The sequence below is a fragment of the Zootoca vivipara genome, chromosome 1 (assembly GCF_963506605.1).
Source record: "Zootoca vivipara chromosome 1, rZooViv1.1, whole genome shotgun sequence".
Lineage (NCBI taxonomy): Eukaryota > Metazoa > Chordata > Lepidosauria > Squamata > Lacertidae > Zootoca > Zootoca vivipara.
The window spans coordinates 71,799,231-71,942,576 of NC_083276.1; the positions used below are offsets into that span (position 1 = coordinate 71,799,231).

General features: G+C 41.4%; 6 protein-coding genes across 23 annotated transcripts; 2 read left to right on the plus strand and 4 right to left on the minus strand.

The window, feature by feature from the left end:
- Nucleotides 1-7,949: 7,949 nt before the first annotated feature.
- SAAL1 (serum amyloid A like 1) lies at nt 7,950-22,206 on the minus strand. The gene is made up of 13 exons (XM_035120602.2): nt 21,899-22,206; nt 20,269-20,433; nt 19,468-19,581; nt 18,263-18,346; nt 16,285-16,364; nt 13,630-13,689; nt 12,703-12,818; nt 10,867-11,050; nt 10,178-10,263; nt 9,878-10,078; nt 9,108-9,304; nt 8,647-8,739; nt 7,950-8,444 (listed from the first exon to the last, which is right to left on the minus strand). Exons 2-13 carry the CDS (start codon nt 20,392-20,394, stop codon nt 8,352-8,354), a joined length of 1,434 nt encoding a protein of 477 aa, XP_034976493.2. The 5' UTR covers nt 20,395-20,433; nt 21,899-22,206; the 3' UTR covers nt 7,950-8,351.
- Nucleotides 22,207-23,123: 917 nt separating this feature from the next.
- HPS5 (HPS5 biogenesis of lysosomal organelles complex 2 subunit 2) lies at nt 23,124-51,043 on the minus strand. Of its 6 annotated transcripts, none has more exons than XM_035120498.2 (23): nt 50,906-51,043; nt 49,043-49,210; nt 48,254-48,364; nt 47,215-47,279; nt 46,386-46,578; nt 45,540-45,673; nt 44,546-44,761; nt 43,599-43,670; nt 42,722-42,810; nt 42,005-42,183; nt 41,521-41,679; nt 39,971-40,127; nt 38,007-38,130; nt 34,718-34,873; nt 34,105-34,176; nt 32,473-33,119; nt 31,582-31,702; nt 30,600-30,755; nt 29,937-30,056; nt 29,017-29,130; nt 27,353-27,459; nt 26,060-26,345; nt 23,127-25,480 (listed from the first exon to the last, which is right to left on the minus strand). In XM_035120498.2, the coding sequence occupies exons 2-23, from the start codon at nt 49,154-49,156 to the stop codon at nt 25,420-25,422; spliced, it is 3,453 nt and encodes a 1,150-aa protein (XP_034976389.2). In that variant the 5' UTR covers nt 49,157-49,210; nt 50,906-51,043; the 3' UTR covers nt 23,127-25,419. The 6 variants fall into 6 exon arrangements, with proteins under 6 accessions (XP_060132043.1, XP_034976399.2, XP_034976389.2 ...); XM_035120488.2 differs by having other exon boundaries at nt 39,968-40,127; nt 50,945-51,023; XM_035120480.2 differs by lacking the exon at nt 50,906-51,043 and adding an exon at nt 50,523-50,673 and having other exon boundaries at nt 39,968-40,127.
- On the plus strand, nt 50,830-72,567 carry GTF2H1 (general transcription factor IIH subunit 1). Of its 8 annotated transcripts, none has more exons than XM_035120555.2 (16): nt 51,157-51,435; nt 54,706-54,749; nt 55,624-55,792; nt 57,114-57,306; nt 58,425-58,587; nt 59,864-59,957; nt 61,262-61,411; nt 62,912-62,991; nt 63,598-63,728; nt 64,203-64,290; nt 64,408-64,496; nt 65,544-65,661; nt 67,501-67,591; nt 68,123-68,238; nt 71,026-71,118; nt 71,950-72,567. In XM_035120555.2, the coding sequence occupies exons 3-16, from the start codon at nt 55,639-55,641 to the stop codon at nt 72,034-72,036; spliced, it is 1,647 nt and encodes a 548-aa protein (XP_034976446.1). In that variant the 5' UTR covers nt 51,157-51,435; nt 54,706-54,749; nt 55,624-55,638; the 3' UTR covers nt 72,037-72,567. The 8 variants fall into 8 exon arrangements, with proteins under 8 accessions (XP_034976472.1, XP_034976455.1, XP_034976446.1 ...); XM_060276084.1 differs by having other exon boundaries at nt 51,157-51,420; XM_035120581.2 differs by lacking the exons at nt 51,157-51,435; nt 54,706-54,749 and adding an exon at nt 50,830-50,969.
- Nucleotides 72,568-87,114: 14,547 nt separating this feature from the next.
- LDHA (lactate dehydrogenase A) lies at nt 87,115-101,130 on the plus strand. 2 transcript variants are annotated; one of them, XM_035120659.2, is made up of 8 exons: nt 87,115-87,215; nt 90,677-90,811; nt 91,766-91,883; nt 94,264-94,437; nt 96,642-96,815; nt 98,650-98,767; nt 99,776-99,899; nt 100,345-101,130. In XM_035120659.2, exons 2-8 carry the CDS (start codon nt 90,686-90,688, stop codon nt 100,507-100,509), a joined length of 999 nt encoding a protein of 332 aa, XP_034976550.1. In that variant the 5' UTR covers nt 87,115-87,215; nt 90,677-90,685; the 3' UTR covers nt 100,510-101,130. The 2 variants fall into 2 exon arrangements, with proteins under 2 accessions (XP_034976550.1, XP_034976541.1); XM_035120650.2 differs by lacking the exon at nt 87,115-87,215 and adding an exon at nt 89,032-89,061.
- Nucleotides 100,587-126,730, minus strand: TSG101 (tumor susceptibility 101). 3 transcript variants are annotated; one of them, XM_035120639.2, is made up of 10 exons: nt 126,546-126,726; nt 122,568-122,652; nt 121,614-121,679; nt 120,953-121,116; nt 120,321-120,447; nt 117,673-117,739; nt 115,250-115,347; nt 104,230-104,432; nt 103,048-103,287; nt 100,587-102,040 (listed from the first exon to the last, which is right to left on the minus strand). In XM_035120639.2, exons 1-10 carry the CDS (start codon nt 126,585-126,587, stop codon nt 101,951-101,953), a joined length of 1,182 nt encoding a protein of 393 aa, XP_034976530.1. In that variant the 5' UTR covers nt 126,588-126,726; the 3' UTR covers nt 100,587-101,950. The 3 variants fall into 3 exon arrangements, 1 of the variants encoding a protein (XP_034976530.1); XR_009557799.1 differs by lacking the exons at nt 100,587-102,040; nt 103,048-103,287 and adding an exon at nt 105,336-112,583 and having other exon boundaries at nt 104,309-104,432; nt 126,546-126,730; XR_009557798.1 differs by lacking the exons at nt 100,587-102,040; nt 103,048-103,287 and adding an exon at nt 105,336-112,586 and having other exon boundaries at nt 104,309-104,432; nt 126,546-126,730.
- Nucleotides 126,731-129,875: 3,145 nt separating this feature from the next.
- Nucleotides 129,876-141,748, minus strand: UEVLD (UEV and lactate/malate dehyrogenase domains). 3 transcript variants are annotated; one of them, XM_035120669.2, is made up of 12 exons: nt 141,614-141,748; nt 140,345-140,429; nt 138,996-139,061; nt 137,757-137,920; nt 136,388-136,523; nt 135,881-135,999; nt 134,428-134,533; nt 133,549-133,719; nt 132,262-132,435; nt 131,732-131,819; nt 130,709-130,832; nt 129,876-130,602 (listed from the first exon to the last, which is right to left on the minus strand). In XM_035120669.2, the coding sequence occupies exons 1-12, from the start codon at nt 141,653-141,655 to the stop codon at nt 130,438-130,440; spliced, it is 1,440 nt and encodes a 479-aa protein (XP_034976560.2). In that variant the 5' UTR covers nt 141,656-141,748; the 3' UTR covers nt 129,876-130,437. The 3 variants fall into 3 exon arrangements, 2 of the variants coding, with proteins under 2 accessions (XP_034976560.2, XP_060132092.1); XM_060276109.1 differs by lacking the exon at nt 138,996-139,061; XR_004692860.2 differs by lacking the exon at nt 131,732-131,819 and having other exon boundaries at nt 130,578-130,602.
- Between the last annotated feature and the right edge of the window lie 1,598 nt (nt 141,749-143,346).

Sequence of the window (143,346 nt, forward strand, 5' to 3'; positions counted from 1 at the left end):
ACCCCCAAGGTAAGGTCTTGGCACCACTGCCTTCCAGAGCAGCTTTCTCTTGGCATGTGATAGGGATCATTTCTCTTCTTACCTTGGGTCAAATTTCAGAAAGGACTCCTTCCCCAGAATTCCACACATCTAGAAGATACAGAAAAAAATTATTAACTCAAGCAGAACCAGAAAGAGAAAGTCACGCAGCCTGCTCTAGAACCAATTTGTTTTCATTGCACATTTTAATTGTGGATGTGTAACATTTGGCGCTGTGGGTTAAACCACAGAGTCTAGGGCTTGCTGATCAGAAGGTCGGCGGTTCGAATCCCTGCAATGGGGTGAGCTCCCGTTGCTCGGTCCCAGCTCCTGCCCACCTAGCAGTTTGAAAGCACATCAAAGTGCAAGTAGATAAATAGGGACCGCTCTGGCGGGAAGGTAAACGGTGTTTCCGTGCGCTGCTCTGGTTCGCCAGAAGCAGCTTTGTCATGCTGGCCACATGACCCGGAAGCTGTCTGTGGACAAATGCTGGCTCCCTCGGCCTATAGAGCGAGATGAGCGCCGCAACCCCAGAGTCGTACACGACTGGACCTGATGGTCAGGGGGCCCTTTACCTTTAACATTTGGATGAAATTGTTTTGTTGTGTATTTTAACTATGTGTGTCTATTGGCTTTATACTTGTAAAATCACTTTGTTGAATAAGTGGTGTATAAACAAACAAAATAATAATAATGTGAACTCATTTCTAAGACCATGCTCTTCCCATATTATTTTAGAGATAAACTTCTTTTTATATCGCACAAAATCAGCTGTCCTCTGGAGATGTTCTATGGACTGCTTTTATATCTTCAGGATTAGATCTATTAATTCTTCACTCCAAAATGTAGTACTAAGAGCCATTAAAGATGTAATGGGGCATCAAATGACTATGGAGCAAAAAAAAATATTGCTCTATTGTTCACAAAATTATGTAGCTCTGTAACTGACATACACAATATGTTAGCTTTGAGTAAATTTTCAGGTCAGTATTCTAGCAAATAGGGGTGAGGGCTATGGACAAAACACTCCTTCCTGCTCCTTCTGAATTGCTTTTGCATTTGAGATATAGCATTAATGATGTCCTAAACTGACATTTTTTTTCATGATTATATTTTAGAAACAGATTTGTGGATAGACTCACTTCATAATATATATTGAGAATATACATATTCTGATAATTTGTTGTTGTTTAGTCATGTCCGACTCTTCGTGACCCCATGGACCATAGCACACCAGGCACTCCTGTCTTCCACTGCCTCCCGCAGTTTGGTCAGACTCATGTTCGTAGCTTCGAGAACACTGTCCAACCATCTCGTCCTCTGCCGTCCCCTTCTCCTAGTGCCCTCAATCTTTTCCAACATCAGGGTCTTTTCCAAGGATTCTTCTCTTCTCATGAGGTGGCCAAAGTATTGGAGCCTCAGCTTCACGATCTGTCCTTCCAGTGAGCACTCAGGGCTGATTTCCTGTAGAATGGATAGGTTTGATCTTCTTGCAGTCCATGGGACTCTCAAGAGTCTCCTCCAGCACCATAATTCAAAAGCATCAATTCTTCGGCGATCAGTCTTCTTTATGGTCCAGCTCTCACTTCCATACATCACTACTGGGAAAACCATAGCTTTAACTATATTCTGATAATATCGAACCTTTTATTTTTTCTTGTTTTGTTTTCCATTTTTAAAAAGGCTGCAATCCTAACCCCACCTGCCTGGGAGGCAGCCCAATATAACTGAATTGTACTTACTTCTGAGTAAACATTGTTAGGATTGCAGCCTTACTTACCTTATTACTCTGTGCACTGTAATATGTAGGCACAGCTCGTTTGTAAATAAAGCCAAATACTACTTGTATGAGAAAATGGTTTTACCACTGATACTCAGATGCAGCTTTATACATCAACATGAGAGAAAAAGGAAGATGGTCTCATGCTACATTGACAAAGCTCAGAGTGAGGGTTGTTTGTTTGTTTGTTTTAACAAACTGTCATTTTGCAATTTTGTGAAGTCTCAGGTTTCTTCCATTCATCTTGCAGCCTCCTCGCAACAGATGTTCACTTGTTTTGTTTAACTTGTCATAAGAGTTAGGCGAGCTTTGAAATGGGACAAACCATTAGACAGCATCAAAGCAAAGCTTTCTCAGACGTGACACGTAATATAATCCATGCAGCTAATTAGGGGGATTCTGCTTTTCCTTTCCGCGTAGCGTGAGCAAAATCTGATGCCAGAGAGACCCTGTGCATTACTGCATTTGCAAAAGATAATCCATGGAGGCAACCTGTAGATCAAAGACATCATGAGTTGGCCCCTGCCAAGGGCACAGGCCTGGGTGGGTGTGCTAAAATCACACGTCTCTACTCTGGCTTAGAGTGGCTAGGAGCACACCTGCCCATCTACACGCTCCTGGGCTGCTCCTCTGCTGCTCTGGGTGGCTGGGCAAGGCGCGCAGGCCCCTCTGGGCACCTCCAGTGGAGGAATTTGGCTCCTTGTGTGGGCCGTCCCAGTAGCCCTACAGAAGTGTGAGCAGATGGCCCCGTGAAGCTTAGAGAGAAGAAAGTTGGAGAAAGCAGGTGAGATTTGCAGGAGGAGGGAAAAGGGAAGGAGGAGGCAGAAGGAAGGAAGGAAGGAAGGAAGGAAGGAAGGAAGGAAGGAAGGAAGGAAGGAAGGAAGGAAGGAAGATCCAACCCTGATGGCCATGGAGGAAGTCACTAGTGGAGTGCGATTACAGGCCATTTTTTGAGTTTCTGGTTCATGGTTTCTCCCAGCTTGGGAGGTGCAGGTATATCTCTCTGGCAAGGGCACAAGGATGGATGGAGGGAAAGCATTGATACAACTCCTTGCCAAGGGTGCAAGGGATCCCAGGTAGGCCTCTGATCCTGGTTAAACTGGTGCTTAATTCCTGTCCAAACTACTTCTTGAACTTGGGAAGGCTTTAAAAATTGGCAGTGCATGCCATTTTTGAACAGGAAATTCAGTAACCTATTACTGAATGGGGAATGTGTTAGTAACTTGTTAGTTACCATTCTGTTTTATGTTTTGTAAGTACACACACACACACACACACACACACACACACACAAAAACAGTAACGTACCAATAGATCTCAAGTGAAACAGATTTGAGCTTTGTTACAGTAGGCCAATTGGGGGAGGGTATTGCCCAAAGCAGTATGACACTGGCAAGTGGATGCTACCGTACCTAAACCAGTACTGTCTTCCCCATCTTTATAACCTATCACTATATCATGTGTGCTTGGAGATTCAGTGAGCCAATTTTAACATGTCCCATTTCCTCCCCAGCCATCCATTGAGCACACTGCACCTGGACGTCATGCTTCCTTAATTACTCCTGCCTGACAGGACAACACAAAGCAGGGCTCCCTATATTTATAGCTTCTTTGTCATCTCAGAGAAAGAGGAAAGAAACCCAACCAGGCAGGGACAGAAGGTCTTTGTTTAATTTTAATTAACTCCACTTCTTTCAAATCTGAGTAAACCCCAGAAGCAGAGCGGCCAAGCTAATATTATGAAAGCTCTCTGCAGCTTTTTTCCCCCATCGAAGGGAAATCAACATTAGGCTATGTAGCATCTGACATGTTTCTCTGAACGTCTACTTTCTGAGTCTAAACAAAAATTCAATCACTTTGAGGGTGCATTGAGGGTTGCATCGATACTGCACCAGGTTTCCATAAATGACACTAGTAAAAATTTCCAAGAAGACTGACATTAAACCTTTGAGAGGGAACAACTGGTCTCCCAGCCATTGGTGCTGGTTTTCTCTGGCGGCAAAATCATGGAAATGGTGATCCGAAAAGAAGCAGCCAAGGTCAGGACATGTGAACAACATAGGCCCAGTGCCATGTGCTTCCACAACTAGAGAAACAGCTTTCCAATGCATGAATATAATGTACACAGAGACTCCGACTGCCTAACTACACCATGTGCCATTGATTTGCATATGTGAAACATCCTTTAGAAATAGATAAAAAATTCCTAGACCAGTGTTTCCATCCTGCTGTCAAGAGACAATGAGTCTTTAGAATTTATCATAAAGTTGCTCCTGAATGATTCCATGGTGATAAATGAAACGCAATATGGAAAGTTCTTAAAATAAGCATGATTTTAAAAGATAGAGAGACAGTTTATCATCATTGCCGTCTTTGACGTCACTGCCTATTGAAGATTTCACACAAGGCTGCATCCATGATGTAGAGCAACATAAAAAGTATGTACAGACTTTCTTGTGCATTTCATTACCACCCTATTGACGGTAGATAGGGAAATTGTGTTTGGACAGCAGACCAGGAAATATATTTTGTTATGAATTAATTAATTGGCAGATATTTCCCCTTTGAGGAGGAACAGCAGATGGCATGTAAAACGTACTTTTCCTCTACACATGCTGTTGAAAATACCCTGCATGACAACCAAAATAATATTGATACAAGCTCAGGGCCCAAATTAAAGGGCAGTCTGTATCATGTTGCGCTCCATTTTGCTGCAAGAAAGATATTTTCTCTATCTTGGGATTCTTAAGAAAACAACTAAAATTTTAAAATTCCAAGGAGTGGGGAACCTTTTCAGGTCGAGGGGGGCAAATTTGGCAGGTGGGTTGGGCCAAATGGGAAAAACTGGCAGGCCAAGTTTGGCCTGTGGGTCAGAGGTTCCCCATCCCCACCTTAAGAGAACAGCAGGGTGCAAATATTTAAAACAGCTCTGCAGCATCTTGATGTTATGCTGAATAGTCTTCTCTGTGGCACCATTCAACTGTCACATAGGCCTTCCTCTCCCTCCATCCCCAATGCACTTTCTCTGCATGAATTAAAATGCACTCAACTTTCCTCAATACCTCCACAGAGTTGGAGAACATTTAAGTGTGCTTCAGGATGTCTGTGCCTTGCCCCCAATGAAGGTGGGGGAAATGACTTGACTTTTAACCCACCCAGCAGGGCCAGGGCCAATTCCAACTGAAAGGAAAGGAAAACATGCTTCACGAGTTGGGTCTGAATACACATTTTCATCTGAGATACTTCGGTCCTTGGCTGTTGTTGAACTACAACTCCCATCATCCCTGACCACTGGTCCTGCTAGCTAGGGTTGATGGGAGCTGTTGTCCAACAACAGCTGGGGGTGCGTTTTTTGGAAACACTGCTCTAAATCATGAGCAGTGGGGGAAGGAACTAGTTTAGTTGAACATAGGTTTTGAACACAGAAAAGTCTGAGGTTCAATCCCCACCAAAAAAAGACCACATGTAGCAAGTTTAGGAAAAACCTCCTGCCTGAAACTCTGAAGAGGGGCTGCCAGTCAAGGGTAGCGAACAAGTGAGTCAATGGCATGAACCAGTTGGACACAGAGAAATTGTGGTAGGCACCAGCTGGCGAACCCCCAAGGGAAGAAAGCTCAGATCCAGGGAATTGGTGGTGGGAGAAGACTGGGAAGAGGAGATGTAGGAAGCTTAAGAGGTAACAAGGTTTAGTGAGCAGGGGAAGTCTGTGAATCAGAATCTGAATGAGAGAAGGGAGGCCAAGAGGCAGAGGTCAGGTGAAGAAGCCACGGTATCTCCCCCTCCTGCTGCAACAAGCTCCCCGCCTCTCAGGATCAGAAGAGACATGAAGAGGACAGAGTAGAGACAGACATGTGGGTGTAGCCTCAGATTGCTTAGGAAGAACCAGGGGGAGATTTAGGCAGCTGTAGGAAGCCGGGGATTTTCAGCCTCCACAACTGCCTCATAAGGGCAAGTTCTACCAAGAAGAGTTGCTGTGCTCATTAGGCCTGGCTCCCTTGAGCAGGCCTTGTTTCTTCTAATACAGAGTACTCCATGTGATTTATTGCTTCTGCAGGTTATATATAAAGGCTAGTTTAAATACCCACATTATTATTATTTAGTTTAGAATGTTTCTATGCAGATAACATATTGCTAACATCCTACTAAGAGCAAAGCAACTCCATTTCTCTAAAGGGCATCCTCTTTCCAAAGACCAGTATTATTCCAAACAAAATTATACCATGTCAGATTTACTTAGCATACACCCTGTCAGATCGGAACCAGTGAAGATTCTATCTGACATGACCAATATGCAGAATTGTAAACCTGCAACCAAAAGGATTTTTCTTCTCTAATCTTCCTATTGCTTCCATGGTATGTCAAAGTTATTTGAGAAATTGCATCTATCATGGAGAAATGATTCTGACCTCAGGTAAAGAAGGAAACATTCCTTCCCAGCTGAGTCTTGATTTTCACATGATTTTAAAATCATGATCGGTAGAATACACAGGATAAAATTCTTTGGAAATCTTTAAGGTAAATAGATAAAGTACAAACTTCAAGCTTCACAATTAAATTACTACTAGTCTTGCTTTGTTGAAATCAGTGTGCTACTGCCTTTGGATTCTATAGATCGCATCCCATGTGCATTGAAGGATATAAGGATACCTACCCTAAATATTGTCAGCTTGTTTTGTTTGTAGTAACAACAAACTGAACTCTGAAGCATGCTCTGGGCTGCAGCCCAACGATAACTGCATGTTTTTCCTGTATTAACCTCTAGCTTCAATCTACAGCATCTTCAGTTAGAATACATCACAGCTGCACATAACAGGCACATCTGAAAAAATTACCATGTACCCCCTGAAATCCACAACATGCAAGGCAGGAGCATGCTATTCAGAACATGTGTACATCTCAAATGTGCAATTTGGAGTGCTACAATTGGTACAATTGCACAAGAAAGCCACAATTACAATAATAACAATTTATTATTTCTTCACCACCATTGCTATAAAAAGAGCGTGTTATGTATCAATAACGGCATCCAATTAATTGTTCAGTGTCTGACCCTCTTAAAAGCAATGCACTGCTTTACTACTATTATGATAACGAAATACAATGTCTAAAACAGGCATTGTAGCAAGGAGAAAACAGAGCATGGCAACCATATAGGAATCCAAATAAAAAAAATTCCTTCAGTAGCACCTTAAAGACCAACTAAGTTTTTATTTTGGTATGAGCTTTCGTGTGCATGCACACTTCTTCAGATACAGTGAAATGGACTCCATCTCCATTTCACTGTATCTGAAGAAGTGTGCATGCACACGAAAGCTCATACCAAAATAAAAACTTAGTTGGTCTTTAAGGTGCTACTGAAGGAATTTTTTTTTATTTTACTTCGATCCAGACCAACACGGCTACCTACCTGTATATAGGAATCCAGTTATTCATTATTATTTTTGTAATTGATATTACCATTAACAGTTAACTTTTTTAAAAAAAAATCATTTCATGACAGCATGTTTTCCACCTTGCATACAAAATGACAGCCATTTGAATAATGAAATCATGATTATTAGTGCAGAGGAGAACCATTCTTCTATTCACACGGCAATCCTTTGTACTCTCTATACAGCAGAATTAACAGTAGGATCAAATCGGAGGTGTCAGGGGTGTGTTTTTTAAGGATGTACCAAGAACGAGTACTGTACTAATCAGTTACAAAATCAGTTTTATTAAGTACAGTTAACATAATTCATTCTGGATATTCAATACTACATACTTTAGGGTCGCTGAGGAATGTTAGGTCCTTATATATAAAACCGACATAAATCCCATTTGTGGGCTCTTAACCTTTCGCTGTTTCTTCGCACATAAGCCTGATATATGCCTTCCAAAGATGTGACCAGTGTGTGGCAAAATAAACTGTGATAAAAGCTGTGCATTTTTGTAGTCAACAGTTACCCCACACAAGTCACACTTTTTAGGGGGCTCCTTACAGGGATTTGTCCATTGACACAGGCATATCTGCCTTACTGGACAACTGTTCACTGTATGAACTACACCCCCATCTCCACGATGCAACTGCACCAGAGGAAACAGCGCCCTTCCTTATGCCAGCAAAGAGGCAGAAAACCCGCCCTGAGCCCTTGGTGGCCATCGCCAAGGCAGCCGTGTTTTCTGCCTTTCAAGCTTCCGCTGCGGAAAATGCACAGACCCAACAGTTAACTTTTAAAAACTGCATACAAACTGTTTCAAAATAAACGAAGCATCTTCAATTATTTTGTCAATTAAGTTGAGACAAACAACCTCAATGGCTACTAACAAATAAAATGACGCTTTCACTCCCCCCCCCCCAATAAAGTACTTAGAATTGCAGCTGGAAAACAGGTTTTCCTAAAGTCTGTGTTGTATGTCATTCTCCACCACTTCCATTCTTGGTTTATGAAGGTGTTCATCTGAGTTTACTTGCAAAGATGTTTCAGAAATAACGCACACTTCTTTGTTGCTTTCTTAAAACAGGAATGAATGATTCCAAATCTTCCTGTAAAAAAATGCAATTAATATGCTCCTATGCCTGAAGTCTCAAGCTTGGGAATGCTTTTCTTAAGTTGTCAGCAAGGACCTGATCAGCTTCATTCAGCACTTCAAGAAAATTCTCTACCTGTGTAAAATAAAATACAAGTGTCAACAACTTGAGTCAGGTGAACCACAGGAATTGCTAGGCTATTTAGCATGCATCTTGAATAAGACTAATGAAGAACTCAAATGGATTATTTAAATCTGGTGTGGCTATCCTTCTTTGGCCTGAGGATTGCATTTATCTAGGCAACAGTTTTTTGCTTATTTTCAGAGATCATACATACCGGAGAAGAATACAACGGGAGAAGGTTTTTAAATGCACAGGAACATTTCTGTTCATTTAGATGGCTTTGCTTGAGCCCCTCCAGTATGTTTTCCTAGAAACACCAAAATATTATTAGTTCATATAATATTGTGTGTGTGTGTGTGTGTGTGTAGAATTTTGTTGCTATCCAACTGAATGAACATGCTCATATAGAACTGTATAAAATAATAATAAAATGCTGACAATGCAATTCAAATGCAAGATGACAACAAATTAACATGCTCCCATGAAAAGCTCCACGTGATGACAATGCACACATGGAGCCCAGGTGATCAAGGGGTTATTTACCATATCCTGGAAAACATTTCAAAATGAACACTGTAACCCATATATAAAAGATGATCGTGGGCATCACTGCACTAGTGATAAAACCAGGTCAAAGACAAAAAGCATGTGAACCTACAGGTTCATATGACTGACCTTAGAAAGTTCCTGAAGCACATTGGACAGTAGTTCACAACAGATGTCCTTCAAGATTTTAAAATGAAAATCCTCCTCAGCTGTTCCCAACTTCTCGGCCTCCTCTGACTTGGGTTTGTTGGAGCTTTCTACAGATCTCTTCCCACATTCATCCATGTTCTGCAAGACTCTAATCAGGCTATCAATCAGAGGCATATCTGACAGGTAAAGCAAGGAAAAACTTTATGGACGTATGAACTGGCATTTTTTGTAATCTGCCCTAAGCAACATAGCAATTAAAGGTTTTGAAATGTGAAAGTTTTGATGAAAGGAATATAAGACACTAAAAGGGAAGGGGGTCCAGCCACCGCAGCAAATTTGCCTGTACTGGGGAGTCACACAACTGTGGTCTACACAGACATTTGCCTAGATGAACATATACTGTATTTTTTCTCATTCCCCATCACCTGTGACCTATACAGTGAGGGGGGGATTTGATCCCCTGCTAAATTTGTGGAATTGTGGTACAGTGAGGAAAAAAGTATTTGATCCCCTGCTAAATTTGCCCGTTTGCCCTCTGACAAAGTAATGACCAGTCCATAATTTTAATGGTAGGTTTATTGTATGGACTGGTCATTTCTTCATCAGAGGGCAAATGGGCAAATTTAGCAGGGGATCAAATACTTTTTTCCTCACTGTACCACAACTCCAGACTGCCATTGTTTTCTATAAAAAAAACCTTATCATCCCTAAAATATTAGCTCTTGTGGTAAGAAAGAAAATACACTTGCTTTTCTCCATCTTGATATATTCGTGTCTGTGTCTATATATATTCTGTGAAGCGAAGATGGCTGATAACACAGACAAAGTAGAAGCCAAGACTGTCTTCTGTTCGTGAACAACAATTGGTGGATCATCTGGCTGGCAGAGTTCATGACAAAACAGATCATACAGCACAGTCCAAGTTTCTTTTCCATTACCAGGAGTCTGTACTTCAGAATGGAAAAAAGAAATATCTCATGCAACTTGAAGAAAACGTCTACCAAAAAATTCTTCAAATTTTACAATAAAGTGCAATTGAAGCATCCTACCAATAGCTTGAACGCCTTCATCCACTGTGGTGAGGAGCTGTAGGATATGCATATAAACATCAAGCCCTTCTGAACTTTTATCTGTGCTGCAGAAAAGAATTACAAATTATGTTTAGAACTACTGTATTACCACCAAGAAATCTGTATGCCTATGTAAAGTGAATATTTTTTACAGTATTTCTACCTCAGTTCTCAGTCAATTACTCTTACGGTGGCTTAACTCAAGTTGTTCTTGAGTTTTCATTTCCAGTAATAGTTTGAAGAAGCTATTTTTGTTCAGGTGTGTACACTTGTTCCCTGCTTACTTGAACAGACTTTCTCCTTTTCTCCATTAGGAAAAAGCCTTCGTGCAGACAGACAGAGCCACTGTCCTCTTGTAAATATGAGTACCCTTGGTATAGTCTTCCTATCGCTTTGGCAGGTAGGTCAGGTGTGGACTTTTTTAAAAAAATAACATTTTGGTCACCCATGAAATGGTAAACGTGTACCCAAAGGCCACTATGCATAACACAGACTAAAACATGTGAGATTTGGGTTCAAATCCCCTAATCAATGAGTCTCATTGGGTAACATTGGCCTAGTAGGATAAAATGGGGAGAAGGGAAACTATGTATGCTGCCAAATGTGGGATAAAAATGTAAATAAGTAGCTCCAATATCACATGCATTCATATATGGGCATATACATACCAGATTTGTTTTACAGCTTCAAGCAGGCAAGGTACAATTTTGAAATTTGGAAGCTCATCTGGAGAATCATCTGCAGGCTGCTCCACTGACTGACAAGAACTTTTCTTAATCCAGTTTAACATCAATTCTTCATCCAAGTCAAACAACTTGTCAACCACCTCACCTATTTTCACTAGCAACTCCACTGTAACAAAGATCAAATCTCATTTAAATATTGATGAACTAATAAAATAAAATTTACTCATGCTCACTTCTTAGAAGCCAGACCAAATAAATAAATAAATCGAAACTGTTTTCTTTGTGTTAAGAAAACAGTTTCAATTTATTTATTTATTTGGTCTGGCTTCTTTTGGTGACATCTGTTATTTGACTTACTTTTAGTGTAAGTTCCTGGAGGTCTTATTTGAGTCGTTTCAGTGCGCCGCGGCGGCAGCCGCAGCTCTCCGTCCCTCTCGCTCCGCGGTGCCGGCGGGCGACCTTCCTCCTTCTCAGAGCAGCCGCCGCCACCACCAGGCGCCAGGACTGGCCAGGACTGGCCGGGGTGGCTCGCGGTGGCTCGCGGGGTGGCTCGTCGTCGGCTGCTTCTCTTGACCCTGTGCCGACGTCTGTCTCCACCCCGCAACAGTGAAGGTCCGGCTTCGCTTCTCTCGACTCCTCCGCGAGGCTGGGCCTTCGCCGTCGCACTCCTGCGACGTCTCTCCACCTTCTCCGTCGCGTTCCTGGACGGCGCGACCTCCAGGAGCGCAACGGCGAAGGTGGAGAGACGTCGCAGGAGCGCGACTGCGAAGGCCCGGCTTCGCTTCTCTCGACTCCTCCGCGAGGCCGGGACTTCGCAGTCGCGCTCCTGCGACGTCTCTCCACCTTCGCGCCGTCCAGGAACGCGACAGAGAAGGTGGAGAGACGTCGCAGAAGCAAGACGGCGAAGGCCCAGCCTCGTGGAGGAGTCGAGAGAAGCGAAGCCGGACCTTCACCGTTGCGCCCCTGCGGGGTGGAGACAGACGTCGGCACAAGGTCAAGAGAAGCAGCCGACGACGAGCCACCCCGCGAGCCACCGCGAGCCACCCCGGCCAGTCCTGGCGCCTGGTGGTGGCGGCGGCTGCTCTGAGAAGGAGGAAGGTCGCCCGCCGGCACCGCGGAGCGAGAGGGACGGAGAGCCGCTGCCGCCGCGCAATGAAACGACTCAACAAGCCTCTTGCCGCTTGCCAAGCAGGGGAGAGGCTGTGTCATGCAGGGGCTGCGGGAGCTGCAGCAGGGGTCTCCACCATGAAGCAGCTCGGGAGTCTCCACCTGCCTCCTCCTCCGCAGCCACTGTTGCTGCTGCTGCTGGGAGCCCTTTTCTACCCGCGAGGTAAGAGCTTCCGAAGGGAAACCCCCCCCCCCCCGGTTTTCAGCCTCCTTAAATGAGCACAGCGCAGCGTTTCCCATTGTCAGGAACGGATTAATCCACTTTCCATGACTTTCAATGGGAAAGTTTGCTTCGGTTTATGAACACTTCGGTTTATGAACAGACTTCCGGAACCAATTGTGTTCGTAAACCGAGGTTCCACTGTATTCAAAGTAGCACGAAGATTGTTTCATCCACATACACATTGCAGCTTGCCAGACGGAATTGGGTCGCCTCTTACAATCATGAGCAGGAAGGAGACAGCTGTGCTGGTTATGATTACAATGCATTCAGAAGAATTCACCAAAAAGAGTTATATGGTTATTGTTATACCTCAGTTAAAATGCCTGGAACATTCAATTGATAAAAGTTATTTTAAACATGCTAGCCTTTTCATAAGAAAACAAAAAGTGGCCTGACAGGAGCAATATTCTGATTAATTTATAACATACCGTTTGTTGAACTAGACATGATGAAACATACACAGTCATACACTGATGGACTTTGTCGAATTCTTTCCACCCAAATATTGGCCGCCTCAGAGTGGCAGAGGCAAGTTAGCAACAACCTAAAGGGGAAAAATCACACTTAATCACACTTTTAAAAGAAAACCAATATTTGGGCTGCAATCTTGGAAGTAAGTCCACTTGAAGTCAATGGCACTTGCTTCTCAGTAGATAGTAATAGGATTGTACCATTAATTTTAACTCCATATGTGTAAATGAGGAATGTCAATCAGAGTAACAATAGAAATGAGATTCTGGAATACTGGTATCAGTTCAAATGTGATTTTAGGTAGAAAGGAAAGAATTTGGAAGCCTGAAAGTAAGGCCTATTGTATTCAATATCATTTTCTTCCAAGAAATTATATGTAAATTTAGCAGGGGATCAAATACTTTCCCCCCTCCCTATAGGATTGAAGCCTTCATTCTTGAAATGAAGCACACCTACTAATATTTTATTTACATGCACTACAACTCAAGGGCTGCAGGTGGCACTGTGGTCTAAGCCACTGAGCCTAGGGCTTGACGATCAGAAGGTTGGCGGTTCGAATCCCTGTGACGGGGTGAGCTCCTGTTGCTCAGTCCCAGCTCCTGCCCACCTAGGAGTTCGAAAACATGTCAAGGTGGTTTCCGGTGGGAAGGTAAACGGCATTTCCATGCGCTGCTCTGGTTCGGCAGAAGCGGTTTAGTCATGCTGGCCACATGACCCGGAAGCTGTCTGCGGACAAACGCCAACTCCCTCGGCCTATAGAGTGAGATGAGCACCGCAACCCCAGTCATCCGCGACTGGAGCTAACGTTCAGGGGTACCTTTACCTTTACAACTCAATACTTAGGATTGGTTTATGCTATTTTAGTTACTGACAAAATAGCTTACCTGCTTGTTTCTAGGAGAGTAGGGGAATCGGAATCACATAGACGCTGCAGCACCATCTGTCTGAAAAAATGACAACAGACCGAAAATGAGGAGATAGCGAGGATTAATTTCCCATACATTTTTCTGAAATTTTGTCCAGACAAATGCCACCACATGCCACCATCTCCTAAATATACATATCTAATATCTACAGCTACAGGAATAAAGAACAAGTTGGGTCATGTTAAGCAACACAGAGATCTTGGACATGGAGGGATGGAACAATTGTTTTGGTTCGCACGCTTATTTGGTTTATGATAAAGTGGCTGTAAATAAGGATTTCCTGAACCACATAATTAGAAAACCCTTATTTAAAGTATGGGTAAATTACTGGTGGCTACTGGAACCAACCAGGGGTATCATAGCTGCCAAGTTATCCCTTTTTTTAAGGGAAATTCCATTATGCTGAATAGGCTTCCTCGCGAGAAAAGGGAAATCTTGGCAGCTATGAGAGGTATTAGTGATTAAAAATAAAAATAAACATGGAAAAGAATTGGTCAATGTATCAACAATTATTAACAAAAGAACATGGTGTCTTAAAATTAAAACCATATGATGAGATTAAGGAATACTGCAATAACTGGCTACAATATCACCAAATAGCCCATCTGTTTAACGAAGACAAAAAAATAGGTTTTGAACAGAAAACTTCTAAACTACAAAGCGAGACAAAAAAATAGGTTTTGAACAGAAAACTTCTAAACTGCAAAGCGAATTACTACAGCCAAATTAAAAAAAAATATCGAAAATGTATAATTTATTCCTTGAGTGGGAATTGAAAGATGAAGTAATAAAAGAAACAAGGATAAAGTGGTCTCAAAATTTGGGCAAGACAATACATTTAGAAGGGTGGGAAAAATTATGGAGTGTTGACATAAATTTTACAGATTGTTATGTGATAAGAGAAAATATAATGAAAATGTGTTATCGTTAGTACTTTACCCCAGTGAAATTGGCTAAGATTTATAAAAAAAATATTCAAATCTTCTTTGGAGATGTAAAGTAGAGGTGGGAACAGTATATCATATGCTGTGGGGGTGTAAGGTGATCAATCAATTTTGGACTAAGATACAAGAAGAGCTGAAAAGAATATTTAAGAGCACAATTCTTAAAAAGCCAGAAGCATATTTGATGGGCTTAATAAACAATTATATTCCCAAAGACAAAAAGAACATATTCCTCTATGGGACAGCAGCGGCGAGACTACTAGTGGCAAAAAAAATGGAAAACGGGGGAAATACCAGAAATATCAGAATGGAGAACCAAGATTTGTGGATTTCTGGCAATGGCAAAATTAACGGCTTCAATTAGAGGCAGCTCCAAGCCAAAAGAGAGAGTGGGAGTGTGTAGAGACATATGTAGAAAAATATGGAAATGGAAATAAATTTTAATATAAACATAAAAGGAAAGATTCGCAAGGATACAAGATAATATTACAAAGGATAGAATTATTAAGTACAAACAACTGTTAACACAACAAAAAGCAATACTGTAATATAAATACCAATAAGATCGCACATGGGTGAGGGGAAGTTGGGAGGGAGGGAGGGAGGGAGGGAGGGAAGTAGGTGGTATCTGAAGAATTATTAAGAACCTTTAAGAACGTGATATAAAAGCCAAATGATATTGGAAACATGTTGACTGATTGTGGCTGTAAGCTTTTTATTTTCAAATAAAAATGAAGGAAAAAAAGAACAAGTAAACTGGGAGGAATTTCTATCCAAGTATAATATGAAGTGAGACACATATTACTATAAAGCTGGGACAAACAGCAATCTGCTAATTGTAGAACAGCAGTGATAAGGTCATTGCTAGAGAGTTTGCAAGAAACGCAGGACGCTGCATTATGCAGGATCAGACCATTCATCTGCCTAGCTCAGTACTGTCTAGACTGATAGGTAGTGGCTCTCCAGGATTTCAGAATGGGGTAGTTCCATCTTGAAGTGCCAAGGGTCCAAAGTAGGACCTTCTGCAAGCAAAGCACATGCTTCTCCAGTGACCTATCACTCAAATTGCAGTTGGTGAACAATTCACTCCTTTAAACAAATTTGTGTAATAAAGGACAAAAAGAGGAAGTGTAACTATGGTAGATGGTAGAAGCTCCTGAAAAACATCTATTGGAAAAGGACCATGCATAGTACAATTTGAAATGGACAAATTTTATGCTCTTTTCCACACTCCCTCTTGTTCTCCTTCAAACTGAACTTTCAGACATTCAATTCTTTCTCCATTCTTTCAGACACACTTTCAATACCTCCAAGTTCTCCCTCACCATCCTTCTGCCCTCCCCACACAAATGCATAGAAAACCAGTCTATCAGTTCCTTTTATTACATTTACTGCATAACTCTTATGCTTTGACTCTGACTCCTGCCACATCAATGACATTCCTCTCACTATATCTTTTTCTGTAATAAAGTCAAGACTCCTGCTTGCCCTTATTACCAGTCACCCTCTTGTCCTGTCTTACAAATATTAACACCTTGAATCTGTTTCCCCCCTCTATAAAGAGCATGTATAGTACATGTGCCTATCTAGTACTTTAACAACAATTAAGAGTTGAAACATTTACAGTTTCAAAAACACTGAGAAACCAAGAACAAAGCCTACTACTTACCCAAGGTTTTCATGTTTACTAATGGACAGGCATATGTCTGGGCAACAGGCCATATTGCCCAGTATTCCCACACAGATTTCCTGAAATGCCAATATAGTGAGGTTAACCACCTAAAGTAGAGCTTGCCTATAGTCAGCATAAAATACTTAAGAAAATGGATTCAAGGAATAGGGCAGATGTGCTTTTTGCCCTTGGCTTGGTCTTCAGCATTCATACAGACTCGGAGCAGAGCAACATTTAGCCATGTCTTCTTCTGTGTGGGAGGAACATTCGCAACCCGCAGCGCCTTGTCTGCGCACGCGCGGGTCACAATTCAGCACTTCTGTGCATGCGCCGAAACCCGGAAATAAGCATTCCGGTACTTCCGGGTTCGGCGCAGTGCACAACCCGAAAACGTGCTACCTGAAGCGTCTGTAACCCGAGGTATGACTGAATAAGCCAATCATTGCTGAAAAACAGACTTATAAGTGTAAAAAGAGAGGGGGGAATTGCCAGCAAGTCTTTTGCCTTGAAGAACTCTGTTTCATTCTGGCAAACACAGGTGAAAAATCATACTGTCAAATTTGAAAGTGCTTAGAAGATGGTTACAGAAAAATGAGTCAACCTTTCCAGTAAATATGACATAATTCATGCTATAACTTTTTTAATATAGGAGGGTAAGCATTAAATAAAAGTTATTCCCAAGTATAAATGTATTGATTGATTGACTAATGAATATTGCATTCTGCTTTTCAAGTTGCACTTCCAAAGGAATGTACAAAAGCAAAATTAAAAAGCATATAACTAAAAATAAATATATATCAGAACACCAGGAACAAATCAAAGAGACACAGTAGAAAAAATGCAAAGATAACAAGAAGGGGGGCTATTCCCAAAGCACTAGATGGGTAAATATCTAGAGCTCCAGTGCTACAAACCAAAGATTACCCACATGGTGTTAAAGCCATTCTAGCATCGTAGACTGATCTAAAACTTTAGAGAAGTTTATGCAGAAGGAGGTTCTCCCTGAAGTAACCAAGTACCATACTATTTAGTCTTTGAAGGTTAAAATACATATCCTGAGTCGTACATGGAAAGAAATGTGAAGCCGATCCAATTGCTTCATTGCATGTGTGATACGGCTATGCCAATTAATGCCTGTCAATAGTTGGGCAACTGCTTTCCATGCCACGTGAAGTTTCTGAACCATATTCCTTGGCAGTTCCACATACAGTGCATTGGAACAAGCCAAGCCACAAGACGCTGACAATGCAATAGTATGCATGTCTATTCAGAAGTTAACCCCTGTTGAGTAAAATGTATTTCACTCCCCCATAAGTGTGATGCTGCCTGAGACATGACTGCACCCTGACACATGGATAAAAATAGCCAGGTCTCTTACCTTCCAGCAGAAAGTGCAGCTGAATTACTAGAGCAATTCAGCAGTGACACAAGCTGTCAATGCAGCCTATTGAACTCCTTACTTAGAAGTTTTTAAAAACAATTTTGGAGGAATGAGCATATGAATCAAAGAGCCAATCAAGGAGGGAAACCAGACTAGATGATCCATCGTGACCCTTACAACCCCACAGTCCTAAAGGAAACTTCTAATTATCCTAGCTTTTCAAGCACTGGTTTCCCCTAATTTAAGAAGCCAAAAGCCAATGTAATCCCCCTCCCCAAGGATTTGGTAGCACTGCCTTATGAAGCTACACTTTTAATTTTATTGGGAGCTACATTGGCCGACTGCCATATTATCAAGTTAAGAGGAATCAGGTTTTATAATAATATTGTGCAGAACTGTGACTAAGAACAAAACCTGTTGGAAATTGAGAAATAGGCCTTGATTCTATATTGGCTTGTCTACTGGTAGAGCTGAATACCAATTCTTTTCTATTTTGCCTTTCATCTACACCTGCCTACATAAGGCATATGGATCGCATCAAAAAAGCACAATGCATTATTAATAAACAGGGTACAGCGTCAAGAGATGACTTACAGTAAGCCGAGGACTCTTGGACTTGGCAAAAACACCCAAAAATATATCAGGGGCATTAAACTCTTGTAGAAATAAAGCAACATCCTGAAAACAAGAATGGTTATGTGTCAGTAGACGATTACATGAGAATTGAAATTCAGTTCACTTTGAAAAGTAAGGTAGTCTTTCATTCAGATTCAGATGGCCACTACAATTACCCAACTATAAGTAGCTATCTTGTCAGCTCTTATTTATCCAGTGCATTAACACTTGTCATTTTAGTCCCTCCTACACCAAAGTTAATGATTAGTGGCATATATCCATTAATATAAGAATACAGTATCCAATTGTTTCTTAAATTAATACTGTACAAGATATTAAGAAATTGGTAAGAAAGCCAACAAGGTCCTATGTATTTTGCTAGACTGGCCCAGATTATTCCCACAATTCCTAAGAGCTCTGTGATGGCCAGCAGTTTTTCCACACACGAGAAACTCTCATGATATGCAACTTGACCAGCTACTGTAAATTGTTATTTTAGAAGGTACTCATCATTCATCTTACATTTAAATAAAATTAGGGCAGGAAAAAAATTCCAAGACAAAATACAATGAGTGACTATCCAGTGTTAGTCACACTCAGAATAGGTCTACAGATTTTCATGGGCCTACTCTGAGCTTGACTAACACTAGATTTTGCCCAAGGAGAGTGCTAACAGATAGCATAAAACAACACAGTTTCACAAGTTACACATTTTAGCAACACTGTTCCTAGCCAACAATAGCTATGCATGATTCTTCTTTGACAAGCTTAAAGGTAAAGGAAAAGGGACCCCTGACCGTTAGGTCCAGTCATGGACGACTCTGGGGTTGTGGTGCTCATCTCACTTTACTGGCCGAGGGACCCGGCATACAGCTTCCGGGTCATATGGCCAGCATGACTAAGCCGCTTCTGGCAAACCAGAGCAGCGCATGGTCAAGCTTACTGGACACTAAAATATCTAAGGAACAGAAACCAGATGTCTCCCAGATAATTGCAATCCTTTATAGAATATACTTATTTTATTTTATTAATTTATAGATATCTTACTATAAAAAATTGAAGTTGTTTACAATAAAGCTAACCTTAAACATAGAACAAAACAAAATACCTATCTGCAAATATTTACAGATAACAACCGCTAAAAGTACCCAAAGTATCAGAATACCAAATCACTAATAACGTACCTTATCCATTGACATGTCCCATACTTTGCAAATGTCATTTTCCAGATCTTCATCTAGCTCTACTTGTTCTTCAACATTGTTCAACTCAGATTCATCTTCCTTAGAGCTAACAACCTTCCAAGGAAAGAAGAACATACTGACAAAGGAATCAAAGTAGCAATAAGCCATTGGTCAGCTCAAACACACACTGGTCTCACTGCACAACTTTTCTCCTGTTTGACCAATTGGACATAAAGAGCAACTTCTACCCAAATATGAAGTATTATCTCAATACACTACTGTTTCAGTGGCCTGAGTATGAGCAGTAAGTTTATCACTAGAAATCAGCAATTATGTTATTCATTATAGATAGCACAAATAAAGCATAAATCCAACAATATTTTAATTTAATTTCACTTTGCATTTGCACCAGCATGGCAAATTTTAAATTATCACCTGCCCACCTCAACCCACCCATCTTTACTCAAAGACAAGTCTCACTGATGTCAACATGACTTAATTCCAAGCAAATACAAATAAGACTGCAGCCTTAGAATACACATTTCACAGTTCCAACTGACATCAGCCACCACTGGTTGGAATGGACCTTGAATATCATCTAGTGGTCCAACTCCCTACAGATGCAAGAGATCAAGCATTTACTTAGGGCTTCTTCCCATCTATTTTTACCTGCTGTTTTATACATTATATGTTTTATAGACTACATATTTTTCACATATATACACATTCGTTTTAAAAGCTTCTAAAACTAGACATTGTACAGTTCAAACATATGAGTGGTTTCATGTGTATGCAGCATACCTCAATTAGTTTTGTAAGGACGCTGAAAAACCAGTGTTTGCTGTAAACTGTATTTCTGATAGAATCCCCAGGAACGACGTCCTCCTCGTCGTCATCACTGGAAGGTGGTGAAGGATTCCTGTCCATATTTGAGTAACACAATCCAACTGCCAGATCAAAAGATTTCTAGAAGTGAGCACAAACAACAGCAAAATATTTTAAAACCACAAAGGCTCATCCCAGGACTTATTATTCCTTGAGAGCTGTCCACGGATGAGACCAATATGTTTTATATCCAAAAGATACATGCACATGTGCCTCCTTTAATCCAAAAACAAAGGCTTACAATCGCTTCCTCTCAATTAAAGCCTTAAAAATGTTTTGTTAATGTGCACGGCAATCACACACTGGGTTGTTAAAAATTAGTAAGTACTGGGCACATGAAGTGGGGAGGTGGTCCTTTGGAACCTAGGAAGCCTTTCAATTAAAAAAGAAACAAGGCCAATTCAAATGCTGACACATCTGCTGACAAACCTACTGCATTTACTCAAATCCAATGCTCATCTTTTTTGGCCAAATTACGCTGCGAAAATTAAGGTGTGCATTAGATTCAATTGCACATTTACTGTACATTCGCCAGGAAATACTGTACTTTTTTTTGGTTTCTAGGTTCTGAAAACTGAGGTGCCCATTAGATTCAGTGGCGCATTAGACTCAAGTAAATACAGTACATCTTGTGGGATGTGGTGCTGGGCCTCCCACCAGCGCACTCTTTCCCATAGGACATAATATGAAAAGCACACAAAACACGGACACCGAGACATGTATTCACCTATCCTTCCCGGTTCTTCAACAGCTTTGCACGAAGAGAAGTGTACCTAAACCAGGCATAGGCAAACTCAGCCCTTCAGATGTTTAGGGACTACAACTCCCATCATCCCTAGCTAATAGGAGCAGTGGTCAGGGATGATGGGAGTTGTAGTCCCAAAACATCTGGACGGCTGAGTTCACCTATGCCTGACCTAAACTCTGTATTTTACATAAGTTTGCTCCGTTTTTAACTTTTAAATATGGTTTTTACTGTACAGTTTTATGTATTTCTGTTGCAAACCGCTTTGATACCTTTTTAAGGAAACAGCAGCATATAAATATTTGTAAATAAATACCGGTCCTGATCTGCCCCATTGGATCTGAAGCTATCAGCTTCTATAATCTACTGAGAGGACTACCCAAAAATTAAATAACATTTCCAAACAATCCCTTGGACAGGGCATCTCAAAGTGCAAGTAAAAAAGAACAGAGAAGAACAAGGGGGAGCACCACTAAGATGATGAGCGTCAGCTCTAACCATTAAACCAGGCGGCTCCAAGGGCTGGCGCCCACCCTGAGCCTTATTCATCCTTCTCTCTCCCTCAAAGTGCGAGGAAAACTAATGAAACCCAAGCAATCAAGAGGAAAGCTTTCTCCCTTTTTAAATCACCTCACGTGCTTCCTCGCCTGAGCCCTAACACTGAAAACACGTTCCGGGGATCAGATTATTAAGCCCTGGCAAGACCCCACCCCACTAGACCCCAAACCAGGATAGAACCCGCCCCCTCAGCAATGATTCCCACAGGATCCGCGATATATCCCGAGCGGCGACAGGAGGAACCTTGGCTCGCCGCCCCCGCGTCTTCTGCTTCAGCCCGGACAACTTCAGGCGGCCCCGTGGGAGACGCGCGGCCACCGCCGCCGTTGTTTACAGGCCTCACCGTCCTTTCCCGCCTTCTCTCTCTCTTTCTCGACCAATGAAACAGCTCCAAGGATGGGGGGAGGAGGAGGAGGAGGACGGCGGCAAACCTTCGTAGGCCCTCCGCAACTGAGACGGCTTCCGTGAGTCCCAGGAGGCGCCCCAGGCCTTGCCTCTCCCTCCGCCCAGAATGGAGAGCAGCCGCACAGCCTCGACCTCACGAATCCGCTGTGCAAACTCACGAAGCGCCCCCGGGCGGTGGCCTCTCGAAACGCCCAGCAACGGATAGCCTCAACGTCCCTTTTTAATAATAAAACCTCTGTTTCCCTGCAAAGGCTTTTTTATTTTTATTAATACACCGAATGACGGTGCACGTCCTCGTGCGAATGTGACTGTCGGGTCGAGAACATGTTCTGCTGCCAAGGCAAAGTTCACAAACCAAAGCACCTACTTCCCGGGTTTGCAGCATTCTTAATCCAAGTTGTTCATAAACTAAACTGTTCTTCAACCAAGGTACCACTGCACTCAGCAAAATTGTCTCCTGCCAGCTTGCAGAAACTGAAAATATTATACATAGGTGAAAGAAAAAAGAAATGTATGCTACTCTATTTTGATTCCTCAAAAATCTCCTATTATGCTTAAACTATTACGCTTGAACACTGGAGGTTCAATAGCTAGCCTAGGGCTATTTTATAAAGTTACATTATTAGAATGGCACAAATGTTGGCCCTTGGGTAATTGTCTACATGTCACTGAAAGAAGGGTTTTCAAAACAACTGTGGTTCATTATTTCAAGAGCTGGTGCTATGCTATGTTCTTAGGTGCAAGCACTTCTGTAGTAAAAAATCAGTAAGAGGGGAAGTTTGGCAGCAAACGTGGCTCTTTTCTCTTTTGTAGATGAGACCCTAAAAAACAATGATTTCAGTTTCATAAATCCCTAGATTTAAATTCAAACCTAGCACAGAAAAAGCTGACCATTCCCTCCTACTCTACAGGATGACCTGTCACATACAAGCAAAAAAAAAAATCAACATAGTACTCATGAGAATTATAAAATGAACTGCTTGTATGTCCTTTATTTTCCAGCATGTAAACTAATATTTTATGGACAATCAACTTTTTGCATCCAAAATGTTATTGAAAAATGAACCAAATGTTGAGTAAGATATATTAATTTTTATTAAACTCTGGATTAACAAAAACATGAACAAGGCACAAATAAAGCTGTTTGGTTACAAGCAATGTTTTAAAGCTATTGTTTAAACATGAACAGTGACTACAAGTAAATTATTGCAAGTAAATTATTTTTAAAAATACAAATTGTTAAGCTGTAACAAAATGCAAAACATGTTTCATAAATTTTTAGTTGTTCCACATCACATTCTCTTCAGAAAAATCTGTGTTAAAAGTACAATTTCATGATTTTGTGCTTCTTTTTAATAAAAAATATCCCAAAACCAATAGGTGATATCCAAGCAAGTTATATTCAGAATGGACCAATCAAAATCAATGGACTTACGTCTACTCTGAGCATAATTAACACATTGGCTATCCCCACCCCACCCCCAATGTGAGGTAGTAAACATTCATTTAAAAATAAGGCCCAGATTCAAAGAGCTGGAGGGTGAACTCTACACACAGCTGGGCTTCTGGAAGTAGCCTCCACAGCACTAATGAAACCTCCCCCAAACAGTACAGGTCTAAGAAGTTACTGTGGAGAATCAAGCTTTTTTACGTGGCTAACAAGATTCTCTGAACTGTGTCCTAAATATATATATAAGGCCCTCAAGCATGTACGTTAATAAATAATAACTCAGTAGTATTAGATTAGGTGTAAGTCCTTACAAGCTGTACAGTAAACCTGAGTATACAAGATGATGCAATTGTGACATTTCGGTTTTCAGCTGAAGGACTATAATAATTTTACACAATTCTGGAACCTTTCTCTAGCCCTGATTCAATAAAGCTTCAATAAATCACTAGTAATGTATGAATACTGCATAGTTCTAACATATTTAATACAAGAACAATGGGCAACATCCAACGACGTCATACTCTGTGTCTCCCTTGAGTATGACTAATGTTAGATATCACCCAATATCTAATAGGCACAATTTACATGGACTTTGAGTCAAACCACCTCAGTGCATTAGCAAAAAGCACTATTTTATGTGCGTGGTGTGGGAAAGTTGTTGATTCCACCATCACCAGCCCCAACAAATACTGCAGTGCTTTCCATTCCCCAAAAGGCCAATCTGGAGGATCCTCCCCAACTTCCAGCAGATATTTTTTCAAAAGATGTGGGGAGTGTGGGGAGCTACTGCCAGATGGAGAAGCAAGTAGGCCCCCTTTGCACCAGCAGAAATAACTGCGAACTGCTTTGGATCCAAGCCTTCTCAAAAATGAAGCATCTGATATTAAAATAATCTTAACATACAAATGGAAACCAAATTATCTTGATCAAATATCCAATGGTAGTATTAACAGAAATGTTGAGCGCATTTTCTTATACATCATTTTTGAAAACAGTCAAGCATTACAAAAAACAACAACCCAACACCTAGATTTAGAAGGAAATGTATAATATTATACCGATTTGATGAACAAGATTCTATGCGTGCATACTTGGGCATAAGCTGTATTGAACAGTGGGAACTGTTTCCAAGCATGCGTGCACAGGATGCATCGTGCAAGGATATTAAACAAAATAAAAGTGCGAAATATTTTCTTTAGGATGTGTGCAATAAGAGAACACTATGCCATAGTATACTGGATTAGATAAACCATTAAAACACCAAAATATTATGTTAAACACCATTTTTAATATATGCAAGTTCTGCCAGTGTTTACATTTAACTACTGGAATCTCAGTTCTGTTGATTATCACTTCAAATTCTGAATAAAACTTGTAAAATTCCACAGTGCTATAGTTATAAATATTTGGAGATTATATACTTGTTTTAACACCCTTTTACTTCAGCCAATGAATCAAGAGTTATATTAAAAGTGCTTTAACTCAACTCAATTATTATACACTTAGTCCCTGCAATTACACACATTCATTTATATGCAACTTTCTGGAAATGCTAGAAATGTGATGGAAGTTATTCATTTGAAATTTATATGCTGAATGTGAAGCACCACTTCCTCCATGAAAGAATCCAATTTTCACATCTAAACTTAATGCTGGTAGCTCAAAGGGGTTACCATGCACAAGCATTCTTGCTGAGCAAGCAGCAGCATTACAATTGTTCGTTAGAAGTATTGGGTAAACATGCATTCAAATACTGAATGACGGAAATCCAGTAGAAAAAGGAGCTTCGTTAACACTTTTTCTGCAAATCTGACTAAATGGATCTTCACTTTGACAGGAAAACATTGCTGGAAAAATGACACAGCACAAGAGGAACTTCTTCCTACTATCATTTTCTGTCATTTGTTTGCTATGCTTGTTGAGACCACAAAAATCGGTCACATCTTTCCAGCATGGACTGAATCAGGGCTCTGCAACAAAAGTGAACGCATAGGAGAAAAGAGATATTATAAAGAAATTGTGGACTAACTTTACACAGCAAATTTCATCAAGTTCATTAACTCATAAATGTGACTTTACACTTGTCTGCACTGCAGATTGCTACTACTGCAACTTCTGGTTGTTTATAGAACTTGAACCTGTCACATCAGTCAAAAGATTTATGCATTGCAGGGGCTGCATTAAATGACCCTTGTGGTCCCTTTCCAATTCTACAATTCTACGATTCTATGATTCTGTCTGTTCATTTCATGTTGCTCAATAAGAAACATCTGCGTTCATACAGAAATGGGCCATCCCATGCCAGTATATTTTGTGAAAGATTTTCTAACCACCCTTGCTTCTGGTTTCAGTAAACTATAGCTTGTACCACATTTGGATGCAATTGCAAATTATGGTTTGCCATTAACTGAAGCATGACGCTTCCAATCTTGGCACATGGAGTTTGTGCAAGCCTGAAGGCTTATAGCTACTTGCACATGCAACACGAAATCATGACACAGTATTACATTTTGACACAACCAATTTCAGACCATTATCAGAAGACTTACCTTTGTCTTTTTTCAGCAATTCTTAGTATCTCACAGACCTTGGCAAATCTTTCAGACAATTCAACCATCAGGCCACATTCCTGCAACAGCTGCAAAGCACGATCGGGACCAATTACTCTGGCCAACAGGAGAGCCACATTTTCAACTGTCACACTATTTGGCCAATTTGGATCACCATTACTAACAGCGCCGCCATTTTGCATAGCTGGATGAAGAACAATACTGCAATGACTCTTCACAAGGCAAAGAAGGAATTTCCATTCTTCCATTGTTTCTGGAATTGCCCCTAAATGCAAAAGGTAATGATTTAGAGATCCAAACCAGATTGCTTTGTAGGACTCGATGGTGTGTGTGTCAGTTAAAAGTAAGTAGCCCAGCCCAACCTTAGGTCCCTAGATGGTGTTGGCCTGCAACTCCCATAATCCTGGACCACTAGGCCTGGGGATGATGGAAATTGTAACTCCACAACACTAGAGGACCCATGGTTGGGGTGGGTGGGGGGAGATTCATGGACAGAATAATAGAGTAGATAGCAGGTGACACTGAGAGCATGTACGCAAGAGACAGGAAGGAGGATGGAAGTTTGCAACTATGGACACTTAATTGCATTTGCTGCAGGATAGCATGGGACATTAAATTCACTGGCGGAGGAACGTGGGTGCAGACCACCCCCAGCACCACTATTCCGGTAGGGTGCCATCGCGGCGCCCCCCCGGACATGTGCTGTGTATCCCCACGCGCGCCGGGCACCACGCCCCTGCAGGCAGTGCACTACCACACCCCCCAGGGTGCGCGCCACGCCCCCGCCTGCTCTCCGCCCCTTGTAGAGGAGCAAGCAGCTTTGCCACTGTTTAAATTGTCACAGCAACACTATCTCCATTATACTGGAACACAAAACACAAATTCAAGAGAGAGTCTGATTAAATTTAAATGAGCAAAAATAAGAAAAAAGGGGTTTTCAAAATTCACAAACTGTCAATGTAGAAAAGGGCAAAAGAACGTAGCAGAAATGCCACGTTTTATTGTGTGCACGATACTGGTGTTCTACAGTACATTTAGGTGTAATTGCAGTGAAAAAAGGGTGCATGGTAACGATGTAGTTTTTTTCTTTTTTCTTTTCTTTTCAGAAATGCACTTGGGTAATTACTTCCATAGCTTGTTTTTGTTATTGTTGTTAAACTGTTTTATACTGACTTCGATTTAAAAAATTGATAAATAAAAAGATGTCAAAACTAGTTAGTACAAGTACAGAATGTGGAATTCCACTCAAGAATCAAATTAAGTTTTACAAACCATGTTCTCTATCCAACAAGTTCATATCATCCAAACAGACAATATGGGTAAGGGCTTCAGGTCTTCTATTCAGCTCCAAACAGAGAGAAAGATATCCAGGCCAGAAGCTGTAACAATATTACAGAGAGTTTCACAAACCAAAAGTAAATACTTATTATGAGTAATTACAACCTGACTGACACTTCAATATACCACAACCTTCACTGAGAAGATGACCTTCCTTCTGTCTCCCCTCAATGAACAAAGAGTCACAAGTTTAGATCACAGTATAATATGCTGTATAATATATTGTCAGGTGTGGGGGACTACCATTATACTGAATAGGCCCATACTGATTTTTTGATGCTCCAACAGCATACGTCTAAATCCATATTCCATGCCTATCTTCAGGAGAATAATGACCCAATACACACCTCTCTATATCTATTAACAGCAACAGCACCAATTTCCCCCTTAACACAGAACACATACACCTCCAAGTTTACCAGTATCTTAAATAAATAAGTTATGCAATCAAATCCAGCTGGGAGGCCCTCTTCAATTAAAAATAAATAAATAAATCTAGTTAGTTGGTTTCTGGGAGCATAACAAATCTTGACTTAGCAAGAGAGGAGCTCACATCCAATTCACTTCTGCCTGGTCCTTTTTGCTGCCGCATCAAGCCAAGTCAACATTTGGCTTAGTGTATCATCTGATCTGAACAGGGGGTTGTGGTTAATCTCTCTCTTCACTAACCATGAGTTGCAACCAAGAGCCCTGGGGCCAAATGAAAAGAAGGGAACCTAAATTCACAGCTGAGAACCCAAATCCAACATATTTATATGGAACTTTGAAGTACATTAAAATTATCTGAATTCTGTTCTTCTTGAGTAAATTTTATTCATTCCACAAGGTTGTCAGCTACTTAACATCTCGCCTGGGTTTATAAAGAATTTTGACAAAGGCAAAACGCTGCTGCAGATTGTATATTCCCAGTACCATTTCTCAGTTGTTCTCTTATTCAGTAGCAAACAGAATGCAAGACTTTCGTGTTACTATACCACCCCCAACTGGCCCAAGTATGCAATTCTAGCAATGGATATTTATGCTGTGGAGTGGGGAAGAAAGAAGAGGCAGGTAAGCTTTAACTCAGGGATGGGGAATCTGGGGCCCCCACAGGCTGACCACTGGAAGATCCATAGGTTCCCCAGCCTCGTTTTAACTGAATCACAGTTGCAGCTTCATTATTTATTACTGCTGCTCAGTGCTATGGCAGGCTTTGGAAGGAGAGGTAGGTAGGCAGGCAGGCAGCAAACCTGAAAGCAAAGAAGCACATTAAATATAACTCCAGCCAGCAAGCCACTGGCTGCTGGAACACACCCACAGAGCATGATTGAGCAAGTGCATAACACATAGCCTGGATAACTAAAGTTGAACAGACTAGACCAGGCATCCCCAAACTGCGGACCTCCAGATGTTTTGGCCTACAACTCCCATGATCCCTAGCTAACAGGACCAGTGGTCAGGGAAGATGGGAATTGTAGTCTAAAACATCTGGAGGGCCGAAGTTTGGGGATGCCTGGACTAGACTATTACGTAGTGAAGTGAAACCAAGGGAGAGAAACATGCACTCTTAGGTAACAAAGTTTCAAAAACATTAATTTTACCAAGGACTTCTACATTACCCATAGCTTTTGCAAATGTCAGACATCTTCTCTTTCATTACAGTGTCAGCTGGGAGTTTAAGCAATAGTAAGATCAGTTGGTTATAGCCCCAAGTAAATAAATGTGAACGTGGCCTGAAAATATTAAAGCAAAAGCAAAAAAAAAGTTAGGGAAGTTACATAAGACTTTTTAAAAATGGTAGATAACACAAGTTTGTTTCAATTTGAATCAAAACACTGTCAATATTAAAGGGAGATTCATGCATGCTGCTCTAAATCAGGGAGGGGAACATGAGGTTGGACTACTCCAAAAAATTCCCCACTGTTAAATATACAGTCATCCCTTGGAAGTTGAATGGAATCCATTCCGGAAGTCTGTTCCGACTTCCAAAATGTTCGGAAACCAAAGCGCAGCTTCAAACATTCGAAAACCAGAACACTCACTTTCGGCTTTTGATCGTTCAGGAGCCAAGGTGTTCAAGATCCAAGGTATGACTGTACTTTTTAAGTAGAGATCTTTACCAGTCTTCATTTGTACTGGAATTACATTTTTTAGCTGTGCGCTTGTCACCCTGGGCTTCTCTGGAAGGAAGGACAGAACTTAAATTCAATAAACAACTAATAACATTATCCTTGATCACTGGCCATACCGTCTGGGACTAATACGAGTTGGAGTCCAACAACATACAGAGGGCCAAGAGTTTCCCATCCCTTCCATGTCCTAAGCAAAGATGTATCCTATAATAGAATTCCCCACCCCCACACAAAGCAAGGTTATCCAAATCAATTATATATCATGCATTCTGTCTCAGTGAAGCTAAAAGACTGTTGGGTGATCTTGTGACTGTGCCTGTGACTGTCAAAAGATAATGCCTTTAGAAATGTGAATACAATTATGAAGTGTGGACAAACAGCAAGCTTGAGTCAAATGCTATTCATACCGTGGATTTCCTTGGGCATCCATTGTACTTGCTGTATGTGGGGCATCTTGAGAAACTGCCAAACGTAACCAATCTAACCGTAATGACTCAGGATGAAGAAGAGATCCCAGGAAGGACAGCCTAGAAAGAGATTGTTCACCGCTAATTATATGTGCATTCTGGCAATAAAAAGGATTTACAACATACAAGCAACTAGGACTAGTTTCACAATATGGCATACTTGAATGTCATTTAAGTAGTGCTGCCTTTTTTTAAAAAAATTGTCATCCAATTATAAGGAACCAAAAGAAATGTTTAATGCCTTATTGTATACAACCATACTGTATTAAAAAGTTCTCAAATAACCATGTATGCAGGGTTTTTTGCTAATAGTTACTACCCACTCAAGATATTATTTCCCTTCTCAGAGACCTAATGTCATTAAGAAGCAACAAATATTTTAGAATCATAGAATTGTAGAGTTGGAAGGGACCACAAGGGTCATCTAGTCAGTGCAACCTCCCGCGATGCAGAAATTAAAGAATCCCTGACATATGGCAATCCAACCACTGTTAAAAATCCTCTAATGAGAGGAGTCCACATTTTACCGCTACCCTAATTATTACTTCCATGCATCCCATTCCTTAACTTTTGTTCCACAGAATAAGAGAGCACAATATATACCGTTCATCTTCAGCCCTTGATTTGATTAGACTGTCTAAATATGCCAGGAAATGCTGAGGATTGCTTTTACAAATTTGCTTGATATCTGAAGGCAAAATAGAGGGGCAAAACTTGATCAGGGGCCTTAGTGAAGTTTCTCCAAATTTTTCATAAAGCCTATATGAGAACAAGAGATGACACAAAAGTCACACTTATTTAAGAAAACAATTTTCAGAATTATTATTTTCTAGCATAGTATATCGATCAACACATTTAAACATAGCTAACACTGCAAATATAACTGCAAGGTTTATCACAATACTAGTGAGGCTTGCCTGAAACTAGATCAGGCATCCCCAAACTGCGGCCCTCCAGATGTTTTGGCCTACAACTCCCATGATCCCTAGCTAAGAGGACTAGTGGTCAGAGATGATGGGAATTGTAGTCCAAAACATCTGGAGGGCCGAAGTTTGGGGGTGCCTGAACTAGATTGTGGGAAGAAGGGTGTGTCTTAACATTAGGCCAAATGTGGGAAACCTTTGGACCTCTGGATGCTGCTGAACTACAACTCCCACTATTCCTGGCTGCTGACCACAATTACTGGAATTGATGGGAACTGTAGTTCAACAACATTGGGGGGGGGGTTTCCCCCCAAACATGTACTGAGCAAAGTGAGCAGATGCTGGGAGTAGCACCATCAGCTCCAGGGCTGTTCCTCAAAAGGCCTCTGACCCTTCCTCTCTGCTGGACACTACAGAGCTATACTGCCTCAGGTGTTGTGAAGGACAGTCACATCATCAGTGCTGAATAAAGTCAGCCTCTGAACGTATAATGGGAAGGGGTGCCATGGTAATGAAATATTATTATGGGCCAGCCCTAGAAAATGCAAGTATGAAACCACCTCCCATTAATAAAAATGCAAGATGACTTATCTGAAGAGTGACTACATATGCAAGCCTAGTATTAAATAAGATGTAGTCAAATTAAGTCAAATGGTGAATACCTTAGGACATGTGCTAGCAACACAGGAGCATCCCAGGGACCCAGATCCACTAGCAATTTCAGTATTCTAAACATATCTCCATTCTCCAGGGCCATAGTGACTGGACTAGTCCGAGTCAGTTCTGAAACCAATAATTTTACATGTAACAACAACTATATTGAAAAGTAACATTAAGAACAGGAAACGTGCTAATTTTCACATAAACATTAAATTGGGGGGGGGGACACTTATGAGCTATAAATGGTAACAAGAAAAAAAATCAGTCAATGTCATTTAGGAAATATTTTAATTGGATTTTACTTTTATTTTTATGAATGGGAGTTAGATAAAGCTTTCAACTGCATTAATGTTAATTAGGAGTAAACATATAAAAAGCCTGCTGTATGATGTCAATGGCCCACCTAGTCCAGCATCCTGTTCTTACAGTGGCCAGTCAGATGCCTGTGAAATTTGAGCACAAGAGTGCCCTTTCCTTCTGTGCTTCCAGCAACTAGTTTTCAAAAGCACTACTGCCTCCAACTGTGGAGGCAGAATGTAACCATCATGGCTAATTGCCATTGAAAGCCCCAGACAGCATGCCCCATATTTCAGCTTGCAAATATTTTCAACAAATTCCATTTTGAATGAATTCTATCTATATAAAGCTTCAACACACTGACAGACACAAGATCCTCCAACAGTTCAATCTTACATAGATCTGCTTAGAATCAGCCCCAATGAGTTCAATACGACTTGATTCAAGTTAAGTGTGTATAGAACTGCACTGTGAAATCATACAACCTGAGAATCGTAGAACTGTAGAGTTGGAAGGGACCCCAAGGGACATCTAGTCCAACCCCCTGCATTGCAGGGATCTCAGCTAAAGCACCCATGACTGGTGGCCATGCTTACCTTTTAATCCTTCCACATAGGTTTCCCAAACTCTAGGATGATTGCTATGACAGGTTATAATACATTGCTTCAGCCTTTCCAGATCCAGAAGAAAAAAGTAGTCTTTTATGAATCTACAAGCCAAGGCATCTGAATCTTCTGGCTGCACACACCGTTCACCATTAATTTGTGAATATTCATATACATTTAATTCAAAACATAAGGTTGCCAGCTCTACCAGATCTTTCTGGACATTCTCTGGTATGAAACATGGGGAATGAATCTGAAAAGAATGGTTAAATGTGGTTTCCGACTTCGGATGCTTGCTCAGTATTTTATCATTATGACTGCTACTATTTGGCTTGGTATTTTCCTCCCAGGCATCTTCTTGTTCTTTATTTACATCATCATTTTCATAGTTTGTTCTCAAGACAGGTAACTGTTCCATATCTGCGCATTCATCACGTTGAGGCATTTCCACATTTTCTTTGAAAACTTGCTGTTCTTCAGGCTGCAAAGGCAACTCATTGTCTATCTTAGATGAGCTCTCATCTAAAACGGCAGATGCTTCAAATCTAAATGTTTTTTCTAGAAATGGAATCCAGTTTAGCAAAACTGCTCTCAAGTACTGTGGCTGTAACAAAACCATTGGATCCTGAAGTCTAGTTCTGCAAAAAGGAAATATGCAAACTTAAAATTTGATTTGATACCTCTCATATCCCCATCTCAGCCAGTTTTGATGTTCCAAGACTCCTAAACTTCCAGATAAATCCTAAATGTAACAGTAAGCTACTTTTCTAAGAACTAGTATTACAGTGTATGGAGAAATATTAGCATAGCATCACAGTTTTAAAAACAGTCAACTTTCATCTGCATAGAACAGGCATGGGGAATCTGTAGCTCATAGGCTAAATTAGGCCCAGCAGGGATGTTAATTTAGGCTGTGGGGCTTTCCCCACATCCAACCATGCCCACCTGCATCACACCCAACATCACATGTGCAGCAGGGAAAGACATGGCTGCAAAGAAACTATCAAGAGTATTAAGAGTACACTCTGCAAGCAGGACCTTTCAAACTGGGTACTAAGCCCCCTGGGATGGGGGTGGGGATGGGGATGATGATGATTTATTAAATTTGTTGGTCGCTTTATCTTGCCCAAGGCAACCCAAAGTGACTTACAACCAGATTGGCTCTATTCTGGAAATTTCAGCCAAAGCTTCCAAGGGGAACAGATCCATCTTCATTTTCAGGCACAGCATGAATCCAAACTACCCCGCGAGTGTCCTCCTGATACTTTCCTTCGAAGTGAAGCCACCTGACATCACAGCGCATCAGGTGAATGAGAGGTGGGCAACCATCAGGGATGGGGAAATTAAGGATCTGGAATATACTGGTGTTTGTTTTTCATTTCCTTTTGCTTTTAACTTTTTAATTATTTGCCTGTTTGGTTTTTGTATTGCTGTATACCACTGCGATATATCTTTACAATACAGCAGTATATAAATCTTTTTTATAAATAAAAATATAAATTATACAAAATATTCTACTGTTTTAAATATATTTAGATCCTGCCCCTGCTCGATAAAGAGCTCAAGGTTCTCCTCTCCCTGCTCTGCATATTGTATCCTCAGAACACTAGATGCCTTACTTACAGGGTCTCCGTAGTTGCTGTCCCGAGGTCTTTAAGGGGGTCCTCTTCATGAGGCTGGCTCTGCAGCTCAAGCCTTGAAAGAAAAGGTTAATTTTAATAGCCAGTGGGAGGAATGAAAAACATTTCCCTGTCTCACTCCTAAGTTTGTTTCAGTAAAACTCTATACCACCTAGAAGACTGATCTGTATAAAAGCACCAAAGCCTTTCCATTTTCTTTTCACTTTGGTGGCTCTGCTCACATATTTTTCAGCGCTACAAATACAGAATTATGTTCTCTTCATCTAAAAATGATGACCATGCATTCCCAGGAGTGTTTCTGGGCGTGGGTTTATTGCTATATTTCTGTTACCAAACCCTACCCCAACCGCATCTTTCTTAGTAAGCTTGGTATTCCATGTCACAAAGTCAAATGCATGGCTGGATTCCAGTGTCACTTCCAATAGCCAAAGGTTGCTTTTTGGTAGTATTGCAGCATGTTACTAGAAATGGGTGATTCAGAAATGCATTTGCATGATGAGTTAAAGAGTCAACCAATAATGCAGTAGTTCTTCCTGCCTCATCACCCTGTTGAAAGGAAAAAAATTGCTGCACAGGCTAAAAGAGCTTTTACTCACTCTTCTTCATCATCTTCTCCTTCCTCTTGAGGTTGGGCTAGTGTAGCAGTCATTTCTGGAAGCTGTTCTTCATCTTTAATGTCCTGTCTGATTCTATCAGGACTCACATGAAGAGTACCAATCTTTTCTGTGGTCTTACGTACAAAGCTAGAAACACTGTAAGTTAAGTGCAAACATTGTATGAGCACCAAAAAGGACAAAATCATAGATTAAGGCAGCCATGTGGCACCTCAGAATTTATCATAGCAAGAGCTTGCACAGGTCTTCTTCAGATATATAAAGCAGATCAAGAAGATGGATGATATATGTTGCTGCTCTTTATGTACAAGGCAAAAATATTTTGGTCAGCATAAGCAGAGATTTTAGAACATTAAACAATGTCAATGTAGGATTGTTAAAGCAAGGTTAAAGAAAATATGGTTAAAAGGATTAGTATCCCACATTAGCTGATTGCTGGGATTAAGCTATATGTTTAGGCAAACGTTGAACCTAAAAAGTGGAAAATACAAATACAAATCTTTGCTTCTATGATGCTCTACCCACAGCACTCCTATATTGAACATAATACTTGAAAGTACAACATTCGTTCCAGTTTTGTTTGTTTCATGTTTTGGGGCTTTAGGCTATGTCTAAATGAACAAAGGTAAGTGAAATCAGGGAGCTGGTGTAGCCAAGATTAGATGCATTGTTTCTATAATGGTCATAATTTTTTTAACATGTTAGGTTGTAGAATTGTTTCTTTTAAATAGAAGAGAGTAATCAACACTATAGCACTTGTTTTCTTCCCAAGTATGTAAAAATTGCTGGTGGATACAAATGTTCATTCACCAGAAAATAGGAATAGAAGTAGAGCAACACCTTTATTACGATCACAAAGCAATATCACAAGGCTTTCAAGTTTACAGAATTCTTCATCAGGCTCAGTGTTGACCTATTTATTTATTTATTTATTTATTTTAAAAGGAAGTGCGAGAAAAGAAACATCTGGGCATGATGAAAAACCCCAAAGTCTGCAAATGCCATGCTGAACACACTGTGTTAATCTAACTCAGGGGTCCCCAGACTTACCGGCGTTTGGGCCGGTTGCCACCGCGTCGATCGCGTGGCGGGCCGGAGGGCGGGGGAGCGCGCGCCTGTGCGGGCCAGCGGGCGGGGGAGTGTGCTTACTGGCGCGGCGGCGCGCTTCCAGGGTGGGGAAAGCGCCGAAAATCCGTTGTGCGCATGCGCGTGGGCCTCCCCCGACCCGGAAGTGCACCAGAAATGACTTCTTCCGGGTTGGGAGAGGCCCATACGCATGCGCACAAAGGATTTTCGGCGCTTTTTCCCCAACCCGGAAGAGGGCTGCCGCGCTGCGCACCGTAAGAGCGGGCGGCGGGGGTCGTCGCGGGCCGGATTGGCAGGCTAATTGGGCCGCATCCGGCCCCCGGGCCGTAGTCTGGGGACCCCTGATCTAACTGGAGAATTGTGCTGGGTGCAAAATATGTTTTAGGTTATACCAAGGACTACCAAAACTATACGGCATTCCTTCTTTGAAAACTGTAAAGCAAGAAGTTATTAGATATGAATGGCTGCTGGCGTTTATATTTTCAAAAGAGAAAATGTAACAGCCACTATTTCTTAGTTCCATTATCCATTGTAGCCACTTTCAACCAGAACAACAGTTACGAGCATTGTGCGTGCAGTATACTGAATTGTTTCAGCTCATCATCTTTCAACAATGCTGAAGGTTAGAATTCACATCTCATACTATAGCCCTTTTCAGGCACTCTCTCCTTGTGCAAGTGGAAGATGGAGAGTGAGGTGGTGTTAAAACAGAATTCACCAACCTGGTGCCCTCCTGTTATTTTAGAGTATGACTCCCATCAAAGTCATGGGGAAGGCTGTCTTACAGCAACCCTCAAAATAGGTAAAGGTAAAGGGACCCCTGACCATTAGATCCAGTTGTGGACTCTGGGGTTGTGGCGCTCATCTCACGTACAGCTTCCAGATCATGTGGCCAGCATGACTAAGCCGCTTCTGGCGAAACTAGAGGAGCGCACGGAAATGCCGTTTACCTTCCCACCGGAGCAGTACCTATTTATCTACTTGCACCTTTGACGTGCTTTCAAACTGCTAGGTAGGCAGGAGCAGGGACTGAGCAACGGGAGCTCACTCTGTCGCGGGGACTCGAACCGCTGACCTTCTGATAGGCAAGCTCTAGGCTCTGTGGTTTAGACCACAATGCCACCCGCGTCCCAACCCTCAAAATAGCCATCATCAATTCCGTTGTAGTGGTTTCCAGACTCTAAAATGTTAAAATGCAGCATCAGTATATGGCCCAAAGGCAAGCAATCTGCTTCCCCCCCCCCCCTTAAGACCTATTCATTTACTTTGCCGTTTTGGTTGATTCTTCATTGCCAATTCAAAAGAAAGGACTAAAAATGTCTTTTAGATTTCAGTATTTTATTTGACCGTTCTATGGCCAATTTTTTGATGCAGGAATGAAGAGACACCGCCTATCACCTGAAAGTAAGTATGGCTTTCTCTGTCTTGTGCTGAAATTAATAATCAGAAGAGTCTTCTGCAAAGTACTCCTAGGAGGACACATCCTGATAACTTTAGGACCTCAAAGTTAATCAGATATGAAGTTTGAAACAGCAGTAAGTGCTGGGTACCTACAGAGGTGGGATTCTTCAACTATATCTTCCCCATATATCTAAGAATGGAATCAATCTGATTTCAAATCTCCTGTCCCGATCCTGAATCCATGGTCTGAGAACTCCTCAATTGTGCATCTGGTTCCAATCATGAGAGGACTTATTTGACTTAAATGCTAATTGTTTGCTCCTATTGGTTTTAAAACTCACCATTTAGGATATTATTGACCAATGGGTCAGTCACTGGATCCTTACTAGAAAGCTCTATTTACACTATAGCTGCCTTTAAGCACTCAAAGCATTCCAAACTGGCACCACTTGGGATAGTATAGTCAGTGTTATACTGGTAATGGAGAGCTAGGTTAAGAAGGATAATGAAAAACTTTCACAGTTGCAGAGGCACGACCCACATGTTAAAATTAGTGGTAAACAGCTGAAGATTCATGAGCCACCCAGGATAAGGCAAGCATCCCCACCACACTCTTATGCCCTTTAATGATTAAGAGACTTTTAACCCCAGCCCATCTTCAGCTAGCTAGTTTCAAGGAGTCAAAGGCTAGCATGGAAAAATGTGGCATGAGTTACAAGTAATGTTTAATGATTGGACAAAACAAAAAGTATGTAATGGGTGAGGAATTCACATGTGATTTTACCTGTCCTTGACAGCTTGAAGAGAGACGAGGGGAGATGGGGAACGGAATGACAATGGAATACTGAATGGAAGAAAAGTCTCATTCCGATCAGTGTCGACCATCACAGAAGCATGAGATACAGTGTCTAACAAACAAAATTAAAATTTAAAAGTCATAAAATGGAGTGATTTGACAACATAGGCTTAGGACTGATCAGATGCTGTGCTTCACAACAGATTTTTTTCACCTCCTTCCAGTAGGTGTCAATGCCATAATTACCACCTTTTGCCAAATCATATGGGAAATAACAACCCAATCTGAACCACCAGCATTTAGGTGATCTGGCAGTTCTGCTTTTTTTAGGAAAGCTACTTGATTTGTCAGATAACTTTGGGCCTAGTTTCAAAGCATCTGTAGTAAAATGCAACTTGAAATACGAGTCCTAAAACACACTGATAAATGGTTTGAATGTACATATGCATTTGAGGTTTGGACAGCAATTTACAAACTACAGGACCTGAGGAATTTTCGTGTGTGTGAGTGACACACACACACACACACACACACAATCAATCAGTGTCTCCTGGTATCCATTATGCAACACTTAATTTAGAGATGCAGTTTTCACCAATATCCTCAATATCACTGATATTTTAGGGTGAGCAACAGATCATTTCCACAATGTATTAAGCAAAGTGACAAGCGGCAAATGGTGCGTACAGTGTAAAACCTCCAAATACAAGAGCAAGGAGTTTACAGAATAAAAAGCATGGGGAACGCACAAGAAAAGCAAGTACCATGCTGCTATTACCACTGTTTCAAGAAACCTGAATGTCTAAATTCCTTTCTTCATCTTAATTCATGGAATTAGAAGCATTCTTGCAAATAAACCATCAAGTATGCAGTTTATTCAAGGCCAAAGCTAAGATTAAAAAGGGATTATATTTTGCCCAAGAGAAAAATTACAGCAGTTCAAAAATATTAATTTTATAAATGAGTGAGAACAAAGGAATCCCTTCAAAGAACAGAAAGGACTACATATTCATTTAAAATGCTATCAGGAAACAGCACCAATCAAAGCATACATGTATAGCCTTAATCCAAACATGCAAAATCTACAGCTTGACGTTACCAGCAAATTCGGTAAACCCCCCATATTCCTGTCATCTACATTCAAACTACTGTTGTTCTAGGGGACTATTCATTGAAAGAATGGAGTATTTATCACCAGCACATTTCTCCCTTAAAACACTGCATACAATAAAAGAAGTTCTCTTACCAACCATTGACAATGCGATAATGACTCAAAACATTACTTTTCACGTACAAGACTAAACTATCCTCCTGAGGTCCAATGAACCTCCTTCGATTTTACAGAAGGAATAGAATTTTAGCCATAAAAGTGAAACAGCTCCAAGTTTTGAATCCCCACCATTACACACAGAATTGCTTAGTTCCTACAAAACACTGAATCACCTTGTCAGCCGAGTGCTGGTGTCACTCTGAGATACCGAACTCAGGTGCTTACAGAGTTTCACAACAGCTTGACTGGAGCAGAAGAGGCTAACAGGTTTCTGAACACAAAATCTTAAAGGAGAGCCATGAAAGCAGCAGAGGTGATTATGATTTTCTGCTTGAGTGAAATTTTATGAATCGAACAGGATAGCAACCTTCATTTACATGACAGTGCAGCAAAGTAGGTGACATGAAGCAGTGATGTCTCTCACACACAAACTATCAGACTTTTACCAAAGAATTACATCACCTGTTAGTAAATTACTTTGGAGGAAAACATGATAACCAGCATTCAGAACTGTCGCTACATAACAAGGTAAATGATAATTTGTAGGAGAGTTTAGAAGTCCCTAACAATGCCACCAAACAGCTGGAATTAGCAACAACCTTGTTTTCAGAGCCAGCAGCAAATCCCCATCTATTTACAGGACACACACACATGAGTATCTAGTAAATGTTTGTATTACCACATTCCTGGTGCTCTTCTTCCTGGTGTGTGTGAAATTCTCTCAATCTTTCGTCTTCTGATAGAGTTTGGCTATGCAAGGAGCAAGAATCCTCATCAGACTGGCTGCCTCTTCGGCTAATAACACGATAAATGCCAGAATCTAATACGCTGAAACTTTCCTATTGAGAAATTGTAATGTAAGCTTTAAAAGTCTGCCTTTATAAACTTGATCCAGCCAAAAGACAAGCCACTGGTTTTAGTGCAGAAGAGCACATATTTAACTCTCCTAATAAAATAAATGGGAAATGCATATGAAGTCAGAGCAGGAACATGCCCTTGCTATTTCTAGAGTTCGTCAATATTATAATACTCCAATTTATTTATTTAAAATAGTTTTACACCTCCTTTGAGAGTAAATGCTCTAAGGGCAGCTTATCAACATAACACAGAACAATGGAACTAAAGGTAAAGGGATCCCTGACTGTTCAAGTCCAGTTGCGAATGACTGGGGTTGCGGTGCTCATCTCGCTTTACTGGCTGAGGGAACCGGCGTACAGCTTCCAGGTCATGTGGCCAGCATGACTAAGCCGCTTCTGCTGAACCAGAGCAGTGCACGGAAATGCCGTTTACCTTCCCGCCACAGCGATACCTATTTATCTACTTGCATTGGCGTGCTTTCAAACTGTTAGGTTGGCAGGAGCTGGACCGAGCAATGGGAGCTCACCCCATCATGGGGATTTGAACCACCGACCTTCTGATTGGCAAGCCCTAGGTCACAGCGCCACCTGTGTCCCAACAATGGAACTAAGATGCAACAAATAATACAAAGGGTTATATCCAAAAGGTGTTGTTCAGCTGGCAGTAAGGCTTCCATTAGCAGAACAGGGAGGGAAATGATTTGGAGTCATTCACCTTCCCCCCTCCCAAAGGCTCTTGCGCCTGCTAAAATCTGCTATAAAGGATTCTGCAAGCCTCTGAAACAGATTTAGGGGAGTGTGAGTGATTCAGTGGCTAAAAACTATTTCCTTCCACTGACAAAAGTCTTACTGTCAGGTGAGTGACACGATTAGATACAACCCACAAAACACCAACGATACAACAAAAATAAAACACTGGGAAACATGCAACTAATAAAGAACCCAAGCAACATTACTCAAATATAATGCATATGTGACATGTGTTACATGCAAAATGTAATACATGTGTCATGGGAAAACACAATCACCATTTGTATTCCAATAAATGTAACATTTGTGTTGCCTACCTATTTTTTAAATGTCAGAATAGAAAAAGCCTCCAAGCCAGGTTACATTTATTCCTAGACTATTTTGATTATATGCCTATTTATTGTATTATGAAAGCTCTCTCTATACCTTAGCATTGCGACATCTGCTATAACAACAGGTGCATCTTGGAACACACAGCCCAAATTATAGCTCCTATTATAAATATCAAATGCACAAAATGTACCCTTTCTTAAAAAGCTAACTATAATGAAGCACAGAAAATAAAATTGTTAAGGGAATGAAAATATAGCTATAATATGTATCGCAATTATAGGACTACGCTTACATGTGAAGAAATACTGCTCCTCCTGCTGCTGCATGCAGAATCCAAAGGCTCCAGCTTTGAGATCAGTTCTTCAAGCTGAGTAATGATATCACTTTGTGTTGAAAGATCCAACTGTGATTTCAAATGTTCTAGCTTATCTATAGGAAGAGCTTTTCTTGCCTAATAATGCATAAAGTTTTATTAAACAGGTTAAAATCAACTATTTTATTTATTTCATAACTTTATACAGTGCTTGACAGTAAAAAACAAACACAAAACCCTCAAAGCGTTGGGGTGCTGCTGCCGGGGTTGGGGGTGGGGAGCAAGGTGTAAAACACTTTTTTTTAAAAAAAAACTTTTCTTCCCTGAACTTCCTTGATTACCACGTTGGCCTGGATCCTAAGGTAATATATTATCTTTTCTTTGCATTGCAAGACTTACTATTTCTCAGAACTGCTTTTAAAAAGACATTTTTTAAAAAAACAATATATTCAGCTTTGCTTACCCGACATAAGACAATAGAATTCTGGAAGAGACAGCACACCCTGGCTGCAAGAGTCCAAAAGCTTCTTCTAAGTAAACGTTCTATACATCTTTCCACTGGTAGAAGGGAAAGGTGAGAGACTTTTCCACTGGTGTGCAAACAGAAGAGCTCATTTTTATATACTGCAATATCATGAATATCTAGGCAAAACAGAAGATTACAAGAGTCAGTACAGAGCTCCCCAATGTTTAATACTATACTTCATATTAACCAAAATAGTCTGGTTGCACCTTTCAAGATTTTCATGTTTATAAACATATGAAAACTAGATAGGAGAATGCTTTCTTCTTCAGGCACACTAATAATCACCACCACAAACAAGTGCAATTTGCCTGTCCCAGTTATGCAGTGCCCAGTTTGGGCTTGTTAAAGAAACGCAAGCCTTATTTCCCTTTCAGTCTTTATGCAATTCCATATCTAAAACAGGGAACTGTTTCAAGCACTTGTGGCTATTAAGAAAATAAAGTACATGCTCATGTAGAAAAGTCTTGTTAGCATTACCCATTTTGCCTGACACAACACATTTCCCCCCACTGTACACTGTGTGCACCAGCTTCCAATTCATGGCCAAACAGGTATCAGCCTCACAGCAAAGGCAGGGTGAACTTTATTCTGATGTTATGTCGTTTCAAGAGCACATAAAAGAGATCCAAGTTCACTATAAAGCATATAATTTACCTTTCATTTCGCTCCAGAGCAAAACTTGAACATTTTGTGGAATGAAAATATAAATGCCTCTTTCTGTCCATGTCATTACACAGTGCTCACTGTAAAGAAAAAAGATGTGGGTATCCGGAATAGGGTTGCATCTGTTGTGATCACACACACAAAAATGTGAAAAGTTTGAATGACAACATTCTAACACCTTCCATGATGCAGCATTCACAACATACGTTTAAAGGCCTATGATACCCCTTTAATCAGTAATGGGCTCCCCCAAAGAATTCTGGTAGCTGAGAGTGCCAAAGGTTGTTTGGAGTCCTCTACTCCCCTCCTACAGCAACCATTCCCAAAGTGGTTTAACATTCAATCCCTCTTCACAGGGAACTGAGAATTGAGTTTACACAGAGAAACTACAGAGCTTACAGAAAGCTCTGTAAGGAGGAAAGCATTCTCCTAACAACTCTCAGCATCCTTAACAAACTCCAGCTATATATCAAAGTGTTTTAAATGTATGGTGTGAATGGGGTCTCACTCAGCGTAACCTACTGCACAAGGTCAGTGCGGGGACAAAAATACATGTTTCTATCCTGAGCAACATGGAAGGCAGATGAGATACAAATAAATAAATAAAATAATTACAGTGAGATTAAACGAGCCCCACCCCACCCCCAATCTCTCAGTCCTTGTTTCACTATGGGTGCTGTCGTACGACCACCAACCCCGAACAGACAGCTGCAATGTTGCTGTCTTCCATTCAGCAGCCTCACAAACGCAACAATAGAAAGCTGAAAGAGATCACTTAACCTAAATGTACCATTTGTCAACTAAATTTTTCAGCTGATCTGAATTGTTTTAGCTGCAGGGCTACAAGAAGAAATGGCTTCATATTTACCTCAAATAAAGCAGCCTAGGAAAAGCCAAAGACTGAGGGGAGCAGGCTGAAACTTTATATTCCAGATCATCCCTTTAAAAAGAAATAAAGTTTAATCAATTAGGTTTATTCGGTTTTAATTGTTGGATCAAGCACTATTTAAATTTTTGTTTCAGGAATTGAAGTATCATTCTGAATTATTTGGCATTGCTCGGTTATGTATGGCTGTTCTTTTTTGTTGTTGAACCCTTTTATATTTGTTTGGTTTAGAGAGGATATCTTTCCCTGAACTTTATTTCTTCTATTGCATTAAAAAAATGACCACCAATATATATATTTGTTCCCAATAAATAAATTATCAGGTTGGATCCAGAAAAATGTTCAAAGAAGAGCTAGCTCCGTGGAAGGTGATTCCCTGGCAACCTCTCTTAAGGATTGGCAAACCCCACAAAAATCAGATGTAACCATCTGAAGAGCTTGGCGTTAGATTAAGCAACATATAAATCCACCACAAACAGTGTCTTTACAGCTGGGTTGCTTTCAGGAACCCGGTACATATCTGTGTAGTTAGCAATTTGTTCAAAAAGATGACTGCATTGTTAAAATTAGCCCAGGCTATATGCACCACTTCCATAAATGTGGGGACGGTTACCCACAAAGTGGCAGCTCTGCAAAACAGGTGAACTGAGCCCCAGGCTCTAGGCTGGGATTTTGGGCTCCCTAAGCCCTAATTCAAATCTTATACTCCACCAAGATCTGCTGTGTATCTCTTCACCACAAGCACCACACCACACTCAATGGAAAGCAGGGCAGGGACCTAAGAAAACTCTCAATTGACATCAGCCAAAGTTACCTTCAGCCACCCCATGACCTCAGTCACAAACATTACAGCACTGTTCCCCCACCATAGGAAAACCACAATCAAGATGAACACAAACACGTAAAGATTATATTGCTATGGCCAATACCTTAGAGTCACAACAGGGAGAGGCGGTGATGACAAGAGCTGTTTGAATTGATGTGTACTTAGCACCTCCCCTTCAAAGTTCACCTCCCACATCCGTGAACCAGGACGTGCACAATATATCAAAGGCTGTTGGCTGCCACAACTCTTTCCGGCAGGGGAAAAACAAGATCCATATTCACCATCTCTTTCCTTGTTTCCAATTTTCCAAAATTTCTCCCTATAAAAATCAAGAACATTTCAAGGAGGGGGGGGGAATCCAGTTTTAATCATTGTGGAATGAAATGGCATGCATATCTTCACAGTTGACACATTTTTTACATTCAGTTTAAAGTTGGCAACTGAGGAGCATGCGGCTGAAATTGAACTGGCATTTATTCATTCAAGAGCATCTGCAGAAAAGAGTATTCCCTTCCAAAGGGCAATGGAGGAGGCAACCAGCAGCTGGGCGTATGTTTGGCAATGATGCCTTGGAGTAGAGAAGATAATGACATGGGCCTCTAATCGATTCATGGTGAGGGAGAAACAGTTAAACGATGGAGAGGCCTATGGCAAAACCATATTTGTAGTGATGCCTCAGAGGAGGAGATGTAGTGAGCAGTTAACATTGTGTTTTTTACACGTTGCTAGCAGCTCTAGATGACTTGACAGCAAATAACAAAAATTAAAACACGAATAAACTAAATTGTAGGTGGAATTCAACATCATGCAACTGCAAATTTTCTGTCTGCACAAGCATATCAGCCTGCCAGATTGAAGAGTTTCCTCTCATGTGCTGTTCTAGGGGGTTCTCCCAACCTCCGAGAACCAATTTCAGCAGGCAGGGGGAGTTCTGTTGCAGATGCCCTGGAGTTAGGTGGATTCTGCTCTATTTCTTCAGAAATGTGGATTATTACTTATTACTAGGTGCAAATTAATGTTAAAAGTAGAGTTGCAGGTGATCTGCAAAGAATCAAAGCCGGAATGGTACCAGCATTACTTTAAAGCACATTAATTACCTCTCAGTGTCACATAAGTAAGATCGGGTAAGAGAAGATATAAGCAACCTTCCATCCAAATAATCAAGCTGAACCACACGAGAATCAACACTGGTTATAATCTGAACTGGAAACATCACAAATGCAGTGGTAGCCTAAAGAAAGGTAAAGGAGAAATGTACAGCGAATTATTTCAGCACTGAAGAAAAATTAGACTTGCAAAATTGATTACATGAAACTGGAAAAATACACAAATAAAATTCATATTGTTCAGTTGCATTTCATTTCATTTTTAAAATGCCTAGATACCCTCTCTGGAGTTGTAAATACTCATCAGTATCTAAGGATCAATAAAACCCAGGCTTAAGCGTGGAGAAATAAAACATGAACTGCAAAGCAGCTTCCATAATTGTGTTCTCATATTTTGTCTTTTTGCAACAAAATATTTTTATCAGAATTATATCAGAATTCATACATTACAATTTTTACAGATCATGTAATGCAAATAAGATTATCAAGATCTACATGTAACCACCTGCTTAATTTTGTAAGTTTGGGCACAAAAGCCACACACAGTTGAATGTTTCCCTTTATGCACGAGTTCGCATATACTCTAGCTACATTCTCATGGTAAGTATTCCTCACCATTGAGATGAAGATCAGGATGATAACAGGGGCTTGTGTAGATTATTCTCCCCTTTGGTGATTCTCCAACACATCAGAAGTAGTACTGTGATGAAGTATATGATACACTAGCCTCAGTCTTCCTCTCAGCCTTAGAAGATCCTAGTAACCACAAAATCTGGCTTAGACCAGCCAAAATTGTAGAAGCCTGCTCTTATGTTCAAAATCTCACTTAAAATTTACCTTTCCTTGTTTGGATGTATTAATCTTGATGGCAGACACTTTGCCCACATGATCACCAACAAAAACACGAAATGCACTAGTATCCCAACAAAGAGCTGTTACTTTTCTGCCTTTGTGCTCAGAGGACACGTAAATCCTTTCTGGTTTCCCACGGCGTTCCTGATTCAATTCCCAGACAACAACAAGGCCTTGGCTGTAAAATATAGTAACAAAATTACTAAAAAAAAAAATCTGTCATCTTCTCACAAACCCTCACATATTTAACAGTGTTCAGAACCTACATACAAATATTTATTTTATACAACCTTTGTATGCCACTTGAGCAGCTTACAATAAATTTATGCAATAAATACTGTACTTGAAAATGTGGAAAATTGAAATAAATCCAAATTCTTCTGATTTGTCAGCTCATGAACTTACTGCATCTGTCTCACCTTAAGAGACACTGGCCTGGTTCAGATATAATGATAAATAATGGATTGTCATTGAACAATAATGCTGGCTTGTGTTTGCTCCATTTCAGATCCAGTTTTGAGGTCTAAACAAATCACAGCTGGTTGCTTTTGGTAGCAAAAGCAAAGCAGAAGTGGAAGAGCCTAGCCTCCCACAAATGAGGGGAAGAGGAAGATGGAGTACATGTGCTCCTATAAATATGCTATCTTTTAAAACGGTTAGCGGCGTTAGCCCCTAAATGTTTACATTATTTTCATCATTGGAATGGATTCCCTTATTTGCATTATTGAAATGCCTCTACCATTTCCAAAATAATAACCCAGTACTATAGCCCCAAAAAAGTAATCCAACTTGTTTCAAATACATCTGTTCTCACCTTGTAGCTACAGCAACATAGTCCTCATCATGTAAACAAAAGGCAATGCGGGAAATGGCACCTTCCTACCAAGAGATAAAGCAGATTTGTCCTATTAATATTTAGTGCCCCAGCAAAGCCTGGTTTGAAGCTGCAATGCATTTTTTTCATATTCATTGCCCCTCCCAACTTGATTTTTGACACATGAAAGAGGGAAGCAAAAATAAAAATCAGAGTCTGTTCTAGGTGGACTATCCCTTTATCTCACCAATTGCCCTGTGGGAAGGATTCTGATGACTTAATGCTTTGGTATTTTTAGTGTGATTGTATTAATGCATTTTCACTTTTGTTACTTATAAGCTACCTTATTAGGCTGCTGAATATGAGAGGTTTGGATGGTGGCAACAGGCCATTGAAAACAAGCCGTTTCTGCAGTGACTTCTAGCTTGTGGAATGCTCTCCACAGGGATGATCACCTGGTGACTTCATTATATATCCTTAGACGCTGGGCAAAAACATTCCTGTTCTCCCAAGCATTTGGCTAATCTTTGACCTTTACAACTGGGGAGGTGTTCTTTTGTTATTATGGTATGCATTTTTGTGTTTTTTATATTGTAGACCGCCCTGTGATCTACAGGTGAAGGGTGAAGGATGGTAAAAAAAATAATAATTTCGTTTTGATGTCTTATTGGTCTTCTTGATCCAAAATTCTAGATCTGATTTCTGAATTAGCTATAATTCACATTTTAGAAGATTTTCTTAGTCATCCAAGGCCTGAAAGAGCAGCTGAAAAGACTTGGGGCAATATCCAACTAGCTTACACTCAAGATTAGATCACTGAAATCAAGGCACTTAAGGCCACTGATTGCAGTGGCTCTGCTCCAAGTATGACGTGGCTAGATATCATTCTGAAATTTGTAAATGAGATACAAAATTGTCTCTAAAATAAAAAGCTTTATTGTTTATTGTGGTATGCTTTAATGAAACAACCTTCTCAGTGTCTGCAAATAACATTTCATTCTTAGCCTGAGGTTTCTTAGAAGCGTTCCTTCAACCTTACCTTATGAGTGAGGAAAAGTCTCTGTTTCCGGCTATCTTTCTGGATGAGATTCAGGCCTCCACCAGAGCTACCTAGCGCCAACCATTTTTGAGAAACCGCTATACATGTGCACTTTAGAAAAGAGAAAAAGGATAGAGTTAAAAACCAGCCATTTGCTGAAAGAAAATACTGACATTAATGATACTTGTTTTACTTTCAGTTCTACTGAGGAAGAAAAAAATATCCTGGAATGGGGACTTTATTTCACTCTTACTACTGATCCATTATAATAGCACATGGATCAAAAAATGTCTTGCTATGAACTGCTTAGCATGACAGCAACAAGGTGTTGTCTCTCCTGTAAAGAAATATAAACCACTTACAATTTTCTGTTTAAATCTGTAAAGGTATCTAACTAAATAAAAAAGGCATCTCCTTGCGCCCTTAGAATTATAGAGTATAGCTAACAGTGCCCTAAATTATACTCTCCAATAAATAGTATAGTACCAACTCTTGCATATTTTCCTTCTACTTGATAAAATAATTTGTGAAGCCCATTATACAGATAAAATCTTCTCTTCAAAAATAAGCAGAAAGTTTTACCATAAAGTTCTCCCCACATCCAGAATATTATCTTCTTAACATTTGTCTTTTAATTCTCTTTATGACTGAGATCCTGCTTTAGCCTCAAAGCTGCCTGTAAAATTTTATGCTAGTGGATGTCTACAGTTTCCACCTTGGAAAGTATGCTATGAACTACAAGTATATGGTATTTCTAAATACTGTTAAGCAAATATGACTTGAACGCACCTTCAGACGATTAGAATCCAACCTGAGAGCAGAAAGGAGTGGACTGAGGCACTCAAACTCTGCCAATACATGGCTGCAAGATTCAGGTACCACGGGCATAGACATCACTGGCATGAAAGATACAACAGTCTCTCAAAAGTTTGTTATTGTTTCATTTTCCAGCTCCACCTATCAAGGTGAAATATAAAAATGTGAAATACAACCTCTTCCTGCACATTTATTTCTTTTGTGAAGGTACATAATTTAACATTGCTAATATTTCTATGTTAGGGCAAATACACTGAACCATAGACAGATGGATATCAGTTACACAACTACTAATTAACTGATTGATCCAAAACTGGTAAGCATATTGAACTGAATCAGGGGAACTCACTTCAAACATTCACATAGAAAGAGCTGGACTGCACATGCCAAACAACACAATGTACTTACAAATCACCTCATAATAATTTTGGGTGCACTTTCTATGAGAAAAATGGCCCCAGTACTGTTGTAAGAATTTTGAGGTCATAATTGGCATAACCAACAGATAGCAGCATCAACCCACGAACCCAGTTCAAAGATGAGATCCAAAACATGCTCACAAACTTGAAAACAGAACAGCTTAATGCGTTCATTTTTGTTCTTTACATAGAAAAGACTTGATCAAAACAAAGAACACACTTTTTTCTTCCTAGCTCCTCTTCAACCCACATAAATTCAATACACAATAGAAAAAGTAACCTTCCATTGTCACCGTATATGAACCAAATGCAAATCACAGCACAACAGAAATGTGGATGGTTGTTGCTAATTCCATACAAGCAATGCTTTTTTTTCAGGAGGTACTCAAGGGTAGGCAGTACCAGCACCTCTTTTTTGTTGTTAAAAGTGTGGCACTTACTGTAACAACTTCATGGTGAATACCGGCACCTATTTTTCTAGGAAAAAAGCACTGCACACAAGTCATTACTTTTGTACCAGACATGAGGTCCGAAAAAGTAACTGGGATTTGAAGCATAGACGCTGGGATTTGAAGCATAGACAAGTTATCTCCTATGATGTGCCCTATTGACCCAAAGCACTTCCGAAAGGATTGCCTCCCCACCCCCCAAAAAAGAGCAGTCACGTATGGATAAGGAAGCGGACTCTTCACTCCAAAACACACTTTGGTCCAACCTTATGAGAGCCTAAGAACACCATGTAAAGTCATTTGCTAGGTACAAGACTAGGCGACGGCGCCCAAGGGCAAAAGATCGCAAGTCGCTTCAAAAGGAAAGAAAAAGGCATTGGTTCTACCGGGAAATAACGTCAAAGGAAAGAAATAAGGAAGCGAGACTCAACTGCAGCTGAAGGCCCCAAACCGAAACCCCTCAGCCGCCTCTGCACACCTGGCAGCAGAGAAGAAGCAGCTCAAGCTACGCGAGACAACTGCGGAGCCCTCTCCCCTTTCAACCCACCCCCGGGGAAAGGAGGGGGCGGGATAACAAGCGCCCACCTGAGGGACAATAATGCCGCAGCCTGAAAGTCGGCTTCGGGAGTGCGGTTCGCCTCCGCTCCCGGCTACAGGTCTGCTTCCCCCGCCAGCCCCACCCGCCTGTCAGCTGCTCCGCTCTACTGCCTGGCCGGCCCCGCCTCCAAACACAACACAGCGCGCGTGACTTCACCGCCCCTCCCCTCTTCCCTTTCTGCGGCGCCCTCAGCAGGCGTCATCCAAATGCGGCTGGCAATTGCGTCACGCCGCAGCAGCCGCGTCACGTGACGGCTACGCTCGCTCGGCCCTCCCCTTCCTCCCCCCCTTCGGACCGTTGCTCAGGCAAGAGCCCCCTCCCCCCTCAGCGCGGCGGCGCCGGCGACCTAGAACGCATCCGCGGGACGTACGGAATGGAGGACGGGCGGGGAAAGGAACGGATTCCTCACATCTGCAAGACCCGGTTGCGGACTCGTAAGGAATGAGACGAGAGTAACTGCGTTGTTGTTGTTTCGTCGTCATCCTCCCCCTTCCCCCCCACCCTTCCTTCAGGACAGTGTCATGGCCGCGGCGATGCGGGCAGGCCTTCACGTGACCAGGGAAGCGTCCAGGCAGCTGACGGGCACCGTCACGTGACGCGGGTAAGTGGCGCGGCGGCGGGAGTAGTTTTTACTCTTTTTGTCACGTGATGCGGTCTGGCTTCTGCCGTGCGTGAGCTAACTGTTTCCGGTCACGTGTGCCTTCTCTGCCGAGCTCCTTGGCCGCCCCATGGCCCAGGAGGAGGCGGCGGCGCTGCGAGCCCTTCAAGCCGGGAGCGAGGCGTCGTTGGCGCTCCGTGCTGTCCACCTTTGGAAGTGAGGCCTTCAGGACTTCCGTGTATGCCGCCAAGATCAGGAGGAGCGAGAAGTGAAAGTCCAGGGCCTCGGTAGTTACCCTCACGGTAGGGGGTCTGACGGATTCAAGGGTTCCGGGTTCGGAGGCCCGTCTCACTAGTTTTTGCTTCTTTGGAAGCTGGTAATGAATCTTTAATACTGGTCTGGGTTTCCTTTCTTCATGAAAGCCTGCATATTGCAAGGCCATAGGATGTGGATATAGTTGCGCGTGGCGAGGAAGCATGCCTCCCCCCCAGCTTTCGTACCAGTCAGTCCTTCCAAATAATATTTGTATGAGTGTTTTTACCTCTACTTTAGGAAGTACTGTGGTATATCTTTACAGAGCAGCAAAGTTTTGTTTTGAGTCTTTGCTTTTTGTGATTTTTAGTATTTTATTCTAAAATTGTACCATAAGCGCATGGAAGGATTTGCTAATAACTTGGAAGGGGTGGTGTATGAGAGGAGGGCCAGTGCGATTTTTGAATGCTGAAGCTTTTCTTGCAGAAACTAGGACCTAGAAATGTGGAAGGCAGTCTTCTGAATGAATAGACGTATTGTTTAGATGTTGGAAGATGTGTGTGCATGAGTTCTGCTTTGCTGGTAGTACAATACAAATAACCTTTAAACATTACTGTTTCCTATAATATTATATTGCCAACTTCTCAATGGCACTAGAAATCATGTGTGTAGGCACACTTTTAAAATGCAGAGTAAAAAAGGTAAAGTGGTTGGTGTTTCTATTACAGCGCTCTTTAATGCATTACAGCTGAGTGCCTGAAACAAAGCATTTGATGTTTTAACACAATTTGAGAGAGGCACACAGCTCTCTTCTAAATTAGTATATCCTATTTGTATTGGAGCAGTACAGTACTTTGATTTACCAAGCTTTAGTAGGTAGGCTGTGTAGGGAATTGGTGAGATAACATTGATGTGATTATTCCTTCAGTTGTGAGTTCCTTCAATAATGTGAAAGAAAACTTAATGGACTGGAGGAGAAAACATTTGATTTGGAAACTGGGTATATTTTACCATGTTAGTCAATTAGATAGTGTTTTATGCAAAAGTCAGTACTGTACATGCTTGCTTCTTTGGGCACACATTGGAGAAGGTGGGAACAAATCTCTAATGAAAGTTAAGAATGAGTTTGATAGTCTTTTATTATCTTCCTGTTGAAAGAATACACACAGCTGTAATCGGCTTTCCCCCAACTCTGTGTATGCTTTACAAAATAGTATTAATTACATTTATCCATCTATACAAAATTTCTGAGTGTTTGATAACTGGTAGTTTGTTAATACTGAGTGACAACTTGAGCTAAGCACTCTTTTACAACCAGATAGGCAAAAAGCTTGTGCCATTCTAAAATTAGCAGAAGAAGGCTGGGCAATAATGACTTGTTCCAAGGTGAGGGGTGTTTCCCCCCCCCTTTAGTAGGACTTCTGTTTACATCATCTAAAAATAATTTTACTACAGGCAAAACAGTATATTTCGTTGGGTCTATGATTGTTCTTTGGAGTCTATACACACAGCAGGATAGACATGTTCATCGTGTGGCAATATAAATGAGATGCATTCAGTTTTTTACCTTTGGTTAGTTGAAGTATAATGTTTTGACTTTCAAAACCATAGCTTAGAAGACTGAAAATAAGATTGGCTTATGTGTTCTGCATCCTCTTTCACACAGTTTACCAGACCTCCCCTGCTTCAGAAACCCATGTTTTGATGTTGCATCTAAAACAAACAGAAGAATTCAAGCCCACTTTAGACCTTGAGTAATTGGGGGGGGGGGTTCCATTGCAGAAACAGAAATCCTTGCACTAACAACTACTTAATTGACTATTGCCAGCTGTTCTAAGCAGTCATAATATGAGTATGTGAACTGTTATGCTAATGTATGGTTTAACAGAGTAGTTCTAAAGTTGTAAGTATTTCCTGTTCAAGGAGTAAACCTTAAACTGGCGGACCTTTTTCCTAGGGCAGTATAAAAAGCCATACTAGTCCGGCACATATAAGCTAGGCTAGTTATTAAAAGTAGTCTTTGCATTTTGTGCTATTGGTGTTCATTCAATTTAGAAATAATTAGTCTTCTCTGGCATTCTATCATAGTTCTAACACCATTTGCATTATTAATACAGTATATGCAATACTCATTAAGTGGAGCCCAGAGATTGGAGCATATTACTATGTTAACTGAAGGGGCTGCCTATTTGCTTCTGAAGGGGCTGCCTATTTGCTTCTGGGTTCAGTTTAAAGTGTTGGTTCTAGCCTTTAACCAAATGACTTGCTGGGACCTAGTTTTTTGTTTATTTATTAAACAAAATTTATATACCACTTGATTGTAGTAAAACCTCTAAGTGGCTTACAATAAATATTAAAATTACCAGTAAAACAACTGTTAAAAGCAATTAAGAACATTTTAAAATAAGTAAAGGTATCAAAGAAAGTTTAATTGTTGGTTATTTCAGGAACTGCCTACTCCTGTGAGCCTCTCTTTTAAGACTTCTGAAATATATTTAAAGCCAACAACCCTGTCAAATTTGCCACTTCTTAATTATGTGTTGCCACTTCTCTATAGTGTGTAGTAAAACATAGCTGTGTTTCCATATCTTCACATTGCTTCTGGTGGGATGTGGGCAGGGAAATAAACAATCAACAGTGTGAAGGAGGCATGACACCAGGACATTGGAGAGGGGAACTTGACATGTGGTTGCCACACTCAGCCTTGTGTTTATTGTAACCCACTCAGCCCCATTCAGGGCAGATTTTAATCTGTAGCACTTACCAGCTAATCAGTTAAAGCTTGGTGCTTTTATTTGAGGGGTGGCAGAATTACTAGTCCCTATCTCTTTTTTTGAAGACTAGTATCTGGAATATGCAGGACCCAGTGAAATTGAGTTAGAATCAGTTTTCAGATAATTTTAAAATGTGCATTTTAAAAGGTTATTAGATGGCACTCTCCCAGCACTTTTTGGCAAGTTTCATAATCTGTTGGACAATATAAAGGAGATCAATTGACATTAGATTTTACTTTATTCCACTCATTTTCAGATCAGACAGAATTATTTCTTTGGACTATTGGTCATAGCAGTATTTCCATACATTTTGGGCCAGATTCAGTAAACAGCTGCACTAACAGGAGCCAGCATGAGCCTCCCAAGTGCAAAGGGACTTCTCTCTTCTCTCCATGCACCTACTCAGATCGACACTAGGGGATTGAGAGAGCCCCCAGAACAGTTTGCAGGGGAGGAGAGGGGAGATTGGCAAGTGGAAATGAAATACAGTAATTGTAATAGCACAACGTTGAATTTCACCATCCAAATTAATATTTCACATTTTAGGTAGTTTTTAAGAGGAGAAAGAGGGAACAGGAAAGTCCTATTGTGTGAGTAGAAATCCATTCAAACATCATCAAATGCAATCTGTTTTTTTGCATCCAAAATCTTAAATTTGTCTGCTCCACTTTCAGTCTGGAGAATAGAATGTTATCTTTCATTTTTCATGATTCAGAAAACAATAAAATGTAAACTCTTTGACCACCTTACAACCTATATCTATGTGATATCCTGTTCCTTGAATTTTTCAAATATAATTCATACTAGAGAGGGCTTGGGCTTGTCTTGTTCTGCCTTCTGGCAGGGGAAACAAAACAAAGGGAGGTGGAAGATGCTGGTGTCAGAAGATTACCGTATTTTTTCGTGTATAAGTTGCCCCCATGTATAAGACGCCCCCTACTTTTGGGGACCCCAAATTTAGAAAATGGGCATATGCACTATCTGTGTATAAGACGCTCCCAGATTTTTAACCTTATTTTAAAGTATAAAAAAACCTAGTCTTATACACGGAAAAGTACAGCATGTGCCTATAATCAGAATCCATTGCCTGATGAATGGCTGCAAGCCAGCTAAGTGCATTAACAGCAACCAGCAATGAATCTCCTATTTCCAGTGCAAGCCAGAGGGCAAGCCAGGGCAAGCCACTGGGTACCATACTATGGGGGTGGCACTTAGCGCGAGGCCTGAGCCACGCATCTGCCCAAAACAGTGGCCATCTTACAGCTGAGGGGGGAGATGGCAGGCAGACTCCTTGGAGGCTCTGTGCAGTGGACCCTGCCCTGGCTCACCCCACCCCCATGGGTGGCTTGCCCCAGGTGCAGGGGCTGCTAGCTACACTGCTGGTGCAAGCTTCTAAATTGTTAAAGCAAGTGTGAAACTGAAAAACAAATATTGCTGAAATAAGTTTTTGTTTTTAAAATGCAGTACTCTCTAGCCATTATGGCAACATCATCTGAAGAAGTGTTACTAATAGTAAAGAAAGTGCGTCAAAAGAAGCAGGACGGAGCTCTTTACCTCATGGCTGAAAGAATAGCCTGGGCACCTGAGGGCAAAGACCGATTCACAATCAGCCATATGTACGCAGATATAAAATGTAAGTGAAATGCCTAACACTCGTCTCATCGTGTAACATTTGGTTGAATATAAATGTTAAATGCTTAGCTGTTCTGTTTGAAGAGTTCAGGATGGGGGCTAAATAAACAAACCTCCCTAAACATGTTGCAGGTAGGTAGCCATGTTGGTCTGACGTAGTTGAAACAAACAAACAAAAATTCCTTCCAGTAGCACCTTAGAGACCAACTAAATTTGCATGCACACGAAAGCTCATACCTATGACAAACTTAGTTGGTCTCTAAGGTGCTACTGGAAGGAATTTTTCTCCCTAAACATGTTTGAGTCATCATGCTCATCGGATATTGCATTGTTGTTTTAGTTTTGAAAAAATAAGGCTTACAGAACTTTAGCTGTTTCTCCACAGCAACCTTATGTGGAGATAGTATTTTCCTGTAACCTCCCAGCTTTTGCTGTACTGACTAGCATTACTGTCTTACAGAAGTGCTCCTTACTGTTTGTGATTCTTTTGCTTCCATAAATGAATTGTCTTTACTGGGAGAAAAACCTGTGGGTCGTCCCGATGATTAATGGAATAACATAAATATGGGGAGAGTTTGTGGTTTGTACATAGGAAGGATTAGAGCAGTGGTTTTCAACAAGTGTGCCGTGGCACCCTGGGGTGCCTTGAATGATGGTCAGGCATGTTGCAGGCAACACTGGCCTCTGTCCATCTTTCCTTCCCTCCCTTCTCTGATGCCCTCTCGTGTCTCTACCTCCCAAAAGCTTGCACAGCTGTTTGTTGCAGCAGCCCTGGCTATAAGCTCTGGAGGTGAGTGGTGCCTCTGGGAGACACCTCTCTTTGTAAGGTGGCGGTGGGAGCTCAGAGACGAGGGACAGCAACTGCCCAGAGGACTCCCAAGGAGAGAGGAGGGGAGGCTGAGGGAAGACTCCACAAGGGAGGGTGTTCAAAAAAGGATGAGAGGGCTGCCAGCTCTGCAAAAGGGGTGACATAACCGGGCTCCTGACTCCCACAGAAAGAATGTAGTTGGTTAAGGGAGCCGTGGACTCAAAAAGGTTGAAAACCTCTGGATTAGACCTTGAGCCACAGGCTGTCCTCTAAAGGGATTAGGATAACAGTGCAGTGAGAGACATCTGTCCATTGAGTGTCAGTCAGGCCTCATTGCTGTTTATGTGAATGGTTGCTGTAAATAGATATTGAATAGAATTTATGTGCCACTCTTTTGTTTTAATCAGTGTTCCAAGTGGCATTAGAAAAGTAAGTCATACAAGCTGAAAATTTGTTGTTGTGCACATATAAATTATTTGGGGAGCACTTCTGTTATGTAATTTATATTCTTTAGGCCAGAAAATCAGTCCTGAAGGAAAAGCTAAGATCCAGCTTCAGTTGGTACTACATGCAGGGGACACGACCAACTTCCATTTCTCTAATGAGAGCACAGCAGTGAAAGAGAGAGATGCAGTAAAGGATCTCCTTCAGCAGTTACTGCCCAAGTTCAAGAGGAAAGCTAATAAAGAACTTGAGGAAAAAAACAGGTAAAAGAATTTCCCTGTGTCTTACTTATAGTGTAAACCAATTTTGGTAATTTGTTAAACTGGCTAAGGTATTGGGAGCTCCTGTCCCTAATTGTAACAGTAGCCTGGCTTGATTTCCAGGTGCATAGATGCTGTGCGAGTGGAGTGAGGCATACTCCTCTAACTTGTCAGAAGTGGAGCTTTTCTTCATGGTTGTTGAGCTGTTGCCATATTAGTAAATAGTAAATTCTGTAGTAAAGGTATGTCTGCTGATACTGGCACAACATGAGTTGCAGTAAGTCTTCATTCGGCTACGTTTCATTGATTTAATAAAGTATTAGATGTCATGGAATTGCTTCCAATGAAGCTTTCCCTATTAGAACAAGATCTTCTGTCTGCACGGCAGGACCTCCTCTCTTACTGACTCCTAAATCTCTACTGAGGGTTCCCCAACTCTTCCGAGCAGATTGAGAGGGGATCACAAGGAGAGGGGAAAGAAGTCCCATGGTGCAGGTGGAAGTCTTGAATCACTTTAACTGCTGTAACTTGTTCTCCAAAAAAATGGAAGCTCCACAATCCCAAGTGGTAAAAAGCAGCTGTTATGTAAAAATACACAGAACTTTGCAATAATTCTATAAGAAGTAGCTGGTTAAGATGGGGAAATTATCTTTGAAAAAGATAATGCGTGTTCCTTCAGAACTTTCAGTTCTCCAGAATTAAGGCTTCAATGCTAAGAATCCTAAGCAAGCTTACTAAAGAGGGAGCCCCATTGGACTCACATGTGCTTCTGAGCAAATGTGAGGATTGCTCTGCACATTTAGATTTCCTATGTAGCATTAAAATTATTTGTAAAGGTAACCATTAACATTCTTGATTTTTTTTTCATATGTAGGGCTTACAGACTACCCCTAGAGCCGGCCCTGGTTTTGAATTGACATACCTTGGTTAATTTTTTTTAATTGTGTGGTAATTTTCATGTTTCATGAACTTACCACTTTTGTAATTCAAAATTTGAGTATCAAAATGCCATAGCTGCCATTTGCTTGTATGTAGCTTGCACATAAACCCTAGTTTCTAGAATCCAATAAGTTATCTTTGGAATTAAACACTTTGAACAATTTTTAATCTTCTCTTGCCAGAATGCTGCAAGAAGATCCTGTTTTGTTTCAACTTTATAAAGACCTTGTTGTGAGTCAGGTGATCAGTGCTGAAGAGTTCTGGGCCAACCGTTTAAGCATGAATGCTGTGGACAGTTCTACTGTATCCAATAAGCAGGATGTGGGCATTTCTGCAGCTTTTCTGGTATGTTTATTTAGGGTTTTCTTAATTTAAAAATATTTTTAGCCTTCTTTTAAGGGTAAAAATTCTCTCAGGGTGGCTTACAAGATGAAAGCATACAACAAAACACAATTAATAAAATAAAGTAAGTGATAAAAGAGCCCATTTTTTTAAAAATGAATAACATACAACTAAAACCATTGGTACCTCAACAAGAGCACCTCAAGGGAAGACCAAGGGAAACAGGTGTGATTTCAGAGCTTTCCAATACCTGTCACAGCAAGGCCTGCTCCAATCCAGATGATATGGTATTCTCAAATCTGCTGTCTAGTGGCTGCCAGTCTTAACTGCTCTCACAGTTGGGCAAGTGAAAACAGCCTGCATTGTGCAAGCAGGCTGATATGCATGCAGGCCGTTCTTCAAGTAACTTGGATTGTTCTTTTAATGTCACAAGGGCTGTTGTTGTTTTTTTAGTCACAGTGTCATTTTTTCCAGGCTCAGGATGCTGGGCTTGTCCTTTAAAGCCTTGAAGAGCCTGGAACTGGAGTGCTTGAAGGTCTGCCTTCTTTGGCATGAACATACCCATTAATTAAAATACTCTCTGAAGGCCCTTTTCCAGTATCCCTGCCTTCTTAGATTAGACAAATGGGTCATCAAGGAGAGGGTCTTTTCTCTGGTTCCGCTTAAGCTTTGGAACTTCTAAAAGCATGTTAGCTTAGCACATTTTTGGAAACTTTCGGGCACTGGGCTAAGTCTGTCCTGTTCTCTTGGGCTTTTGACAATTCAATGATCCTGTCCACATATGTTAAACCATAGTTAAAAACAAACAATAGTGCGTGCTGCTCAACAGTTTCCAGAGCATTCCTGCTGAACCATAAATGAAACAAGCCAGAGTCTCACTTGTCATGTTACCTGAACCCAGGCCTGTGGTTTGTTTCCTCCAAACATGCTATTGTGATGTATAGCCACTCATACTCCTTGAGCTCTCTTTTTTCATATATGCTGATCTAGGAAGTATTAAACACCACAATTGAGTCCAGGTGTGTATGTTATCTGCATGGGAGTAAAGAAATAAGCCTTGGACTCATGCCCCCCCTCTCTTTACGCTCAAATCTTTAATCAGGACTGAGGCTTACACATGTAGGTATTAACTAGCCGTTTCTCAGTATAGGTTAAGTATTGGACATAAGGATGTGTACAAGCCATTTTGACACATAGTATTGACATAGTTTGTTGGTGCCATTTAACAATGATTTGCAAAAGTTCAAATAAATTATTGTCAGTATTTATCTTCTTGTAGGCTGATGTTCGACCTCAGACAGATGGATGCAATGGTCTCAGATATAATTTGACTTCAGATATCATTGAATCTATATTTAGAACTTACCCTGCAGGTAAATAATCTATGCAGAACTGAGCTTATATATACATATGTAGCATCCCTGGTATCTACACAGTTTTTTCTGACTTTTCTCTCAATTCACATATCGACTTCCATATATTTTCTCTTTCATTTTAAACTTTTAAACCATAAAAAGTTGGTGTTTTCAGCCTTGCATCTTTGTCGTGTGGGATGTTAAATGATATTAATTGATTTTACATTTAAACTGTAATAATCTTATGGAACCTCTGCTTCTCCAAGGTAACCTAGGATTCCCCATTGTGTGAACTTTATAAATTATATGCATAACCTAAATTAATGGTTACATCTGATTCCCATGAATGGTCTTTGTTTCTCTCCACGCTATACTGTCTTTACCTCCCCTCTAAGGGGCAGAAGAGATTAGTTGATGGGTTGCAAAAGTATTTTATTTATTGTGATCACTTTTTCCTCTTGTATTTCCCAAATTGGAAGTGACTTGGAAAGACTTGGGAAGGGAATTGGTAGCACAGGAGTACATGGGGAGAATTTCCATTTGGAAATTTCTTGAAAGGAGCCAGAAACAGAAGGAAAGTTCCTCCTTCTTTTGCTCACTCCCACTCTACTTAAATGTTAGTTATCTGAAACAGCTAAGAGGAAGATAGACCTGGATTTGGAATCTAGAAGAGGGGAGATCTGGCCCTTCACCTCACATTTGAAAATGGCTCACATAAAACAGCATATGCCAACCATTTGTGTATCCATTTTGCTAGAAAGATTAATAGACTACTCATTTTTCCTGAGAACACTGCCTGATGACAGATCAGCAATTAAATTCCATTTATTTGTAAGTGTTGTAAACAAGGCCAATGTCAATTTAAATTACACATATTTAAGCACACATATAAACAGCATGATATAGTAGTTCCCAAAAGGTGGCTTGGGTCCACCAGTTGGGGTCTTGAACCTTGCAGTTGGTTACAAGCTTGCCATCAATGGCAGATATGGAGTGGGAGCATGCAAAGGGTTTGGAATGGTTTCTCCCCCACCCCACCCCGCCCACCTCCTGGTCAAGGATCAGGCAAGTTCTGAACAAAAATAAAATCCTGTTTGTTTGTCCTGTTAACAGAATGTTTGGAAACAATTTAATTTAGTGAATCTTCTTTCATTCCTATTCAATGTTGCTTTTTCATTGCATGTTGAACTATATTTTTGCGGTTGTGATACACTGTAAATCATCCTGAAATCTGATGCAATGGCAATATAGATACATTGTAAATTATTTAATTTGAAAACAAAGTATCATTTCTAAGTGTTTTATGTTTGTCATGCTTACAGTAAAACTGAAATATGCAGAAAATGTTCCTCACAATATGACAGAGAAAGAATTCTGGACACGTTTCTTCCAGTCTCACTATTTCCACAGGGATAGGCTGAATGCAGGATCAAAAGACCTTTTTGCAGAATGTGCCAAAATGGATGAAAAGGGTATGTTTGTATTTCTTCACCTGTAGAAATACACTGCAGTTTCTAGCCAAGTTTGTCAGCTTCAGTAATTATACTGAATAAAATAGAAATCACATCTGGTAAATACTATACTCAGGAGTAGCAGGTGCTGAAATAACTAGAGTACTTAACTATTATAATATTTTTAAAGTTTTCAGCTTGTGATATTGAACTTTTAAAGCTGTTCACTCAGCAATGTCCTATTGACTAACATTCCAAGATGGTAGGATTCCATTCTTTGCTTACCTTTTTCATGTTTTATTCGTATTATTTTTAGAATTCTTGCACATATATTCTAGAAACAAAGGTAGCCCATACCCAGCAAACCCAACAAAGTTTTATTTGGAGATCCCCAAAAGTACACTATGAAAGCCTGTATTCTCATCCATATACTAAGACTTATAACAGTATGCATATATAAAACATGTTCTTACTAAGTGATCTACAAGTTAGTAAGGTAGACACTTTTCTTCTTCTATTTTTCCCTTTGATGGTTTTGTCTATGAAGGAAGGGATGGAAATTAGTGGAAATGACTCTACCACAATACTTGCAAAGCAATTGAAAGCACATCAGTAATTTGCTCACATAGGGTTGTATCCAGCTCCCTGGAGCACATTGATTAAATTTTTCAATAGTTGGTTCTGCTATGGCATCCAATATTTTAAATTCTCACAATTGAGTCCTTGAGTGTATTTTGAGGGTGCATAGGAGAGGAGAGGGAAGTTTCATTGAGCAAGCTGCAGTCTGTTGCACAAGTGGGACAGCAGTGAGGGACCACCACATGTTAAAGAAAAATGGGTACATATTGGAAGTCAAACGGAATCAATTCCAGAAGTCCATTCAACTTCCATAACGTTCGAAAACCAAATTGTGGCTTCTGATTGGCTGCAGTAAGCTCCTGCAGCCAATCAGAAGCCACGGAAGCCCCGTCGGATGTTCGGGTTCCAAAAGAACATTCACAAACCGGAACAATCACTTCCTGGTTTGTGGCGTTCAGGAGCCAAAATGTCCAAGTTCCAGGGGCATTCGGGATCCAAGGTACGACTGTATATGTATGCCATGCAAAAGCATATTTTTCTGGTTCACATGTAATGCTAAAGTGTGATTCAAGCAAAGCATCTGGCTTGCACGTTCTCCCTCCCTTCTCCCAGCTATGCAATTAGGAGAACTGCGGAGTTTAGCTTTTAAAAAAACAAACAAACACTGGTTTCACATTGCATATGAATTTGAAAACCTTACAAAGGTGACGCACGTGAACAAATGCTGGTTGTAAGCCAGGTTGCCTGGCCTATATGCAAAGCTAAAAGCTCAAGCCTTCCCAGCTGTTTGGAAGTGGGTAAATCACTCACATCTGTTAAGTGCTAAATCGTATTTCTTTTTGTAGGCTTGCTCAGCTTAGATTGCAATGTTAGACTGAAAGACCTATCTCAATATGGCATATCGTCTTCCAAGTATATATGGACATTCCCTTTTTCTCCTAGGTTTAAAAACAATGGTGTCTCAAGGTGTGAAAAATCCTTTTTTAGATTTAACAGCCTTGGAAGATAAAACGTTGGAGGAAGTAAGTATGAGTGATTTAAAACTATGAATTGTATAATATGTATGCCAAGTAAGCATATGGTATTGGCTCTCAGGAGTCTGTCTGGGCTATACTGCTTCAATAGCCATGTCCCTCACCAGCCCTTCTTCACACCATCCATTTGTGTACTTATGTGGCTGGAGTGTGTCCTTGAATTCTGATAATGCCTCTTGCTTGCCTGGAGGACACTACTAGTATATTGCCAGGTTCCATAATTTAGCTTGCCATGACAAGTGTACTGCTGCCATCTGGCAAGTATGACAAACCCACCTTCCCTCTCAGTGGGGGTCATTGCCTTATTGACTCTTGCCAAGAAATCAGTTTCCTAGTTTTAGAAAGCCTATTTGCCATTGGATAATAATGATTTGAGTACTAGTAGCATGATGCTTCTCTTGCAAAAGCTGTCTTAATTATGTACTTGTTGAGATCTGGGCAAGAGATTTAAAGATTGGGATACCAACTATTATTATGTCACAACCTGCACTAGACCACATTGCAATGCCAATAGTTCAGCATCTGATTTCAGATCTTCATATTATAAAATGCAGGATGTCTTGTTCAAACATTTTATAATCTCTTCCTTTGCAGGGTTATGGTGTTTCCTTGGCGCCTTCCACATCCAACGCTACAAAATCAGTAAAAGAGAGTAGCAATGCTGCCATTATAAAACGCTTTAACCATCACAGTGCCATGGTCCTTGCAGCTGGCCTCAGAAAACGGTAAGTTTCACCTAAGAACAGATCTTATACTAGACTGAAAATCAGCCAAGTCTATACTGTCGGATAGGCCAGCTCTATTTGTGCTGATGTTTAATAATTGAAATCAAAATTGAACAGGCAAACCATGCCCTTTGTAGCTCTGCTTAGATTGGCTCTGATATTGGATCTCTCTCAGACAGTTTTTATTAACTTACTTATTGGGTGCATGTATTGCCCATCCAACCAAAAGTCCCAGGATGGGCACATCACTAAAACTGTCTTCTGTCAAATAACTCAAGGAAGTTTACATGGGTCTAGAGGCTGCTGCCCAAAGGAAACTGTCTTCTCCGTACCCCTGACCCAGTATACTGCAGAAATGCTTTTTGCTTGTGCATAGAGATGTGGGATTAAATCCTGACCATTGTAAAGATCTTAATAAACTTGAGTAGTTTGTGAGAACACAGTATAATGCCTACAGTAATTCTTGCTTTTCAGAGACACACAGAATGACCACTACAATGAGGCCAGCAGTATGGATGGAAATTCCAGAGATTCAGATTTCTTTCAGCCACCAGTAAAAAAGGTAAGGCTGCCTTTGTGATTCTAAAAGAACACAGATGTTCTCCCTTATTGGACTACGCCACGTTCTGCTTCTTGCGTCTAGTTCTACAGTACTGTATGACTATGCCTTGTCTTACAGGTAAAGCTTCAAGAGTCCATTGAATATGAAGATTTAGAAAACAACAACAGCGTTAGAACTATTGCACTAAACCTAAAGAAATCAGATAGGTATGATTTGCAGGCCAAATAAAGTAGTTTGGTTCTTTTGGTTCAACACAAAAAGTCATTGACCCTGTTCGCCTCTTTTTCTGCACATCTTAGGGAGACATTCATGCTTTCAACAAGAAAGAAGCATGCTTATACAGTATATACATTACCTTCAGTTATGTTTTTTATAATAAAAAAAAGAAATAAATGAGAATCCTGCCCTCAGGCTCACAATTTAACCGACAGCAGAAAAAGGGAAGGAAGGGCTGGCAAATCTGAAGATACCGTTGAACACTGTGCGAAACATGAAAATAATTCCAAATATTACATTCTGCTTTTGCAAGAGCTTTATATAAGCAGAAGTGAAAGAGTAGCTGTAAAATGTTACCACACAGCTCTGCAGAAACTCTTGTATATGCTCTTGTACATGCATTTGCAAAATACTAGCCGCTGTTTTCTTTCCACTTAACAGTCATTGTCAAATCCAGCACTTAGGACTAAATCCAACATAGAGAAGCATTTTTTCACACATTGATTTCAGTGGGCTTAAGCAGTGTTTCTCAGACTTAAGTCTCCAACTGTTTTTCATCTGCAACTCCCACTATCCCTTGCTAGCAGGACCTGTGATAAGGGATGATGGGAATTGCAGTCCAAAAACAGTTGGAGACCCAAGTTTTGGGAAACACTGGGGTTTAAGCTAGTCTAAGTCTTTGGTGGTTTTACGCTATAATCTTTTTCACTTGTTAAGATAATTAGGTGGATTAGAAGTGGTTGCAATATTTTATTGGTCCATGTGTTCCTCACTTCACCACTTTTATGGGTTTTTAGTTTTAGTTTTGTTTTTTGTATTTTCTGAAAAATTGACTTCATTGGTTACCCAGCTTAATCAGACACAATCACTTGGGTTCCCTTGCAGTAGAAGATTTCATTTTCTGGAAAATCAAAATGCATTTTAAGAAAACAATTTTTTCATTTCAAGTGAGAGCAGAACAAAGAGTGGGGTTGAATGCTGAGAAATGGGATCCTTATTCCCAGATTTTTAATTATAATTTCTCCTTTGGTCAACAGGTATTATCATGGTCCAACACCAATTCAATCACAGCAATATGCAACTAGCCAAGATATTATTAATTCTTTGTATAGTATTAGAGAAGAAATGGACACTTATGTACCCAAACTAACTCAGGTAGGATATGTATGTTGCTTTATTAAATAAAACAAAACACCAAAACTAGATTCTGATTGTCCATATGATTAGAAGATTGGATATTGATTGATGCTGCCCAGCATACTTAATCTTGTAGAAGCAAATGTTGTTTCCTTTGCATATTGTAAAAAAGTTTGAGAACTATTTTTATCAAGCACAGAATATTCAGCTTCAATGTTACGTTTTTAACTGATAGTTATGACTTGCATAATTGTAGCAGCTATAATTAAGTCCACTGCAGTCTTGTAGTGAAAGCTACATGTGTAACCCCCTTTTTATTATTCATATTGCACCATTATTGTGCATAGTACTTTTCAGAAGACAATTGGTCAGGTACCTGCTGTGATGAGATTACAGTATCAAAAAAAAACAGATACAGGAGAATAGTTGAGGAAGGGGAGAGAATAGAAAGCAGAGGTAAATGTGGAGAGAATGTGCAATTATTTCAGCTGTATATACTTAGGGACGCGGGTGGCGCTGTGGGTTAAACCACTGAACCTAGGGCTTGCCGATTAGTAGGTCGTGGTTTGAATCCCCGTGGTGGGGTGAGCTCCCGTTGCTCGGTCCCAGCTCCTGCCAACCTAGCAGTTCGAAAGCACGTCAAAGTGCAAGTAGATGAATAGGTGGGATACAGTGGGAAGGTAAACGGTGTTTCCGTGTGCTGATTTGGTTCACCAGAAGTGGCTTTGTCATGCTGGCCACATGACCTGGAAGCTGTATGCAAGATGAGCGCTGCAACCCCAGAGTCCGCAACTGGATCTAACGGTCAGGGGTTCCTTTATACTTAGTTACAGTCTGGCATGGAACCCTGTTAAGGTATCAGTTTTTGCAAGTGGTTCTTCCATGTGAATGCTTCCCAACCACCTGCAGTTCTTGCATGTTCACAGGGTGCTTGCATGTTCACTACAGCCCTCCACTGTAAGTACAGAGTTGTAACATGTAAGGTGTTAAATAACTTCTACGGTAGGATAAACTCAGGACTGTTGGAGAGGATTAAACGTGGGACATCCACAGAAAATATATATGAGTGGATTCAATTTAATTGTTTCATGCATGGAACAAGGTCTGCTTGTGAAATGGGACTTTGCCCACACCCCACACATCGGCTCTGGAGGGTTGGGGGCAAAGTCCCATTGCATGAGTGGCCTTGTTCTCCATGCACATACCCCACTTAACCACTATGCTGAATTCCACTCTCTCTTCAGAAGGCCTTTGGAGTACATTTAGTATTGTTTCGTTCACTCAAATAATCAGTACCATGTTGGGATATATGAAGAAGACAGTCTTTTGAGTTTAAAGGAACCAGGCCATGTTGATACATGATTGCATAACCTAACTGCCTTAGCATGTTAACTGCTCGATTATGAAACAGCATAGTGCTTTGCTTGTTTATTCATTTGCTATCTTTTTGAGCTCTCCCTCTGCACACCTTGCAGTTGAGCATCAGGAAGTGAAATCGTGCCTCTTCTTGTACTGCACTTTCAGACATTAGATGTGAACAGATTGTTCTTGCTGTTGGTTTGGTGGTTTTTCTCCCTTATTCTGACAGTTAGTTTGATTTTTCTGCTTCTGCTGTTAGGCTAAACTATGTAAAGCACTTTAAGAATGGTTATGGCTGAGTTATATAAATATAATAAATATCCACTTGGGGTATAACAAGTATTGTCATTCTTAATATAACACTAAATAATAATTGTACTTTAGAACAAAATTAATATGGCGTATAACTGTATGTTAAGCCCTTATGACTCAAACAATATAGGTTTTGAGGAGTTCTTTTATTATGGTGTCTGACCTTTATTTTGCCTCTTTTTCAAGGTTATCTCAAGTGGTGCTGCAAGTAGTACGATCGCAGCTCTGTCACCTGGAGGAGCACTTATGCAGGGTGGAACACAGCAAGCCATAAATCGTAAGTATTTTATGTCTTCATCACTCATGCCTTATCAAATGTGTGAAATGGTCATGTAAGCATTGTAGGACAATTCTTTTAGCTAAGGTGAAGAGATTAAAATATCTTGACTAGTTGTACAACCCTGGCTGTGGCAAGAGTTCTTTTTCCACCCAACTCAGGCCAGTTGAATAGTTGCTGACACTCTCATTTCTAACCTTTGACATTGAAAGCCAATCCAAACGCCAGGTGTGTTGATAGTGTCTTCAGCATGCTTGTACTACCTCAGTAAGGCACATAAAAGTTTGGAAACAGATCTCCTTGCTCTTGAAAATAGTAGCCATCGTGGAAGAAAGGCAGGATAGAAATGAATTCAATATATTTGTATTTGAGAATAAATATATTTTGGTTTTGGCCTAGTCCTTAGCTGTGTGGGATCCTCTAATGATGCCAATATCAAATACACAATTTTCTGCCCACTGCCAACTATCACAGTTTGTGAGCTGAGGTGGTAGTGTAAATGTGACTTGCCTTCATTGTTTCTGACTGCAGAGATGGTGCCAAATGATGTTCAGGCTGAGCTGAAACACTTGTATGTGGCACTAGGAGAGCTGTTGCGACATTTTTGGTCCTGCTTTCCGGTTAACACACCATTCCTAGAAGAGAAGGTAGGAAGGATCTATAGTAGGACTTGGCTTATCCCTATCATTATTGATATACAGCAGTCTGTTCTGTAATGAAATGTGCATGCTGAGATCTGTTGATATGAAAGCTTTCTATAATGTGTGGCCTGCTGCATGCAACAGTTCTGTCCCAGATGAACAGCAGTGTGTGGAATGTCAGCCTGAAGAAAGTTCGCTATTGGAGCAAATGTAGTACCAGCTGACCTTGCTACCTAATCCAGTGGTTTTTTCAAATAATTTCAAAAGAGGTGATTTTGTCTTCAGGGACTTTAAATGAAACTTTGAAAATTATTAAGTGCAGGAAAAACGTTTTGCCCTGCATATGTGTTCGATATTTTAATCAGGCATACTATATAAAGTTTAAAGTATACTGTAACATCTTTAAAGAAACTTCAAAACAACAGTGTAGTCTGCTTTCCCATTCAATCAGAAGTTTTAGGGTTCTATTTAAATGTGTCTCTGCTAATACACTTTTAGATATATACTAGTGTCATTCAGCCCGCTCAGTAAACGGGCGCTAGCCGGACGGGAACGGAGGGGAAGCCCTGGGACCGCGCAGGCGTCACCTCCATCGAGTGCCTGAGGCCCACCAGCTCCTCCTCCCGCTGTCCCGAGTAGCGACGGCCTCCTCCACCTCCCTTCTCCTCCTCACCTGAGGAGAAGGAAGAGGCCTCTGCCGCCACAGCTCCCACTCTCGCCCCACCCACCGGCAAGCGCCTGAGGCCCACCGGCCCCTCCTCCGCCTCCTCCCGCTGTCCCGAGTGATGACGGCCTCCTCCACCTCCCTGCTGCGGCGGAGTGACGCGGGGCGGTGAGGCGGGGCGCTTACCTGAGGCACGCTGTGGGAGGCGGTGGCAGAGGCCTCTTCTCAGGAGAAGGGAGGTGGAGGGGGCCGTCGCCACTCGGGACAGTGGGAGGAGGCGGAGGAGGGGACGGTCTCTGCGCTCCAAGTCTCTGCGTCCAATCCCTGTGTCCGTGGGGCACATGCGCAGTAGCGCGGACACAGGGACTGGACGCAGAGACACAGGGACTTTATTATATAGGATATAAATCATTTTTATTAAATTTTCCACTTTAACAATCCAATCAAATCATTTTAAATATTCCAAATTATACATATACATATCAAATAATCCAAATATTCTACCAAAATTATACGGGGGGTTGGGGGACTTTCCATGCTTCAAAGTTCGGAGGGCTGATCATCATCATAGTTCTATTGCATTTCATAATCATTTCCGGTGGTTCCTCTATTTCCTTCTGTTGTTACCCTTCATTCTTTCGCAGCCTCTGAGTTGTTCCCACATGCCAGTTAAAACAAACAATAATGTGTTTCTGTGTGGATTTTATGTCTTGATTCCCCTTCCATAAGTTCGCAGTATTTCCTCACACTCTGGTATTTCTGCCGAATCAATTCAAAAGTCTTTTCACTGCTGGCAGCCGCCATCTTCACATAGTTCCTATAGAATCAAGTCTAAGCGTCCGCTCAGTAATTTTCCCAAACCGGTTGCATCAAACATCAAACATTAGCCTTTCCAGGGGAGATTTACCAAATCAAACCGGAGATACAAATATAATTACATATTAAAGGCTCACCTCCCCCTATGACTATTTATAATTCTGCAACCCAGTCTTGACTTCCAGCATGGCGGATTTCCAAATTACAACTGCGACACTGCTCCCACAAAGATTCCAGGAAACTGTCCAAAGTTTTTATCAAAACTCCAGCAGCTAATGAGATCCTGCTTCTGTCTGATATCAATAAACTGGGGAATCTTTTATCCTCTTCCAAACAAATCAAAGATCAAAAGCCTTAATTATATAGTATTTTCATTTCCACACAGTTTATAATTTTAAAACCATATTATATCAACAAATATCAAACTTTAGTCTCACTTGTTATAAATATTGCAAACGGTTCTTCTGGGTTTTTATTTTGCCAAGTAATATAATGAAGCAAAATACAATAATAAGAGAGGCTGCCCTCCCTTTCCGTTCCATTCCAACATACCAACAGATGTTAAACCTTCTTCCACTGAGTTTTTTTGGCACCTCGGTGGCTGGGTTGTTTAGCAGAGTAATTCCTCCCTCCTCGCTCGAAGCATGTCCAAAACTTCAATCCAATTTTTCATCTTAAGAAATGAAACTTGATGCACTCACGGAGACAGCATACAGGAGAGCCAGACTCTCACTGGGCCTTTCCATCCAGTGCCCCCTGGGCCCTCCTTCCTAATTTGGCGCTGGGTTATTGGGCATCTGCGGATCAGACTGTGTTTTGGGAGGCTGATTACTCCCATCTCAGCCTCTAATTACCCCGTGGGAGTCAGGGCGATGGAATTTTAAGCCATCTTCCGTGACGCCTCAAGCAGAAGTCCTAACACACTTTTTTTTTGATCCAGTGGAAGATTATATAAATGGAAAGTGTGAGGTGGAAGTAATTTTCACTGATATTTTCCCCCTTCCATCTGACCCACACGTGAGCTCCCCCCCATCTGTTTCAGAGTTGGGGACCTTTTTTGGAATAGTGTAGTGTGTAGCATAGGAAGCTGCAAAAGAAAAAGGGAAATTTGCAGGGGGGGTCCCTCTACCCCCCCCCCCCGCATTTCCCCACTTACAGAATGCTCCAGTTAGACTAATTTCAGCAGCGGAGCACAATTGGATACAAGCATTAGGGTGAAATCCAACAGTGGAAATCTACCAGTGGAACGGATAAGTTTGAAAAAGCAAAATAGCTTCCTTTAAATGTTTGTTCTCTGATATTTTCTCTTTCAGGTTGTGAAAATGAGGAGTAATCTGGAAAGATTTCAAGTTACTAAACTGTGTCCATTCCAAGACAAAATTCGAAGACAGTATTTAAGCATAAATGTAAGAGGGAAAAGCAACCTACAAATATGAAATATAAGAGTAGCATAATGCATTGTTTATATAAATTACTGATTGCTAGAAAGAATGGCAAAATTGATTTGCCTTATGGCTATACGAAACAGGTACCATTGACTTCAGAAATATGGAGGCTTTCAGTTTTTTCCTAGAGTAGGCAGTGAACACCGTGAAAGTATTTCCTGTAACCCAGCCCCATTCCCTCTTAAATGTCAACTTCGAAAATGACAACTATACCCACTTATTGCTCCCATGTCGTAAAATGAGCAGCATCTCAACTCTTTAACAGCAGGGACCTCACATTAACTGAAGGTACCTTGTGGTCACTATCCTGCTTCAAAGCTTTACCATGATCATGACTCAAGTGCCTAAACTCTTATTTTCCTGTGGGTGGTCTTACTGAATCCATTGCCATGACCTGCATAAGATGAGGCTAGAGGTGCTTTTCTTTTGTGAGTTATTTAAACTTCCCTTCAAGTTGCTAGCTATATATTGCCAGTATGTACTATTGTGCAATAGAGGACCAGTAAAAAATGTTCGGATTCAGGAAATGCAGTCTTCGATCCTAACTTTCTACACTCCTTTACCATCACTGATTGTGTGATTCTGCTTTTTTGCAGTCAAAGAAGATGAATACTTGGGGTTCTATACAACTCAGTTCTCCTCAGAGTAGACTCAATCAAAATTAACAGTCCAGACTTAAGTCACTTTCATTAACTTCATTGGGTCTACTCTTAATAGGACTAACATTGAATGCAGTCCTTGGCTTAGTAATATTTTTGTACTCATTTTTGCAAACCTTGGTTGTTTTTTCAGCTGATAAATCACATAGAAGAAATGCTGCAAACAGCCTACAATAAATTCCACACATGGCAGTCTCGGCGTATGTTGAAGAAAACGTGAAGATCCAGTGGTGCCAGATTTTTTGAGTGGGAAGCGTTTGCAATAGCTGTAGGAATGCAGCTACCCAGTGACAATGCTGGAAAGTCAGCATCATGCGGACTCCTGAAAACGATGCTAACTGAACTTGCACACTTTCTGGAAAAGAAACAAAAGGTCAAACGTGAAAACTAGGGAGTTAAAAGGAACCAAATCAGAAGAGCTAAGTGGCAAATATCTATATCTATAAATGTAAAGACACTGTTTACTGCAGTTACTCAGGAACTGCTTTTGATTTTCATAAAGAGCTGCTTTCAGAAATAAAAACTTTAAAAGGGGTGTATTAATGAAATCCAAGATTGTTTGTCTAGTTTTTTTAAAGTGTATGGTACAGGGTAGAACCTAAACAGTTATTTCTTCACTGTATCTTGGCATTATATTGAATTCTGTTTGTATTTCTAGAAACAGGTTTAACATTTTAAATATTATTGAGAGACTGTTTTGCCTCAAATTCCTAAGCGGCTTAGATGCTAAAAATAAAAAGGTTTTGGTTTTGTTTGTTTTTTTGCCATGTTTTGCTACAAATCAACAGCCAACGCACTGATGAAGTTTGGTGTTTAAAGGAGGTACCTTTGGCAGAAAGAGTGCAAAGTTTTATGCAGGATTTTTACCAGCCATCGTTTACATGTTTTCTTTTTACCGCTAGTGTGCTGCTGCAGTTTTTTAAAGTCTGACTTTTGTTTGGAGGTGAAACAAAATCATTTTTAAAGTGAGTTTAAGAAGCTTACAGAAGTAATAACTTTTTTATACTTTGGAGGGGAAAAACAATCTTATATGTGCTTTTTTCAGTTCTCTCCTGATGACTGTTAGCGCTGTAGCTGGCGACTAGATAATCATTGAAGAGTGAAAATACAATATCTTTAGATATACCGTATGTGGAATCTGTTCCATATTATGGTCCAAACAGGAAGCACTTCACTCTTACCTAAGATGTACCTGCCATGTATTAAATACTTGACTTATAAAAACAAAGTAAACTTGTTTTATATAGTCCATGGAGTCAGACTCCTTATATTTTGTTGTCTTAATGTCTTCCTCATTAGAAGTCTATTCTAGGACCAAGCAAATGGCTTTGATTATGTGTGTGATGAGATCTATTGAGCTATTTTAGAAATCCGTGGTTTATGACCCCATAAACCATTATTTTTTAGTGGCAACTGTTGGAATTCATTGGTAAGTTAGAAACTTTATCCTATTTTCAGAACTGTTCATGCCCAGAAAGAATTATTAGTATTACTGAATTACAGTGTGTTGGGATGAAGGATCACTTCCCACCTTGAGCCATGTCTATGTACTAGCTAGAGCCACAAGAACCTCTCCTCATGCAAGAGTATGTGCTTCTTTACATGCTCGCACAGTGTTCTCCGGTGAATTGATATTCTGCAACAACCCAAACTTGATAAGCAGACCACTGTATCTATACTGAAATACTATGAAGTACTGTAGATGTAAGGCATTATCCTTAAACTTGCCACTGCTTGCCTTTTCAGAGGGGCTGCATGTTGTGTGTTGCAAAATGATTCTGCTACTAAATGAAAAGGAGGCTTTCTCTTTGATCAGACACGGCAAAATGTGAAAAGCTGGAATTAATCATGAATAATAAAAGCTGCTGCTGCTGTGGTAATGTCAACTTACTGAAACATGGCTCTGATAATACGTCATTGTGTCTTTTGGGTGAGCCCTTCAAGCAAGCGTAATTCTGATGACCTTGTCGGCAGTGTACCAATGACACATACATATCTTCAAGTATCATCTGAGCAACAAAGAGTGTACTACAGGCGGCGGGCTGAAACAGCTTTTTGCATTGAGAAATGCTTTGGTCAGGCTCAAGTGCTGGATTCATGTGCACACATTCTACTTGATCCTGTCGCTGTGAAGGCATGAAGGTATACATTGCACTGATATTTCTGAGCAATAATTAGCTGATACAAACCATAAAGGTGGGCTTCATCAAAACCAGATTGACGGTCATTTGACAAAATATTTTTTCTGTCTTCCTGGGATTTTAAAATTTCCATAGATATGTCAGGCTTTGGGACAAAAAAGTCTAATTGCAGAAATATCCTCAAATAGAGAATTTAAACACCGTGAATGGTTTTTCAGTTCTTTGACTTAAGTACAATGAGAGACTCCTACCAGAAGATGGCAATAGCACTATCATGCCTACTTTCCTTACCTAGCTCTTTTGTGCTCCTGCTGTTTGACCTTTGTTGATTCCAGTACTACTTAAGCATGGTCCAAAACCGAAGAGTGACATTAACTGTGAATTGTCTTTTGCTAACCATGCAGTTATTGGAATCTGAAGATAGAATTCTTACTTAATGGAAACTCTTGCAACTTGTATCACTGGCATTGATCAAATATTGTAGAATAAATCTGAATTCTGTAGTCAAGTAGTTTTTTTATGCTTTAGGGTGTCTTATTTGGTGACCTCTCTCAAATCAAGAGGAAATATCAAAACTCGAGAATCTGATAATCGTGCTTGTGTAACTGAGTATTTTAAAGGCTCCTTTGTTTTTAACATGATGAACTGTAATTCACTTCAAAATTTTATTTGCAAATATTCTAGGCTGCTGCAGCTGCCCTTCATTTGAAAGGAAAATATCCTTTCTATCTTTTAAATGGGAGCCTCAGCTTGAGCTACTGATGTGTGTGCTACTTCTGCTCAGGCATTGCATGTTGGGTAATGGCACACATGCACATCAATGCTCACCCAACCACACAGTCTGCACATTCAGCAAGAGGTCTAAGAGATCAAAGAAGAGCAGAGAGTACAGCCGCAGGAGGCTCTGGTTAGGCACACAAAGAACAATTTCAGTGATGAATATAATGAAACAATTGAACAAATATTTTGTTAAAAAAAGTTATTTACATTTTTACAGTACAGTGGTGCCTCGACGTACGAATTTAATCCGTTCCGAAGGCACCTTCGTAGGTCGAAAAATTTGCAAGTCAAAAAGCCATTGGAAACAGAAAAATTCGTAAGTCGAAAAACCCCTATCTAAAACCGCTGCGGCTTCTGTTCAGATGTTGAGAAATTCGTAAGTGAAGTGTGCAGCCATTTGCCCCACTCATAAGTCGAAAAATTCAGTTGTCGAGTCGTTCGTAAGTCGAGGTACCACTGTACTTGCAAAAAATAGAATCCCATACATTTTAATCAAGTAATTTTGGAAAAGAAATACAAAAGTGTGCATGCAGCTCATAATGCCATTAAAATGTGGTGATTATGTATTTCCTAAAAATAAGGAGCTCCCCAAGTTTATTTTTTCCTGGGCTTTATTAATCTAATCCAGAGCCAGAGTGTTGGGGTAGTGGGTAGTGGTTAGAGCCCTGGAATAGGACACGGGAGACCAGCAATCAAATCCCCACTTGGCCATGGAACTCAGTGGATGACCTCAAGCCAGTAACTGCCTCTCAACATAACCTACCTCGCAGGCTTGTGGGACCTAAGTGAGGAGGGAGATAACCATGTGATGCCACCTTGTGCTCCTTGGATGTAGTCAATCTGCCCCAGAGGGTTGGTGGAACCCTCAGATTTGGGGAGGGGAAGTTGCATTGCACATAATGAAGCAATTTTCTAATTTTGTAACGCAGGAGTTAAATTTTTCCTCCACTTGTAAGCTGATTGTGTGTGGCCCATTCTACCACTGCCATTGTACTATAGGGCTAGGCTATGAGTTCCTGCCCTACTTCATCACACCATATGTTTGTTATTTGGCAAAAACAAATCAACCAGATCAGTGGCAAAGAGGAATTGCCTCTTTCAGTGTTATGCAGTGCCTGTGGTTCAGTATGTATATGTATACCTCTAGTATGGGTGCTGTAATGGGGATCTACATTCCATGAGAAAAGCCCTAGGTTTATGCAGAACTGGACTGACCTTGACATGTACTGGATTACTGTATCCTTTGGGGCAGGAAGTTTGTTCCTGCTGATGTTAATTAGGCAATAAGAGAAACTCTGTGGGCCTTAAAAAGTGGAGTGTGTGTCTTACTGTGTCTGCATAATCTGCCACATACTTGTGTCCAACCCCACCCTAGGTGGCAAATGGCCCATTAAGAGAGATCAGTGGTCTTTTGTCAAAGGTCAGCCCCTTACATTGCCTAACAATACCTGAATTTTTGAGGCTTTGTTCATCCTGGTTCCCTGTTTCATTCTTAACTAAAGTGGAAAAAGGAATTCGATGGTGACATTGCTAGCATTGGCACACACCAATTCTGGCCTCAGTGGGGTTGTGGTGCCTTTTGTTTTTCTGGGCTCTTGGTTGGTAAGCTGGCCTCAGAATTCAAGGAGAAAACAACCCTTTTGTAAAGTGGATTTTTATGGCTAGGAAGCCCAATGAATCATGCAAGAGAGATGGCAATTTTACTTTTGACTTCTACCCAGCCCCAAACTTCCATGTAAAACTACTCAAGAAGCCTGTTGATCTGCTCCCCTTTCTTTCTCAGCTGTTCTGCACAGAGGCTGCTTCTGCTGTAGCTCCAGGAGTTTGAATTGTGTTTTTGTTTTCAGAGCAGTCTGGGTAACACACTAGCACAGTTAAATCACCCTTAATGATTTCCTGACCATTAATGTCATTACCAGGTCCTCTCTCTGGCAGAGAGACCACTTCACCTTAAGCAAACATTGTTAACAAGCCATTTACTCTTTGAGTCAGATACAATGAGGCAATTGAAACAAAGCAACAGTATGTCTGAGCTGAACTGCACTACCTTTTAACTTTCTGCTTAGTGAGTATACATTTTGCCACTGAGCTGCTACAACCCCTCTCCCTAATACAGGCATCCACAAACTCGACCCTCCAGATGTTTTTGGACTACAATTCCCATCATCCTTGACCACTGGTCCTCTTAGCTAGGGATTATGGGCCGAGTTTGGGGGTGCCTGCCCTAATATATTCTTCATTTGCCTCTGACTTAAGCATCATGCTCATTGTAGCAGAAATAGTACATTCTGAGATTGCTGAAGCAATGAGCACCTTTAGATTCTCTACCTCATCACAGAGAATTGTAGGATTGTAGAGCTGGAAGGGACCAGAAGGGTCATCTAGTCCAGGCATCCCCAAACTTTGGCCCTCCAGATGTTTTGGACTACAATTCCCATCTTCCCCGACCACTGGTCCTGTAAACTAGGGATCATTGGAGTTGTAGGCCAAAACATCTGGAGGGACGCAGGTTGGGGATGCCTGATCTAGTCCAACCCCCTGTAATGGAGGAATATTTGCCCAGCATGGAGTTCGAACCCATGACCCTGATATTTTAAGAGTCTCGTGCTCTACGAACCAAGCTATCCCGGCTGTCATAAAAAAGAGCAATGGCAGATTGAGCAGTTATAACAGCAGCGTTGGTTGCCTTTGAAGAAGTTGACTAATTTGAAATCTGATGAAGTGGGCTCTGAGCCTTACCCAAAGCTGAATATAACATCCTAGGTATCCACCTGGGTGAACACATCTGGCCCTGGACAATGTATAGCATGTGATACCTGAGTATCCTACACACTATATCTGCGATGTCTAAGATCCAGTCAGCTTGATGTCACTGGTCTCTGTGTTAAAAGTGTAAAGCTCCATATTGAGAGTCGGCAAAACAGACTGTCTTCTTTGCCATCTGTGGCTGTCATCTAAGGCAAATATGCTGCTCTCTTCTCTGTCTCCCCCACACTCCTTTAGATGCCTACTTAATGGGTACCGCTTAATTCCCATATGAAATGCAATAAAGAAAAGTTGAAAGTTGTTAGCTAGACTATACTGGAAAAGTTTAAAATGCATACTACTTCTTTTAACATTAATATGAGTTAGCACAGGCAGTGGGAATCTTCTCCTAAACTAGGCTGCCTGGTTTGCTGTTCCTGTGCCAATGTCCGAGACCTAGTTCTCATAGAGATGACAATCCTGTGTTCCCTAGGCATGACTGAATGATCCTCCTTGCAAAAAGAAATGTAAATAACATCCTGAAGGCTATGCTAGATTAGAACCTTTCTCTCTGACATCATTTAATAAAGTTGGCAGCGGCTAGATGTCCATTTGGACCATTGACTGTAATAGTAATTAGTTCTCTCCCCCCCCCCCCCCAAGTCTTTGTTATTTTTAATCAAATATAAAATGTGGGCTTGTTACACGTAGAACCATTAGTAAAGTCACTGGTCCTACCAAAATTGCTCATTAGCAACAATTAATAATTTGTTTATAAGCAGCCAGCCCTGGAATGAAGCAATCTGAACATTTCCCTAATTACTGAAGTTACACTGCAGAACAGTTTAAGATGGTTTTTAAGATTTTGCTGACAATGGGGGTATGGTGATGTTCTGTGTAAGTTCAGTGTACACAGGGAGGAAAACATTTAAAATGATAAATGAGTTAGGGAACTTGTTTCCACATCCCATTTGTTCTGACAGGTCCCTAATTTAACTTAGCACAAGTCAGTCTGAGAGGTATGTTGGAAAAGTTTGTACCTATGAGTCAGAATTTCACTGTGAGCTTACAAGCTGGCCTCCTTTGGCAAGAAGTCCTAAAAAATTTAAGTGGATGATTTAATGAAAATGCCATCAAACAAGTGCAATCATTTTAAATATCGCAGGAACCTGTTACATGAGTTACTTTCCTAGTAAAGTTACACAGTTACAAAACTAGCCATTTCTAGATCTGCACATGTACATTTCCCTTTCTCCTATGAGAACTGGGGAGCTGGAGGAAGCCTTATAGGCCATTATCTTGTTGCAGTATATTTAGAGTTCAAGGGAGAAAGAGAGAGAGACAGAGATTCATTCTGGTTTGGACATTTTTCTGGGATAAAGGAGTCAAGCATTATTTCTATTGGACCAGCATGTTAAATCTATTGCTATACTTTGTCAATATCATGACTTAGTACAAACCCATCTATGCTAGAGTACTTTCAATATTATAATCCTGTTGATTCTTCCTTTGATTTTATTTTCTAGCATGAAATATTTTTTGCTATGACCATTTGGTTTTAACATGTATTTAAAAAACTAAACGCCTGACTGTCAAGGCTGTAAGAGGTTCACTTTGCTGGCATGACGCTGAAAATAAGTTTCTAAATAATGCATGTGTTTCAACTGCATCGGTGATGTAACTATATTTGCCATGCAGTACAAAAACAAGGCAGGCTCATGTGCTCTGCTCTGCAGCTACAGCCAGAAAGTGCTCTCAACTCTGAATGAACCAATACAGGTACCTGGAGGCAAGCTAAAAGCAAACAACATTGTCATTGAAGATACCATCTTTTACCTGGGTGAAGCATTGAGACGTGGAGTTATTGATCTTGATATCTTTCTAAAGGTAGGTTTGAGTAAATATTCAAAGGCACATTCATTTTTTCTGGTCCACTTAAACCAATAGTTGTATTCCTAGTTCTTAACTCGAATGCCTCTTCAAATGTAGGGTAGAGGGGAGGGTTTTTCAAGTGCATTGAATGGTACCATTGTGTGACTGTTATCTCTCTCACACACATCATCAAAACCGTAGTTTAGAGCCTTACACATCTGACAGCCAGGAAGATATAAGCCTGTAGAACAGAATAACTTGTCTTCCAAAGCTGAGTTGGTAAAGGTAAAGGGACCCCTGACCATTAGGTCCAGTTGCGGATGACTCTGGGGTTGTGGCACTCATCTCGCTTTACTGGCCGAGGGAGCCGGTGTACAACTTCCGGGTCAGGTGGCTAGCATGACTAAGCCGCTTCTGGCAAACCAGAGCAGCGCACGGACACGCCGTTTACCTTCCCTATTTATTTACTTGCACTTTGACGTGCTTTCGAACTGCTAGGTGGGCAGGAGCTGGGACCAAACCGCCAACCTTCTGATCATCAAGCCCTAGGCTCTGTGGTTTACTCTGGAGCAGTGTTTAAAAAGCCAGAAAGCAATTTAAATTCCAGTGGCTAGTCTTCAGAGGCACACTGCCTCCAACACTGGAGATATAACATAGCTAGCTACTGTAGCTAGCAGTCACTGATAGCCCTATCATCCAATATTTTATCTCATCCTCTTGGCAAGCTATCCAAATTGGTGGCCATCACTTTTCTTTGTCTTCCCAAACTTGGGTTCCCAGCTGTTTTTGGACTACAATTCTTATAATCCCTGACCACTGGTCCTGCTAGCTAAGGATGATGGGAGTTGTAGTCCAAAAACAGCTGGGGACCCAAGTTGGGGAAACACTGGTCTATGCCGAATCTTCCAACATTCAGCATCAATGGATGGCTTCGGATTCTAGTATTATGAGAGGAAGGAAAATTTATTGTCCACCTTCCTCACACTATGATAATTTATAATGGAGCTTCTAAAAGGAGGCTTTTCATTATTTGGTCTGGAAGTGACCACTATTTTTACACAAATTTAGCACATACACCCTTCATTTTTGAGAGACCCAGGTGGCGCTGTGGGTTAAACCACAGAGTCTAGGACTTGCTGATCAGAAGGTCGGTGGTTCGAATCCCTGCAATGGGGCGAGCTCCCGTTGCTCGGTCCCAGCTCCTGCCCACTTAGCAGTTCAAAAGCACATCAAATGCAAGTAGATAAATAGGGACCGCTCCGGCGGGAAGGTAAACGGCGTTTCCGTGCGCTGCTCTGGTTCGCCAGAAGCAGCTTAGTCATGCTGACCACATGACCCGGAAGCTGTCTGCGGACAAATGCCGGCTCCCTCGGCCTATAGAGTGAGATGAGTGCCGCAACCCCAGAGTCGGACACGGCTGGACCTGATGGTCAGGGGCCCCTTCATTTTGCCCTAACTCGCCAGCTCCCGCCAACATAGTGCTCCTTTTGTGAAATTGAGTACACGTAATAGCCAAGTGGAGTAAAGGGTAAGGGAAATAACTCCTGGATGGTTAAGTCCAGTCAAGGGCAACTATGGGGTGCGGTGCTCATCTTGCTTTTCAGGCCAAGGGAGCTGGCGTTTGTCCACAGACAGCTTTCCAGGTCATGTGTAATGTAAAGGACATGCTCCCTTGCCCTGAAATGCTGAAAAGCAAATTTAGCAGACTGAAATATATATTTTTTAAAAAACTGCCCCTTAAAATTGTTAATTTTATGTGTATACTGTCTCTCTGTGTATGTGGATAGATGCATAATATATCTTGTCTGTCTGTGTTTGTTTGTTTGTTTCACTCTAAATAAGGGATGTGCCCCAAATCGTAACTCGAATCTAGTTCACGTCAATACTGAAGCAGAGATGGCAGGATGACAAACAGAAATGCGATTGCTCCCCAGGACTTGGATGTTAGCAGCAACCTTGAATAACCTGCATGCAGATTTTCAGTTCCAACGAGATTCTGGACCCATCCTAAGCATTAAAGGCTCTGTGCCCAGAATCCAGCCAACCACCCTAATAACCTTACCATATAATTCTCTCTCTCTTTCACTGAAGCAGCAGCAAAGCAGATGGAAGGATTCACTGGATAGAGTGGGGGACGTAATTATGCAAAGCTGTTTGCAATAATATTAAAATATCCTCTTATTAAAAACAAAAAGTAGGTTTTTGTGCCATTTGCTGCTAAACCCTGAGAAATGCAGAAGTAAATCCCATTGTTCAAATACATGTGCACAGGACTGCAACATTATTGCTCTGGCGGAGTAAGTAGCCACAAAAGACCCTCCATGTAAGTTAAAACGCCAGAGCTTTTTATACTGGGGGCAGAGAAAGAGCCTTACTTGACCTTCTAAAAATCTATTTTGGGAAACTCATATATGCCCAATATCTCTTACAGAGGTTACAAGCCAGATGAAATGTCCTCAAGCAAGCTTACTGATAATGCTGCTGAGAAGTATTTTTTTTCAAAGTGGGGGAAATGGTTGAAAGGATATGAAGAAATAGGGGCTTCCTGTTTCCGGCGGTGAGAAATGGCTGACTCCCATATAATCGGACCTCAGCTGTGCCAGTAATTCAGGGCTGGTATGGGGGTCATTAGCCCTGGCAGACTCCCCAGAGTGAGGAAGGACTGTCTTGTAGACCCACAGATTGTCCGAGATTGTCAGCTTGCATCAAGGTGCAAGCGGCAGGACACTGGGTCCCAGAGCATGACACAGCTGGCACTCTTCAAAGCCACTCTCATAGCCGGAAATATCTGTTTGGTAAAATAATTAGATTTGGACAATAAAGAGACATAGTCTGGACCAAAGAAGACTGAGGAAAAACCTGCAGAATTGCACAGTCCCTGGTGTTTAAGCTCGGACTTCAAAGAGATTCTCATCAGGGTGTTTGGATTACGGAGGTGATTGATACATTCTTTTTTCCTTCTCAATACCTACAATTGTTTTTCTACACCAAGCCTCGTTAAGAAACCTAACTTTCTTTTAAATTACAGGTGAACCTCTATTTATAATTAAGTATTCAATTGCACAGCTTTACCTAGACTTGAAAGACTTGATAAAGATAAAAGAAGAAACAAGATGGCGCTTGTTAATATGACGCAGCACAGAAAAATGAGAGTTCCTCCCTTTTTTGCGGAAAGTGGGAGATGCTTGCTGGCTGACTTTGTAGTGACTTGAGACAATAATTTGGGATAACATACAGTGCATCTGTTTGAAGAATTTATTCATTATGAGTGAGAGAGAAGGCTAAATGGATGTCTAGCAGCCCCCCTTCTAGGGCCCAGAAGGGTTTATTGTGTGGTCTCCGAAAGCTGATTGATTGCCAAATGACTTATATCTGTGGAATACAGTTCATTTCATTGCAATATGCAAACAGTATGCTTAACATCAAACAACAGGCTTGGACAACAGCCCGGATTGGAATAACTTAACAACATGGGAGTTGCTGCGTCATTAAACTCTAAACGATAGACTTGGAGAACGGCCTGGATTGGAAGATTGGAATGAAGTCAGGAAAAACTGCGCTGGCAAATAGACAGTTGGAAAAATACATATTTACAAATAATGCTGTATTAGATGGATGAAAGGATATATGATTTCTGACATGATTGAGAATTGCATAGCCAGGGACGGAGAACTTTAAAGCGTTAAGATCGGAATGTGGAAAATATGAGAACAACAAGAAGGCAGCAGGAACGAAGATATTGGAGATATACTTCAAGAGGTCCAGACTATGGGGAGCCCGGAAAAATTAATAAATAATAATTTGGACTGTAATTTGGGGTTTTTTTATTTTAGTTTATTGTTTTTAATTGGATTATGATTATGGATATGTTAATAGGCTGTTTTTATTGGGAAATTACTAAAAATGATTTAAAGAAAGGATATGAAGAAATAGAGAAGGGGTGTGCAGCAGTTGCCTGCCCCACCTCTCTCTCACACACTGCCAGTCTGCCTGAGTATGAATGGAACAAAGCCTCTAGTGAAAGGCTTCCTCAAACCCAGCCCTCCATATGTTTTTGGCTTACAACTCCCATGATCCCTAGCTAGCAGGATCAGTGGTCAGGGATGATGGGAATTGTAGCCTCAAAACATCTGGAGGGCTGAGTTTGATGTGTTATGGTGCTGAGGCTCAGATGGGGCAGCCTGTCTTGCTAAGGAGAATATAGACCTGTTCTTGTGATAAGTTCCATCCTTCTACAGTGGTACCTCTGGATGCAAACAGGATCTGTTCCGGAGCCCCGTATGCAACCAGAGCAGTACACAACCTGAAGTGCAGAATCTGCGCATGCTCGCCGCGCGATTCGGCGCATGCACGTGGCATCATTCAGCGCGCATGCGCAAATCACTGAACCCGGAAGTAACCCGTTCTGGGACTTCAGGGTTCTGCGTGTTTGTAACCCGTGATGTACGCAACCCGCAGCGAATGTAACCAGAGGTATGACTGTAGTGGTGAAGTTAAGGCCTCTCTCATCTTGAAGCAAAATCAAATTGTAGCAGCTTTCCCCATACCCTCTGCACTCTGCAAGAAGTCCGCAATTTAAAAATATCCATAGCAGGAAAAAGTACAAACTCATTTGGAGTGCAAACAGTGGAGTAGGTGCAATAAATACCGTATCAGCAGATCAGCACACAGACTAGTAGATTCCAATAAGTGTAGTCCACTGGTCACGCTGAGATCACAACTTAACATACGCTTACGCCTGCAATTAGTACTAACTGCACAGCAAATGAGGTAGTTTTCAACAGGGACATTCAATAAACCTATTGACTGCAGAGGATGAAAAATATTAAATATGTAAAATCTGCTTTACCAGTGCCTGCTTGTGTAATAATATGTTTCTAAAATTATTATTTAAACGGTTCTTTTTAATTATAGGTCTACCAGCAGCTCTCAATCTACTCACCCTACTCTCCATTAAAAACGTGTGTGCTTTTTAAACATAGGTGGAAATATGTATTTTTTATTCCAATAAGTAATGCTGTCAGAAAGTGTTACCATCTTTTCCTTCAATAGTCTATTCTACTGTCTATCAATATTCAATCCGAAGTGATATTTAACCATTAAGGAACTTTATAACTTCCTATGGATTTCACTTCATGTTGTATATAGAGTCATGCATGTGTAGGAATTATTTTTTATATCATTCAAAGTATCTTTTGGGAGTGGAGTCTAGACTGTAAATTACTGCAGCAATTGTTGATGTTAGCAAAACTCAACCTGCTGATATTCATCCCATAGGAGAAGTGATCAGATGTTACATAATAGGGTTCTTTTTCCCATTGTTTACATTTTGTTTTCCATGTCTGCAAGTTGAAGGGATGTTCTGTTTGTGAAATCCTTAAGCACATGGACATATGCTTAGGATCCAGCTGCATGCATTTATGTTAACTTGACAGCCCAATCCTGTGCATGCTTTCTCAAAAGTAAATTTGTTCAGTGGGGATTACTTGCCAATAAGTGTCTTGTCTACAGGATGGCAACTTGGGGTCAAATGACAGCTTTTTTAGATACGCTCTGTGCTGGTTGCCCCTTTTATTTATTTTATTTTTAAAAAAATATTTATATTAAATATTTTTTGGTTTGCAAAAGTATGTGCAATGTCTCTTTCCCAAGTTACATTTTCTGCAGATCAGTTTCATTTGTTGTGAGACATTAGTGTTACATTAGGAAGAAAAGGGGGAAAGAGGTGATGGGGGAATGGTGAGTGGGGGTGGGGTCGAGTAGCAATCCTTCTATTCTCCTTAGTGCAGGGATGCCCAAACTTTTTTCAAAGAGGGTCAGATTTGATGAAGTGAACATGTGTGCTGAGCTTTTTTTTTTTAGGATTGAAGTTGTTGGGGGGTTTTAATTCCAGGACATATCTATTAAATCGACCGGCAGGCTGGATTAGGCCCCCGAAACGGACTATGGACATGCCTGCCTTAGTGTATGAGTGGGGGTTTTGTGTCAGCATCCTTGCCCCTTTTATTTTGAGAGCAAAGTAGCTGATCAGCAGCTGTTACTGGTGAAGAGAGATGATCAAACAGTGCATAGTAACCTGCCCTGCAGCAGCTGAGACTGGAAAAGGGAGAAGAGATCCAGGACTGTCTTTCTGGAAACATTCTGAAATCTGCTGCTTAGGGTGGAGACAGTGAACAGAGAACAGGAGAAAAAGTACAGTAGGTAGTCATTTATTCTCTCTCTCTCTCTCTCTCTCTCTCTCTCTCTCTCTCTCTCTCTCTCTCTCTCTCTCTCTCACACACACACACACACACACACACACACACAGCCTTTCTCTCTGGGTGATAAAGAGCTGGTAATGGAGAAACAGCCAATAATTATTCAGTCTTTCTCTCTGGAGGGGGGGGGAATTGGGACCAAATGAGCTCTAGTTCTCTGTGCTATATTACTCAGGCAGAGGTGGTGGCTTACTCCTCTAATGGGCAGTAACTACAGCTCAGTAGCAGAGCGTCACAGTCAGGAGGTCTCAGGTTCAATACCCAGCAGGGCTGAAAAAGCCTTTGGTCTGAAACTTGCGGGTCAGTCTTAAGAACACTGGGCTAGGAACATTTTTTAAAACCTGTCTTATATGATTGGCAACAGCTCTCCAAGGTTTCAGGCAGGGGCTGTTCCCAGCTCTACCTGGAGATGCTCAGAACTGAACCTAGGACCTTTTGCCTGCAAAACAGATGCTTTGCAGCTGAGCCATGATACTGATGGCGAGAGAGAGGCTAATCTTCTGACTCAGTCTGTGAGCTGCCTACAGTCACTGGCCACCTGTTTCATTGCTTGGCTCTGCTGGGCCTCTCCCCCACCCCCACCTGTACTGCCCAAAGAGAGAGGGTGCATGAGCAGGAAGTGCCCCCAGAGGGAGAGGGCAACTCAGAAATGAGCAGCGGCAGCCATCATCACTCGCTCAAAACTTTCTGCAGAGCGGAAGGTGAGCAATAATGCAAGGGAGGCAGTTGCCTTCTCCTCATTCTCTCTCTGAGGATTGGGAGCCTCCACCACTGTGCCAACAGAGGGTCAACTCAAACCAGGAAGTGACAGGATGAGGACAGCTGCTCCTTCTATGCTCGTTGCTTCCTCTTTGCTGCACTGCCCAGAAGGAGGAGGAAAGTGACGGTGGGCAGAGGCAGTTGCTTGTATTTTATCTGTGAGCGCCGCCACCACCACCAGCCCAGTGCTCCCCACTGACGCGCCCAAAGGAATGAAAACCAATTGCTTTGCTGCTGGATTGCCTCTCCACGCCAGCAATGCTAGTCGACCGGCTGCTTGCTTTTCCTACAAAAACTAAAAAGTGGCATCCATGTTGCGAGTTGACCCCAGTGGCTCCGCAACACTGGTTCTCAGGCCTTGTGCCGCAGGGCATCGGGCTGATGGTTTTGCAGGCCCCTTCTGTGAGCCTTTCCGAGATCTGGGTGCCCTCCGGCCTGTTTGGTGCTGCGACCCGCATCCGCTCCAGCCACCACGTCGCTGGGTTTTTCCTTCCTCCTTAGGGTCTCCCGGCATCTGACCTGACTAGGAGGAAGCGAGTAGCCTAGGGACGCCACGTGCTTCGATCCCCACCCAGGGAGCCTAACTCTTCGCGCCTGTGCGCTGCGGAGTGACTGCGCCGGCCTGAGTCAGAGCCGCGCCGCCGCCGAAGCCCGGCTCCCCTCGACGTGTGGGCCGGCACGTCCCACCGTGGCCAACCCCGCCAGACAAGCGGCGGCGACCGCCCCCTCCGACGTCACGCGCGGGATTCCTACTTAAGCGCCCGGCGCCTCCCCCCGCCTCGCGGTACTGCAGCGGCAATCGGAGGGCCCGGTCATTTCACGCACGCTTTGCTAGACTTACCCAGGTAAGGAAGCGCTCGTGGGAACGAGGCAGGCTGCTGGGCGAGGCGTGCAAAGCGCCCCACGCCACTTTTCTCCGCTTAGTTGCACCCTCGGGGTAAAGCAAGTCGTCCAAAGAGGACTTCCTTCTGCTGGATGGATGGAAGGAGATCCTACAAAGCGGATCTAAGAGACCGGGCGCACAAGGAAGTAGAGGCAGAGTCTGTAGGAAGGCGTCCCTTTAGGTTGGGGTAAGGCAACGTGGAGACTCGGGACGTTGTGGGACCACATCTCCCAGTATCCCGTGCTGTTGGCCTCGCCGGCTTGGGCTGATGCGAGAGTTGTACCCTCCAGCGGCGTCTGGAGGGCACCACGTTGGCTACCCGTGAGAAGGTGTGAGAGGAGGAAATTGGAATCTCCGCCTCCCCCCCCCCGTCCCGTTTGGGAAATGGTTTCGTAGGAAGTGCGCTGGGGCGGAGAAGCAGGCTGTTGTGGTCCTTTTTTTTTTGGCCCACTGGTTATGTAACGCGATGGGTGGAGGGAGGCGGCTGCAGAAAGGGATGCTCTCTGTACAGGTCAGAGTCCACTTTGAAGCGGAAAACGCCGAGCCCTGGACCCTGAATAAATTTGAGCTGTTTTAGGTATGGAATTTTTAAATGGATTTTCCAATGCTCCGAGGCTTTGGGTGTGTTGGGGTGAAGAGATGACTTGAGCTGGTGAGGAGAGCGGAGTTACTTTGCGAGGACCTGTGGACGCGTCCTATTTCCTTGCCGCCTCCGCCCTCGGTGCTGCAATATCCGCTACAGAGAGGAGGGAAAACGTGGTTTTCGAAAACCGCTGGGTCATCCATCGCCCTGCCGGGAGGAAATTAAAAAAAGGGGGGGAGAAGTCCGGGGAAGGTTGCGCTTTTTGGGCCACTGGAGCTTCTAGGTCGCTAGTCCATGGTGAGGTTTGCAGCTCAAGCGCAGCAGAGTTATTGCGCAGGCTGTCGCACCTTCTTGGCTCCTTTATTTCCTCCTGGGAGCAGGACTAGCACCGCCCTATCACCCTCCAGGCGGAGATCGGGGTTGTATTCAGTCTCTGACTCGCGTAGTTCTCATGCCTTTGAGCCGGGATTCCTGCTTGCCTTTGATCCCCGGCAACTAAATCAACCTGATTGCATTCGACTTGCACGGAGGAGGAGGAAGTGTGGAAGGTTCTTTCCATTCTCCGCCTGCATCGCCCTCCCCCCCCCCGTCCGAGTCCGACCATTGAATATCTTGCACCGGGAAAACTGGTCAGCACTGCCTCACACGGCCTGCTTTCCGGAAATTTAATTGGGAGGGGTATAAAGCGGTAGTTCATCTCGGCAGTAGCTGGATGCGATCGCGCTTGCAGTCGGTGATCCTCTTAGGAAGATAGTGCCTCTTATTGTAGGGATGGGAGGAAGGTAGATCTGGATCCGCTGATCTCTGACGGATCTGCGTTAGATCGCCGAGGGTTTCAGGCTGCCCTAACAAAACTGCTTCTCCCCACTTAAAATATACAGCATAGGTGTTTTTTTGCCGGGGGTGTGTGCTAAGCAGGAGAGGCGGGTAAGTCTGGGGACCCCTGGCCTACAGTAACTGATTCAATATATTCAGTAGGGACACTCAGTATTTCCACATTTGCAGTAGCATCGTTGCTGCAAAGAGCATAACTGAGCAGTGCTGCATATCAGGTGACACTGAAGTGATGCACCCAGGAGAGCTTAGACTTTTTGGTTTTTCTCCCTTGCAGTTGCTCTATGTGGGGCAGCTTTGAATGCAGGAATTGTCATACTTTTGGACTACAGATGTATGGCTGACTATCCCATGAGCTTTCGAAGCCCATCTTTTAATGACTGGTTCTGAGGTCTGTCATCCTAGCACTTTGCTGTCAGTGTTCCAGAATCATACATTCCATATTCTTCACTCAAACTCTGTCCACCAATATATCCCTTCAATGTGTCCTCCCTCCTCAGTCCTGCCGGGCATCTTTCCTCCTCTTTCCCCAGCCTTTTTCTCTTCACCAGCCTTCTCCCACCAAGCAGATGTGCCTTTATGCCACTACATTACACATGTTCTTGCACCATACTCTCTCCCCCAGTTTGGTTCACCAACTTTTAATTGAGATGGCAATTGCTTGTTGCTGATTTTGATTCAGAACTGCCTGACACTCTTAATTCCAAAGTTTTAACATGAAATGCCCCTTCATTCCAGCAACACTGACCACTAATCTGCTATATTGACCCCTTTATTTTCACTTCTGTGCTCTTGCGTTGGCAGGCATGCACACACACACAAACCACACTCCCATTGGTACTATCCAAGTTTTTTATTTTCCCAACTTGCCACTAGCTTCTAGCCCTAGACTCTGGCTCAACGTGATACCCAGAATCAACCTTTGGCCTTTTGAGGATTTCCATCTGCCATGCTGCCAGTTTTCAGTCCAAGCCTCATGGTCTCTTGTCCCCTACACCATTTCCAGAGTGGCCACAACATCAGGGTTTGGAACATCAGAGTATGGCATAATATTTTATGGTTTTTATATGCTGCCTAATATTTTATGGTTTTTATATGCTGTTCTCTCCCAAGACAGCTTTTAACATTAATCAAAACAAAACATACATCTTTAAGAAATAAAATAAAAGCTTTTTAAGATAAGCATATAGAACAAAGAGCAGAGTGTTTCACTACTTCCGAGTGAGTCAGTCAGTCGCATCTCTTAGTTCTCAATCACACCCTGAGTAGACTTTGTGCCTGAAAGCATACTGATCAAACTGACAAGATGTTTTGTTGCACAATGCCCTGAGCTTGCAAGATCCTTTGATAAGATACTGTATAGTTTAGTGTTGACTGTGTACATTAGAAGAGAATAAGAATAAGAGTTTGGATTTGATATCCTGCTTTATCACTACCCGAAGGAGTCTCAAAGCGGCTAACAATCTCCTTTCCCCTCCTCCCCCACAACAGACACCCTGTGAGGTGGGTGGGGCTGAGAGACTTCAAAGAAGTGTGACTAGCCCAAGGTCACCCAGCAGCTGCATGTGGAGGAGCAGAGACACGAACTCTAACCACTGCACCACACTAGCATTCCACGTCTTGAAAACCTCTGTCTCTCACCTGCAATGACCCTGCCAAATTTTCTAATGCATATTGGGGTGGGGCATGATACATATGTGCCAACAGTGGGTTGGATCCACATTAAAATTAGTCGGTTGAACTTGGATCCCATGTAAATCAATGGGCAATTTACTCATGACTTTGTTCCCATTCTGAAAACAGAAGAAAATTCTGCTAAAATTCAAATACTGCAATAACAATCAAGCAAAATCAAGGTTCTTACAAATTAGCAGAGTAAACTCTGTGGTGTGTGTATCTTAGTGATGGGATTCATACTTGAAATGGACTGTGTTAACTTATCATCACAGCACAATTCAACAAGTGATGAAAATGAGTTGATTGTATTCTTATGTTTCCTCCCACAGAACTACAAGATGTCTCTCAAGGAAAAACTGATTGAAAATGTTCACAAAGAGGAACATCCTCATGCCCACAACAAGATCACTGTGGTCGGGGTTGGTGCAGTTGGCATGGCTTGTGCCATAAGCATTTTGATGAAGGTAGGTAAATTCTGTGTTTCATGGGGCAAGATCTGTAGTCCTGCCTTTTTTGTTTAGCAATATTTTTAGCTGTTTATTTGCATTGCTGTATTTTGAGTTGTAGTTGTAGTTGTTGTTGTTCTTCTTAACTGAATTAAAAGTAAGTCCCTTGGTGTTACTTTGTAACAAAAGTTATGAACAAATACCCTGTTTCTCCTATTTTAAGACGTAGTCATAAAATAAGCCATAGCAGGATTTGTAAGCATTCAAGGAATATAAGCCATACCTCGAAAATAAGACATAGTGATAGGCACAGCAGCAATGCTGGCTGTGGTGTGGCAGGAGGAGGAGGAAAAATATAAGACATCCCCTGAAAATAAGCCTTAGTGTGTTTTTTTGAGGAAAAATAAATATAAGACGGTGTCTTATTTTCGGTGAAACACTGGTACAACAATGCTAAATTTGTGTATTGCTATGTCTATCTGTAAAAATAAAATGTTCTATAAAGCACAGGTACAGGTGTTTTCATAGACAGTCAAGTATGTTTCAATAAACTCAGTTTGTGAATACAAATTCTAACAGTACAGCCTATGCATGTCTATTCAGAAATAAGTCCATTGGCTTCAGTGGGACATACTCCAAGATCAGTGTATATATAAGATTGCACTGCACACCTCAGACCTCAGATCTGTTCAAAATATCAGCATTAGTTTACGGTAACCATGCACTGAATTCATTTTGACCCTCCAGACCAAACACTCCCAACAGCCATGTATGGTGGTTTATCGGGAGCTCTACAAAGCTCCCTAGTTTTGCTGCCTGGTGGGGACTGTTTATTTTTATTATTATCAAGGGCCTGGTGGGCTGCAATTTGTCTTGGTGTATGTCTGCTTGTGCAGGCCTTCCCAGAGCCACAAAATTCAGGTCTCTTAAAAAAGCCAGTGGGTTGATCTATCTGTTCTTGGCTTTTTGTAGGATTTGGCTGATGAACTTGCCCTCGTTGACGTCATGGAGGACAAGCTGAAGGGAGAGATGTTGGACCTTCAGCATGGCAGCCTCTTTCTCAGAACACCAAAAATTGTCTCTGGCAAAGGTTAGTATTTCCCTGTCCTCTATGTACAGGTCATCTATTTCAGATGCTACATAGAAAGGCAACATCCAGTAGTTTATCCGAGAGGGGAGCCTCTGGAAGTGGAGGTGACTTCTCTTGCCTTTGACATTCCACAACTTTGGTCTTGCCTATCTTTTAGTCTTGCCTGTCTTTAAAGAGTTTTCACTATGGCAATGATGACTTGAAGGCATCTGGTTTAACCAGCAGCTGACCTGCACAGATTTATACAGAAAGCATTGGAGGGTTGGTGTTGTGGATAAAGGATGTTTTGTGTGGTTTAAGTTGCATTACTTTGAAAAGCACCATGGTTTGATAAAGGTAGCAACGAGCATCAAACATACGATACCACGAGGACAGAAAAGGCTGTTTATATTAACCAGGAATTTGGTCATCACTGTTTCCTTCTGCTGGCTGAGGTGGCCTGCTCTTCTGTCCATTTCCCTCCCTACAAATGCTCACCCTTTGACAGATCTGTCTGGCAGAGCTTAGAACAAATACAAGGGAAGCCTGTTTTTGCTCCTTTTGGTACTATCAATAGGGGAGTGTTGAGAATGGATTGTGGGTGCAGTCCTAATATTCCTGGGAGGGTGTCTTGGGGCCATAAAATAGGTAAGGTCTACCCATCTGACACACCAGAGACTCAGAACCCCAACATTTGAGAGGTGTAGGTGGTTTTGGAGCATGCCTCCTCACCGCTGCAAATATCTCCTAAGCCCTAGCCCAACTGATACCAGAACTATAATGTTGGTAGGGCCCCAGAGGAGGGCCATGGAAGCAGCTAGGATGCAGAATTCTCCTGGCCCTGCAAAGTGGGCAGAAAAGTAGCCACACTCTTGAGCACTCTGTTACTTCCAATGTGAGTGAAAACATTAAAACAGGCACATTCAAAGCCGAAGAAGGATCATGAACCTGGCAGGGCTTTGGATAAAGTATCGATGAATTTACACTAGGTTTATTATATTTTTAGGTTTGAACATGTCAATGTTATCAGAGACAAGCAAGAAATGAATTTTGACAAATATGCTGATAACTAAAAAACAAACACACACACACACAACTGGGTGTCACCTTTTTGTTGAGTCCTCTCTCCTAGTCTAAAACAAAGTATTGCAAGATTCCAAGCCAGTTCTTGCGTGCTGTGGCCATACTGCCACTGCTTCCAGTAGTATGTGGGGTTGTTAGACTCAGCCAGGCTGGAATTGTTCAGATGTTTGTATGATAAATGAATAGCCTGATTCCTCTGGTAATGCTGGCTTGGGATCAATAAGGCTTCTCAAGGATGGCAGGGAACCTGGGGACTCTGGTGTAGGGTCTCTTGTCACACTGATGGTGGCATCTAGAACAGCATCTCTCAGATCAGGCCAGGAAGAGATGAGAGGTGTAGAATTAACTTCCCTTAGTCTTTTTATACTCTTTTAAAAAGTCACAATCTACAGAGAACAAAAAACCCCGAGAACAGGCTTTTCAGCCTTGGGAAGGTGTTTAATAGAGTAAGTTGGAACAACTGGCTGTAGTTCTAAGTGTAAGAGACCAGATACCAAATAAATTGAATCCTTGTCGATCAAAAGCACAAAGCAGAGGAGCTACGGTGTAGAGAAGTGTATTGTTGCTTTTGCTAAAACTGCTGCTCTAAAACTGGCAGACAAGAGCTCTTCTCTGCTTCCATTTTCCAACCGCAGTCCTTTCCTGACCACAATCCTTTGATAAAATTTTAAATAGCATTTAATGGCTCTGCAAAGGGCACTTTTCCCCTCCCCGGCTCCCAATAGTCGGAGAGCTTAGTCATGGTTTCCCCTTCCATTCTCTTTTCAGAGCAATACCATCTGAAAACAGTAGCTCCAGAAGGGGCCTGGGCTTTGCAGAAAAGTGGCTTGATTTTTTTGTCTTATGTTTCTAAACAGGGTCTAATTGAAAGCAAAATTACATACATATAAAACATTTAATCCTTTTTAAGGGAGAGAAGTAGCAGTAGAATTATGATAGCAGTAAGGGGTGTCTGAAGTCATAGCAGCTGCTCTTACATCCAGATGAGCAAAGGTGACTTAGTGGCAGCAGCTACTTTACTGTTAGTTTCCAAAACACTAAAAAAAAAAAAGTTTCTAGCCCCTAAGCTAACACTTGGAAGAGCACAGCCAGTTTATTAGAGAGCAATCATTAGGACTTCAGGTTCTCTGAGGCACAAATTCCCTTTATACAGCTCATAAATCTGCCAGTGACCAGCCCTCAAAGGTGTCCTTTTGCTCCTGTGGACCCAATTATTCCTCTCTTCCAGTCATGCTTTCTGCGTTCCATTTGTCTGGAATTGTAAAATGCATTGTGAAATGTATCTTGAACAAACAAATGTGTTTATTAATTTTTGCAGACTATGCTGTGACTGCACACTCCAAACTGGTCATCATCACTGCTGGAGCCCGCCAGCAAGAAGGCGAGTCTCGTCTTAACTTGGTTCAGCGCAACGTGAACATCTTCAAATTCATCATTCCCAGCATTGTCAAGTACAGCCCCGACTGCAAGCTGCTTGTTGTTTCAAATCCAGGTTGGTCATATCCTACTCTTAACTGCTTATGAACCACAATTCACCCTCCAGTCCTTTGAAAGGAGAAATTGCCTGCTTCTAAGAAGGAAATTGGGGGATCCTGAAGGCATTCCAAGTTTTCCCTTGGCCATGAAAAGGAAAAGTATCTATTCCACCAGGACATCATGGTTTAACACTTAAGTTTAGATTATGAAGTGTGACCTGCAACAAAATATTGCCCCATGGAGTGCTCCTGTTCAGGGTTCCATTCAGCAATCCCCTTTGCCAGAATACTCCATTCATTCTCTTACCTCTTTCCATGCCCCCACTCTATCTACTCTGCACCCAATCATCATTCCATGCCCACTAATGATGCTGTTTTTCATTGGGCTGTTACAGGTCACCACCGCCCCTTTCTAAAGATTTCATGGATTTATGGGTTCCATAAACTTTCTCATAACTCCTTTTTGGGTGCGGGTGGTGCTGTTTTAGCTATATAAGAATCTTATTTGAAGAATGATTTTGCTATCTAGTATCTATGATGACTGGAATGATGGTGGTGACAATCCTGTCTAGGGTCGCTACTGAAGTTTTCCCTACCTCTGGGTAAAACGGGGGAGAGAATCTGTTTCCAAGATAGAAGTGGAAGCATTCCTAAGGCTGTCTTCCCTTGTCTCATGGGAAATACAGCAGTACTTCCACGTTTGACTGTTATGGTGTAGTCTACAGGAAACGCCTAACTTTTCCCCATGTAAAACAAGGTGCTGTGCCTAGTACAGGGGTCCCCAGACTTACCGGCGTTTGGGCCGGTTCCCACCGCGCCGATCGCGCGGCGGGCAGGAGGATGGGGGAGCGCGCGCCTGTGCAGGCCGGCGGGCGGGGGAGTGCGCGCCCGTGCGCATGCGCACGGGCACTCACTGGCGTGGTGGCGCGCTTCCAGGGTGGAAAAAGCGCCGAGAATCCGTTGTGCGCATGCGTATGGGCCTCCCCCGACCCGGAAGTGCACCAGAAATGGCCCCGACCCGGAAGTGCTTCCAGGGTGGAAAAAGCGCCGAAAATCCGTTGTGCGCATGCGTATGGGCCTCCCCCGACCCGGAAGTGCACCAGAAATGGCCCCGACCTGGAAGTGCACCAGAAACGACCCCCGCCGCCACCGCCCGCTCTTACGGCGCGCGGTGCGGCAGCGCTCTTCCGGGTCGGGAAAAAAGCGCTGAAAATCCGTTGTGCGCATGCGTATGGGCCTCTCCCGACCCGGAAGTGCACCAGAAATGGCCTCTTCCGGGTCGGGAGAGGCCCATACGCATGCGCACAACGGATTTTCAGCGCTTTTTTCCTGACCCGGAAGAGCGCTGCCGCACCGCGCGCCGTAAGAGCGGGCGGTGGTGGCGGGCGGCGGGGGTCGTCGCGGGCCGGATTGGCAGGCCAATTGGGCCGCATCCGGCCCCCGGGCCGTAGTCTGGGGACCCCTGGCCTAGTACATAGCTAATAGCTCATTTACACCATATTACTCTCTGTGCCAACCCACTTGCACACTCTTCTCTGATGTGTTTACACAGTGGCTGCATTCAGATGCCCTGGTAATCATGGTGGATGGACCATAGCCCAGTGTTGGAGCGTGTGTCCCTAACATAGGAAAGTCGAAGGTTCAAACCCTGACATCTCCAGATAGAACCAATAAAGATTCCTTGGCAATGCCAAGCTGGATGGACCATGGCCCCAACTCTGCAAGGCAGCTCTTAGAGCTTTGGTTGCTCTGCTGGATAAGAGCTTGGGGAGGTGTTGGGATACTTGCAAGATGCTATGTCCTGCCTGCATGCCCTGGTCCCAAGTGAGATATCTCTCCTTGGGTCCTCTGTAAGACATAGATAATTCTGGAATCGTGCTGTTAACTCACAGGGTACATCTACTAGGCAAGTCAGAACCATAGTACAAATCACTCTTGCCCAAGGACCTCATATTAAAATGAGAGGATTGTAAAGAAACACCTCAACCATGGGCATGGAATTGGCCATTCCTAATGTTTCGCCTGCCCTTCAACTGCTGCCTGGAGCAAGGATGGTTTGGGCGTTTCATCATCAAGATAGCCTTGTGCAGAATTGGAGATGAAATTAAACAGTCTCTCTCTTTGTGAAGGATTGCAGGTTCCCAGTGCTCTTGAAGCTCTTCTGTCTTCAATAGTGCATGTGACAATCACTTTCTAATCAGGTGACTTTGCTTGTTGACAGTGGATATTCTGACTTATGTGGCCTGGAAGATCAGCGGCTTCCCTAAGCACCGTGTGATCGGAAGCGGTTGCAATCTGGATTCTGCCCGTTTCCGGCACCTGATGGGCGAGAGGCTGGGCATCCACCCTCTCAGCTGCCATGGCTGGATTGTTGGAGAGCACGGAGACTCCAGTGGTAAGCATGGAAACTTCCTCTTCAAACAGAGCCCTTTTCCTGGCAGATTGGTGAAAACATGAAGTCTGCCCTAGTAGCTAGTGTAGAGAAGATAATCCATCCCAGACCATGAAAGCCTTTGACATGTAATCCATTTGCTACCCAGCTCATAGGAAACAGACTATTTTGACTTCATGTTCTTGGAAGATGGGGAGTGGGACTGGAAAATACTGATGGTAACTGTACCTGGTGAAAAGGAGAGTAGCAGAGCATTTCCCAGATCTACCTCTTGAACGTAGAATCATAGAGTTAGAAGGAAACTTTGAATTAATTTAGGCTAGTCCCCTGCTTAATGCTGGATCCTCCAATGCAGGGTGCATGTGCAGCATCCCTGATGGACCATCCATTATCTACTTAAACGCCTGCAATGAAGGAGAGCCCACCACCTCCGGAGGCAGTGTTCCATTGCTGAATAATTCTTCTCGTTAGGAAGCATCTCCTAACACTGGGTTAGGTAACATGGTGTTCTCCGGACGTTGCTGAACTACAGCTCTTATCACCCCATATCATTGACAATGATGGGAAGTTGGAATCCATCAAATACTCTGGAGGGAGCATTACATTGGCTACCTCTGTTCTAGTATTTAGCCAAAACCTGCTTTTTCTGCACGTTCCACCTCTTGCGATGCCCTCCAGAGCAATGAAGAAACAAGTCGGCTTCACTCTCTTTCCATGTGACACCTTTTTAGAAATTTGAAGACTGCTATAGAATCGTTGACCACATCAGACTTGGGTGCTGGGCAAACCCACAGAGAGGTTCCCATACTCTTCCCTCTGTATGGAAGTTAGGAATATAATCTAGCTGTCCCTACTGCATGAAGTAACACTAGATGGTCTATATTTGACTTAAGCAGTTCTGTTTCAAAAGGTCAGCTTTGTAATCCAAGTAGGCCAAACCCTACCAGGCTAAATTCTACCCTTTACTCCTAACTGGGGAGTTCAGATTAAATCCTTTTCATGTCAGAGACCCTTGCATGTGGGTGTTCAGTAAAGCAGTTACAAGTTTGTCTTGGCCTCTGTCATCCCATATTTGGGAGTTGTGTGATCTCATACAGCCCTGCACCAATACTGCCACTAGAATTCTGCTTTGATGCATAAACTCAGATTCTACTCTACTACTCCTCTATCCCGTCTTGCAGCAGTGAATATAAGCACAATCCCCTCTCCCCTCCCGAGTGCACTGTTCTGGGGTTTCTCTCCCTCTCGTGACACCCCAAGCCAAGTGGTGGTGAGGTAGAAGGGAAAGCCACAGTGCGCTAGCACAAGTCCTTGCCCGAGCTTCCATTAGCAAGATTCATTAATTGAATCTGGCCTTCAGCTTTGTACTTTGCTGCTTGCTTGCCTTAGGTGAGCAGCTGCTGCTGCCACTCTCATCCTTGAATGACAGATTATATGCAGTACATGGTTGCCGAGCCCTGTGTGTGTGGTCACAGCACTTTTGCAGTCTTTCTTCTGCCCCAAGGGCTCTGGGCCATTTTAGGAAGATGCGTGTGCATTGCCACAGTAGGATGAAAACCCACCCTTTTCCCTGGGTTTGAGTTAAAGGGGGCAGGTCAGTGGCTAATGCAATATGGATGAACACAAGGACCCATCTCCACTGCTTGTTAGCCAAAGTTTAAGGGGAAGGAAGGTATGTGTGTGCAGCAAGATTCTTAGTAATTATAAAACTGTACTTGGTACATCATGCTACATTAACTGCCCAGCTCAGATCTGTGTGAAACACTTGTGAATTTTGCTTTCTGTGGGGTTGAAAAACATTCTAGATTGCTCAGAAAATCTCCTGCATTTTATTCAGTGCCTGTCTGGAGTGGCGTGAATGTTGCTGGCGTCTCTTTGAAAACTTTGCATCCAGACATGGGGTCTGATGGTGACAAGGAGAACTGGAAAGAAGTCCACAAGCATGTGGTAGAAAGGTAATCTTTATCTCGTCTCGGTGTGAGAGAGGAAATGGGGTTCCACTGAGCTTCCAGAAATTGCTTCTTTCTCATTTTCAAGGATGCCATAGCACTGTTCAACAAGGTCCCCTGACCCTTAATGAAGCATTTTTGCCCCATGACATGCAACTTTGGACCAAACCCCTTTGTTTTCCCACAATATAATCTCCAGTTGTCTAGTTTTTTTTAAAAAAATATTGATTTAGAGTGCTTTTTTACGGTGCCATATTACTGAAGGGTGGTTTTCCAATGTTGGAAACCACAGTTCAGTTAATTTCCCTTTGTTGATAGATACTATATAGTAATCACTATATTCTGCACTGTGGAATTTGAATGTGTTTTGAAAGCGAAATAAAGTAAATTGTGCATACTTTTCACATTCCTGCAGGATTGATCCATTTACAAACTGCCCTGGTTCACATAACATGCTAGGTAATTGTTAACGTTAATGTTTAACTATCATTAAATGTGAATTAGCAGCTTGTTAGTGTAGGCGTTCAAAAATCCAGATTGCTTCTCCCTTATTCTTGCTTGCGCTACATGCAACAACCACATGCTGTGGCTTGTTGTGCCATATCTGAACCCTGGTTTGCATCTTTCCAAACAAACCATTGCCTAACTTTGTTTGAACAACGTGAGAAGCCAAGGCTGGTAGCTTGTCTCCTCGCCCCCACCCCCAAATGGTGTGGCCAGGGAGACGGAACAAAGCAAGGACTTTGAGCATGCTGCTCATTTGTATTTAATGTTTAAATATTAACTATGGCTTGACAAAATGTGCAAGCAAAGCCACTCCATGCAGGCACCAGCATCTCTACAGGGGAAGACTAGTAGCTGGCTTGTAAAAATAATAATTTAATAGATAATAAGTAGCCTCAGATGGACTTCACTTGAAGTATAGATGGGCAGCTATGCTGTTGCTTAATAGACATGATTCTTTTTTTAAAAAAAATTGCTGAAAGATTCAATTCTTTTAATGTTCTCCCGCAGTGCTTATGAGGTTATCAAGCTGAAGGGATACACATCTTGGGCAATTGGTCTTTCTGTGGCTGATCTAGCTGAAACTCTCATGAAGAACTTAAGGAGAGTGCATCCGGTTTCTACAATGGTGAAGGTAAAACATGCTCTTGTGTCAAATGCAAATGTGGTTTCTTATTATTACTGTGCTGTATGCATAGTCAAGCTAACAGAGGCAGTAGCTGCCAAAGCAAGTAAATGAGTTTGCTTTAAATAAGGAACAGAAAATTGCAGAAGCCTTTCCTCATGCGGACAAAAAGCTGCTTGTCAGGAAGGGAAGGCAACACCTTAGGAAAAACCAGCCCATCTTCCAGATCACAGGCAGCCATGGTTGTACCCTCCAGATGTTGATGGCAACTCTGTGGGCCCATCCTACATGGAATTGATGAATCTGTAGAGCACCACACTGGCTACCCCAACTCATACATTCTCCCTGCAAGGGTGGTGCTTTCTCCCCCTTCCCGCTAATGGGGAAAGCATTTATTACATGGAAATCAACATTATTTAATTGGCTTAAGTCTTTCTTTTACTGTCCTTTCTAGGGCATGCATGGAATTAAAGATGACGTCTTCCTTAGTGTTCCTTGTGTCCTGGGCTACTCAGGAATTACAGATGTGGTGAAAATGACCCTGAAGACCGAAGAGGAAGACAAGTTGAGGAAGAGTGCAGATACACTCTGGGGGATCCAGAAGGAACTTCAGTTTTAAGCTGATGTCCTATCACTTCACCGCTTAACTAGTGTTTTTAATGGGTCTTAGTGGATTGTCTTGTTGCACTTTTCAGATAGATCAACTCCCTTAACGATGTGTGTCAACTACCAACACAATGCAGAGCTAAATTTGCAAATGAAATGCCTATTCTACCCAGTAGGAAACTTGCAGCTCCTGTTTACCACAACCCTGGTAACTGGATTGTAACATAGTCTCTTGTTAAGTGGTGTAAAAGTAGATCCAGCATGCTCTGAAACAACACTGCCCAATGGAAGCTTCCTGCCTTTCCTCAGCTAAACTTTAGTCACTCAGAACAGAAGAGCTCATTTGGTCTTCCAAAAGCTGTAGAAAACCAAAGAATATATTGTGATCAAAAAGGATTGGCAGATTCACTGACCAATATTCTCTGCTTAACAGATGACTTAAATGTCCAGTATTGAACAGTTCTAAATGTCCTTTTTCCTTAGTCTTTGTGCATACTTTTCAAGAGAACCATGTGTACTCTAGAGGCGTGTCTTAAATGTTATGTAAAAAAACCTCTGTATGCAACAATTACAACTGATGCAATTGTCCAACTGTAGTACCAGCCTAAGCAACAAAATAAACAGTTAACTGCTACTTCTCTGTGTCTATGTGTCTATATGGTTGCCCGTAAACATGACTAATCGTCAGTCTCCAGGTTTTGTACAGCAGTTAATAGACACATGCACCCTTTATTGCCATGTAAGCCAGGGTGGGCAGAGAACAGATCTGTGTTATTTGAAGTAAATCAACAAGGATTAATAACTCCCTCTCCCCCCAATAAGTCAGGGAGTGCACATTAACCAACAGTGTATTATTGTAAGTAATTCTAGAATGGTCCCCAAGACTAAATCTGATCAATGTGCCCTATAATTGACTAAACTAGCAAGGTAATTGTGAAGGGGGGGGGGTTGATAATTGATCTGCAATTCTAAGCATACTTAGTCCCCCTGAACAAAATGGGCCGTATTTCTTCTGTGTAAGTATGCAGAGGATGAGACTAGAAAACAAACACACATTTTATCCCAACCTGCTACTAACTTCTATGCTTTTATTATAAATTAATCTTGAAAGTACACATATGAAGTTTCCAGCTACATTCTAAATTAGACAAACTTGAGACTACAGAAGTGTCAAGTCATTACACAAATGTCTGTAGCACCCCCCAAAAAGTGTTAACACAACAAATTTTATTTAGCCATCAGCCCACAAATGCAAAAGGTTTACAGAGAATAGAAAGTGCATTAATAAAGCTAGTCCTTACCAAAAAAAGAAAAAAGAAAATATATTATCCATTCAAAATATTTTACAAGTTGAATGATGTAATAATAACTTATTCTGGCCACTTACTGATTAAAAGGAAAAATAAATGAGGATATGACCACTTGGACTACACCACTCTTCCCCAAGCCATAGGTCAGTAGAGATCACTGAGTCCTGCAGTTTTTCTTGCTTTCTGCATAAGTGCCCTCAGCTGAAACTGCTTGCGAGACAAAAGGCGGACATGCTGAAAAGAAAAAACAGGCCAGGGTAAATCATCTGAGCATGATCCAACAGAAGTTATAACATTTTAATTTGAACAACTTCAATGGGGTTACTGATAAATGAATATTTAGGTCCAGATTTTGAATTTAAAGACAACTTGAAAAGTAAGATACCATTTTGATTGGTATTTTCTCTTCGACTGTATGTCCCAATAATTTCAATGGTGTAAATTTTAATATTTTCAGATTCTTATAAATTAACTTTGTGTAATGGTGCATGAAACATATACTGTACCAGTGTTTCTCAAACTTGGGTAACCAGCTGTTGGACTGGTACAGTAGTGCTAGCTAGGGATGATGGGAATTGTATTCCAACAGCTGAAGACCAAAACTTCAGAAACACTACTAGACACATGCAGTCACCCACACAATAACTTGAAAATGGGAAAAGGTAAAGAGGGCATTTGGTTGGCCATATAGCTACAAGCACATCCTCGGGACCCAAAAGCGGAAACTGATCCCACAAAACCTGACCATACAGTGCATTAAATACCTCACTCAGACCTGTTACAAGAAGAATATTTACACAGTGGTCCAACGGTGTTTCCGTGCGCTGCTCTGGTTCGCCAGAAGCAGCTTTGTCATGCTGGCCACCTGACTCGGAAGTTGTACGCCGGCTCCCTCGGCCAGTAAAGCGAGATGAGCGCCGCAACCCCAGAGTCGGTCATGACTGGACCTAATGGTCAGGGGTCCCTTTACCTTTACCAACTCAGCTTGGGAAGACAAGTTATTCTGTTCTACAGGCTTATATCTTCCTGGCTGTCAGATGTGTAAGGCTCTAAACTACGGTTTTCATGATGTGTGAGAAGAGAGATAACAGTCACACAATGGTACCATTCAATGCACTTGAAAAACCCTCCCCTCTACCCTACATTTGAAGAGGCATTCGAGTTAAGAACTAGGAATACAACTATTGGTTTCAGTGGACCAGAAAAAATGAACGTGCCTTTGAATATTTACTCAAACCTACCTTTAGAAAGATATCAAGATCAATAACTCCACGTCTCAATGCTTCACCCAGGTAAAAGATGGTATCTTCAATGGCATTTTCCTCAGCATACAAGTTCAGAATTTGTTTGTAAAGTGGCGCTGTAGGAACAATAACCTCGTCTATGTCATTATTTTCTGACTGACTTTCCATTTTTTCCAAGGCAGAACTCAGCTCTTCGTCTTTCTTTTTCAGGAGGTCAATGTTCTTGTCAACTTCAGCCTAAAATTAAATATATATATATATATAGGTTTGTTTTAAGATGCCTTGATACCTATTTAATCAACACTCTAAATTACATTTTAAAGTCCATGGAAGGGAGTCCCAGGCACCAAAAGAAAGAGGTTTCCCTCCTGTCCTCAAACGCCTCCCATTGCATGTGATGAAATTACCCCCACACTGCTCTGAGGGCAGTAACACCAAAAAAGGTGTCTGCCTGGGGAAAATTGGGACCCACTGAATCCCAAACTCTCCTGTTCCCACAACATACCTCTGGAACAAGGGGGGGGGGAGTACACTGTCCTGAAGCTTCCTTTTGGCACTAGGCGGGAAAACGTGGCAGCAGGCAGAGTGGGCAAAGGACAGGGTAGTTGCAAAAGGGGGAAAAAAAACCCAGGATGGGCGCTACAACGGCACCTTCTGCCCTGCCAGCATAAGGCTGGCAGGACTTTAGATGTGGCAGTTTCTCTGCCTCAGTAGGATTGCTCCATAACGCTTTAAGAGTATTTATGTATGAGAACAGTAATTAAGTGCTATTTGGATGTTCTCAAAATTTCACTATTCCTGTGCTATCAACCTTGTATAAATAACCATAGACACGGGACAAGTAATTGTAATATCTCTTCAGTTTTAAGACCACTTTCTTCACCTGCAAATAATGAATCAGTGGTGAGGAATACCGTAGCTGGCTAGAAAGAAATAGCTAGAAAGAAAAGAGCTACATTTTTCATCCCCTATAACTGGCTTACCTACCACACAATGGATTCCAAGAGCTACAGGCAGCAGAAGCTACTGCAAGGAAGGAAATGTTCCAGCTGCTTTGAGCAACCAAACAGGCTTCATTGTTGTTTGAAAAGTCATGGGAAGTCATGAGCCCAATGCTTTCAATTGCTTAAAAGGAAAAAACAACAACAAGGTATATGACAAGCCTTTTCGTTTGCTTACCACTTCCTGGTCTAGGCGAGTTACCATCTCTTCAAGCTTTTGGTGACCTTTTTTCAAGTCTTCCTCTGTGCGCTTCAAAGCATTGAGCTCTGCTTGGGCACGGTCCATTTCTTCTTTCATTCTCCATCTCAACTTATCACTGACTGCTGAAATAAGTGAAGCTCGAATGGTATCTTCGCTAATGGTGGCGTCTCTGCTGGGACCTGTACAATAAGATTCAGTCACACAATCAACCCCTTCTACCTCTGAGGAGATTTGTAGGTCATGACAATCTGTTTGCAAAGATATTTGAGGCTAAAAAAAACTAGAGTATGTTATAACAGATTAATTTTCAGACATAACATTCCAAAAGGTGTAGCCATGAACTTCTAAGTTGCTTAATAATCTATTTTACTTTTCCAACTTAAGGAGGTTCTGCCCATCTTCTCACAGAGTGCATCTGTGAACTTGAACCAGCAAATATTTTAAAAGCAACCATAGAGCTTTCAAGTGTTAGCTAACTAACACATTAGCTAACTATCACAATGAAAAAACCATCAAGTCCTTGAACACAGGTTTCGCTCTCAGCCACTCAAACTTTACTTTGGATACACCCCCAAATTCAAAATGTTTTAATGAAAACACAGAATGCTTCTGTCATTACTAGCCTTAGTTATTGTTGGAGGAACACTGAGTTGAGCTACAAACAATGAAACACTATAGTTTATTTTTTATACAAATATTTCTTTTGCATCAACCATCATATGAAATATCTACAGTCATTTTTTATTACCAGTTCACATGAAACCCCAAATGTTTGCCATGCACAAGATGGTCTTTCCTTATTAAAACCTTTCCTTCCAAATACTCATATCCACAAATTCACATTGCAAACTCAAATCTACAAGTTTTTCACTGTTTCCTCACAGACAACACTGTCTGAAGAGTTTCCTTACCTTGAGGACTTGAAATTTAATAAAAATGCCCTGTCTTAATCACTACTGTTACTAATCTACAAATATATTTTTAGAAAGTATTCAATAAACTGTGTAGGTTCCAAACATCACAATTATATCAAACCTATCAAGAATTAGCAACAGCACTCTAGTATAAAAATTGTATTTTACCTTAACACACCAACTCAAAGAGCCCCACAGGTTTCATATGCAGCTTGAATTTGCCACCATCCATGTGTTCTCTTAACATTAAAACTCTTCTTCTTACAGTCTCTCACAATTATCAGTCCATTCTTTTTGCTTTTGAGGTGTTCCCATTGCCCCGAATAGCACTTATCGTGTGTAGAAAGTATGGTATGGGTCCACCCCAGCAGTTTCCTCACCAGCCCACCTGCAGCATTTTTGTCCACTCAGCAAAAGTAAGCAAAGTACGGAAAACGTCTGTTCATGCTGCCATTTCTGGATCTGCTCTGTCTTGCTGCTGCTTCATTCACTCTGGTGGGATCTTCATGCCAAAATGACTTTATGGAATCACAGTCCCTGATTGGAACTTCCGACTCCAGACCTGGGATTTCGCTTTATGAGGATACGTTGTTAATTCATTTTCGGTATTTCATTCTTCCTGCTTTCATTTTCTTTTCGTTAAATGGATATAAGCTTCTTAACTTCAGAATAAAATTAATGACGGATGGGTACCACAATTTCATTTCTTCAACGCTTTTAAAGTCCAATTACCAATGTCAGTGAACACCAGATTATTTTTATTTGCTCTCATTTCCATTCTTGTCTTGGGTTCATGTCAAACAAAGTTCAAAGTCTGACGCTAATGTCCATTATGTTGATCATTGCTCCCTAAAGTCTTTCTGTTCTTCTCTTGACTATGTATGGGCGTGGTATCATATGTAAGGAACACTGAAAACTGGTATCAAATAAAGAAACCCTTCTGCATAACAAATGTTGAGCAATTTAAGCCAAAACTTATTTGAATACAAAAAAATTATTACAGCTCAGAGTTCTGCACATAGCTGATTCTAAACATTTGCGTATCATCTGAGTCCCCCATGAAACTTTTATCCAAAAAACAAAACAAAAACATTGCCATTATTAATTTTCTATAATAGTAAAAGTGTAATAAGAATACAGATTTTAGTAAGACATTCTTATGGGACAAGGGGCCCCAAAACATCCTGGAAAATCTCCTAATACCAACACCTCTAAAAATGCCTCCCACTTTTACATAATCACTGGTATTTAACTTTTAATAGTTTTAACTTGAATTATATGCATATTTCTGAAGAATGAACAGTTCTACAGTTACGCTGATACATGCTGCTAGATGTACACAATTTGCAAGGCGAGCCCAAATAAAGAAAGACATCAAAACTCATGTTAACAAATTCCCGCAGGTTCCAAAATGACAGCTAAGAAATAAGCAAAGGCCAGAGTCAACAACACCCTTAGAACATATGGTTGTTGTGTTGCTTTTAAAACAAGCCATATTCTCATTAAATATAAGAACATAGCTTGTTGTTAAAACATTTATTCAAATACTTGTGCAACAAGAAAATGAATACAATTCAGGCTAAAACAGAGATGGAAGCCAGGATATTGTTTGATATTCTTTTAGCTTTAGAGGGGCACCATGGAATGTGTTGTGTCATCAAGTGCTGTCCCAGCTACTGAAAAGACTCGGGGCAAAACAGTATGTAGTAGATGTTCTATAATATAATCTCAGGTGATCTGAGTGAACTGCAAACATTCAGACGTTTTAACTAGCCAAACATAGGAGTGTAACTTAAGTGATCTAAGCAAATATGTTTATGTACATCAAAAGATGTAACCCTCTAATCGCTCTCAACTGATTTTAAGAACTCATCAAAGTTTGCCTTTAAGAGATTAAGAAATGACTAGCTGCTATGCGGTAGGACAAATGGAAACAAGTATTCTGGAAGGTTTAAGGTAGGTTTGCAGTGATGTCAGCATGTGATTGTCTGCACTGCCAAATCCCAAGGCAGCCTGGTGATTGGGTAGATGAAAATGTGTACAGCCCATTTCCACAACATAGTGATAACAAAAGTTTTTGACAGGTGATTTGTACTATTTGAGAGCTACGCAGCACAAAGTGCCTTTTCATATTTTGCCCCCTTATCAATCAAGTAAACACACACTTACACTTGTTCCTAATAATAAGAGCAAAGGCTACCTTTGGTTGAATTTGAAGTACCATGCCAAATCACTAAAGAGGTTCTCTTAAGTGTCTTCCCTATTCGCCCTGTGCTGCATATTGTACCTGAAGATAGCTGCACGCAAGAGATTACTGCAGAAATCGGTCTTAAATTGCAACATGCTGCATCGTTTTCTTCTGAATGATCTAGATAACACTTTCAACAAAATAAATGAAGGATTTGTTCTGAAACTATCTATTTCTGTGTTTTCCATACCAAGCTTTATCTTCTTCTTCTACTACTACTACAGTACTGTCTATACTTGTCCTGTTTAATGCGAATTATTCAGAGTAAGAAAATCATGAAGACAGTTTCAAACAGTAACTTAACCTTATTTTGCTAATCCCGCTTCAGAAACTGTATTAAAATACAGTAGGACAACAGCAAAAAAGAAAAAACCTCAAAAAAAAAGAAAAAGAAAAACCTGAACAAAACGAACAAACCACTTGGCTCAACTCAGGAAGCTATGCTAAAGAGGAAGGTAAACACTGTTCAAAGCAACTATGAGTGTTATCAAATGTTACTCATTCAGAAGTAGACCCATTTAGATCAATGGACTTAAGCCCACTTATTTCAGTGGGTCTACTCAATGTTAATTTAGGATTATCAGCCTATATGGGTATCCAGAAAATGATCTTGAAAAAGCCAGCAAAACAAAATCCTATTCAAATGCTAGACCCACATTTCCATCTCTCTCTGCTCCAAGTTTCTTTCCACCATAAGCATATATCATATAAATATATCTTAAAACCAGTTTCAACTTCTTGGCTGTTTATTTATGACGCTTTTGTCCAGAGCTTAAAGTCAGAGAAATAAGTAAGTCTGCATGTACATATATATGGTTTTAGATGTATAAAGAACAAGATAGGCTACCACCATATACCAATTAATACCAGGAACACTTGATTTGAAGAGCACCTTCAAGAACATGAACCCTTAACATTTTCAATCACTTCCATAATTAGCCACCCTTAGAGAAGAGTTCCTGGCCTGCAGCCATGCGTCCAAGGGAAAACTCAGACATTTAACCTTTGCTATACAGAGTCTAGTTTCAGAACTGACCTTATGGTACTGACCTTACAGTACTGCAGACTAGCAGTTGACCCAGACAGAAAAGAAACAGCCAAATATCAACTTGGCAATGGAAGAAACTGATGTTTCATTTAATTTAATAATGATGAATATAGATCACCACCAGGACAATGTGAAATGTAGCATAAACAAAGCAAAAATGGTGTATCCCTCAATTATTAACTAGGAAAGAATTTTAATTATCTTTTCAGTTGACTTTTCAGAAGGGGTATGATAGTCAAACAAAATATTAACATTGAGAGATGGAAGTGCAAGATTAAACAGACTAAATTGCTTTAGTTGTATCAGATCTGCCAGAGTAGACAGTCCATTTAAAAAGATTAATACATTGTGGAAGTCCATCAGCTGGGGGCCCTACAACAAGTTTGAATGACTTCCAGAAAATACTGCCTTACTAGGCCTCTGTTTAGTTGAACTTCAGGTAAGACATTTCTTCCACCCCCACCCCCACTCCACAAATTAAGTACCTTAAGATTAACACTGCCATAAACCCTTAATATGCAGCTTATATCTTTGAGCAAAAAACCCATTCTCTGAGAATAAAAAGTGAAAGGAAAGAACATTGATATCAGCCTGGGGTCAGTCTTCACTGAACCTTTTACCGGCCAATGCCAGTAAATATCTGCTCATTGAGCTATTGTCTCTTCTTTTTCAGACCCTGCTTCTAGTGGCAGAACATCCAAGGTTGGAGAGCCCTCCATAATGGCCCCCATGAGCTGCAAGGAATTTCCAGCAGAAGGAAATTCCACCTCTTGCCCAGTGGAAGTGTTTTTCACTTGTGCATTGGGAGATCAGGATCCTGTGTTCCATGATAACATAAGTGAACTTTGAACACCTGAATGTTAATATATTTTCGGAAATAAATCTTAGAAGAATGAACCCTGATATCCATCTCTACTAGTCTTTTTAGGGAATTCCATTCTAATTATATAAGTGCTACTTACTCCCCAAAGCTTAATTAAGTCTGCAAACCAAAGAGACCCTGTGGAAGATGTTGCTCTGCTCACTGCTGTATTCCAGTGTCCCCAAGAAACTGGAACTATTCCAACAAGAACAAAGATTTTTGAAATACCACCTTGTTCGTAGAGATGTGCGAGCAAGGGAGACGCTGTGAGCTAACATGAAAATATAAAAATCAAACTTAATATTTGTCGCTCATTCATAAACATGCAACATACTTGAAATACTATATACCACCATAAGTAAACCATATACTGTATAGTAATTTTAACAGCCCCAACAAAATGAATACCATGGATCCAAAAAGCAACACAGTTTTGCCTCAAAGCTTTCCCTTGCATTCTTCCAAAAACCACCCTTGAGAGTAGAGGGAACCTCAATAACAGTATGATATGGGTGGTGAGGAAATGCAGTGGAAGGGGGAGATCAGTGAGCTGCCCTGTGGAGGTAGAAGTCCTTTCAACTTATGTAAGACAAAGTCTGGATCCAAAGCTTTACTTTATCTCATGCAGATAATGGTCACCAACAGTTTTGCTTTAATAAAATTATGAGTAGTTGTAGCTTACTTAAACACACTATTTTTATACAACCTAAATATAGTTGAGGAAAGTATCACCATTTCTGGGATGTTTGACTGTGGGTTGAATCAATATATATATATTCACATCATTCAGTACTAAGTGTTCACTAACAAAGAATGTAAGGACTAAGAAATAAATACTAGTATTTTATTGTTAGAACACAAATCTCCAAATTATACAAATTAGATGGATCAAACAGCACTGCCCAACATCAAAAAGGTAGAAAAGATAGACCCTGATCCATACTGGAACTTAACGCCCCTACTACAAGCAAGTATTCAAAATGAAGTCTGTAGTCAGTTGTAAGCACCAGTAAGTGCTTGCCATGTCCTTAAAGGAATGAGCTGGACCACACTATAAACAAGTAAAATTCTGCTCCTGTCCCTCCCAAAGGCTATATAGTTCTCCCCCAATCTAGTGGGAAATTTCCAGTGTGGTATGCAAAGAGAGGTCATGTAAAAAAAATATAAATGTAATCCAAGCATTCATCTTAAACTGCAGTAAAGTTCAATTCTTTTAGAAGCAACATCAATATCAATATTGTCTGCTACATTCTATTCCTGTTGCCCTTGCATTCCAGAATCACATTTGTGCTAAATTTTAGCTTCCAGCATCAACCTCCAAGTGCTCCATGTGCTACTGAAACACTGAAGGATATTGTCTCATGTGGCTTCATTCACAACCAACTCTCCTTAAGAATAACCAAGTTCACGGCAGGGTTCTTTTAAAATAAAAAAGCATATGCTTCCCTGCAATTTGTTTCCTAATAAGTACTAACAGTGATTGTGAAAAATGGTAGTTCTATTAGATTATATTTTAAAAGCAAATTCTGATGCAGACAATCTGCCTTTTTTCCAGGAAAGGCGACACAGTAATGCCAAAGCAAAACATGGCAAAACTGTTATACAGTCACTGTCAGACAGTTCAGCAAGCTTCAAGGTAACCAGAATATGTACCTTCGCACAGTTTTAACAAGTCCCATAATAGCTCTGGGCAGTCATGATCTTTTGCGATGAATGACTTGCACAGTAACATTTAAAACTTTCAGTGTCTAAAACTTGTATAGGATTTTGGATGTGACATTCCTGGTTGAATAAGCCATGAAGGAGCATCTGGTGCAAGCACGTCGTGGGCTGGTTTTAGCACTTGGAGCCTAGGCTCTTTAACTCAGTTTCCCATTATGTCTGAAATTGGGAGCGCTGGTTTAATGTTGATTTACTAACCAGCGTCTGAATTCTGATTAGCAAACTTATATTAAACCACAATTCCCCATTTCAGATTTAACAGGAAAGTGTGACTTAAAAGCAGCTAGGGCTGAACCTGGCACACATGGGGAGGCGGGAATAAGCTTGATGTTTATTCTTGCTTAATGAACTATGGTTTATTAAATTTTTTACCTCTGAGCCTGCCCTATATATTAATAAGCACTCATGAAGCATAAGTGCTTAACCTATAACTAGAGCAATATGTGAGTCCATGTATAATGAAGCCCTAATGCTTCAGTTTGTTTTCCTGCTCTAGTCAGACCCACCTTTCCCAAGGTTACATTTTTTGATGTTTTATTCTGATCTACCCACATAAAATAGCTTTGTAACCTATTACTGTACCCATATTTTAGGTAGCTATCACCTCGTGCTATTCACTGAGCATTTTTAAGATGGGAATATCAATAAGGGAAACTAAACTGCTGGGCAGTGACTCTAAGCACACTGTAGAAGCAAACTGAATTCAATGGGGTGGGGAAGAAAACAGAATTTCAAAAAACAGTTAAATATATCGGCAAATGTCTTACTGCAGTGGTTGCAGAACAATGCCACTAGCAATTACATTACTCAATTAATACCCATCACCATATTAACAGTGCAATTCCACTGCCTGAAAATTCAAATTACCACTGTTCACAACCTTCTAATAATCTCTGTCTGTACAGACCTTCCATACTTGCTTAAATTGAAATCTATCATTCCTTCTTCAAAGAAACAGTTAGATCAAAGTCTCTAAAACACTTAATAAATCCAGGTTGAAGACATCTGTGCCACTTGCAGACAAGAGAACACCATCTAGATGGAACAATCCTGGAGACTCTGGGACAAGTGACTCGTGTTTGATTATAATCCCTCCAATACGTTCCACAAAACTGCTGATTTCAGCATTCACTCTCTTCCTTCTTTTCTCCATAAATTCATGGGACATCTCTTGGCTCCATACTTTGCGGGGTACAATATTAGACCAGACAAGGATGCTGTTCTTGAATGTTCTCTTAATGTGTATTATATCTTTCTTCATTTGTTTTATGATATTAAAAGCTTCATATGTCGCAAGGTCATTTCCTCCTAGATGGACCACCAATATATCAGGATCTGTTAGACGCCGCCGTGTGTGCAATAGGCTGGGTATCAACTGATCCCACGTCATGCCACTCTTTCCTAGCCAATGTAGTTTGGCATCCTCCAGTCGAATGCCCAACTGTGGGCCAAAGCTTCTTTCAAGTGCTCTTTTTTCTGCCCAGAAAACGTAAGAATGACCACATATCCATACCTGTTTCTGCTTTCTTCTGCCATCTGCTATTAAGAGAACAAACATACATTAATGCTTCATAAATTTTGTGGCCCAAGCACCTCCTGAAAACTTTATTCAGTGTTGTCTGAATTACTCCATGTAAAAATCAAAACATGAGACACCTCTATCTTAAAATACATGGCATAATAATCCATAAGGTCAACTCTTTATTTGAAGATTGGTGTGTAAAGTTTACAGCTAAAATGCCTGTATTCAAGTTATAAGATCAATGGAAAGGAATGCATGCTCATGTACCCTTTTGATCAATCTTACAAGAGCAACTGAAAATATCTTTTCTAAATAAAGTTGCTAACAATCCATTTAGTTCTTGATAAAGTATATAAGTTTGATAGATGTGCTCTACTCAGAATGAAGTTCTTTAAGATTTTTTCCAAAATTAACAAAAGGTCAGGAGCAGAAGTCTACATCTTTCAAGTAGACCAAGCTGAAGAGAAAGCTTCAACTGTTAAGAAAGCCCAGGGAGCAGAATTATACTTATCTATTAAATCCTATGTAGAAATTTATGTAACCATTTCCATGCTTTGCCTGACAGGTCATTAACTTTTGTTGCCACATTACACCCCCATTTCTAAAAATTCATTTTCTGAACAAAACGCCAGAAAGCTTGCACTAGGGATAGATTTTCTATTACTGCCCTGAAATAATAGTAATTTGATCTCTTCCAAACAATGTAGATCTTCAGTATTAAACTACAGAAAATTATCAGTTTTACATTTTCCCTTCAATTTTCAACTTGGGGTCAGTTACCTAAGCGACCATCTCACCCCTTATATGGTACCTGTGCTTATCAGATGGGACACTGCTGAGCATATTGTATACTCCAGGGTGCACTTCAAATGTTGTAGCTTCAGCCCTCTGGAATAAGTTACCAGCTGAAATTAGACAGACACCTAACGTCTTGATGTTTAGGCAGCTATTTAAGGTGTTTTTGTTTATGAAGGCTTTTCCTGACATGCAATTTTATAGACTATGAATGGTAAAAATTGTTTTATTGTTTTTAGAGTTTGCATCTTTTGTATTTGATCTTATTGTAAAAGGTAAAGGTAAAGGGACCCCTGAGCATTAGGTCCTGTTGTGACCGACTCTGGGGTTGCAGCGCTCATCTCGCGTTATTGGCCGAGGGAGCCGGCGTACAGCGTCCAGGTCATGTGGTCAGCATGACAAAGCCGCTTCTGGAGAACCAGAGCAGCACACGGAAACGCCATTTACTTTCCCGCCGGAGCGGTACTTATTTATCTACTTGCACGTTGTGCTTTCGAACTCCTAGGTTGGCAGGAGCTGGGACCAAGCAATGGGAGCTCACCCCATTGCGGGGATTCAAACCGCCGATCTTCTGATCGGCAAGCCCTAGGCTCTATGGTTTAACCCACAGCGCCACCCGTGTCCCTTGTTGTACATAATAGCTCATGATCTTACTGTACATAGCTTCAATTGCATATGGCTCTGAAGCAGTCCATAGACCTGTAAAATAACAATAACAATAATAGTAACAGCTCAACAAAAGTGATAATAATTTTTGGAGTTCAAATATATTCTATGTGACATTGGACAAGAAAATAGCGGATGATGATGTGGCCAGGGATCTTACAGTCTTTGTGCTAAATAATAATGTGCTTTCTAAATTATACTCTTTGAGGGTTTTCAAGCTTTTGCTTATCGTTAGAGGCAACAATACTTTCAGATTCTTATGACTTCTCTCCTGAACAGGTTTGGTAGTTCTGGGCTAAGTATTAATTCACAGATGAGCAAGCATTTCAGCACCCAAGAATTACACTGAATGTGAAAAAGAAGAAAGCTGTTGATTGGCACCTTCAGCTTACAGATCAACAAACTTCAAAAGATGAAGATCTGGTGATGGTAGCTGGGTTACTTCATGAATGGCACTTCTACACTTCCATCACACACAAAAAGAGTGGGGGGGGGGAATCGCAGTTTGGGAGTGTACCGGAAAACACGATGGAGTCGAGGATAGCTTGGTTTGCTTCCAGTTAAGCACGGAACTCAACTGTATTTTCAGTGCTACTGACTCGACAGCAATCAAATTTTCTCCAGTTCACATCATCCTTAGGTACTGTTCTCCATCCTTGGCTGATATAGCAAAAGGCTTGTAAATAGGCTGTAGTACTGCCTCTTGGACTGCAGTTACTCCACACTGGCTGCTACATGACTCTTCATTCTTGTGCCCAAATGATGCTGCTGTTCAAGTTCCTGGTACATTCAGCGGTGTAATCAAAGGAAACCCACCCCTTTCTCATCAATGAAAAGTTCATAACTACAAGATCATGCCCCCAGTTAATAAGAACATAATAAATATGTAGGCTTAAAAAAAAGCCTTCGGGCTTTAATTTATCTTGCACCTGCAAACATAATATTTTCAAACACATGTGAACTTCATTACATTAAACAGTTCAATAAAAATGAAGTTTGTTGAACAGTGAAAACAGTTAATGATTGTTCCAGAAATCAAACAATGAAGAAAAATGAACATCTAGCATGGTTAAAGTGTAATGTACAGTAACTGATGTTTTTGCCATGAGGCACTTAATGCCCATCTCATAAATAGGGGTATTTGGATTTGCTTTTTGCTGTATATTTAGAATGAGAAATCTCATTACATCCGGAAAAAGACACTTTCAAAGCTACTCACCCACAGTAGTTACAGGAGGCTGAGAAGGGTAGTGTTGTGTGCTAGTTGTTGGTGGAAATGATCCGCTAGGGGGAGGGTAAGGATAGTTTGGGTAACCACTTGAAAGGGGAGGGGGAGAAAGACACGGTGTTATGAATTCTTCAGTTAATATTTCCATTCATAAGCAATTTTTTTAAAAAAACATTTAAACAATTTAAAATAGAAAAACAGAATCTAAAAAAGAGCCACTGATGCAGATATAAACGGTCAGAGTGACATTCAAGAGACCATGAGAAATTTGTTGTCACCCATAGGTTTCAGCAGTATCAATATTATTCAAATATGTATAAATAAATTTCAAGTGTCCTGATCAAAGTTTCTTCACATTTGTGGATTAAAGCTGAAGACAGGTAGAGGCACTCAGTCTAATTATTCGTAGTTCATTCTACCGTATGTTAGCAGTTAACAGGTTTGTACTTTGTTGCATTATTTTCATTTCTATGTTGCCTTGGTGGTTTCATTTACAGAGGGGAGATTGAGCAGGCTCCTCCAACTGCCAGAGCATGTACACATTTCAGAGTTTCTGCATGCTATGTTACTTTCCTCAAAAGTAAGTGCTCTCTATTCCCACTCAGTTGGTGCCCTGCACTGCGTTTTCAGCATCAGTTCTATAATGCATATAGTAATGGCAGAAGTAATAATCCATCAATAGTAGGAAACTATAGACAATAATACCAGAGGATATGAAAAAGGGAGATACAATACAGTACATGCGTGGGATTTTTACACTCAGAACCATACCTGCCAAGTTCCTCTCTGAAAAATAAGGGACCGAACCGGAAGTAGCATACCGGAAGTAGCGTGGTGGCCATTTTGGAACTGGGCAGAGCATCAAAAGTTGCTTCTGAGCATGCTCCGCCCAGTTCCAAAATGGCCGTCGCGCCAGAATAAACCGCGGGGAAACAAAACAATCTGTTTTTACAGCTGGGGACAGCCGGAAAAACGGGGGTTTCCCAGGGAAAACGGGAGACTTGGCAGCTATGCTCAGAACTGTCTATTGTGAACAAGCCTTACTGTTTAATTCATTGTACTAACACTAGCCAACAACTAAAGGGAGAAAATGAGCCAATGTGTAGAAATAAAGCAGTCCTCAGACCTCTTCTGTCTCCATACATTAAAAGAACGTGTGCAAAAGGTAGCAGCATATTATATCAAGGTTGGTGTTAGACTTTAGTAGACTCTCAGACTGGGCCTCTCTCAGTTCCCCTGCCCAACAATGTGTCTTCCCTTGGGCACTTTGCCCACCAATTCCGCTGCCACCAGTAATTTCTCACTCCCTCTGGTTGTGCTTATCCAGCAGATGGCAGTGGTGTTTTTGATGGAAAACAGGCTACTACTCAGCTCTGATCATCAGCAGCAGATGTCTGCCATCTCAGAGACCCCAAATGCAATGTCCATTCATGAGCACTGCATTTTGGGGGTCCTGAGATGGTGGCCACCCACCATGGACTGGAGTTGAGTGGTAGCTTGGCTCCCATATGAAAATGGCACCTGCTGCTGGAGGGTAGTGATTGGTGGTGGCAACAGCATTGGACAAAGACCCCAACGGTGGTGGAAATGCCAGGAAGGGCGTCAATGGGGGTGATAGCAAGACTGGCATCAGCTCCAATAGGGCCCTGCCAGAACATGTGGGCTGCAGCAGTTGCTCCAGTATGTTGGGTTCTAATCCTGGGTCTGATTTGGAGTTGCTCCACCACCACTGCCCACACTGTCTATTGCTGGCTCCACCCTCAGACTTATACATATTGGGCAGAAAGTCTGAAGGGGAAACTTACACATGTTCAGTGGAAGGTGCACAGGCTCCTCCATGTAACTAGGAGGAGGAGCCTGTGTGCATTAAGCTAAACTTACACACATTCTCCCAACAGATCTTCTGCTCAATGCACAAAGATCTGGGGGATGAGCTGGAGGGAACAGAGACACCAGGGCCAGAAAAAAACATGCATAGCTGTACACCCCCCCTACATGTGTTCTTTGAACATGGAAAGCCTAGGGGTTTTTTTTTTATAAAAGGGCTCTCATCAGGAGAGGATGCAGCCAAATAATGTGTTAAGAATGCAGGAAGCAAGCTGAAAAGTCATAAGTTTTGTAAAAAGGAAAGAACATGAGTCATTTTAGAAGTATAGGTTTACAATGACACAAATTTTGCTCACTATACACTTAATCATTGCTTTACTCAAATGAAGGGGCCTTAAATGCAACCAGGGTTTTTGATGACTGCCCTGACTCAACACCCAGACAAAACTGAACTCAAGATGAATGGAATACAAATCCAATGCTTTTAAAGTCCATCACTCTCAATTTCAGAAATGGGCACAACATGACATAGTCCAATATTGCCAGTGTATCTATTGGATCAGCAGATTCAGCAAACCATAGCTTACCTTGGGTTAGGTGGTGGTCCAGGAGGGAAATGAGGCATTCCGCTTGGCATTCCTGGCATATAGGAAGCTGTGCACAACAACAATTTCAAACATTTTAACAATTTAGGATAGTGTTGTTCAATTATATGAAATTATTTTTACAAATAAGTAGTTAAAAATTAATTAGGTTGCCTCTACTCAAGGTAGATCCACCAAATGAATGGAAATAATGAACTTAGGTCTATTCCTTTCAATGGGTTGAGTAGAACTTAGTTGCAATTTTTACCTATTCCTTCCTACCATTTCTGACCCCTGAAAGTTGCTCTGGAGGACTGGGGAAGGGGGGTATTCTATGGAAGACCATGTAAGTTGGTGCTGAGACAAGAGGCAATAATCACTTCCCCAACTTCCTCTAGCACAAGTCTCCACTGAACCTCAGTCAGTCCCTTTTTTGAACAGAAGGAGCTGTTTTATTAATAGAATGACAACTATGGATGCAGCTCATTTGTAATTTCTACAGTTGTAAAAGTTGTTTTTTAATAGCCCACATGAAGAAAATGCATAAGGAAAGGAAAAAAGAAGTCTTCTTGGCTCCCTTCCCCACCTTCAGAATAAGCAAACAGCAGCCCAGGAAACCATTCCTGTTCCTAGCCTTCCCTCTGGTGCTTGCACTTATTATGCATTTCAGTTACTTTACTCTTGCTGCATAAGCCAATTCAGAATGTTCATTTATCCCATTTTTTCCTTACAAATATTCAAACCCATAGGTGGAATTCAACATCACATTATTTCAATTGTTCCCTCGGTGCAAGTGTTTTTGTTTGCTTGACAGAACAATCTCCCCTCTCCTCCTCCTGCACTATCCCAAAGCGGATAGTGGAGGGAGACCCCGCTGTGCTACTGGGAGTCCTTGCACTGGCTCCTGCTAGTGAAATGGTTTAGTACTTTAATTGAATCCAGTCCTCTATAACCAGGGAGTCCTTACAAACCATTATTAAAATGAAGCAATTAATCTAATAATAAAGATTAAGATGTTCATACTAAGAGCTGGATCTATAGAGTTGGTTCCAGAATTGTGAGGGAAAATGTCCACTTGCCCCCTCCTCCCCACTGCAGCTCACTACACCCCTTCCAAAAATCACCTGAAATCTGAGGGAGTTTCTGGAGTGGTCCAAGATGGGACACAAGGGAGAAATCAATGAATTAGATGTGATGTGTGCCTTGCATTCATTAAGTATAAGTAACACATCCCACACTCCAATTTTAGACAATTAAGACTGCGCTTTCCCCATTATGTTATCTCTCTCACTGCACCAACTCTACATTCAGTGCAATGAAGTGTTCTGGAGAACCTGAAAACTTGCTGACTACTAAAATTACATTTCCAAGGGTCTTAATGAAGCTACTTCCCAACTGTGGTTTTGCACACCCCCACCCACCACCCCCACTGAAGACCAGGGCAGCTACCTATGATTTTTAAAGTGATGGTGTCAAAGCATCAATGTTACTTTCAAGCTGGCAATATATAGCTTTACTAGTTCTGAAGTCAAACTCCTGGCTATTCTATATTTGGCTGACACCTACTGGCAGAGATGATATTCTCTGGTGGTAAAAAGTACATACAATGAGAAAGCTTTTTGCAATGCTAAAATGGCAGAAAAGAAAGCAAATTTAACTTTCCTCATGTGTTCAGCATTGGTGCATTTTTTTTATATAATAATTTTTATTAGTTTTATACAAGCAAGACAAACAAAACATACAATATAACACTGTCCCTTCATTTTCCCTCCACCCACCAGTCCACTTCTGCCACCAGTAGTACCCGTGGGCATTGAGAATCAAAGGGGTCTATTATAAGTTGGGTTTGACCTCCCCCCTCCCTCCTCCCCCCCTTGTCCCCTCCCTATTGGTGCATCTAACAATGACAGGTTTTTGTTCTATAAAATGAATTTCCTTACAATAATCCCTGTTTTCAAACTGGTATGAGTATACATTTCAAATAAATGCCCAACACATCTTGTAAAATAGCACAGTAAATTCTTGCAAAATAATTAACAGTTGTAGGAACATCTTTTTCTCAGAAGCTGAGAGCAATGGAACATAAAAGTGTCATTATTAGATACCAAACTGAATTTTTAATTTGATTTGCAATTAAAAGAAAATTAGTATAAAGGATGCCAATATAACTCTGCTAGCATTATAAAATAAATAAGTTTCAAAAACAATGACATATGAAGATAAAGGTACTGATAATGGCAAAATGTTAGCATAAATAATGTTTGAAGATAGATCAGGGGACAAATGAATTGTAGCAATGTTGTTGAGTTTCTAGTGTGTGTGCTAAAAAACTGAACATCTTTCATGGAAGTTTATAATCAAAACAGTTATTAGGCAGCATGCTCAAGATATCTAGCCAAATTCACTGCATTTAAATAAACCAAACTCTGAGCTGCTGGTAGCTGAAAAAGATTGCACAGAATGAATATTGGCTATACAACTTGTGCTCTGGACTGGGCAATTGGCAGCAGGGGTACTTTATGTTTTAACCAACAACCTAACTACATATTTAGAAACCAATAGTACAATAACTAGATCCTTTCAACAATACACTGTGCCATTATTCTACTTTTCATTGCAATCTGCAAGTATATGGGGTAACAGGTACTTACAGTTGGGTGGTCCTGTTGCCTGGTAAGGTGGGTAGGCTGCTGAAATGGTAGGCCGAGAGAAGACTGGAGGTTCTTCTCCAAACACCACAATCATCACTTGAATCAAGCCAATCAAATCTGATTGTGGCTAAGGGGAAAGCATATAAAATATCTTTGCTTTTTTAATTCCACAAAGATTAACAATGACAATGCATCCATCACCTTGTCACTTATAGGTGGTAATTTGGTTACTCTATTTGTAGGTTTTGGTCAAGTACCGTATATTCCAATTCAGGTGCAATCACTAACTGATAAAAATAAAAGTGTAGCATACCACTGAGAAAGTGCTGATGAGAATATGAACCCTAAGCCCATATTAATTATCGGCAGCAATTAAACATTTTATGGCAGGCCACATTTCAATTCCAGGTCTCATGAAAGGAGATCAAAATATGACAAAAGCAGTAAAACAATTAGTACAGTACTATGTAAGAGTGCTAAGATTTTACTCAATAGAGACCCCAGTTTCCCAATGTCACATCTTTCTGCTATAACAAATGACCAAAGGAGAAAGCAGAATATTAAACAAAACTGCTACTCAAATGGTGAAATGATTTAGGGCTAATGGTTAAGAATTTAATAATTGTACTTACATGTTTCCATTCATGTAGATATGGAAGGTATATCTTGCCATTTGCATCCACGTGCTTCCCAGTTTTAATTGTCATTGAACTAGTTGGCTTAACAAAACAGATTGGTGGATTGTATGGATATGTATCCAACAGCCACAGACATATTGGGATATTGTATGTGTTACCTGAAGAAGTTATTTTAAAAAAAAGATGAATGCATTATTATTTTCTCCTTCTGACAATATAGTTTAATGCTGTGAAATAGGAATGATTACAAATACTGCCCCTGTAGTGATGGAAGGCCTTCTAACCTCCACTAACAGAAGCAGGCTCCCCTCCAGTCCACTGTTCTGGAAGTCTCCTTGAGCCCCTCTCCCACCCCCACCCCCCAAAAATGTGGTCTTGGTTTTCCTGTCAAACCTCTGGATAAGATTTGGGGAAGGAACAGGGTACATGCAGGGAGGGGGAAATTCCATTGCACACATTGTGCTAATGAAAAAACTTTGTTGGACACTGCACAAAGAATAGGAAAATCTCCTGTATGTGGCAACACAAAACAGTTGTACAAAGGTCCAAAACTAAGAACACAACATTCAGAACAAGTTAGTGACCAAGCTGATCAAAGCAAATGATGTATGCTTTCAAGTAATGCACCAGCAATTAACCCAAGACAAATACATACCTTTGTAATTTACGGGAATAGTTCCTGTGAGGCTCATCAGTTCTCTTGATGAACCATCATTAAAAACTGAAAAGCAAAAAAAGCCTTATGCAACCTGTTCATTTTATTGTCAGATAACAAAAGTTTCATGCATGCTTGACACAATAGATACATAATCTACGAAACTACTTTTCGTCATTCTCTATATACAAGCAAGCATCTTCTAGGAAAATGAACTAGTAACACCACACATTAAGAAATGGCGAGCAAATTATTGTGTGACACAGGCAGATCTGCTCCATACAATTCTAGCATCTCTGAAAAATAAAGCTGCCATAAAATTGCTATTGTAGTTGTCAGCCTTCAAAGCAATGCCTAAAAATGAGCAACACTATTTCCAAGTCAGGGGGGGGGGGCTGTGGTACTCCAGACATTGCTGGACTACGATCCCATCATCCCTGATCATTGGTTTTGGAAAAAAGGCTTCCCTATTACCGTTTTCCAAAAAGCATGTCTCAAATAATTAGCACAGTACAGGGGTGGCTAACCTTTGGTCCTCCATATGTTGCTTAACTATAATTCAAATCTTCTCTGACTATTGGGTTTGCTAGCTAAGGCTGACTGCAGTCTAACAAGATCTGGAGAACACCAGTCTAATAAGTTATCTTATTTATTCTTTGTCATAAAATTTCTTACACAAAATATGATATACAGTCATACCTCGGATTAAGTACACTTCGGTTTGAGTACTTTCAGTTTAAGTACTCCGCGCATCCATCTGGAACGGATTAACCCACTTTCCATTACTTTCAATGGGAAAGTTCGCTTCAGGTTAAGTACGCTTCAGGTTAAGTACAGACTTCCGGAACCAATTGTGTACTTAAACCGAGGTACCACTGTACTGATAAGAAACTGACATAGGCTAGCTAACAAAAAATACTGCTCAAAAAAGAAAAACATAATATAAAAACTCACCATATCCATCCATTACAGGCTTGAGGTCTTTGTACTGGGTAATAACACTGACAGTTTCCTGAACAGTCAAGTCTCTGTACTTGTACTAGGGGGAAATAGATTTTTGAAAATCTTAAAGCTCCACTAAAAACAACTTCCACTGAAAACATTTAGACTTCCTTCAACACAACTATAGTGACTAGTCTTCCACAGCAGGTAAGATACTATAACCACTTATGTATATAGAACCATTTTGCTGAATTATAGCCAGAGATTATAGAGTAAACTTGACCTGCCAGGATCAAGTATAAGTGGTATGTCATGATGCAAAGTGAATCAATTCTACAATTAGGATGCTCAAGTGAAATGAGACTGTCAACAATCCAACATGTTATTTGTCCTGTGGTAAGCTGACGCAGTTCTACAAGCAAAATGAATACACTTATGAATTAATGTAGACCACTGAACAGATTTTAAAAATTGCTGATGGCAATGAAATAAGTAGAGGATTGTGTCTCTATGACAGAGGCACATATTTAGTCCAACATCTCTGCAAAAACCATCTTTCTCTACCTCAGCCATCCACACAGTGTCAACAGATCCAGAGCACTCCCATGTCCCACACTTATCTCTGTAGCCTCCCACTCTCCACTGGACAGCAAAAAAACCTGATTCTTTCAAGCTCCTATTTCAAGTCCACTATCAACTCTGCTCACCTACTTGAGCAATCCCAGTTCACAACTCCCTGTTCTTAAGGTCTCCTTGTATGGGAAATGTATCCAGAAGACAAAAATGTATCAAGGAGTTAGTGATCTGTTCCTTCCCCCTCCCCTGCTCTTGTCAAGTTTTTTGATGGTGTGAGAAAGTTGGGAGGAGGTGAAGCTCCACACACAGCTACCTTAATCAGTTGGGAGGATAGTGTTGGGAACCTTTTTTGACATTGGACATTGTTTTGAGAAAGTAAAGCACTGGGAGGAGGTGGCTAATGGATGATCTGCACATAGCCAGTCTGGCAAGCCACGCCTGCTATCTATGGTTTGGGCAGTTTCTTTGAAGCTCATGCACAGACTGATCGGCTGCAGGGCTGTGCAAACTGAGGCTACCTGGGGGAGTCGCTTTGCCACTTCTTGAAGGCTTCCAAGTGGCAGATTGAAGTGCTTGCTTGGTATGTATACATTGCTTCCTGTTTGAGAATAAAATCTGTAATCTTCTCACGCGTGTTTTTTGTATTGCTTCTGAATCTCATTTTAAAAGAACCACCTTGCCTTTGGCTGTAAGACCAACAGCAGTCAACTTTTGTGGCCTCACAGCTCAGAAAGCAGTACCAGAGTTTGCACTGCCGCCACCGCCTGCCTTTGTGCATTATAATACAGATTTAGTCTGTGATCTGCTAACATGGCCAAGTAAATTCAGGCAGTCACTGACATTCACGTCCAATTAATTACCAATATATTTGTTTATCTGAAGACAATGAGTGTTATGGAGCCATGAAAAAAGAGAATAATGCAAGAATTAATATTTTAAGAATTATGAATAGTATCCATGTTCTACACAACACTAGCACAACATTTAGAATGCTCTTAAACAAGTTCAAATATTCAATCCTATGGTTTATCACTATTTGATAAAACCAGTCTAAACAAAGGGAGGAATTCCATGTCACACTAGCACAAACATTCCATCAGTGCAAGCATTTCTACTTGCCGAACAGAACAATCTCCCCTCCCCCCCGACTATTCCGGGGGTTCTTCTGTCCCCCCCCAGTAGGATAGGTAATTGAAAGTCCCATTGCACTAGTGGAAGCCCTTGTGCTAGCTCCTGCTAATGCACCCACTTGGTTGAATCTGGCCCAAAATATCATAGTGCTAGCCAAGAAGCAAAGACGATGTGCAAATTTCTACTCATAATCTTTAACTACAAAAAGCTGACAAAATACTGTCCCCACCCTCAGTTAGAAATGCATGTTAAAGGTTAAAATCACAGGTGTCTAATCAGGCAATGATGCATTCTTACATTCTACTTCCTCCTCTTCATTCAACTTGTTACAAAGTAATAAGAAGGTTTTGAAACTTACTTGCCAATTAAATATAGAATGGATCAGAAAATGACTCAGGGGAGAATATGCACATTAAACCTGCTGACCACTTAAACTAGCTTCATGCAACTAAAGGATCAGCTGGATGTGTAAGACTGCTGTCCTACACACATTTACTTGGGAGTAAGTCCCACTGAACTCAACTGAACTCAACTGAAGCTTACAGCTCAATTCCTATACAGTACCTTTACTCAGAAGTCAAAACCAGGCAGAGCGCCTTATCGGTAGTGGCGCCTGCCCTGTGGAACGCCCTCCCATCAGATGTCAAGGAAATTAATAACTATCTCACATTTAGAAGACATCTGAAGGGAGCCCTGTGTAGGGAAGCTTTTAATGTCTGTTGTTTTATTCTGTTTAATATTCTGTTGGGAGCCTCCCAGAGTGGCTGGGGAAACCCAGTCAGATGGGCGGGGAATAAATGAATGAATAAATAATAATGATTACTACTGAAATCAATGAAACTTACTTACATATAAGAATCAATGTTAGATTAAAATTAAATGGCACTATTTAGGTTATTCTGTAAGTAATATGCATTAATAATTATTAAAGGAATAAGAGTTTGTGTTTTCAATAAACTTAATTCCACTGTAGCACAGCAAGTAAAAATACAGTACAAACAGCTTCATTTATTAACAATTTAACAACAAACCTACACTGCATAAAAAGCAATTCAACTGAACTTTGGTTTGAAACTGATACCAGTTTGGCATTCTCATCCAGGTTTTATCATGAATCTAGTCACCTTTCATCAATGTTCAGAGCCTTTATGTTCTACTGATTTCAACAGAAGAGTAAAGAATATTAACAACCTTCTCCAAATAAAATTCCCAGCACAAAAATGTTGCTTATACAAGGAATTAGTGAACTAAGCTGCTGGGTTGCATCCTTTTCTTTATAATTGACAGACAGGTATTCCTATTATAACCTAGTAAATTTAATCCTACAATAAATTTCTTACTTTTGAGTGTTTTAAAATTAAATGTTTTAACACTATCTAAGTACCTTAGAGGCATTAAAGCTCCCAAATAAACTGTACCCAGCTGCTGCTAACAGAAGGCACACTGGAACCTACTAGGTCAAGTTCAAAGTTTTTGTGTTAATTCACAATTTGGGCCCAAAGTACCTTTATACTCAACCTTGATCACTGAGATTCTCTGATGGTAGCAAACCAACTCCTTCACCAACCTGAATGAACTCAGCTCACTTGCTGAGTTACATACTTATTTTAAAAATGTACCACCACCACCACAAGCAAATTTGTGTTTATTTAGACTTTAAAAACTCCTAAAGTACTTGATTACTAGTTTCCATGATTCCTTTAGAGACTAAAAACTTAGTCGTACCCATGTTCCTCATTTCAGAACGGAATTTAGCTTTAAATAGGCCACAAAGAGCAGCAAATGATCCCGGAAACCCACTAAAACCAAACACCCAACTGAAAACATGGGAGAGATCGCAATACGCCCATTATTTTCCTGTAACTAGGGAGGCCTCAAAGAGTTAGCAAAAGGCGTTGGGCGCTAAGGGGTGATCCCTTTTGGGATTCGACAGACCAGGGACTATTTCGGCCGCTCTTCCCCTTTGCGGACTCCCAGGAGGCTCATTCTCGCGACCCACTTGCGCCCACGAAAGAGAGACCCTTCCCATTCCTGCTGCCAGAAAGCCGGCCTCGTTGATTCGTGTCTGGCTAGTATATTTTCGTGGGTTTTTTCCCCCAGGCAGCAGGAAGAAGGGGAGGAACTTTCGTTCGGTAAGCGGGGTGAGGAGAAAGGGGCGGGCGCGGGATGGAGGCCTTGAGGAGCCGCCGGGTGGGCGAGCGGGGAGGAAGCCCCGAGGCTGCCACTGCTGTTCCCCCGACAGAAGCCCGCTGGGAGGGGCTCCCCGGCCGGCCTCGCCCTTACCTTGCCAAGCATCTTCTTCAGCTGGCTCTCCGACACGGCCATGGCGGCGGCCTCAGCGGGCCCTGCCGGCCGCCGGTGGTCGTCGTTCCGCGCCCCTCCTGCCGCTCCTCCGACTCCCCGCGCGAACGAGGAAACCTGCCCCGGCCTCCCTTCCCGTACTTCCTTTCCACCCGTTTCCGCTCGGCGGCGGGGCTCGACGTCATTTCCGGCGGCCAGGTGCCGCATGCGCGTGAGCATAGACCGCAGACCGCGGTCACTGAGGAGTCCGTAGAGATAGCAACGTGGAGAGGGACACGCAGGCGGCAGCCTAGTTTTTCTTTTTTTCCATATGGAGTCTCAGTTCTATAAAAGCACTGAAAGTGAATGGAGCATAAAATGTAATCATTTGGTTGAGCGCTAGGTTGGGATGGCGTGAGGGGTGGGGAATTAATTAGACTTTCACCTTTCCCTTTTTCTTCTTTTCTACACAACTGGGAACGTTTTGTATATGTGCTTTGTTTTGTTGAGAGAGAAAGTGAGTGAGTGTAGGAAGTACCGTATTTTTCCGTGTATAACACACACACCACACCCCCGGTGTTTAAAATGCCCCCTATTTTGTGGGGTTCAGAATTAAGAATTAATTAATTTCAAGTAAAAAATCATTGTCTTATGCACGGAAAAGTTATGGCAAGTCCTCTGTACTGGAAATGATAGTGGCTGATTGTAACATCTGCTCCATTCAATAAAACGATGGGACCACTGACTGCTATATGGAAAGGAGGGTAGTTCATTGGGAGAGCAAATGCTTTGCATGCAGAAGGTCCCAATCCAATCCCCAGCACCTCTATGCAAGGCTGGGAAAGACCTCTGCAGGGTTGCTGCCAGTCACCATAGACCAGGGGTCAGGATCGTTTGCCCCTCCAAGATGTTGCTGAACAACACAAGACCAAAAAGGTGCTTTTTGCACATGCTGTACAGGGAAGTGAGGGACAGATGGGGCTTGTCAACCTGGGAAGGTAGCCCATCTAGGAGAAGAAAAACTCTGGTCCTAAGCCTCCACTGCCTTGCAGGATATCTTCAAGAGAAGAAAAGGCTAAGGAGTAAACCGTGCACAAAACCGTCCCTAAGACGGTTGAATGGCACCTTGTATGCCTCCTCCTGGCAACTCCTGCAGCCAAGCTGGTGCCAAATGTATTGCTCCACTTTCCTTTGGACCACATCAGCAAAGCTGAGAGGGGGGTCTTGTCATCTGGGCAGCCCAGGACCTCCATGCACACTGCCAGGCTTGCACCCCGGGGAGGTCACTTTGGTGCTGCGAATGCAGCAGTTCAGCTTCATCCACAGAGGCCCACTTCATTGTCTCTCGAGGCAGATGGATGCCAACAACATATACCATCAACCTCAGACTCCATGGCTAATAGTCAAGGGAGATGGGTACTGCAGTCCAACAATACCTGGAGGGCCAAAGGTTCCCCCTCCCTTGGTGTAGACAACACTTGAGCTTAATGGACCAAGGGTTTGAGACAAATTGAAATCTTCACACAGCACATAGTAACACTGGATTTCACTCCCACAAAATGTATAGATTGGAGACAAAACGAAATGGTATCCAGGAATCTTGGCTACAGTCACTAAAATTGTCAGTGTTATTTTTAAAAGCCTACGTACAATGGAAAGGATTGTGTAGATGGAACAGATTAATGCATAAAATATAGAGAGGTTATTTAATGGTTTGAAGGATTTGAATATGCATGTATTCTGTAAACTATTTTATTCTGAGGTGGTGTACAACAGGGTCGAACAATGAAATAGTTCACAAAATACCGGTATATGCATACTGTATTAAAATCCATCACACCATTAAATAAAATTGTCTGTAAAACCACCATCAACCATGAAGCTAAAATTCCTGTACATCTTTTAAAATTTAGATTTTGAGACCTTTTGGTAACAACCAACAAATCTAATAAATAGTAATATAAATTTTGCTGTCATGATTCAAGATACTATTTTGTACCAGCTAGATAGTGCACCACACCAACTCATGAATGCCTCATCCGACCTACAAATAGATATTAGTATATATTAGCAAATTCTTTCATTAATCTGTTGCATTTACGTACTGCTTAATATTTCAAAAACCTCTAAGCAATGTATGGTCTAACCCCCCACCCATAATATATTGTTAAAGCATTAGCACATAAACACAACCTAAAAGCAATAAAACAGTAATAGAAAAACACATTGAACATTTAAAAGTTGTTAAACATTTTATTAACATTACACATCACAGTATTTTTCTATATAGCACTTGCTTAAATATATAATGCAAAGAAAAAGGCAAAAATTCATTGCAATCCTACCTGAGTACAGAATCTATATATATTATCATTAGACTGTTTAGTCTATATATTATTTGGTAGTGCTTAAAGCTTGTTGCAGTGTTACAACTGATGACACCAAACATACTCAGTCTTATCAGTGCATAACATTGACCAGTGCATTCATTCAGTTTTTCTTCCCATCCTGTCCTAAGGACTCAGGCCAAGTCACAATTATTTTAACAAAAGACCAAATAAAAACAGATTACTTCATTAGATAGAAATAAAAATTACTCCATCTCCTCTTTGCCCTAAATTCATAAATCATCATTTAGATCCTGGGAATAGCATTGGCTAATACTATCTAATAACTATTTTCTCATCTATTATATTTTAAAGCATGATAAAGTGGAAAGGGAGAAGAATCAGCTTTTTAAAAAATACCATACTGTATTCTGAATAAAGGGAGCATTTCATTTAAACCATGGTGACTACCTGTGCCTTACTGTATTCTATAATGTCCTCCCCATATAAAGTGCCTATACAATTCAATTTATAAATCTTGTAAATAATCCAGTACGCCCTCCCATGTGAGCCAAAAGCACTAATGTGTGCATATGGGAAACAAAACATTTCCTGCTCCACCCGGCTGCTTCATTCACAAGCTGCACTGGAGGGTACTCCAACCTTCAGAGTAGCTTTTCAGGAGCTACGAGAACCTGCCGCAGGAAGGAGGATGTGAACACACAGAACCTCAAGCCTCTTGGATTTTGGCCAGAGTGCCTTTAAGAAGACCATACAACTATGCACATTTTATATACTGCAGCAATGTAACAGCGCAGGGTTCTTTTTTATATACCCCACCCCAATCAATATCTAAATCTTTGGGTGATTCATACAAAAAGTTCAGAAAAATATTTTCCGGCACATTAAGGCTAAGCAAATAGAATTCAAATGCCCAAAATTTCAGCTTCAGGTGAATTATTGCAATGATTTGCTGGTAGAAACATTCTGTTATAAATTGCCTGGCTGAAACATAGACCCTTAATTTTAGGCAATACCTTGCTGCCAGGCCATCTATGTCTAGACTTTAGCAATGTGTAATATATACAGTATATAAAAGACTGGTTCTCTATAGTAAATACAAGATGACAGTGCTGTACCACCTATAGCAAAAGATACCTCTTGTCAGCAGATTTACAGCAACTTAGAAAAGGAAGTGGGCTGGTGGTGATTATAGTGATGGCTCTGATATAGTGTTGTGCATTCAATACAGGAAAAAGAAGAGATACTGTTTTTTTTCATTACATTACATATATAACCAAGAGTACAAAATTCAGCAAAAACACAACCCATGATCTAGAAAGTTTGGAAAATTGTTTCATGTTACAGAAGTTTATATTTGTATATTTCCATCCTATTTTGCCTAATCATTGACAGATGGTCTTTAGCATGCCCTATAATTAAATATACTCCAAATTTAGCAAAGCTTCATCATTGTGAGGTATTCTTTCTTTAGCAGCCACCTAGGCAATAGTGTCTTTTCTGCAAATCTCAAATATCTTAGAGACCAAGTTATGCCTAGCTAGTATTCAGAGTTTCAGCTGCTGTTGAAGATCATGAATCGAGGCAGCCGTGGACTGAAGCTCCTGTGCCACAGTACCTTTATCCAGCAGTTTGATGACTTCAGTCACTCCACTGATTCCAAGCGCACAAGGCACACTTAAAAATACTTCAGAGTTTATATTGTAACATCCCTAGAAAAGGCAAAACATAGTATTGGGTATATTAGAATTCCTGGGACCCATAGGTTAATGTTTCCTCTATTCTAAAAAACCAAAATCAGATCAGTCCTGTATTTACCTTCACCATCGTTGATATGGAATGTACTTTCCTTTTATCATTCAATATACTGTCTGCCAGATCAGCTATTGACAGACCAACAGACCAGGATTTTTGGCCTCTTCCTTTCAGAACTTCCATGGCTCTATATAAAAGCAAAAGAATCAGGATTTACAATGCACCTTTTAAAGCAAGCAATATGCCCCCTTTATAATCTCCATACATCACACTTACACATTTTTGTAGTGGCCTTGTTCACATGTTGTGCTAGCCAAACTGTCTCAATGTGAACAAGCAAGCGTGAGGGTACTTGCATTTAAAAAATGCAGCTGCTTTGCTCCTCCCATGATTGTCCTACTTCCACACTAGCTATGCCATGCAAAACTATGGTTTGTTTTGCTTCGTACTGCATCTGAACCCAGACTCATGGTTTGTCTGCCTCAGACAAAACACAAGTGCTAAGCCAAGAACAAACCATCAGAATACATGTGATGGCTTTCGACCAATCAAAAGGTTACAGCAAAATGGTTACATACACTGTAGATTACATTTTCATGGCAACAGGTCCTGAGCCAAGCAGAGGCTAACTACTGTACATTACTTGCTAATTTTATGACCAGCAGCAAAGCCTGTGTGAGGAATTTTCCACTCTTGTGTCTGCCCCTTCCCAACATCCTTAGTCATTACTTCATTGTTTAAGGTGTTTGCTGTCTGGAGTGGGCTATTTTCTCAGGTACAAGACCCTGAATAAAGTATACTGTATGTATTTTAAGAATAGCATTGCTGACAGATAAGACTTCAACTAGAATTTGAGGTCTTGGTCTTTTATATGTAGCCTGAGCAAAACATGTTCAAATAAAAGTGGGGTTTAATAGGTCAATAATGAAAGTTTCCCTTTCATATCACATTACTGTACTAGGGTGTAAATTAAAATTCAGAATTAGGTGCATTCCTATATCCATTTATATTGGAATGAGTCCCAGTTAACTGTTAACTCAATGGGACTTACTTCTGATCATACTGCCACATGTTTAGGTGTTTTACCTGTTAGCTAAGAGATTCTGGGCATTTTGATTTGCTATGTCTTCATCCTGATGACTTGTCACTGAATTAGAAGCACTCCAAGCTGCCACTGAATAGGATAAAATTACAATCCATGTTTTTTTTGAAACGTTTGCATTTTTATCTTGGGTATAATTTCTCTGTAGAGTATGTGCTTTCCATTTTGCTTTAAAGAGACCAATTGCAGGATTCTATTCAGAGGAGTACATAACTCACAGGTGTACAGAAAACACAGAAACAAAGAAACTGCATGAGAAGTCAAATACAAAGCAGCCACCACCACAATGTAGTGTAAGCATAAAATATAGAATTGGAGAAGCTGTCTCTGGAACAGAGCCAAAGACTTCTTGTCTTAGCTATCCATTAAATAAATAACAGTAATTCAAACTGAAATATCTCCATATACAGTATTTCTATTAAAAAAATAAAAGCACAACGTTTTTTGAAATTATGTTCTGATACAAAGTACACATGTGGTACCCTTAAACTGCATAGTAAGTCATCATTTTTACCTTTGTTTTCCCCTTGTTCACCAACAATCCAATTATCTTTGCCTCTGATTTGGGCTTTCAATAGGTTTGCAATAATGTATTGGAATCTTACAGAGTCTAGATTACAACCAATCCCGATAACCCGACTTTTAGGAAATCCACTCATCTTCCATGATACATAGGTCATTATTTCCACTGTACATTTGACAAAAATACATTGAAAAGGGCAAATGAATTTGTATTCAGGTAAAAAAAAACATAAAGGTTTACAATCAAGTAATCATTCATCTTTTTGGCAGTGGGGTTGACTGGATATCAGTAATTCTATTCATTTCAAGAACAATAGCAACACCTCCAACAAATATCATGAAGGATGTTTTAGTAAATTTGTAATCTTAACCCCACTTTCCTGGAAGTAAGCCCATTTAATATAACAGTACTTATTTCTGAAGAGACATGGTTTTGACTGTGCATTATTTTTGCACTGCTTAAATATAATTAAATATTTCACTAAATTTGGTTAACACAATCACACTCTACAACATTTGGTTTTGGTAGAGTTAATTTCTGCTGGTTATTATTAGTTTCCAGCCAAACATGATGATAAGCTTTGATCCTTCGGAATCACATGTTTCTTCACCGGCATCTCTCGGAACTTATGTCCCGAGAAGCATGTTTGCTCAAAAGGAAGACCTACTGATTTTAGTGAGACTTTTCCTGGTGCTTTCGGATTAAGAAGTGAGATGAATCATGCCGCATCTAAACATGCGTGTACTGTACACAAATATTTGCAATCACAAAACCATAGAACTGCAGAGTTGGAAGTGACCCTAAGGTCATCTAGTCGACACCCCCCTGCAAATCTCAACTAGATCATACATTACAGGTGGCCACCCAACCTCTGCTTAAAAACCTCCAAGGAAGGAGAGTCCACCACCTCTCAGAGGAGTGTGTTGTACTGCCAAACAGCATTTAATGTCATAAAGTTATTCCTGATGTTCAGTCGGAATCTCCTTTCTTGAAACTTGAATCAGGGAAGTACCTGTACTAGTTTTCCTGTTACTCACTTCTCTAAAGGAAAATGCCAAAAGACTCATTCCTTATGTGTGTCAAGATATACACAACCCACAAAAGGGAACTTTCTGGCCTAATTTTCTACATTGTCACAATACCTGACCCCAAGATAGCAAACAGAGAACACCCTGAAGTCTCTGTAAAGAAACAGGTTTATTAAGTATGAGAACATTCATTACAAAACACGTTATATCCAGGGAGCAATAAATCATAGAAAGGTAAGCGCTGCCATACCTGGTTGAGAAGCCACAAGCAGTACACTTTGTTGGCTATAATGTGCTACTGAAGGAATGATGCCTCTGAACAGTTCAACATTGCTCTGTACAACATCCAGATAGGACTGAGCATTGCCTAAAGAATTCACTGTTAGCACCACCAGCTTTGAGCCTGCTGAGGCGGAAAAATCTAAGAACACAAAGAAAGAATTTCTGCACATGTCAAGGACAGAGTATAAGACCTATTTCATTATTATTTTTAAGTCCATGAACTGGACAGGTAAACTTTTGTTTTATCTATAGATACAGGGCCGTAGCCAATGTTGTGCACATGGAGTTCAACTTGTGCAATGGGGGACTCCCCCTTCCTCTCCTCCCCTCGTGTGCACTCAGAATCTGCTCCAAAGGGTCCTCCGACCGAGAGGATGGTGCTGCAGAGGAAAAGACAGGAAAGTTCGAGTGTGCAAGCAGAAGTCTGCTGGGTTAGCAGAACAGCAGTGTTGGATACGACCCATACGAGTGTAAAAGGAGTCGCTAATTAAGCACTGTGCTACAGCTTTCTCAGGCATATGTGTGTGTGGGTGTGTGGGTGCGCGCGCACGCACGCACACACACACACACACACACACACATCTATCTATCTCCTGCCTTTCTTTCATCATGGAACCCATCTGTACACGTGGTCTCCCATCCAGGCTCTGGCTACACTCAAACTTCCTTAGCTTCATCACATGGTGCCTTCATGCACTTTCAGACCATTCTCTGGGAATATAATTGCTATGAGTGAAATGTTCTTACCAACGATTCCAAGAATTACATAGAAAGTTCACTTAAAGCATGCAGGGGGGACACAGACACACACACAGACACACACACCCCTCAGAAACTAGCATGATACCTCTGCTGATTTCTACGTTAGGCAAGGCAAAGATTTCCAGATCCATAGCGACTCCTTTCATTGTACTTTCTGAGCAATCCAAGACAACCACTCTGTCAGCAACACCCTGGTAAAAATTGGAAGCAAAGAAGTAATTGTTCAGTGGAGAAAAGATAGAATGGTATTTTGAAAGGGTTTAATACAACTCTGATTTATTTCTTTAAATGCTGACATACAATCCTATTTCCTACATAAGCTGCTGTTAAATTTAAGCCAACGGCTATTCTCTCCCATCACACCAGACATCTGTTTGCATCAAGTTGCCACGGCTAGAGACAATGTGCCTCTGAATCCCAATTGAATCAAAAGTGGGAAGAGTGCTGCTCCGCTCTGCTCCTTCTTGCAGGTTTCCCATAGCCATTGCATTGGCCACTGTGAGAACAGGTAAAAGGTAAAGGGGCCCTTGACCATCAGGTCCAGTCGTGTCCGACTCTGGGGTTGCGGTGCTCATCTCGCTCTATAGGCTGAGGGAGCCGGCGTTTGTCCGCAGACAGCTTCCGGGTCATGTGGCCAGCATGACAAAGCTGCTTCTGGCGAACCAGTGCAGCACATGGATACGGCGTTTACCTTCCCGCCGGAGCGGTCCCTATTTATCTACTTGCACTTTGATGTGCTTTCGAACTGCTAGGTGGGCAGAAGCTGGGACCGAGCAACGGGAGCTCACCCCGTTGCAGGGATTCGAACTGCCGACCTTCTGATCAGCAAGCCCTAGACTCTGTGGTTTAACCCACAGCGTCACCTGGGTCCCCCCGTGAGAACAGGATGCTGGACTAAATGGGCCTTTGGCTTGATCCAACAGACAGGCTCTCCTGAAGATGGTCAGGCACAATTTGGCAGGCATTAAACATGCACTGAAATCCCTTCCATAGAAATCGCTAGGATGCCTGGATCATGACAAAATACCTGGAGATTGACAGAGCAATCTAAACCTCACCAGGGCAGCAGGTGAGTGGCAGATCCATGCTGAAAACAACTGTGATAGTAGCTTTCCAGCTGCTTATATTAGCCTGCTAAAAGTCCATACAGGCTGAATTCTGTTGGTGCTATTGGAAAATACACAGTTTAAGACAGCATGTGCCAACTAAAAGCTATGGTTACCATGTGCTGAGAAGTTATGCAAATAGAACCTCAATGCACAGTCCTTTGTAGGCTTACTCAGAAATACATCCCACTGTTCAACAGGCCTGCTCCGAAGTAAATGCGTATGGCACCTACTCTGAATAAAGACACACAAGATGGCACTATTAATTGCTTAGGCAATCCATCGGTTCCAATCTTAATTTAAACCTACTTCATGGAGAAGAGAGCACTAGTTGTTCGTTCCTAGATATTTCCAAGAATAATTATTTTATCCCAGTTTGGAATCATTACAGAAGCAGTCACAGTGGTCATTTCACGTAAAGTATATATATACCTTTGCTGAAATAGCCAGTGCGCAAGCAAGGCCCAGATCACCTGCTCCAATCACTGTAACTTTGTTAAATCCTCCATCATTTTTCTTTCCCTCTCCCTTGGACTGAATGTTGTCTTCACCTAAAATAACATGTAGTCATTAATATAAACAAATGCACTCAACTTGGAAAGTTGCATGGAAAATGACTGGGTCTAATGGAACAAACCAACCAAAAAAGGTTTAACTGAAACTATGGTGGCCTGTGGAGGACAAGAACATATTGTACAGCCTTCTTCATATGAACGCTAACTTCAAACCAAAGAAGAGCCCTGTTGGATCAGACCAAAAGTTCAGCCGCTTCTCACAATGGCCAGCCAGATGCTTCAGGGATAATGGGAGGATGATAGCCATCTCTTGCTATTGTTCTTCAATGACCACCGTTTATCAATGACTGAATCCTGCATACAGTACAGAACTTGGCTCCTAAATGAAAGCCCAAAGCAAATTCCCAAAGATGATGCAGCATACCTTCAGTGATTTTTGCAATGTAAGAGAGCAGCTCTGACTGTCTGGCTGCATCTGAAGATGATAATGAGAACAGAGGGAGCTCCTCTTCAAATTTTGCACTCATTTCCTTTAATAACCCTATGATCATGGACTGTGGCTGAAACATATATAACAACAATTAGCCTCCTCCTCATCTTATTATGATATCCTTTCACATAAGTCCTAAAGTGGTTTACAAGAGCAACTAAAAATAGGTTCCTAAACACCACCAACAAAATATGCAAGGCAGAGACTTAAAACAAAACAGAACAAAAAATCCAGCTGGAAAAGCTTCTTGAAACAAAAATGTATTGAGTTGTTTCTGGAAACTACAGGTAGCAGGCACCTGTTGTATCTCAACATGCATGCTGTTCCACAAAACGAGAAGCAGCCACATTGAAATGTCTGCTCTCAATTACTGTGGGCTTATGATATTTTAGAGCAGGCATTCCCAAACTGCGGCCCTCCAGATGTTTTGGCCTACAACTCCCATAATCCCTAGCTAACAGGACCAGTGGTCGGGGAAGATGGGAATTGTAGTCCAAAACATCTGGAGGGCCAAAGTTTGGGGATGCCTGTTTTAGAGACTCTCCTGTGAAACACAGCCACCCACTGTGTGTGTAAAGGGCTATGTGGTCTTTCATGGAACCTCCTGGTCCAAAGCTGTAGAGGAGATTATATGTCAGTACCAGAGCCTTTAGTGTGGTCTGGTACCACAATTTTAGATAACAAACATTCTATGAACAAAAATGTCTTAAAAGGAAAAGAAAAGGCAGCTCTCCACATGCCTAAAAGGACTGAAAATCTGAAGTACTTTATGTACAATTACTGTGTATAGGGCTTATCAAATTTTCCCGTTCAAAGCTGCATAAGCCAGTTATCAACTTTTCCCCAGAGAAGCAGAATCAAGATAGGGGCTAGACAGAAAGGAGCAGGCCTTTCTTACAGGGCTAGGAACGTAAGAGGGTCATGACCCATCCCAGTGGGGAACTCATAGTGCCTTTTCCTTTGCAAGTGAGATTTTTGCCATTCATTCATAGAAATGAAAAAGTAAAGCACTTTGTTTGGGGGCACTGTTAGGCAAAACACTGCCCCCTGCAATAACGTTGGTTGGCCATACCTCTGCCGACAGAGAACCCGCAGGCCATCACTACAAATACACACAACCTTTGCTAGTCCAATAAAATAGCCTCTACTTTCTCTCTGGCATGATGACAGCTCATGTTTTTATACAATTACTGTAAGGTACACAATATGGATGACATTAAATTACGACTAAGACAAACTCTGTAAACTGATTTTTAGTAAAGCAATAATACTATTTTACATGATATGCACAGACATCCCTTACATGACTCCATTTTTGTAGATAGGGCAAGTATATCCTTCCCCGGGCATCTACATGCTTTCCTACAGAAATCCCCATGTTTGCAGTGGGCTTTAAGAAGCAGATTGGAGGAGTAAAAGGATGAGAATCTAAAATCCATAGGAAAATTGGAATGTTGTACGAATTACCTGTCAAAATACAAAACATAAGCAATTATCAACAACCACTGCTTCTTGACTGGTCATGTATACTTCTTAAATTTTACACATGAGTGGACATATTGTAGGATCTATTGTACTTTGTTTTTCACTAGAACCGCAAGGTCCATGATCTGGAGCCATAGGCTAAGAAGGCAAACATATACAGTCCAGGAATTTATTTTAAATGCCAGAACTGAGTTCACAGTCTTTTCACACGGAAAAAATCCACTCCTGGTTTCTCATTGTTTCAGCAGCCTGAATAATGGAAGCAGGAAGACCTTTTGTACCTGCTCTTGAACAAGAGTTGCTATTGGACACTCTATTAGAAAGATATATTTACTTATTTAAAGAATGTATATGCGGCCCATCTGAAATATACTCGGAGTCCTGCAGTGATTTCATGCTCTTTATTGCAGCTTGTAAAACAGTGGTAGAATTTCCCTCCAAACCTCAGGCTTTTATATACATTATTTACACAGCGAGTCCCATCTGATTGGCTGATTCTGCTTCCCTCCTGGAGCCTGATTGGTCTTCTCCTGCATTCTAGGATCCTACCTGCCTTTTGTTCTAGGATCCAAGCTTAGTACATAACGCCATCAATATAAATATTTCCAGGGCAGCTTACAAATGATATACTATTGATATCAAGCAGGTGTCGTCACTGTATTCTTTTCAGTGCCTGCTGAAGACATTCTTATTTAAACAAGATGTTTAGAAAGCTTGTATGAGTTTTAAGTTGTTTTAGTCTATTCTATTGTGGTTTTAAGAGCCACTATTGGTCTTGTCTGCTCAATCCACTGCAGCCTGGCTTCGCATGTCCTCACATGGTTTAGCCGGCCAGTCAAAGTTGTTTCCTGGGCTGTGGTTGCTGTCGCATGCTGACAGCTTCTAGGAGCCACAAATGAAAGATGAGTAAAGGGTGGGAACCAAAGGTGGACAAACTTCCCCAGAGGGAGCATGATGTGCCACCTACCAGAGGTACTACCCCACCCCAAACATCCCATCCCACTCGCAATTCCCAATGTATTATTAGGTAGCAAAAAAAATATAGTGAACAACTTACCCTGGTATTTCACTGGAACAGTGCCACTACAATTCAAAAGGTCTTTCTGGGAACCATCCTTAAAAGCTAAAGTTCAGAACATTAATTTGTATGCGCGTATAGCAGGGGTCAGCAACCTTTCCCAGCCGTGGGCCGGTCCACCGTCCCTCAGACTATGTGGTGGGCCAGACTATATTTTTTTTTGGGGGGGGGGAAATGAACGAATTCTTATGCCCCACAAATAACCCAGAGATGCATTTTAAATAAATGGACACATTCTACTCATGTAAAAACACACTGATTCTGGATGTGGACGGTCTGGATTGAGAAGGCAATTGGGCCGCATCCGGCCCCCAGGCCTTAGGTTGCCTACCCCTGGCGTATAGATGACATTTTTTCAGTACCAGACAGCACAGTGAGACTGCCCTTCTCACTTGAGCACTCTCTGTTTGCACAGCTGCTGTGTACTGTGACGGGGGTGGGGGGTGGGGCAAGGCGCTGCTAAGGTTGGCACAGTGCAAATGCACTGGGGGAGTGTATCCGGCATTCCTGTCAGCAGGCTGGTACTGTGGAGGTCTCCATCTCAGTATGCAGCAGGACACAGCCAGAGGGAGGTCACATAAGTGGCACATCCCCACCATCTTTAAATTTTTGTCATTATTTTGTTACCAATAATACTGCTTTATTAACACCTGATATCAGAGCCAGATAAGTAATTATTTTAAACATTTATACACCACCAGTCTTTTTAAAACAACAAAGAAATCATGACAGCAAAATAAAAAGAGCATGTAAAATACAAGACAGCCAGAAAGGAAAATAAAACAACTTCATTGGTTTGCTGCCATTTGCTTTATTTTCATTTCTGGCAGCAAATAGCAGCAAACCAATACAAAGCTCACTCTACCACCCCAAACTTCATAAAGGAGCAACAGTAAAGTAATTACTTAATTCAGGGACCCCCAAACTCAGCCTTCCAGCTGTTTTGGGACTACAACTCCCATCATCCCTGACCACTGGTTCTGTTAGCTAGGGATGATGGGAGTTGTAGTCCCAAAACAGCTGTAGGGCAGAGTTTGGGGATGCCTGACTTAACTGTTGAATGTTAAAATTTTTACACAAGGTAAAGCACACACACTTGGGAGTAAGCCCTACTGAATACTGTGGGCTTACTTTCTAGTAAACATACACAGGATTGTGCTGCAGGTAATATTGTCAATAATGAACATAAGTAACTGGAGTTGAATTCCTTACTTGAAATTACTTGCATTGACTGCTATTCAAACTTTTATATTAATTACTATACAAAACAACGACATTCTCACACAGTTATTTTTCCAATGGGCCAAAATAATAGACGTTACTCTTACTGTAGGTATTCATGGCAAATGTGGTGTTTGGGTACAACTCATGTACGCTCTTCAGTTCTTCTATGGTCAGATCTCGGAATTTATACTGGAGAGGGAACACGGATTATTTTATTCTTTTAAGCAATTTTATATTGATGCACCCTGCCTTTAAAACTTGGCATTGTTATTAAGCAATTTAGCCCCACAGCTGAAATTAGAAGTCTAAACCACTGATTCTTCTGAACTGGAAACCTAATTCGCTTCAGTATCAATACAGCCCATTCCCATGTGAAAGTCATGCTGTGTAGATCTGCATTTATTAGAGTGACTGCACCTTCCTTTAATTACACCTTTGTTAGCAGTACCTTTTCCGATGTGCATTGAGTTAAAGCACTATGGATAAAATTCTGCTTATATTTGTTCTTTAAAACATGCACACACCACTTTTAAGTATGTAAAGCAGGGGTGGGGAATCGAATCGGGCCAGATCCAGAATTGGCAAACCCTCCCCAGTAAGGTTACCAGACGTCCCCGTTTCCTGGGGGCAGTCGACAGATTTACAAATCAGTCCCCTGACAAAATCCACTGAATTCGACTTGAAAAATGTCCCCGGATTCATTGAAAAAAATAATCTGGTAACCTTACTACACAGGGCTAGTTGAACAGGTAGGAAGAGCTGTCAGTCACTTGATGTCATATGACTCTAAGTGCACTCCCAGTTCTTCATTGGCATGGCAGCCATGGCTTAAAGTCACCTTCCAAACATTATTGCCATCATAATTGCAACACAGATGACACGTATTTAACACACGGAAGACTGGGCTTCCTTCCGAGCCAACATACATAGGATTCTGCAGAGATGGGGAACCTGTGACCCTCCTGAATAACAACTAGGGCTGATGTGCGATAGGTTTCTAGAGATCCCTACATCCTGCGTCAAGGAACAAGTTCTGCATTTCTAGGGCAGCTGACTTAGAAGCGCTGCATGCAGAAGCCTGTGCCCTAAATACACCCAACAATGAGGCCTTGCTTACATCCCTGCCGGCAGCGTTGGCACACATATTTTGGCAGTCTAAAGAGCCACCCTCAGCCACGGCCATGTTGCAACCCTATATAACTTGTGGGGAGCAGGCAGGCAGCTTGCAAAAAGCGTCTTAATCGGGTGAGATCCCGAGTGACTCGGCGGCAAAGCGGCGCCCGTGGGAAGCCAGGAGGAGTCGTTCCCTCGGGCCGCCCACCTGGCGCGCGGAGAGAAGCGCCCGCGCCCGCCCATCCCGCCGCCCGCCTTGCCTTGCTCAGCCACTTCCTCAGCTGCTCCTCGGAGAACTCCATGGCCGGCGGCCCGCGCGAGGAGGTCCAACAAGCGCCGCTTCCTGCTGCTGGCGCGGCTGGAAAGGCGAGCCGGCCGACCCCGCGGCCTCTCCCAGTTCCTCCTTTTCCCCAGGCCCGCCCCTTGCTTAGGTAGACTGCCGCGCCTTGTGGGGAAGCGGGTTGCTTCTCCCGGCGACGCGCGAGGCCTGCGCTTGAACCCAGAGCCGGATTTAGGTTTGATGAGGCCCTAAGCTACTGTAGGTAATGGGGCCCTTTAGATGTCCAGCTGTCCTTTGTCAACAACAAATTGTCTTTGTTTTCTGTGTTGAATATACGCTATATGGTAATTTATGGACCTAATAGGTATCTAAAGCCATTTGCACATGTTTGCCATGCAACCAGTCCATGCAGAATGTCGCCACCCTATTGATAAGTTCGGTCCAGTCGTGGACGACTCTGGGGTTGCGCACTCATCTTGCTTTACTGGTCGAGGGAGCCTACGTTTGTCCGCAGACAGTTTTTCCGGGTCATGTGGACAGCATGACAAAGACGCTTCTGGCGAACCAGGCAGTGCACGGAAACACCGTTTACCTTCCCGTCGGAGTGATACCTATTTATCTACTTGCACATTGACGTGCTTTCAAACTGCTAGGTGGGCAGGAGCTGGGACCGAATAACAGGAGCTCACCCCATTGCAGGCATTCAAACTGCCGACCTTCTGATTGGCAAGCCCTAGGCTCAGTGGTTTAGACCTCAGTGCCACCTGCGTCCCTGTTGATAGACATGAGGAAACCAGTGGTATTTTAGGGAGCAGGCTAGCAGCCGTGGCCCATTACTTACATCATAGGAGCCTACACAACACAAAACACTGTTGCTGTATGCAGGTTTTATTTTATTAGTTTTTTTATCTTATATTAGGAAATGTACACCCAGGGTTTTTTCCCTTTTATTTTTGGGTGGAGCCCCCAAGAGAGTGGGGCCCTAAGCTATAGTTATAGCTTGTTTAGCTTATAACTAAATCCAGCACTGCTTGAACCTCGTGGTGACAGAGGCGGTGCAGCGTTTAGGCTCAGAGTTGCGACCTGACTGGCTCTAGGGATTTTGCGGAAAGCAGAGATGGGGAAACGGTGGCGCTCCAAGCGTCATTGGGCTCCAAAATATCTGAGCCAGCATAGCCAGGGAGTTGCAGTCCTGCAACATCTGCTGCACACCTTAAGTGGCTCTGGAAGGGGGGGTCTCTCCCTTGGAAAGGATCCAAAGGTCTTTTTCTTTTCTTTTTAATTTTATTTATGTTTTTCACATTTCACTAATTTTACCATCATTTTAACATTTCCAAACTTGACTTCCTTCCCCCTCTTTCTGCGGTTCCTTAAATTTATTTTTAATATCTTCTGCATATCCAAATTAACTTACGGTAATTTGCTGATTTATTCATCTACTTTAAATATATGCTCTTATAAAACTGCAGGTTATTACAAGAATCCTACCAATGTTCTTATCTGTTTACAGCTTATCTGTAAATAATCATTAAACCATTTCCATTGTTTTATAAAAAAGTTTGTTATCTTGATTTCTTATTCTTCCAGTAAGTTTCTTCATTTTTGCCTATTCCAAAAGTTTTTGTATCCATTCTTCCTTTGCTGGGACTTCTGCTTCTTTCTATGTTTGGGCGAGTAACATTCTTGCCGCTGTAGTAGCATACATGAATAATA

Bases quoted from the DNA above. Each gene is read 5' to 3' on its own strand.
- SAAL1 (XM_035120602.2), bottom strand. From the start codon at position 20,394: ATGGACAGGAATCCTTCACCACCTTCCAGTGATGACGACGAGGAGGAC. The intron at 8,740-9,107 runs GTCAGTCATATG...TGGTGTTTCTAG, and splicing joins TGCTTCAGGAACTTTCTAAG to GAAAACATACTGGAGGGGCT. The intron at 8,445-8,646 runs GTATGTATGATC...TATTTTACACAG, and splicing joins TCCCGTTGTATTCTTCTCCG to GTAGAGAATTTTCTTGAAGT.
- HPS5 (XM_035120488.2), bottom strand. From the start codon at position 49,156: ATGCCAGTGATGTCTATGCCCGTGGTACCTGAATCTTGCAGCCATGTA. The intron at 34,177-34,717 runs GTGAGTAAAAGC...TTTTCTTTCAAG, and splicing joins GGAGAAGATGATGAAGAAGA to GCTTGAGCTGCAGAGCCAGC. The intron at 25,481-26,059 runs GTAAGTCTTCTG...CTTTTGTTGCAG, and splicing joins ATTGCTGAAAAAAGACAAAG to AGCCCTGATTCAGTCCATGC.
- GTF2H1 (XM_035120522.2), top strand. From the start codon at position 55,618: ATGCAGTACTCTCTAGCCATTATGGCAACATCATCTGAAGAAGTGTTA. The intron at 57,307-58,424 runs GTAAAAGAATTT...TTCTCTTGCCAG, and splicing joins GAACTTGAGGAAAAAAACAG to AATGCTGCAAGAAGATCCTG. The intron at 63,729-64,202 runs GTAAGTTTCACC...CTTGCTTTTCAG, and splicing joins GCAGCTGGCCTCAGAAAACG to AGACACACAGAATGACCACT.
- LDHA (XM_035120650.2), top strand. The intron at 96,816-98,649 runs GTAAGCATGGAA...CATTTTATTCAG, and splicing joins AGAGCACGGAGACTCCAGTG to TGCCTGTCTGGAGTGGCGTG. The intron at 98,768-99,775 runs GTAATCTTTATC...GTTCTCCCGCAG, and splicing joins CACAAGCATGTGGTAGAAAG to TGCTTATGAGGTTATCAAGC.
- TSG101 (XM_035120639.2), bottom strand. From the start codon at position 126,587: ATGGCCGTGTCGGAGAGCCAGCTGAAGAAGATGCTTGGCAAG. The intron at 120,448-120,952 runs GTAAGTACAATT...CTTTCCCCTTAG, and splicing joins ATCTACATGAATGGAAACAT to CCACAATCAGATTTGATTGG. The intron at 117,740-120,320 runs GTAAGTACCTGT...TGTTGTGCACAG, and splicing joins GGCAACAGGACCACCCAACT to CTTCCTATATGCCAGGAATG.
- UEVLD (XM_035120669.2), bottom strand. From the start codon at position 141,655: ATGGAGTTCTCCGAGGAGCAGCTGAGGAAGTGGCTGAGCAAG. The intron at 133,720-134,427 runs GTATCATGCTAG...TTGTGTTCTTAG, and splicing joins TAACGTAGAAATCAGCAGAG to ATTTTTCCGCCTCAGCAGGC. The intron at 132,436-133,548 runs GTATGGCAGCGC...TCAAATGTACAG, and splicing joins GCTTGTGGCTTCTCAACCAG to TGGAAATAATGACCTATGTA.